This window comes from Moschus berezovskii, chromosome 17 (genome assembly GCF_049115385.1).
Source record: "Moschus berezovskii isolate FMDL1 chromosome 17, NW_MosBer_1.0, whole genome shotgun sequence".
In the NCBI taxonomy this organism is placed as follows: domain Eukaryota; kingdom Metazoa; phylum Chordata; class Mammalia; order Artiodactyla; family Moschidae; genus Moschus; species Moschus berezovskii.
In genome coordinates this window covers 33,607,378-33,729,273 of record NC_142476.1, presented here as the reverse complement: position 1 = coordinate 33,729,273, position 121,896 = coordinate 33,607,378, and the positions used below count along the sequence as shown (strand labels likewise).

Genomic DNA, 121,896 nt, shown 5'->3' with positions numbered 1-121,896 from the left:
GGATTGACATGAAAACTGACCTTTTCCAGTCCTGTGGCCACTGCGAGTTTTCTAAATTTGCTGGCATATTGAGTGCAGCACTTTTACAGCATCATCTTTTAGGATTTGAAATAGATCAACTGGAATTCTATCACCTCCACTAACTTTGTTTGTAATGATGCTTCCTAAGGCCTGCTTGACTTTGCACTCCAAGATATCTGATTCTAGGTGAGTGATCACACCATCGTGGTTACTTGGGTCATTAAGATCTTTTTGGTACAGTTCTTCTGTGTATTCTTGCCACCTCTTCCTGATGTGTTCTGCTCCTGTTAGAGTCATACCATTTCTGTCCTTATTGTACCCTTCTTTGCATGAAATGTTCCCTTAGTATCTCTAATTTTCTTGAAGAGAGCTCTAGACTTTCCCATTCTATTATTTTCCTCTGTCTCTTTGCATTGGTCACTTAGGAAGGCTTTCTTATCTCTCCTTGTTATACTTTGGAACTCTGCATTCAGATGGGTATATCTTTCCTTATCTCTTTTGCCTTTCACTTCTCTTCTTTTCTCAGCTATTTGCAAGACTTCCTCAGACAACCATTTTGCCTTTTTGCATCTCTTTTTCTTGGGGATAGTTCTAATCACCGCCTCCTGTACAGTGTTACGAACCTCCACCTATAGTTCTTTCCGGCACTCTATCAGATCTAATCGGAGAAGGCAATGGCAAGCCACTCCAGTACTCTTGCCTAGAAAATCCCATGGATGGAGGAGCCTGGTAGGCTGCAGTCCGTGGGGTCGCTAAGGGTCGGACACGACTGAGCGACTTCACTTTCAATTTTCACTTTCACACATTGGAGAAGGAAATGGCAACCCACTCCAATGTTCTTGCCTGGAGAATCCCAGGGATGGGGGAGCCTGGTGGGCTTCCGTCTATGGGGTCACACAGAGTTGGACACGACTGAAGTGACTTAGCAGCAGCAGCAGCAGCATCAGATCTAATCCCTTGAATCTATTTCTCACTTCCACTGTATAATCATACGGGATTTGATTTAGGTCATGCCTAAATGACCTGGTGGTTTTCCATACTTTCTTCAAGTTAAGTCTGAATTTTGCAATAAGGAGTTCATGATCTGAGCCACAGTCAGCTCGCAGTCTTGTTTTTGCTGACTGTATAGAGCTTCTCCATCTTTGACTACAAAGAATATAATCAATCTGATTTCCATGTGTAGAGTCTTCTCTTGTGTTGTTGGAAGGGGATGTTTGCTATGACCAGTGTGTTCTCTTGGCAAAACTTTGTTAACCTTTGTCCTGCTTCATTTTGTACTCATACACCAAACTTGCCTATTACTCCAGGTATCTCTTGACTTCCCACTTTTGCATTCCAGTCCCCTATGGAAAAAAAGGGCATCTTTTTTGTGTGTGTTATTTCTAGAAGGTCTTGTAGATCTTCATAGAACCCATCAAGTTCAGCTTCTTCTGCATTACTGGTTGGGGCATAGGCTTGCATTACTGTGATACTGAATGGTTTGCCTAGGAAATGAACAGAGATCATTCTGTCATTTTTGAAATTGCACCCAAATACTGCATTTCATACTCTTTTGTTGACTATGAGGGCTACTCCATATCTTCTAAAGAATTCTTGCCCTCAGTAGTAGATATAATGGTTATCTGAATTAAATTTGCCTGTTCCGGTCCATTTTAGTTCACTGTTTCCTAAAATGTCAATGTTCACTCTTGCCATCTCCTGTTTGACCACTTCCAATTTATCTTGATTCATGGACCTAACATTCCAGGTTCCTAGGCAATATTTTTCTTTACGGCATTGGACTTTACTTTCACCACCAGACATATCCACAACTGGGCATTGTTTCCACTTTGGCTCAGCCTCTTCATTTCTTCTGGAGCTATTTCTCTACTCTTCTCCAGTAGCATATTAGGCACCTACCGGCCTGGGGAGTTCATCTTTCTTTATTTTTGCCTTTTCATGCTGTTCATGGGGTTCTCAAGGCAAGAATGCTGAAGTGGTTTGCCATTCTTTCTCCACTGGACCATGTTTTGTCAGAACTCTCCACTGTGACCTGTCCTTCTTGGGTGGCCCTACACAGCATGGCTCATAGTTTCCTTGAGTTAGACAAGGCTATGGTCCCTGTGATCAGTTTGGTTAGTTTTCTGTGATTGTGGTTTTCATTCTGTCTGGCCTCTGATGTGTAAGGATAAGAGGCTTACAGAAGCTTCCTTATGGAAGATACTGGCTTTGGGGCAAACTGAGTCTTGCTCTGATTGATGGGCCATGCTCAGTAAATCATTAATGCAACCTTCTGCTGATGTGTGGGGCTGTGTTCCCTCCCAGACTGTCGTAGGGGTAATGGCAACCTCCTTCAAAAGGACTTATACTAACATGCCATGGCTCCCAGGACTGTTGTAATCAGTGCCCCTGCCACCGTGGCAGGCCACTGTTGACCCACACCTCTGCAGGAGACTCTTGGACACTCACAGGCAAGTGTGGCTCAGTTTGTTGTGGAGTCACTTCTTATTTCTTCTGGGTCCTGGTGCGCAAAGGTTTTGTTTGTGCCCCCCCAAGAGTCTGTTTCCCCAGTCCTGTGGAAGTTCTATAATCAAGTCCCACTGGCCTTCAAAGTCATATTCCCTGGGGGTTCTCAGTCCCTTTGCTGGATCCCTAGGTTGGGGATCCAGCAGGTTGTTCTGCGGTTTGTAGGTCATCTGCCCCATGGCTCTGTGGTGGGACTATGGCCACCTCCTCCAAGAGGGCTTATGCCACATGTAGTGTCCCCCAGATCTGCTGCAGCCAGAGCCCCTGTCCCTGCTGCATGTCACTGCTGACCTGTGCTTCTGTCGGCAACACTCACACACTCAAAGGCAGGTCTGACTCAGTCTCTTGTGGGGTCCCTGGGTCCTACTGTGCACAAGATTTTGTTTGTGCCCTCCGAGTGTCTCTCGTGGGAAGGGACTTAATTCTAAACATAGTTTTCCTCCTCCTACCGTCTTGTTGGGGCTTCTCCTTTGTCCTTGGATATGGGTACTTTTTTTTGGTGGATCCAACATTCTCCTGTTGATGCTTGTTCAGTGGCTGGTTGAAGTTTTGGAGTTCTCGCAGGAGAAGATGAGCACACGTCCTTCTACTCCACCTTCTTGTAACCACAGTTCAAGTTGTTTAGTCACTCAATTGTGTGCAATTGGACAGCAGCACAACAGGCTTCCCTGTCCTTCACTACCTCCTGGAGCTTGCTCAAACTCTTGTCTATTGAGTCAGTGATGCCATCCAACCATCTCAACCTCTGTCATTCTCTTGTCCTCCTGCCTTCTATCTTTCCCAGCATCAGGGTTTTTCCAGTGAGTCAGCTCTGCACATCAGATGGCCAAAATATTGGAGCTTCAGCTTCAGCATCCGTCCTTCCAATGAACATTCAGGCTTTATTTCCTTTAGGATTGATGGTTTGATCTCCTTGCTGTCCTGAGTAGAGTCTAAGTAAATGAAATTGTTTGGCTTTCACAAGTAAATTTCTATTCTTTTCGTCAAGAAGCTGGCTTAGCTGTGACTTTGATATACTCACATGTAACATGGAGTTTTACTTTCACAGCCAGTTTTAGGACAAAATGGATACACTGAAGCATCATGAGGAAGGCGCAAATTGTTTTAAGCTGCTGAATATTAGTGGTACCAGCACAAGACATGAGAATCTCGATATATAAAATTTGCTTGACAGGTTGCTATTATAAAATTTCTAGTAATGTTATTTGTGGGCATAAACAGGAAATGGCCAAAAGCTATTCCCTTTGAGAAGCCCAATTTTTACACAACTGTCAATGCAGCAATTACTTTGTCGTCTTCTTTTTTTTTAAGGTGAAGGGACATGTTCTAGGTATTCATTTTTTTAAGGAAAATCTTTAAACATATTTAAAACTTTTCTTTCTTAAAAATGGATTTTTTTTAAGTCAAAATGTCTTCAGATCCTGAGAAAAACCAATGAAATGGAAACCATATGATTCTGAAGCCAGGTTTTTCAGAAGTGCTGTCAGCATTGAATTCAGGCGTTCTTGCTGTGCTCAGCAGACCCAGCCCGGCAATCAAAACTGTTTGATTCTAAAGCTGATACTCCTATAACCAGGCAGGTTCCAGCACATTGTGAGCCCTGAAAAAGCATAATTACAAACAAAGACTGACAAGAAGCACACGTTGACTTAATATAGCTCGATTCTTTCAAAGAGCACACAGCTTTTCACACACATGCTCACACCTGTCCTTAGACACCCTTGATTAGCAGAGGAGGGGGTGGTTGCCATCCCCCATGTTATAGCAGAGGCCACCAAGAGGCTCACTGGCTGGGCCAGGGCCACATGTCACCAGCTCAAATTGCTGTCTCTATGAAATGCATGGAATTGATTCATCCTGCATTTTTAAAGACCATGTAAGTGCTAGAGTTTTTCATAAAAACAAAGACCCGGCCCTGACCTTGAGTGGTCTTTAACCTGGTGAGGGGTGATGTTGTATGGCTCAGTGAAGATGATCAGTTACGGGGGAAATGATCATCATCACTGCACTCAAGAAATTGCCACGCTACCTTTTTCTCATGCTGAGAATAACTGCTAGTCTTCTCCAGAAAGCACCAAGAGCCCTCACAGGCATGCAGAATGAGAGAGAGGTATCATTGTCTTTTTTTTTTTTGGCTGTGCTGGGTCTCAGATGTGGTATGTGAAATTATCACAGGCAAGATCTTTAGTTGTGGCATGTAGGATCTTTTTTCTTTTTTCTTCCAGTGGCAGCATGCAAACTCTTAGTTGCGGCATGTGGGATCTAGTTCCCTGACCAGGGATTGAACCCTGGCCCCCTGCAGTGGGATTGCGGAGTCTTAGCCACTGGACCACCACAGAAGCCCCTCATTGTCTTTTATGTGTCTATTATTTTCCAACTGCTATGTTAGGGATTACCAGAACCTTAGTGACATGAAGCAATATGAATTCACCATGTCACTGTTTCTGTGGGTTAGGAGTGCAGGTACAGGTTAACTGGGTTCTCTGCTCGGGGTCTCACAAGACTGAAATCAAAGCATCAGTCAGGGCAGAAGTTCTCTTCTGGGGCTCAGAGAAAGGTCTCTTCCAGGCTCATGAGGTTGTTGGTTGACCTGGCGTTCTTCAGTGTCCTACCCATGTCAGTGCTTGTCCACCGTACTGGGTTTGCCGCCTTGGCCTGCTGTGTCAAGCAGCCCCAGTCCCCAGAATGTGCCTCCACCTCTATGCCTTTAGAAAGAGAACAGTATTTTTTTAAGAGGAACTAATCACTGATGGTAGGCAGTGTTTCAGACAATGTAACGAGTACTTGTTTTCATGTTGTCAGGACTCAGCAGAGTGTCTGGCACTTAGGAGTCCTCAATTTCTGTTTCTCATGCAATGAATGCATGGATGATTAAATGAGAAATATTTTGGGCATCCTCATCAGATTACATCCCATAAAAATAAATGCCTACCCCTCCACGTGCGAGGCTGATTCCTCCTTTTAGTTTATAGCTCTTTCCCCACCCCCTGGTTTAAAAAGTAATGCTTGCTTATTATACAAACACTCTTGGAAATGTTTCTTCTGTCTACAGTTTTATTTTTTATATTTAACTTTTTTAATCCATCTGGAACTAATTTCCCAATATTATGTATAAAATAATCCATCCCCTACCCATTTAATCCATGATGCTTCTATATATATATTTGCATATACACTAAGTTCTTATGTATAATAAGGTGTATTTCTGAGCTAGCTGTTCTGTTTCATTGATGTGCCCACCCACTTTGTATGTCAGTATCACCTAGTTATTAGAATTTTATTCTATGTTTTAAGATCTGATAGGACAAGTATTGCCCCACTATTCCTCCTTCAGCCCCTCTTTCCACCAGTTCATTAAACACAGGTCTATCCTGCTGCCCACTCTAGTACTTTTGAGAGCAAAGCATTCTTTGGCAAAGTCTGGACATGGAACCAGATCTAGGTTCATAGTCTACCTTTGCAGCTTCCTAGCTCAATGCCTCTCAATCTCAGGGATATGTAAACTGGCAGTGAAACGTTTAGAGAAGAAACTTATTGTCATAATGAACTGGAGTAACATCTAAGAATCATCCAGTACATAGCAGATGGTCCATACCTACTATCTGAGGTGGAGGAGTGACTCTGAAGGCCCAGGCACCTTTGCTTCTGTCCCTTCATCCTTATCAGCAGACATGGCAAATCTTTTGAAAACCTCTTGTACAAATGCTGAGGCTTGGATCTCTCAGCCTTAGGCCAGCTTTTAGGCTTAGAGTATCCAGGATTAAGACTTGGCCCAGCTTCTGGGCAGCCTCTTCATGGTTTGCACTGGTCCAAGGGAAGTCTGGTGGTTGTGCTGAACTGGAGCCATTTCAGAGTGACATGGGGGCCTGGAGAGTGGGTGTGAGTAAAGTGCTGAAATCCACTTTACCTAACCTTAAAGGAAATGCCAGGGGATTAGCACCCATTGCTTCATCCCCAGGGAGCCCATCTCTAGATTGCCAGCCAGAGAAAGGCTTCAGTCCACAAATTACAGGTGTTGGGGATGGGAAGTCATTCTAGCACAGACAGAGGTGGTACTGGTGAAGGGAGATGGGCGAGACCCTGACAGCATGTGCTACACTTTGAAGGTGGAAGACATGAATTGGATTGCAAGAGTCCCCACAGTGTTGAGTTAGTCCTGTGCACTTACTCAGAGGTTTATAAAGGTGACTAGTTATCCCTAGGCAAGTACAGGCACTGGAAAGCAAAGGCCTGGGGTGAGTCATAGGGAGCCAGGAGTTTTGAAGGCCAAAACTTTACTTCTTTCCTGGAACTTTCCCTCCAACTCAGAGAGGGCAGGGCAGGAATATACTCTTTCATATCTTCAAGAAGCATCCCTGAAGGCCTACTGTGTGCTTTCAGGAACTAGGATAGGAGGATAGACAGCTGTGACCTCAGAGAACTTCCATACACACAGTGAGGAAAAAGAGCGTGATGGTCATGCTCATGTTCCTGGATTTGCTCCCTGATGCTGCCAATGAGGCAGTTTGATTTCCCACTCTAGCTATATCCCTGCATGGCCTTCTGTGAAAGAACAGATCAGATGTTCACAGCTGGATGTCAAAAGCTGGATTATTACCTAGTCAAGCATTTTTCTCTTCTTTTTTTTTTCTTTTTAATAAAAAACATAGTTTAATCCTACATTGTTTTATTTTTTAATTGAAGTATGGTTGATTTACAATTTTGTGTTAGTTTCAGGTGTATGGCACAGGATTCAGTTATCTCTCTACATATATGTGTGTGTATATATATATATATATAAAGTATTTTATTTGTAAAGTGTGTATATGTGTGTGTGTGTGTGTGTTAGTCACTCAGTCATGTCCATCTCTTTGTGACCCCATGGACTGTAGCCCACCAGGCTCCTCTGTTCATGGAATTTTCCAGGCAAGAATACTGGAGTGGGTTGCCATTCCCTTCTTCAGAGGATCTTCCTGACTCGGGAATCAAACCCAGGTCTCCTGCATTGCAGACAGATTCTTTACTGTCTGAACCACCAGGGAAGCCATATATATATTTGCTGTTGATTAGTCACTCATTCATGTCCCTAAGAGTCCACAACTCTTTGTGACCCCATGGACTTCAGCACACCAGGCTTCCCTGTCCTTCAGTGTCTCCTGGGGTTTGCTCAAACTCATGTCCATTGAGCTGATGGTGCCATTCAACCATCTCATCCTCTGTTGCCCCCTCAATCTTTCGCAGAATCAGTGTCTTTTCCAATGAGTCAGCTGTTCCCATCAGGTGTCCAAAGTATTGAGCTTCAGCATCAGTCCTTCAATGAATATTCAGGTTTGATTTCCTTTATGATTAACTGCTTTGATCTCCTTACTGTCCAAGGGACATTCAAGAATCTTCTCTAGTACCACAGTTTGAAAGCATCAATTCTTCGGTGCTCAGCCTTCTTCATGGTCCAGCTCTCACATCCGTACATGACTACTGGAAAAACCATAGCTTTGACTACAGGGACATTTATTGGCAAAGTGATGTCTCTGCTTTTTAGAATGCTGTCAAGGTTTGTCATAGTTTTTCTTCCAAGGTGCAAAGATCTTTTAATTTCATGGCCACAGTCACCATCCACAGTGATTTTGCAGCCCAAGAAAACAAAGTCTGTCACTGTTTCTTTATTCCCCATCCTATTTGCCATGAAATGTTCCCTTGGAATCTCTAATTTTCTTGAAGAGATCTCTAGTCTTTCCCATTCTGTTGTTTTCCTCTATTTCTTTGCATTGATCACTGAGGAAGGCTTTCTTATCTCTCCTTGCTATTCTTTGGAACTCTGCATTCAGATGCTTATATCTTTCCTTTTCTCCTTTGCTTTTTGCTTCTCTTCTTTTCACAGCTATTTGTAAGGCCTCCTCAGACAGCCATTTTGCTTTTTTGCATTTCTTTTCCATGGGGATGGTCGTGGTCCCTGTCTCCTGTACAATGTCACGAACCTCCATCCAGAGTTCATCAGGCACTCTATCTATCACATCTAGTCCCTTAAATCTATTCTTCACTTCCACTGTATAATCATAAGGGATTTGATTTAGGTCATACCTGAATGGTCTAGTGGTTTTCCCTACTTTCTTCAATTTCAGTCTGAATTTGGCAATAAGGAATTCATGATCTGAGCCACAGTCAGCTCCTGGTCTTGTTTTTGCTAACTGTATAGAGCTTCTCCATCTTTGGCTGCAAAGAATAGAATCAATCTGATTTCGGTGTTGACCACCTGGTGATGTCCATGTGTAGAGTCTTCTCTTGTGTTGTTGGAAGAGGGTGTTTGCTATGACCAGTGCGTTCTCTTGACAAAACTCTATTAGCCTTTGCCCTGCTTCATTCCGTGCTCCAAGGCCAAATTTGCCTGTTACTCCAGGTGTTTCTCGACTTCCTACTTTTGCATTCTAGTCCCCTATAATGAAAAGGACATCTTTTTGGGTGTTAGTTCTAAAAGGTCTTGTAGGTCTTCATAGAACTGTTCAACTTCAGCTTCTTCAGCATTACTGGTTGGGGCATAGGCCTGGATTACTGTAATATTGAATGGTTTGCCTTGGAAACGAACAGAAATCATTCTGTCGTTTTTAAGATTGCATCCAAGTACTGCATTTCGGACTCTTTTGTTGACCATGATGGCTACTCCATTTCTTCTAAGGGATTCCTGCCCACAGTAGTAGATATAATGGTCATCTGAGTTAAATTCACCCATTCCAGTCCATTTTAATTCACTGATTCCTAGAATGTCTACGTTCACTCTTGCCATCTCTTGTTTGACCACTTCCAATTTGCCTTGATTCATGGACCTAACATTCCAGGTTCCTATGCAATACTGCTCTTTACAGCACCGGACCTTGCTTCTATCATCAGTCACATCCACAACTGGGTATTGGTTTTGCTTTTGCTCCATTCCTTTATTCCTTCTAGAGGACAGAAATGGTAGGGACCTAACAGAAGCAGAAGATATTAAGAAGAGGTGGCAAGAATACACAGAAGAACTGTACAAAAAAAGATCTTCACGACCAAGATAGTCACGATAACTTGATCACTGACCTAGAGCCAGACATCTTGGAATGTGAAGTCAAGTGGGCCTTAGAAAGCATCACTACGAACAAAGCTAGTGGTGGTGATGGAATTCCAGTTGAGCTATTTCAAATCTTGAAAGATGATGCTGTGAAAGTGCTGCACTCAATATGCCAGCAAATTTGGAAAACTCAGCAGTGGCCACAGGACTGGAAAAGGTCAGTCTTCATTCCAATCCCAAAGAAAGGCAATGCCAAAGAATGCTCAAACTGCCGCACAATTGCACTCATCTCACACGCTAGTAAAGTCATGCTCAAAATTCTCCAAGCCAGGCTTCAGCAATATGTGAACCGTGAACTCCCAGATGTTCAAGCAGGTTTTCAAAAAGGCAGAGGCACCAGAGATCAAATTGCCAACATCCGCTGGATCATGGAGAAAGCAAGAGAGTTCCAGAAAAACATCTATTTCTGCTTCATTGACTATGCCAAAGCCTTTGACTGTGTGAATCACAATAAATTGTGGAACATTCTGAAAGAGATGGGAATCCCAGACCACCTGACCTGCCTCTTGAGAAACCTGTATGCAGGTCAGGAAGCAACAGTCAGAACTGGACATGGAACAACCGACTGGTTCCAAATAGGAAAAGGAGTGCGTCAAGGCTGTATATTGTCACCTTGCTTATTTAACTTGTATGCAGAGTACATCATGAGGAACGCTGGGCTGGAAGAAGCACAAGCTGGAATCAAGATTGCCGGGAGAAATATCAATAATCTCAGATATGCAGATGATACTACCCTTATGGCAGAAAGTGAAGAGGAACTCAAAAGTCTCTTGATGAAAGTGAAAGAGGAGAGTGAAAAGGTTGGCTTGAAGCTCAACATTCAGAAAACAAAGATCATGGCATCTGGTCCCATCACTTCATGGGAAATAGATGGAAAAACAGTGGAAACAGTGTCAGACTTTATTTTTCTTGGCTCCAAAATCACTGCGGATGCTGACCGCAGCCATGAAATTAAAAGATGCTTACTCCTTGGAAGGAAAGTTATGACCAACCTTGATAATATATTAAAAAGCAGAGACATTACTTTGCCAACAAAGGTCCGTCTAGTCAAGGCTATGGTCTTTCCCGTGGTCATGTATGGATGTGAGAGTTGGACTGTGAAGAAAGCTGATCGCCGAAGAATTGATGCTTTTGAACTGTGGTGTTGGAGAAGACTCTTGAGAGTCCCTTGTACCGCAAGGAGATCCAACCAGTCTATTCTAAGGGAGCTTGAATCTGGGTGTTCATTGGAAGGACTGATGCTGAAGCTGAAACTGCAATACTTTGGCCACCTCATGCGACGAGTTGACTCACTGGGAAAGACTCTGATGCTGGGAAAGGTTGGGGGCGGGAGGAGAAGGGGACGACAGAGAATGAGATGGCTGGATGGCATCACCGACTCTGTGGACATGAGTTTGAGTGAACTCAGGGAGTTGGTGATGGATAGGGAGGCCTGGCGTGCTGTGATTCATGGGGTCGCGGAGAGTCGGACACGACTGAGCGACTGACTGAACTGATTTGTCATGAAGTGTGGAGGCCAGATGCCATGATCTTAGTTTTTTGAATGTTGAGTTTTAAGCCAGCTTTCTCACTCTCCTCTTTCACTTTCATCAAGAAGCTCTTTAGTTCCTCTTCACTTTCTGCCATTAAGGTGGTGTCATCGCATATCTGAGGTTACTGATATTTCTCCCGGCAATCTTAATTCCAGCTTGAGCTTCATCCTTCCTGGCATTTTGCATGATGTACTCTGCATATAAGTTAAATAAGCAGGGTGACAGTATATAGCCTTGATGTATTTCTTTCCCAATTTTGAACCAGTTTGTTGTTCCATGTCTAGTTCTAACTGTTGCTTCTTGACCTGCATACAGGCTTCTCAGGAGGCAGATAAGGCAGTCTGGTATTCCTATCTCTTTTAAGAATTTTCCACAGCTTGTTGTGATCCACACAGTCAAAGGCTCTAGTGGAGTCAATGAAGCAGAAGTAGATGTTTTCCTGGAATTCCTTTGCTTTTTCTATGATCCACCAGATGTTGGCAATTTGATCTCTGGTTCCTCTGCCTTTTCTAAATCCAGCTGGTACATCTGGAAATTCTCGGTTCACATACTGCTGAAGCCTTGCCTGAAGGATTTTGAGCATTACTTTGCTAGCGTGTGAGATGAGTGCAACTGTGCAGTAGATTGAACATTCTTTGGCATTGCCTTTCTTTGGGACTGGAATGAAAACTGACCTTTTCCAGTCCTGTGGCCACTGCTGAATTTTCCAACTTTGCTGGCATATTGAGTGCAGCACTTTCATAGCATCATCTTTTAAGATTTGAAATAGCTCAGCTATTTCATATATACATGTGCATGTATATATATATGTGTGTGTGTATATATAAATTTTCAGATTCTTTTCTCTTATAAATTGTTACAAAATATTGAGTACAGTTCCCTGTGCTATACCATAGGTCCTTGTTGCTCATCTATTTTATATACAGTAGTGTGTGTATGTTAATCCCAAACCCCTAATTTATCCCTCCCCCCTCCCCTTTCCCCTTTGGTGACCGTAAGTTTGTTTTCTATGTCTGTGGGTCTATTTTTGTTTTGCAAATAAGTTAATTTGTGTCTATTTGTTTATCCACATATAAGTGATATATTTGTCTTTCTCTGACTTACTTCACTTTGTATGATGATGTCTACATCCATCCGTATTGCTGCTAATGGCATGATTTCATTCTTTTTTATGATGGAGTAATGCTCCACTATGCACATATACCACATCTTCTTTATCCATTTACCTGTCAGTGGACGTTTAGGTTACTTCCATGTCTTGGTTCTTGTAAATAGTGCTTATGTGAACACTGGGGTGACTATATCTTTTCAAATTATGGTTTTCTCTGGATATATGTCCAGGAATGGGATTGATGGATGATATGGTAACTCTGTTTTTTGTTTTATAAGGAACCTCCATACTGTTCTCCATAGTAAGCCTCTTTATTTTCTGTAAGAGATAACTAAACTGAGAGAAAGACAGTGATTTGCCCATTAATCCAGCTTCATAACAGTGATGGGACTTCACTATTCTACCCCCAATTCGCCATCAGAAAAATGGGGTTTCTCTTTGCTTTACATCAAGCCTCTAAAGGCAGCACAGTCTATGAGTCTAACACTGGAACACAGTGAACGTTTACATTTTTGATGGATGGTGTTGACTTTACATAGAAAACAAGGAAGCAGCACACCATAAGAGTTAGACCACCTGATGTCAAAATTCTGGTTTCTTCAGTTAAGAGCTGCATGAACTTGAGCAGCTTTCTTTATCTCACTATACCTTATCTTCTTATCTGTAAAATGATCATGATGATCATGGTGCCCCTAGGATTGTTTTAAGAATTACATGAAATGTACATGGACACTTAGCTCAAGGCCTAGAATGAAGGTGTATCACTAGGATGAAGGGTTTCCAGAAGGGTCTCTGCCCAGGGAGGTTTGATGTTCCCAGGCCCGCGGGGTCAGACCAGGGTGTGCAGCTGACATCTCCGTGTGGCCCTTTTCCAGTTCCAGGAGCCCTGGAGGAGCAACGAAGAGCGGGAGAGCCTGGCGAGAGAATGAAGACACCAACCGCCCGGGAGAAGCATGAGGTGGCAGTGCAGCGCTCGGTTTAGAGGGCTTCGGCCGGTGGCGGCGGCCCCATGGGCAACTCTACTGGCACTAGGCCTCCCCGGTTGGGTGCTGGCTGTCTCGGCCACGGCGGCCGCTGTGGTCCCCGAGCATCATGCCTCCACGGCCGGCCAGCCGCCCCTGGACTGGCTTCTCACCGATCGGGGCCCCTTCCACCGCGCGCAGGAGTACACGGACTTCGTGGAGCGCTACCGCCAGGGTTTCACCACCAGATATAGGATCTACAGGTGAGTGGGGGCTCCCCTCCGAAGCCAGTATGGGTCTGCAGGGATGCCAACCGCCAAGCCAGCTGGCAGACCGCAGATTGCACTAGGAGAGTGCTGGAGGAGTAGCAGGCAGGGTGAACAAGCTTGCCATGTTTTTTTTTTTTTTTTTTTTAAGCAAGAAGAAAACACATACAAGCTGGAAAACCTGCTGATGCCTCCTGGGGAACTTAGCAAAAGGGTTTCTATTTATAGGTTGTGCTGCTTATAAATTGAGGACAAATCAGGCGGCATGGAGTCAGCATGTGGCCCGTGCTGCTGCAGGAGGTCAGAGTCAAATGCTGGGGACGGGTTTTAACTAATGGGTGAGATACGTTTAGGAGTTGTAATTACCTGAACTTGCAAATGAAGGCAGGGCAGCTCCAGTTCCTGCCTTAGAAGTGGGGGGAGCCCCGCGGGGGCAGGGAGGGGCCTGCCCTCACCCTTGCCAACAGCACAACCTCAGCTGGCCTTGTGCAAGGAAAGGGGCGATGTCCTCCTGCCCTCTCTCTGCATGTCCCTCAGGAGCATCTGAGCTGAAAGTCAAACACATGACCTACCTGGTCCATCTGACTAGGCACAAATTCCCGGCTGCTGGAGCAGCACTTCAAAAGCACAGGGCTCCTCGAAACCCTCACCTCGGGTGACTCAGTGAGCCTCAGCACTCTCTGGAGTGTATCCCTGAATTCACCCTTGCCCCTCATCCCTGGGCTCAGCCTCTCCCTTAGTGTCAACCCCTTTTCCTCTTCACATTGACTGTAGTCTTCAGATAACTCTAGGAGCTTTGCTAAAATTTTCTTTTTAATTAAAGAGAGAAGACTCTTGAGAGTCCCTTGTGCTGCAAGGAGATCCAACCAGTCCATTCTAAGGGAGATCGATCCTGGGTGTTCATTGGAAGGACTGATGCTAAAGCTGAAACTGCAATACTTTGCCCACCTCATGCGACGAGTTGACTCACTGGAAAAGAGTCTGATGCTGGGAAAGGTTGGGGGCGGGAGGAGAAGGGGACGACAGAGAATGAGATGGCTGGATGGCATCACCGACTTGATGGTCATGAGTTTGAGTGAACTCCGGGAGTTGGTGATGGACAGGGAGGCCTGGTGTGCTGTGATTCATGGGGTCACGGAGAGTTGGACATGACTGAGCAACTGAACTGAACTGAACTTTTCAGTTACAGATTAATTCCTAATGAAAGGAGTGGAGATGGAATATGAAAAAACATAAAGAGAAACAGAATCAGAAAATCACCTCTTCTTTTGTCAGGTAGAGCTTGCTATCTGTAACTGGAGTGTATACATTCTTAGTCTTATGAACATGCTAAAGGTTTCACCCTCTTTCTGGATATAGCAGTTTACATGCCTTATGTATGTGAACTCACTTACTGTTTCTAACAATCCTCTGTGGGAAGAACAATTATTCTCCCCATTATACATATGAGAAAATTGAGGTCCAGAGAAGTTAAGGAACTTGTCCAGGGGCACAGTTGGTAAATGGTGAAGCCAGGATTAGCTCCCAAGCAGTCAGACTCCAAAGTCTGGGTCCTTAGATTATATTTAAAGAAATTGTATTTTTCTGTTTTTAAGGTGTTTTTTTTTTTTAATTTATTGTTGTTTTACTTACACAGTAACCTGTTTGGGTTAGTACGGAGTCTTAGAAATGAGCACTTAGCATATTCAGCACTGAGCGATTCATTTATAGGGCCCATTCTCCTAGTACATGATTTCCCACATGGCAGATGCACACAGACAGACAAGATGAGGTGTTTGAGGGTCTGGTGCTTCATGGTTGCAGAGGTATGTAGAAACAAGAGGTATGCAGAAAGGATTGCAGTTGATACTCTCTGCTTCAGCGGCTCTGGTCCTTGCCATCCTTCACACGCTATGGTGGAAATTCTCACAGGGCCACTGAGGCAGAGACCAGCTCAGGTGGGGTGACTGAGCGAAGCCTGCTCCAGTGAGAGAGGTTAACTTGAATCTCAGTAAATATATAAATTAGAACTGTATCCCCCACAAATTTTCTATAAGGTAAATTCAGGGTGATGTTTCTTATCAAAGAATTTCCTTTTCCATCCCTCCAAATAAAAGAAAAAGGAAAACAGAAAATCCCCCCTAGAATGCACTTACTGGTGAATTCCTCTGGTCCAGGAAAACAAGATTTAATTCATCTCAGACTTTTCAGTTTACCACTAAATCTTTCAAAACACTGTTATCATTATATATATATATATACACATATATACATATATACATATATGTATGTATGTATGTATATATTTTCAAGTAAAAGGGAACTGAAATGTCAGACTGGGAATCCCAACACCACCATTTATGTCAAAGGTCTCTGGGAACTAGAAGAGTTAAAGCACCAGTTTCCTTCTCCTCCACAGATGTTTCTTGTTATCAGGCCCCTGCCTCAAGCCTGGCAACCACTGAATGCCTGGGTGGCAGCTCAGAGCTGGCCTCCCGGGAGTGTCTGGAATCACTTCTGCACCATCAACAGTTCTATCAGTTGGTAATGTTTTTTTGATCATTTAATGTGACTAGCTCTTACACTGTGCCACTCTGTTTCTCTGGGGTCAGTTATTGCACCTGAACCTGTACTTGGGGAAACAGTAACCAGTCATTCTGACAGGAATGCAGGATTTGCAACCCTGTGAGGGGGCGATGAGAGAATGGTCCCACACAACTGCTCCAGGAGCATTCTGGGAGTCCTGCTTTTAGTTATTAAGCAAGATGGTGGATCCAGGGACACAGTGTTGTAGTGGCCTGTATTATCCCCATGAGAACTCACTCTTGTCCCTTCCCCTTTTATCCGTAGTGGTGATTCCCTCAAGCAATTCAAGACCTTGCTTACTATGACTAGAACAGGTGATGGAAAACTGGTAGACTATAGATTGAGGGTCATCTCCAAAGACTAGAAGGGCATTTTGTGTAGAAGGCCAGATGGAGAGAGTTTACAGAGGATATCAGAAAAGCTCTGCAGTGAGATATTGAGCCTTGAACAGAATTAGTCTTTTATTCAATTTTTTTTAAAATTTTTAAAATTTTTGTATTTGGCTGTGCCGGGCTCAGTTGTGGCATGCAGGATCTTTGTTACGTCATGAGGGTTCTTTTGTGGTGGCACACAGCCTATGGAACAGGTGGGCTCAGTAGTTGCAGCACAAAAACTTACTTGCTCTGAGGCATGTGAGATCTTAATTCCCCCCCAGGGATCGAACCTGAATCCCCTGCATTGCAAGGCAGATTACTAACCCCTGGACCACCAGGGAAGACTCTTATCCAATATTTTAAGAAAGCTTTTGGTGCTTGGAGATTGTATGGTACTTGCATGTGCTTTCCATATAAGAAAGGAGGTGAACTGTGATGGGGGAAGAAAAAGACTTTCCAGTGGGGTTAGAGTATTTGGTGTAGAATTTCATGAAGCTCTCTCCCAGAGCAGAAGAGAGGCCCTTCTCTTCTAGCTGTGTGTGAACATATCATAACAATTACACAATCAGATTCTAAGATTAAACTCCAAATCCTACCTCTTCTTTTCATTTTTCCATTCTTATTTGGAAATCAGAGTGTTCTCTCACTTGGTGGAGATGACCGATTGTTCTAAAATAGCTCTGGCCTCTCTAACCATGGGTCCCCAGAGATTATTGCTCTCTCCATTTAGGTTTGTATTCACGTAGGCACAGGTGCTTCAAAGTGAAGGTTCTGGAGCCAAATGACCTGAACTCTAATCCTAGAGCTGCAGCTTACTTGTTTTATAATGTTGGGATAATTATTTAATTTCTTTGTTCCTCACTTTCTTTATTTGTAAAACTGGGACAATTATAGTGCCCACCTCTAATGGACTGATGCAAAAATTAAGAGTTGATAGATGTAAAACACTTAGAATAGTGCTTAATAAATATTACCTATTATTAGAATAGCCTCAATAAATATTAACCAATGGAAAAGTTATAATGAAGTGAGAGCCATGGGTATTCTCTTTGTGATAACATCTGCTGAGGACTTAGCATTTGACAACTTACATTAGAAGGAGAAAAAAATATTCTCGTGTTTTTTTTTTTAATAAATAGAGAAGTGTTTCATGCTTCTCTATTTTTTAAATTAATTATTTGTGACCCTACTCCACAGCATACAGAACTTCCCCAACCACAGATCAAACCTATGCCCCCTCCATTGTAAGCACAGAGTCCCAAGCAGTGGAATCACCAGAGAAGTCCCTCTTGCTTTTTTTTTAAGTGTATTAACCTTAATTCCTTCTCTCTCTCAACTGGAGAATGAATGAATCTTCTCTGGGGCACACTCTTACTGGTCTTATGGACTATCAGAAGGAGATAGCATATTTCCAGCCTGTTTTAGAGTCACCATAGAGAATGACCTTTCTTGTAAAGTCAGGGATAACCAACTGAGAAGGCCTGCCTTGAGGTGTCCTACAGAAGGGAGGTGGTCCCTGCCAGCTCCCTGGTCCCAGGGCTAACACGAACAGTCTCAGGATGGCACCATTGTGAGGAAAGAGACAATATACATCCTTGTGAAAACTTTCTAAATAGCAGAATGGGGCTTGGCCATCTTACTCAATTTTTGGTCAGCTTTTAAATTCCATTAGCCGACCTCTCAGCAACTCCTCAAGACCTGTCAGACCAAGATCTGAGCAATCAGCCCACTTCTCAGACACTCTCTCTTAACAGGCTAGTGGTAAGAGCTGTAAGAGCAGAGATCCTGTCTCTAATTCCATTTGTGACCCCTGAATGCCCACATTTGCTCCACTCTTTAGCCCTCAGTACAATAAACATTTAAGTGATCTGCCTCTCACACCAGCCCTGTGAGGCAGGTGGGGACTCTTAGGGTTCAAAGTAGTGAGCTGGACTTGTTCAAGGTCAGAGAGGTAGCCAGTCACAGCCAGAAATAACACTCAGGGCTCCTGACTTGAAGTCTCCTGCTCATAACTCTAGACCATGCCACTTCCCTTTGACTGGTAAATGCATCTTCTTCATAGTGCGCAACCTAATCAGGCACCTAAATTGAGCTGATGCAAATGTAAATATGGTTTCTCGAAACACTCTAGCAGTAATGTTCCATTCTCTCTTTGCTACAAATCAAAGTAATGAGCAGTCTGGATTTTTTTTTTAATTTCTTTTTGTATTAAGGCTTTAATAGAGAGATAATCATGGGACTGGAAAAAATCCAAGCTGCTATGATGAAACACTTAAAACTCAGAAAGAATAAATTAAAATAAAGAGAGAATGTTAGAAATAGTATAGAACAACGAGTGTGATATGGTGGTTGGAAGAAAAAAGCAAGGCCAGGCATAATTCCAAATTATCGATCTCAGTCATTAATGCCTCCATTTCTATCTGTCTCTCTTTTAGAAAAGAAGGGTCTGGGGATGTGTTAGAAGTCTTTTGAGAGGACAACAAATCAAAAATTAATAGATATCTTCATTTAAAAAAAGACTCATGTTTTTTTTATCATATTCTGGGCAGAGTTTTCAAATTTTGAGAACCAAAGTAGAACAAAGCTTAAAACCAAGAGGTTGGAGTGGTACCCAAAGGTAGGCAGTTGAGAAACAGAAATGCGTTTTAGCAGGTGCATCTGGAAACATCCAGTAGGACAAGCTGGGATAGAATCAGATGGTGTGCTGAATGACATCCTTTAAAAGAACCTTTCCACAGGCACCAGAGCAGTTATCTTAAGGAAAGATAATCTGTTTATGATTCATCAGGATGAAAAACAAGGCTTGACAATAGCTTACCTGAGAAGGAAGTAAGACACAGGCAAAACCAAATATTTCGTCCATACTGCTCTGTGTGTGGTCTGTGGACCAGCAGCATTGGTATTACCTAAGAGCTTGTGAAAACTGCAGAACCTCAAGCCTTGTCCCAACCTACAAAATCAGAATATGCATTTTAGCAAGAGCCCCACATGAACCGTATAGCACTAAAGCTTGATTAGACTAAGTGCTTGGGAAATGGAGAGAAGAGAGGAGTGGCCAGAGTGGAAAAGGACAGAAGGCTTCATGGTAAGGCAGCATCCTCCATGATGCACTTGAGGTAGTGAGAATATTTACAGGCGATGCTACAAATAGAGTAGTAGTCACGGGAAATTGAATTTAGGAATTGTTAGTGCCAAGGCACATAAACTCATAAGAATAGATCCAAGCAGCTGGGGGAAAGGATTTTTAAAAGCAGAAAAGGCTGGAGGGCCTAGAACCAGCCTGTGGGTGCCTTGTGGGAGATGGAGAGGTGAGGAAGCAGAGAGCAGCTGTGGAAGCCATCACAGAGGGAGCACCAGAGCTGATTTATCATCCGGACCACGTCTCATGGACTAACAAACACTGATTTGAATAAACAGCGAACCCTGGGAGAGGCAGCATCTCCAATTAAGAGATCACAATCCACATAAATAAACGGCAACCTCAGTCTGCCTGGGTAAATCCCAGTGATTTCCTAGGTGTTCATTATGGCTGCAGAGGTAGAGAAAGGTTGTGTTATCACGCAGCTGCAGGGCACCACAAGGGAAGCCCTGGTTCTCAGGCGGATGGGACAGGCAGGGAAGGAGATGAGCTCTGCCAGAACCACTACCATCATCTGAGAAAACTGGTTGATCTCTGCCCTTCTCGCTGGGTTCCTATTTTGGCAAGGGAGTTTCTTGAGATGGAAGAAGAGGAAGAAATAGTACAAAAACTAGAGCAAAGCAAAACCAGAGGCATTGCAGAATGATGAGCCTCGAGACTCATCACAGGTACTCTTTCTTGGTCCATAGAGGTGAGGAGGTGGAAGGGGAACAGAATGAAATGTCTAAAATCTACTTTCCTCAAGAGTTCACTGCTGGCTAAATATACAGCCCAATATCTGACATAGACTGTCTAATCTAGGCTGTAGACCCAGCCCAAGGACTTCACCCAAGGAATTTTATTCCAGAAGTGTCTGGAGGTTGAGCCCTACAAGGGCATACAGGCCCTGGAATCAGACATTGCAGACCCTCATCCTTGGACAGCGTCTCCTCTCCATCTTAACATGGCAACATCTGGGACCAGTGGAGCCGACCTACGTTAATGAGGAAGTGTGCTGCTCACCTGGAGAAAGGATGAAGCACGTAAACAGACAAAGGTGATTCAAGAGCGTGAGAAGAGCAGTATCCCTTCAGTCCATTTTATTGAAGGCCAACTCTGTGCTTATCCTTCTACAAGATTCTGATAATAAATCATGAATGGGAAGGACACAGCCCTTGACCTAGTGGAACTCACAGGACCAGTGCATTTGGAGGACGTGCTAGATGGCTCTGCACAGTAAGGTTGAGGAAAGCTGCAATGAAGTAATGCCTTAGCTGGACTCTGATGGCTGAGTGGGAGCTTTCTGGGTAGAGAGCTTGGGGAACAGAGCCATGGACACAGAAGCAGTATAACCAAAGGTGTGGGAGCACCAGGTGTGCTTTAGAAACTGAGCAGCCAGTTCCAGTTATCCAGTGTAAATGCTGAGAAGCATGTGACTGCCCTTCCTCCACCTGTTCTGTCCCACTGCCTTATGTCTGCCATATCTTGTCCCTCCAGCATTCCAAAAGGGTCTCCTAGACACTGATTTCTTTCAGGGTGCAGTTTTAAAAAGCCTCTTACCTGAAGTAGTATGTCATTTTCCTGTATTCAGTCAGTTCAGTTCAGTTCAGTTCAGTCGCTCAGTCGTGTCCGACTCTCCGCGACCCCATGAATCACAGCACGCCAGGCCTCCCTGTCCATCACCAACTCCCAGAGTTCACTCAAACTCATGTCCACAGAGTCGGTGATGCCATCCAGCCACCTCATTCTCCGTCGTCCCCATCTCCTCCCGCCCCCAACCTTTCCCAGCATCAGAGTCTTTTCCAGTGAGTCAACTCGTCGCATGAGGTGGCCAAAGTATTGCAGTTTCAGCTTTAGCATCAGTCCCTCCAATGAACATCCAGGATTGATCTCCTTTAGAATGGACTGGTTGGATCTCCTTGCAGTATAAGGGACTCTCAAGAGTCTTCTCCAACACCTGTATTAGCAATGAGTAAAATGAAGTAGAAGTAATTACATATCTGTAGAAGGCAGGACCAAAGGCAATTCCTTGTGTTTCTACCTGGGAAAAATGGACTTTGAATATGCACCTGCTGATAAAATGATATGCCATGCTTTGAGATCTTTAAAGTCACCTGTTCAACTGAAAATCCAGTGTCACCCATGCTTTAAAATTTGAATTAGAGTAAGTTTCCCACACTGTGTGTTTGCTCGTTTGGTCCTCTTGCAAGCATTTATGGAACATCTACTTTGTGGAAAGCATTATTCTGGGCACCATAGCAGGCTGCAAAAAAGAAAACAGGATTCTACTGATTTCTAGGAGTTCAGCTGTCCAGTTTGAGTGACAGCACACTCACGGGAAAAACACATTAGAATGTAGCATCCCAGGCTCTGGGGAGAAAAAGATATTTAGCACATTCTCAGTGAGTGATGGATAGATTTGGTCCATGAATGTTGTATCAGAATAAATTCTCAGGATGTCAATCCCATGCTCCCCAAGGACAAAATGACTCTTGCCCCAAATTTTCTCATGTCTTCTGGGGGGTTATATCCAGGTCATTCATATAGGATTGAAATAGGATTGCACAGGTGGTCTGTGAATAGAAAATGTAAAAAAAAAACACATGCAAAAAAGGCAGGGAAAAAGCCAGGAAGGCCAGGGGGAGAAAGCCAGTTCAGTTTTGTTTTCAGATGAGATTTAGTAGAAAGATCTTGAGTCAGTCAGGCAGAGAAAAAGAGGATTAATTTTTGCTTTGAGAAATAATTAATTTTATTCATGAATGAATTGCTACTTAGAGGCGCGTAGATGTGGAAAGGAATGAGGTAGGCTTCATCTAGAAACGTCGCGACACAGATGCAGACAGACAGGGACACTGGCTAGCCACGTGGTCTTTTCATTCTTTTTTTTTTTCCCTTCAAGAGAAGAGCTTTTTCTGGGTCAGGGATTCTCCATTTTTTTCCCCTGCTATTCAGCTTCTGCCACATTTATCCCACCTCAGGGCTTCCCACATCTCCTACAAGAAAATTATGTCAGTTCATGTTGTTTAGAACAGTGAGCGGCATGTGGCGGGGCATTTATTCACTCCGTGCATGTTTATTATCTCTGTGTGCTGGCCGCTTCCCAAGGGTGGGGGGCACAGCTGTGAATGAGATGCGGCCCAGGCCTCAGGGAGCTCTGCCCTCCAGGAAGGCAGACCCACGGGAGCAAGTGGTTGGAAGTGAGCTGAGGTCTGTGCGGCCGACCAGAGCACTGGGTGTGAGTTTGATTCCCAATGCCAGTTATCTATTTTCTCCTCTGGGATTTGAAACAGGTGAGAGTGCTCGCAAGGTGCTCAAAGCCAGTGGGACAGATTTATCACCGTAAAGCAGGGCTGGAGATAAGGGTTTGGACTTGAGTCTGAGACAGTTATGTGAATTCCTCTTCTCACAGTCTGTCCTGACTCAAAGACAGCCTTCTGGTCTTTCAGACTGATTTGCCCAATCCTTCGTGAAGCAACTGGAGAAGGCATCATTGGATACTGCAGATGGGCTGGGCAGGTGACCTCAGATGGAGCTCTACCAGCTGAGCAGGAGAAAACCCTGGAAGGGATTGTTGACTGGGGGTGTGGGTACACAAGAGAGAAGTTTTCTGTGAACAGGGATCTCAAAGCATTGACTGTTGTTGTTGCTGTTGTCACCAAGTCGTGTTCAACTCTGCCATCTCGTGGACTGCAGCATGCCAGGCTTCCCTGTCCCTCACCACCTCCTGGAGTTTACCCGAGTCCATGTCCATTGAATCAGTGATGCTATCCAACAATCTCATCATCTATCTCTTTCGTCTCCTGCCTTCAATCTTTGCTAGCATCAGGGTCTTTTCCAATAAGTCAGCTGTTAGCATCAGATGGCCAAAGTATTGGAGCTTCAGCTTCAGTGTCAGTCTTCCAAAGAGTATTCAGGGTTGATTTCCTTTAAGATTGACTGGTTTGATCTCCTTGCTGTCCAAGGGACTCTCAAGGGTCTTCTCCAGCACCACAGTAAAGCATCAGTTCTTCAGCACTCTGCCTTCTTTTTTGTCCAGCTCTCACATCAGTACATGACTACTGGAAAAACCACAGCTTTGACTAGAAAGACCTTTGTCAGCAAAGTGATGTCTTTGCTTTTTAACACACTGTCTAGGTTTGTCATAGATTTCCTGCCAAGAAGCAGTCATCTTCTATTTTCATGACTGTAGTCACCATCCGCAGTGATTTAAGAACCCAAGAAGAGCAACTCTGTCACTGCTTCCACATTTCCCCCTTCTATTTGCCATGAAGTGATGGGGCCAGATGCCATGATCTTGGTTTTTTTTAAATATTGAGTTTTAAGCCAGCCTTTTCACTATCCTCCTTCACCCTCACCAAGAGGCTCTTTAGTTCCTCTTTGCTTTCTGGCATTAGACTGGTATCATGCGCAGAGCCAGAGATCAAATTGCCAACATTCACTGGATCATAGAGAAAGCAAGGGAATTCCAGAAAAACATATACTCCTGTTTCAAAGGCCCATATAGTCAGAGCTATATATAGCTTGTTGGCTATAGCTTGTTGGTATAGCCAACAAAAGTCTGTCTAGTCAAAGCTATGGTTTTTCCAGTCGTCATGTATGATGTCAGAGTTGTACCATAAAGAAAGCAGAGCACCAAAGAATTGATGCTTATGAACTGTGGTGCTGAAGAAGATTCTTGGTAGTCCCTTGGACTGCAAGGAGATCAAACCAGTCAATCCTGAAGGAAATCCTGAATATTCATTGGAAGGACCGATGCTGAAGCTGAAGCTCCAATACTTTGGACACCTGATGAGAAGAGCCGACTCACTGGAAAAGACCCTGGTGCTTGGAAAGATTGAGGTCAGGAGGAGAAGGGGATGACAGAAGATGAGGTGGTTGGATGGCATCCCCAACTTGATGAACATGAGTTTGAGCAAACTCCAGGAGACCGTGATGGACAGGAAAGCCTGGTGTGCTGCAGTCCATGGTGTTGCAAAGAGTCAGACACGACTCAGCGACTGAACTGTTTCATTGACTACACTAAAACCTTTGACTGTGTGGATCATAACAAACTGTTGAAAACTCTTCAAGAGATGGGAATACCAGACCTCCTGAGAAAGATGTAGACTACACAGTATTAAAGTGCGGGCCACAAGGCCGCAAGCTGTCACCAGCCTCCCCAGTTTCTTCATGGGATGAAAGGAGTAAGGGGGCAAAGAAGGAAGATTGTTTTGAAACGGCAAATGCATAAATTCTCTCTATATTGTGACATAGTAATAACAATAATAAATACTGACTATGTATATTGAATATTCACAATGTTCCTAACATCTTACCAAGTGCATAATAGTATGTAATTGTGCATGTGCGTGCTCAGTCGTGTCCAGCTGTTTGTGACCTTGTGGACTGTAGGCCATCAGCCTCCTCTGTCCATGAAATTTTGTCTTCCATGGAGTTTTGTCCAGGCAAGAATACTGGAGTGTGTTGCCATTTACCACTCCAGGGGATCTTTCCAACCCCGTGATCGAACCCGGTTCACCTGTGTATCCTGCATTGGCAGGCAGGTTCTTTACCACTGTGCCACCCAGGAAGCCCTAAAGCATGCACCCAGTGTGGGACTCAAACCTTCAACTCTGAGATTAAGAGTCTCATATCTGTTAAAATTATCATTATGAGAAATGTACCAGGGAGATACTCTTGGTGTACATGTTTTACAGATGAAGACACTGGGTTTTAGAGGTTGTTAATGAAACTGGTAAGAGGACGAGCCAGCAGTCAATACAGTAGAGGATCTGATCATTATATGATTATTATTGAATCAAATCTGAACCTGGGATTCTTAATGCTCCAAGAGAAACGGTGCCTTCTCTTATAACTACCTCTGCTCTCTGCCCCTCCTGCTCTTCCTTCTGGCATTCTGGCAGATCTTTGGGATGGAGAAGATGGGCCTCAGGGGGCTAGAAGGTGTCTCATCCCCCTCAAAATCCCTGTAGTTCTGTGTTTCCACCTGAGCTCTCCATCTGTACTTGGGCTCTGGGGAACCCTTAGTGGGAGGAAGCTACAGATGAACCTTCCTGGAGCAGCTCACCCACAGAGAATTTTGTATGTGTTGGCTTTGCACTGTGGTGTATTTCTCTAAGGCTGCGGTGTAAATTGAATTTCTGCAAATCAGATCCTCTACTGGAGGAACACTTAATGCCATTTCCAAAATGCAGTATCTTATTTTTTTTCCTGGCAATAGCTTATAAAAATCCAGTGCTAAGCCAATCTCTAGCCCCTGACTTTAGAATCCAGTAGCTACTGATTCATAAGCACACACTGTCCACTTGGAAATGTCTTATATTTCAAGGAATATTTCCATCCAGCCAGAAGAAGCCATAGGTGATGGATATAACCTCTACTTATTGGGCCACTTTGTAAATGTGGAGTTTCATGTAACGACAAGATTGGTATATGCTCTGGGTCATTCCCACTTAGCCTTTTTGTCCACAGCGCATCATGGAATCAGATGAAACAGTGAAAGAAACCTAGAGGCTGGGACTCCCAAGTCAGCTTTAGAATTTGTAGGAATAGAGTGAACAGATTAGCCACCTGGACCGTGGCTTAGAGAGGATGCCAGAATCTGGCAGAGCTCCTTCTCGGTGCTGTGTGGTTCCCTCTACACTTGTTTAATGCTCCCTAGTTCTGCCACCATGCCAGGCTCTCCCCTGAGCCCAGAAATGTGCTTCTTTCTCCCTCCCTCTTTCAAAAAATGAAAAACAAGCTGTGTACGTCAGAATGAACACACAGTCTCACTGGCCAGGCGGGAGGCCCTAGAGGGATTAAAATGAGGTAGCCAGAACTAGCTTTGAACCAAAGCCTTCATTACCAGCCTTGGTGCCTGGGAGAATTCTCATCTTCCGTTTGTTGGCAGTGCCTGCGCCTCACTGGGGACACGCTAGTGACGGAGGAGGAAGAGGAAGGAAGACTCTTTGGGGAGTGAGTTCTCCTGGACCCACAGAGGCATGTAAATACCTAATGATCCCTCAACGGCAGTCACATAGTTGGTTTATTAGTAACGGAGGTAAACTTAAGTGTGATGAGCCAGGCTTTGCTTAGCTGTGTTCTGCTTATGTTCTAAAGGGTGAGTCTGGTAAAGACCACATGCAGAGGAGAGGAGGCTGTCAAGTCCTTGAAGGTCAGCCTCGGTCATCTGAAAAGTGATGCTCAAATGGGACTCCGTAGAGGAAATGTGGCTTTAGAGGCTGATCATACATACGTCTGCCTTCTGTTTCCACCAAGTAGGGCGATGTCCATTCTGGTGCCTGCAGGCCTGGAGACTAAATCAAAGAACCACAGATTTAGTGGTTGGTCTAGAGTAAAAGCCCAGAGCTGCAGAAACAGTGTCTGAGGATATAGGGCAGCCTGGCAACATGGGATGGCAGAATGGAGCATAGGTGCCCAGAAATGTGAATTAGAAGGAAAGTTTATTTTTATTTTTTATTAAAGTTTAGTTGATTTACAATACTGTGTTAGTTTCAAGTGTACAACACAGTGATTCAGTTACACACACACACACACCACATTGTTGTACAGTCCCTAAGTTGTGTCCAATTCTTTGTGACCTCATGGACTGCAGCATGCCAGATTCCCCTATCCTTTACTATATCCGAGTTTGCTCAAATTCATATCCATTGAGTCAGTGATGCTATCTAACCATCTCATTCTCTGATGCCCCCTTCTCCTTTTGCCTTCAGTCTTTCTTAGCATCAGGGTTTTTTCCAATGAGTTGGCTCTTTGCATCAGGTGGGCAAAATATTGGCGCTTCAGCATCAGTCATTCCAATGAATATTCAGGTTGATTTCCTTTAGGATTGACTGGTTGGATATCCTTGCAGTCCAAGAGACTCTCAAGAGTCTTCTCCAGCACCACAGTTAGAAAACATCAATTCTTTGGCCTTCAGCCTTCTTTATGGTCCAACTCTGACATCCGTACATGACTACTGGAGTAACCATAGCTTTGACTTTACAGACCTTTGTTTACAAAGTGATGTCTCTGCTTGTTAATATGCTGTCTAGGTTTGTCATAGATTTTCTTCTAAGGAGCAAGTGTCTTTTAATTTCATGACTGCAGAAACTGTCCAAAGTGATTTTGGAGCCCCCCAAAATAAAGTCTGTCACTGTTTCCATTTTTCCCCCATCTATTTACCATGAAGTGATGGGACAAGATGCATGATCTTAGTTTTTGAATCTTGACTTTTAAGTCAGCTTTTAAACTCCTCTTTCACCTTCTCCAAGAGGTTCTTTAGTTCCTCTTTGCTTTCTGCCATTAGGGTGGTATCATCTGCATATCTGAGATTATTGATATTTCTTCTGGCAATCTTGATTCCAGCTTGATCCAGCCCAGCATTTTGCATGATGTACGCTGCATATAAGTTAAATAAGCAGGGTGACAGTATACAGCCTTGATGTACTCCTTTCCCAGTTTTCCCAGTTTGTTGCTCCATGTCCAGTTCTAACTGTGGCTTCTTGACCTGCATATAGGTTTCTCAGGAGGAGGTAAAGTGGTCTTGTATTTCCATCTCTTTAAGAATTTTCCACAGTGTGTTGTGATCCACACAGTCAAAGGCTCTAGTGTAGTCAATGAAGCAGAAGTGGATGTTTTTATGAAATTCCTTTGCTTTTCCTAGGATCCAACAGATTTGGGCAGTTTGATCTCTGGTTCCTCTCCATTCTCTAAGTCAGGCTGTACATCTGGAAGCTCTCAGTTCACATACTGTTGAAGCTGAGTTTGAAGGATTTTGTGCATATAATTTAAATAAGCTGGGTGACATATACAGCCTTGTCGTACTCCTTTGGTAACCATATGTTTGTTTCCTATGTCTGTGAGTCTGTTTCTGTTTTGTAAATAAGTTCATTTGTATCACTTTTTTAGATTCTACATATAAGTGTTATCATATGGTTTTGTCTTTCTCTTCTGACTTTACTAAGCGTGATAGTTTCTAGGTTCATCCACATTGCTGCAAATGGCATTATTTCGTTCATTTTTATGGGAAATAGATGGAAAAACAGTGGAAACAGTGTCAGACTTTATTTTTGGAGGCTCCAAAATCACTGCAGATGCTGATTGCAGCCATGAAATTAAAAGACGCTTACTGCTTGGAAGGAAAGTTATGACCAACCTAGATAGTATATTAAAAAGCAGAGACGTTACTTTGCCAACCAAGGTCCGTCTAGTCAAGGCTATCGTTTTTCCCGTGGTCATGTATGGATGTGAGAGTTGGACTGTGAAGAAAGCTGATCGCCAAAGAATTGATGCTTTTGAACTGTGGTGTTGGAGAAGACTCTTGAGAGTCCCTTGGATTGCAAGGAGATCCAACCAGTCCATTCTAAAGGAGGTGAATGCTGGGTGTTCATTGGAAGGACTGATGCTAAAGCTGAAACTGCAATACTTTGGCCACCTCATGCGACGAGTTGACTCACTGGAAAAGACTCTGATTCTGGGAAGGATTGGGGGTGGGAGGAGAAGGGGACAACAGAGAATGAGATCACCGACTCAATGGACATGAGTTTGAGTGAACTCCAGGAGTTGGTGATGGACAGGGAGGCCCGGCGTGCTGTGATTCATGGGGTTGCAAAGAGTCGGTCACGACTGAGTGACTGAACTGAACTGAACTGAATACTCCACTGTGCATATGTACCACATCTTCTATATCCGTTCCTTTGTTGATGGATATTTAGGTTGTTCCCATGCCTTGGCTATTGTAACTAGTGCTGCTGTGAATGTTGGGGTACATGTATCTTTTTGAATTAGAGCTTTAGTATTTTTCTGGATATATGCCCAGGGATGGGATTGTTGAATCATATGGTAATTCTATTTATTTTTTTTTCTGTTTTAAGGAACCTCTATCGGAGAAGGCAATGGCAAGCCACTCCAGTACTATTGCCTAGAAAATCCCATGGATGGAGGAGCCTGGTTGGCTGTAGTCCGTGGGGTCGCTAAGGGTCAGACACGACTGAGCGACTTCACTTTCACTTTTCACTTTCACACATTGGAGAAGGAAATGGCAACCCACTCCATTGTTCTTGCCTGGAGAATCCCAGGGAAGGGGGAGCCTGGTGGGCTTCCGTCTATGGGGTCACACAGAGTTGGACACGACTAAAGTGACTTAGCAGCAGCAAGGAACCTCTATACTGTCATACATTGGGTGTACCAATTTACATTCCCACCAACCGTAGAAGAGAGTTCCATAAGCAAACTTTAAAATCATTTATTTCCTACCCAAGGCAGACAACTACTCCACAAATCCCCAAGAAAGTGATCAACCAGCCTTGGCTCAGGCAGGTCCAGTCCTGAGTATTTTCTGAAGCCAATTTCCATCCAGTAGCCCCAAACACTCTACAGATCTTTATGAAACTGAATCTCAGTCTGTTTTGTTTTTTTTCATAATTCTACTCATTGGTTCTGAGTCTGCTTTCTCCTGTTAATCTAGAATAAGTGAAAATGCCTCTTCTTCACAAAAAGGTCTCCAGATACTTGAAAACAGTTATTATTCTCTGTGCTTCTTTGACTTACTAGCATACTGAGACTTCCCTCCAGAAGTTCTTTTCTCTCTCTTTCCCCTTCTTTCATATTATGTCTCTCAAACTTGCTTATTATCCTTGTTTCTTTTTTCCCTCCTCTCTCTTTTCCATCTTGGACCTTCATGATCTCATTCAGGACTAAGACTCATATCCCATCACTCGGTCATCACCTAGGGCCTCTGAGTTCTTTTCTGGGTCCTGGTAAACAAGGAAAGAGATAATAAACAAGAAATTGATGTCAACATAAGGTTTTTTCCCTGGCTCCTGGAGAGCTTGCTTGCTTAGTCACCTTTCAAAGTGCTCAAGGCTTTTGTCACAGATCAGTATCAGTTCACCAATCTGGAGTTTCTCAGACCAAGCACTTTTCCTCTCCACAGATTTTCTTTAACTTTTTGTATTCTGTGCAGTTCTTAAAGATTAGTGATGTAAATCATGGCACACCTCAGAAAATGTGGTAACTCTATTCAGGACCTGAAGCATCAATTCTACAAGAAAAGTGGGAAATATGTTGCGGGTTTTTGTTTCTGTTTACTTGCTAAGTCGTGTCCAATTCTTTGTGACCCCATGGACTACAGCATGCCTGACTTCCCTGTCCTTCACTATCTCCTGAAGTTTGTGCAAACTCATGTCCATTGAGTTGGTGATTCCATTCAACCAAATCACCCTCTGTCACCCCCTTCTCCTCCCACCCTCAATCTTTTCCAGCATCAGGGTCTATTCCAATGGGTCAGCTCTTCGCATCAGGTGGCCAAAGTATTGGAACTTCAGCATCAGTCTTTCCAATGAATATTAAGGGTTAATTTTCTTTAGGATTGACTAGTTGGATCTCCTTGCAGTCCAAGGGACTCTCAAGAGTCTTCTCCAGCACCACAGTTAGAAAGCATGCATCAATTCTTAGGCACTCAGACTTCTTTATGGTCCAACTCTCACATCCATACATCACTACCGGAAAAATCACAGTTCTGACTAGATGGACCTTTGTTGACAAAGTGATGTCTCTACTTTTTAATATGCTGTCTAGGTTTGTCATAACTTTTCTTCCAAGGGGAAAATGCCTTTTATTTATTTATTTATTTTTATTTATTTTTTATTGGAGGCTAATTATTTTACAATATTATATTGGTAGGTTTTGCCATACATTGACATGAATCCACCCTGGGTGTACATGAGTTCCCCCTCCGGAACCCCCCTCCCACCTCCCTCCTCCCTTTATCCTCCCTCTGGGTCATCCCCGCACATCAGCCCCCAGCATCCTGTAACATGCATCGACCCTGAACTGGTGATTCGTTTCACATATGACAACATACATGTTTCAATGCCATTCTCCCAAATCATCCCACCCTCACCCTCTCCCGCAGAGTCCCAAAGACTGTTCTATACATCTGTGTCTCTTTTGCTGTCTTGTATACAGGTTTATCATTTGCAACTTTCTAAATTCCATATATATGCGTTAGTATACTGTATTGGTGTTTTTCTTTCTGGCTTACTTCACTCTGTATAATAGGCTCCAGTTTCATCCACCTCATTAGAACTGATTCAAATGCATTGTTTTTAATGGCTCAGTAATACTCCATTGTGTATATGTACCAAAGCTTTCTTATCCATTCGTCTGCAGATGGACATCTAGGTTGCTTCCATGTCCTGGCTATTATAAACAGTGCTGCAATGAACATTGGAGTGCATGTGTCTCTTTCAATTCTGATTTCCTCGGTGTGTATGCCCAGGAGTGCGATTGCTGGATCATATGGCAGTTCTATTTCCAGTTTTTTGAGGAATCTCCACACTGTTCTCCATAGTGGCTGTACTAGTTTGCATTCCCACCAACAGTGTAAGAGGATTCCCTTCTCTCCACACCCTCTCCAGCATTTATTGCATGTAGACTTTTGGATAGCAGCCATTCTAACTGGTGTGAAATGGTATCTCATTGTGGTTTTGATTTGCATTTCTCTGATTATGAGGGATGTTGAGCATTTTTTCATGTGTTTGTTAGCCATCTTTATGTCTTCTTTGGAGAAATGTCTGTTTAGTTCTTTGGCCCATTTTTTGATTGGGTCATTTATTTTTCTGGAATTGAGCTGCAGGAGCTGTTTGTATATTTTGGAGAAAGGGGCAAATGCCTTTTAATTTCAAGGCTGTAATCACCATCCACAGTGATTTTGGAGCCCCTCCCAAATAAAGTCTGTCACTGTTTCCATTTTTTATTCATCTATTTGCCATGAAGTGATGGGACTGGATGTCATGATTGTAGTTTTTTGAATCTTGAGTTTTAAGCCAACTTTTTAATTCTCCTCTTTCACCTTCATCAAGAGCCTCTTTATTTCCTCTTTGCTTGCTTCCATTAGGGTGGTATCATCTGCGTATCTGAGGTTATTGATATTTCTCCCAGCAGTCTTGATTCCAGCTTGTGATTCATCCAGCCTGGCATTTCTCTTTCTGGCTTTATGGTGAGAGAATGAATGTAGGCTTTTCATTCAAGTGAAATGTAGGGGGGGAAAAGCCCTAACTTTTCTTCTCAGCTTCTCAAATAATTGCACCTCCCACTTGATTTGATTTTGTACACCTAGACTTATATGTGTTAAAGCCATAGCCAGAATGGCCCTCATCCTGTTATCTACTACAATTATTGCATTTCCTATATTATTTGCTGTGCTTCATAGCATGACGAGTCACCTATAACTTCCACCTCTTTCCCATCTTCCCTTTGACTTGTGTGGCTTTCATCTCAGCACTGCCTTTCAAAGCCAAGCTCTTCTCTCTTGTCCCAGCTTCATTTACCACTTGGCCTTTTCTCTCTTCTCTAATCCAACCTGCCTAAAATCCTCTGTTGGGCCCTCTGTGCCCAAAGGATAAAACCCAGTGTGCTTTCTAAACATGAAAGTCTCTTCTAAATCCATCCTTTCACTGTTTCAGTAGATATTCCTTGAATTCTGACCTTGTGCCACTGATCATACCCCATCTGCTTATCCTCTGTTTCAGTCTCAGTAAGCATCTCCAGATTTGCCCAGATGCAAAAGACTTCCTAAGATCCCATGTGTCTTTCCATATCCCATTTCCTCTTCCAGCAAAGCTCTTGCCATTTTCTCTACCAGCTAAGCTCTAACTCACCTTTCAAACCCATATCCAAGTATCACCTCCCTATAGCATCTTCTTTGGCTCCCACAGACAAGTTAGTTATTCCTACTTCTGGTTCCGCAACAACTGTTCATATTTCTGCTTTAGGACTTATTTTGTACATAGTTAATTATTTATTTGACTATCTCTGTTTGCTCTTCACTTGGCTCTGAGCTCCTGAAGACAAAAAACATTTATTTCACCTTTGTAGCTTTAGATCCCAGTACCATGTCTAACACATGTAAGGATATAATAAGAGAATGAAGTCACTCACTAAGAGTAGGGTGTTCTGGGACTGAATTAGATGAAGCAGAAAGCAAGCAGGTGAGGTTTCAGGCTCTACATTTATACTATGTGGGTTTAAACTGACCTTATACTACTTCTAGCTGTGTGATATTGTACAAGTTGTTTTGTGTCTGAGCTTCATATTTCTCATCAATCAAATGGGTAGAATAATAAGACTTTCTTTATAGGCTTATTTGGTTATAACTAAAAAATGAATTTGGTTTATTTAAAGATAAGTGCATCTTCTTCTTGTGTGGGATCTCCTGAGAATAAATATGGAAAACAATAGAGTGGAAAATCTTAGGGAAAAAGAGAAAATGAAGAAAGATTCATTGAAAAAGATGTAACAAAGAAGGGTAAGTCCTTCAAACTATTGCTACTGCAGTCTTCATGCATTAATCAAATTTATCACTTCAAATCTACATATTGTTCTCCCTAACTGTATCCTGAGTTAATTTATCCAATGATTTTATAGTTATAGATAGTCCCAAATAAATCCTTAACAGTGACAGGTGGTTTCCCTGTGGAACACAACTCATGCACCACGATCCCGCAGCATTGAAGTCAAGGCATCAAGACCAACATCATTTCCATCTGGACTCACAAAGCAAGGACGAAAGACTCCTATATGGGAATGTTACTGAACTGGGGCGATATGAGAGCATGGATGTTTGACCACATAGGCAATAAAATTAGATAATTGAAAGGGACCCTTATCCAGATGCTAGTGGTAAAGAACCTGCCTGCCAATGCAGGAGACATGGGACACAGGTTTGATCCCTGGGTCAGGAAGATCCCCTAGAGGAGGGAATGTCTACCTACTCCAGTATTTTTGCCTGGAGAATCCCATGGACAGAGGAACCCCGTGGGTGGGCTATAGTCCATAGGCCCTCAGAGAGTCAGACATGACTAAAGCGACTTAACACATACAACACCCACACTTATCCAGGTAAGTAATAATATCAACTGAAGATTACTTGCCAGGCTGCAATGTGAGATTGCAGGCAGCAATGTGGTTATAGAAATATCCCCCAAACTCAGTAGCTTAAAACAGTAATCATTTTTCTCATGCAGAATCTGTAGGCGGGTTGATTTAGCCATGCTACAGGTTGTGCGTGTGCATAAGTTGTGCATCTGCATGATCAAGGTGGGATTAGAGTTGGCTAACTGCTGGCACAAATGGTCTCCAAATCTCAGTGACTTAGATCATGTTTATTTATTTTTTTTATTTTTGCTCATGTCCAGTGCAATTTGTGGTTGGGTTAAGAGGAGACTGCCCCATGAAATCATTGAGAACCAAGACTCTTTCTGTCTATCCAGTCATTGACATTACTTTGGGCCTCAGAGTTCCCCTGTGGGTCCTACTAAACAGGAAAAGAGAGAGAACATGAATGATTTCATTGGCAGTCTCGTGGGCTAGATCTTGGTTCATATTCCACTGGCCAAAACTCAGTCATGTGCTTATGCTTAAACGCAGAGGAAGCTATCTGTGAGTTCAGGAGGAAAATTAAATTACGTAGAGAACAACTTTCCAGTCTCTTCCACAAAGGAGAGAAATGCAAGAAAAGGGGGAAATGGAGAGCCCTAAATTTAAGTTCAAAATGTCAACTGCACAAATAGAGTACAGGAATCCTGGATTGGCTGTGGAAAAAATGTCTGAGGTTGGAAAAAATATGGAGGTGTCTGGTTCACCATGAGATTACTGTTAGCCCAAAATATTTGTCTCAAAACAGAAATGCGATGTTCAGGTGCATCAGTGAAGGAAACGTGTATAGGAGAAAGATCACAGACTATCTTCACTTTTAAGAAAATTATATTTATCTATTTTTGCAGGCCCTGGGTCTTTGTTACTATGTGTGAGCTTTCTCTAGTTGCAGTGAGCAGGGGTTACTGTCTAGTTGTGGTGTGTGGGCTTCTCATTGTGGTGGCTTCATGAGCTCAGTAGTTGTGGCACACAGGCTTAGTTGCTACATGGCATGTGGAATCTTTCCGGACCAGGGATCGAACCTGTGTCCTCTGCGTTGGCAGACAGATTCTTAACCACTGGACCATTAGGGAAGACCTATCCTCACTTTTGGTTGGTTATTATCTTTGATGAAGATACTTAAATTATCTGAGTCTCAGCTAGCTCAACTATAAAATAAGACAAGTTTGTGATGTGTATCAGTTAATTATGGCCATGGATATGGATATAGAAAGATCCCCCACACTCAATAGCTCAAAACAATAATCATTTGCTCACTCAGCACCTGTAGGTTGGCTGAGTTAGCTATACTACAGGTTGTGTGTCTGCACAGGGGCCATTAGGTCTTTCCTCCAATGATGCTTATTATGGGTCTCAGGCTAAAAGGCAGTATCTTATAGCTACATTTTTTGTTGTTCAGTTGCTAAGTTGTGTCTGCCTTTATGGCCCCATGGACTGTAGCACACCAGGCTTCCCTCTCCTTCACTATATCCCAAAGTTTGCTCAAACTCATTCCATCGAGTCAGTGATGCCATCCAACCATCTCATCCTCTGTCATCCCCCTCTCCTCCTGCCTTCAATCTTTCCTAGCATCAGGGTCTTTTCCAGTGAGTCAGCTCTTTGCATCAGGTGGCCAAAGTATTAGAGCTTCAGAATCAGTCTTTCCAATGAATATTCAGGGTTAATTTCCTTTAGGATTGACTGGTTTGATCTCCTTGCTGTCCAAGGGGCTCTCAAGAGTCTTTTCCAGCACCACAGTTTGAAAGCATCAATTCTTCAGCACTCAGCCTTCTTCATGGTCCAACCCTCACATCCATACGTGATTAGTGGAAAAACCATAGCTTTGACTAGACAGCCTAGGGATCTGGAAGCTGTATTGAAGGAACTAAAAATAGTTAATCCAAAGAAGAGTGGCCTGTATAAAAAGCAAATGCACCCAAATATCAGAAGGGCTTTCTCATTGCAACAGGAATAAACTTGTCAAATAACAGAAGGAACTGCCAGTCAGGGGGATTTCTCTTGGGGTTAAATAGATGATTGGAAGCCCGTGGATGTTTGCTGGGGAGAAGCCTGGCATGGGCTGTCAGCTTGCTGGGCAAAGACAAGCACAACAGGAGGTGAAGGGTAGCGAACAAAGCTATTTTCTCCTCAGTTAAAATGATGAGCTGTGGGGAGCAGGTTTGGAGGTCAGGGCAGAGCTGGGGTTTCTGTGTTTTGGAAAACACAGGTCTTAGCTCCCTTTTCAGTTCCTTCTAGTCGCATAGATTCACTGGTCCTTCATTTTAACGTGTCTCCTGTATATCCTGTTGATTCTGCAAGCATAACCACTCTCAGCACCCTCTCCACACCCCTGAGCCTGGACTGTGCAGTGCAAGGTTCACCAGGGATCCGGTCCTCCTCTTTTAAGCTTGAGTCTCCCCTCCCCATTTCTCCCAATCAGCCTTAATTAAACTGTTTGAAAGCTACAGCTTGATTTTAATTAGAGCAAAATTGGGAAGATTAGAATGAAATTGGCCAATCATTGTTTACGGGCCGTTGTTTGAGAACACAGCAGGCTGCTAAATTACCTCCATGCCAGGCTTCTTGAATTCTTCCAGTGGGTGGACCGGGGGGCACTGGAGCATGTGGGGCAGCCTGGCCTTCTTTCTGCTTCTGTGCCTCCTAGAGTTGCAGGGGCTGAGACATTATTTAACCAAATGCTCCTGGACTGGAGTTTTTCTGCCTGGGGGTTTTGTCCAGCCACAGTGGTAAACGGGACAAAAGAATTTCCCAGGAAGTATCAACATGACAAAGATGGACAGTGGTCTTTGAACTCGAACACAGGTCATAGATAAAGGTAGAAAACCACTTGTGCCGTGATGTGGGTTCTCACCAAACTCTACCACTGATCAATGGAGACTTGGTCCTTTTACTCAGTTTCTATCTCATTTGTTAACCTCTAAAAAGTTAAAAAAGTCAAGTAGTGATAAATCCATTTCCTCTTTTTTGAAGTCCTTGCATTTCTAAAATTGTTAAGCTTGTGTAAAAATTGTGTACAATTTTCTTTTTTTTACAGAACTAAGGGAAAGCTCTATACCAATACAAGAAGTTATGGTTTTATTATAATTTCTTTTTATAGCTCAGATTAATCATGTCTTATTCATTATAGCAGTAAAGACTCTAATAGCCAAGTACATTATAGTGATCTGTTGTTGAGATGGAAATCTCTTGATGATGTGATGTATTTAGAAATACTGCCTTCTGTACAGGAGCCAAAGCATGATATATCCCTCGGTCTCTAAAATATCTACCTTAAGAGCATGAAACAACCTTAACTGAGTCACTGAGGTAAATAATAGGCATCCTTCAATGTATAAGTTGGCTTTGGCTGTTCTTTTTCCTGTGAATTTTCTAAGGCAAAGAATATGAGTCCTATGAGAAAGAAAACATGGTGATGTCTTAGCTTGATGGATTGAGTTCTGTGAAGAGAGCAGTAGCCTGAAATACAAAGTATATTGGTGGAAAGATGAAGAAAGAGAAGGCTTCTTTCCTAGAATCCTTAGGAAAATCAACAGTCCAACACTCAGTGTTGACTCATGTCATATTGGCCAGTATCAAGCTAGTTGGAAAAAGGCAGCTCTCCAGGAGACAGGTGGGCTCTGAGAACAAAGATATTTGCATTCATCTAGAACTGGGTGGTATGTAAGAAATTTTCCCATAGTCATTGGTTGACAGTTTCCATAGACAATGTCAAGTCACAGGAAAAATGACAGGAAATCTATTTTTGTACTTGGCTTAAGGCCAATCTATCTTTTTCTCTGCAGAGTTCTTAACTATTTTATTTAATGACCTGTCCTGTGTCTTCCTTCATTTTTCAAGGAAAATCAGTTATATATTTTTTCTTACAAGTATGGTTCATGTAAAAACAGCCTTTTAGAGGATGATAGTTCAGTCCCTGTTAGCATTGCATCCCCTTTGAATATTGAAGGTTGGAGGTGGTTACGCCCAAAAGAGAAGTTGTTGGAAATGGATAAGGGGAGGTAAGGACTAGAAAAGGGAGACATTGCTGACCACACCAGCCCACTGTTTCTGCCATTGTGTTCAAAGTGGAACTGGAGTTGGGCATCCTGGACTTACGGTGACCTTAAGGCCTCTCCCAGCCTCTCGGGTAGTACCAGAACCTCTTCTAGAACTGCTGCCTGAGTGAGCAGGTGATGATCAATTGGCTCTGCTGGAAACAGCACTGAATCCCTCCCTGGTAAAACCAGGCTGGATTCTAATTTAGGGGGAACAAATGGGCTCTGGGCACTCAGGGGCACACTGACACTGGGACAGGATGGAACAAGCCGCAGGGGTGCGGAGTTGGACTGGGCTGAGGAGGGGGCTGGGCTGAGCCCCTCTCTCAGGATACAGGAAATGTGATTTCCCAAATGGCAGCCATATTGGTAGTCTTGGAAATGAGCCTAAATGTGCTTCCCACGCAGAGAGGAAAAGACATGTCTGTGGAAAATTGGTAATAACAATCAGCTCTTAACATGAGGTCTCAGTACCATCACCCGTATTGTAGGTTGCAGTGTTCATTACTACTAAGTTTCACCCTCATTGAGGTATAGTTTTGTTTTTGTTTTTAAACTATGGATTAAAAAAATTATTGGAGTATAGTTGCCTTATAGTGTTGTGTCAGTTTCTACTGTATAGCAAAGTAAATCAGTTATGAAAGTGACAGTGAAAGTTGCTCAGTCGTGTCCAACTCTTTGTGACCCCATGGATTATACAGTCCATGGGATTCTCCAGGCCAGAATACTGCAGTGAGTAGCCTTTCTCATCTTCAGGGAATCTTCCCAACACAGGAATCGAACGCTGCCAGAATTACAGGTGAATTCTTTACCAGCTGAGTCACAAGGGAAGCTCACATATGCGTATATTCAGTCTTTTTTGGATTCTTTTCCAATATAGGTCATTACAGAGTATTGAGTAGAGTTGCCTGTGCTATACAGTAGGTCCTTATTCAGTTCAGTTCAGTCGCTCAGTTGTGTCCGACTCTTTGAGACCCCATGAATCACAGCACGCCAGGCCTCCCTGTCCATCACCAACTCCCAGAGTTCACCCAAACCCACCTCCATCGAGTCAGTGATGCCATCCAGCCATCTCATTCTCTGTTGTCCCCTTCTCCTTCTGCCCCCAATCCCTCCCAGCATCAGAATCTTTTCCAGTGAGTCAACTCGTCGCATGAGGTGGCCAAAGTACTGGAGTTTCAGCTTTAGCATCAGTCCTTCCAATGAACACCCAGGACTGATCTCCTTTAGAATGGTTAGTTACCTTTTTTATATATAGTAGTGTGTATATTGGAGAAGGAAATGGCAACCCACTCCAGTGTTCTTGCCTGGAGAATCCCAGGGACGGGGGAGCCTGGTGGGCTTCTGTCTATGGGGTCACACAGAGTCGGACACGACTGAAGTGACTTAGCAGTAGCAGTGTGTATATGTCAATCCCAATCTTCTGATTTATTCCTAGCACCACTATAAGTGGTATGGTGGGGGTAGAAATAGTTAAGGCTATGGTCTTCCCAGTGGTCATGTACAGTGGTGAGAGAGCTGATCCGTAAAGAAGGCAAAGCACCAAAGAACTGATGCCTTCGAACTGTGGTGCTGGAGAAGACTCCTGAGAGTCCCTTGGATGGCAAGGAGATCAAACCAGTCAAACTTAAGGGAAATTAACCCTGAATATTCATTGGAAGGACTGATGCTGAAGCTGAAGCTCCAGTATTTTGGTCACCAGATATGAACAGCCAGTCAGAAAAATTGGAAAAATCCCTGACGCTGGGAAGATTGAAGGCAGAGGAGAAGAGGGCATCAGAGGATTAGATGGCGGGATGGCATCACCAATGCAATGGACATGAACTTGGGCAAATTAGGGAGATGGTGAGGGACAGGGAGGCCTGGCATGCTGCAGTCTATGGGACCACAAAGAGTCAGACACAACTGACCCCTGGTAACCATTAGTTTATTTTCTGCATCTTTAACTCTATTTCTGATTAAACTATGGATTAAAAAAAAATACTTTCTCCCTTAAGGTTTCATAGGGAGGGAAGCTCATGGGTCATGACTCTTCAAGGGGGCTGGATTGATATTCTCAATTTATAAGAGAGTCTCAGATTCTCAGTTTACAAGCCCCAAAATTGGTTCTTTAGCACATTGCTGCTGGAAATCTCACCTGGATGGAAGCCACCAGCTGTGCTCTTTCCCTCTGTCATGGGTAAGAGTGCAGGACTCTGCAGGGTGGGGGGGCTCTTGCTAGCAGTTCTTGTTGACCTTGTGTATGACAGAGGAACACAGTACTTCGGGGGGGGGGGAGGTTGGTGACACGCACGTCAGTAGCTGTGACGAGGGGGCATCCTTTTTCATTTACAGTTTTCAAACTGGGAACACTATAGCCATTTAGTCTTCTAATCAGAGGCCCTTTTTCTTCAGATCCAGAGCTGGCCTGCTCCTCAAGCCTTGCTGAAGCTCCCATCGCCTGAGGCAGGGCACTCAGCTACCGGTTTAGCTCTCCTGTCACGGGCCCCTTTGAATCCCAGAAAATCCCTAAACTCACGCACAACCAGAAGCATCATGTATTGGCAATCTGGACCAGTAGTGTTAAGCAGTTTGAGACAAAGATGACTACAGTCACTTCTGCTAGGTCACTTCAGTTGTGTCTGACTGTGCAATCCTATGTACTGTGGCCCGCCAGCTTCCTCTGTCCATGGGATTCTCCAGGCAAGAATACTGGAGTGGTTGCCATGCTCTCCACCAGGGGATCTTCCCAACCCAGGGGTGGAACCCGAGTCTCTTATGTCTCCTGCATTGGCAGGCGGGTTCTTTACCACTTTTGGAGAAGGAAATGGCAACCCACTCCAGTACTCTTGCCTGAAAAATTCCACAGACAGAGGAACCTGGTGGGCTATAGTCCATGGAGTCGCAAAGAGTCAGACACGACTGAGTGACTTTACACTCTCTTTACCACTACTGCCACCTCGGAAGCTTAGTCTGGATCATATCTTCCCTAAACTTTGTTTTGGTTATTAATGATTGTATGGGTATGCTAAATCCTTTGACAGAAATATGTGTGATTCACTCTAGGCTAATTTAAAATGCAGTAGCAAATGGCCTAAACTTCTGTTAATTCCAGCACCTTTTTGAAGTGCTGGATGAACACCTTTGCAGGCAGAGTCCACACTGGAGAGCTCTGGTCACCCTTGATTTCGCCCTTTGTGTAGCTGCCTTTGCTGCTTTAAGGGTCCTTTCCATATGGGCTTCCCTAGTGCTTAAAATGTTTGCTTTCTCATACTGTTGCCTATGAAACAGACACAGTAGGAGAAGATTTTAGGAGAAATGGCTAAATTGAAATGGAAATTTACTTGATGTCTTAATTGGAACAAAGATGATGGCTTAATTGAAGTAGTATGTGTTAATGTAATTGATATATAGAAAACATCCTTTTCCTAGGGAAAAAAAGAGCCTTGATTATTTTATTATGAAAAAAAAAAACACTACTAAATGAAAAATTGGAAATGAACATTTACTCTTTGAATAGCTCAGGCTGCCTTCCAGTATTGCCTTCTGAGGTTTTCAGATGCCGGAAAGAACCAGGTTAATAAGTTCTGTAAGCACAATTTTTACCACTTTGGCTCAAACTCCATTCACAGATGTTTCCTCCATTATTTTGATTCAGTGAAGGGCCCCAAAGGGCAGGCAGGAAACTTGGTGAAGTAGAAGAGAAAACCACTGGGTGCCCTCGCAGCCTGAGCCTTCCAGCAGAACCCTGATGCTTATTTCTGATTTGGCGCCCTTCCAGTTTATAGAAGAGGTTTTTGTTTGTTTGGGGAGAGTATTTTTCTCCAGTGACATTCTCCTACCACTTACACACACACATGCATACCTGCCTGCACACGTGTGCTTCCACTCACAAAATCACAACTGCCCCTTTGAGTTTCACAGGGGAGGTGGTATAATATCTTGGTGAATACTGTGGGTCTTGGGGCCAGGCAGCCTGTGTTTAATTCCTGACTTTGGGTATTACCTACTGGGCAAATTGTCTGTGCCTTGATTTCCTTGTCTGTAAAATGATGATTATATTTTATCACTTATAGGGGTCTTTTGAATATTGTATTGAATATTTTCAATATTATATTGGTTGATACTTGCAAGATACTTGGAATGCCTGGCACATGCTAAGAATTCATTAAATGTTAACCATTATTTTTTTTTTATTGGCTCATAAAAAGCTTCCTAAGACAGTATCATTCATTTTCTAGTCGTTTGTTTTTCTGTGTTATGATTTCCAGAGCAGTCATAGGCACTAGATTCAGGCCTTTGTCTCTGATTCCTTGCATGGTACCCTGTGTATGGACTTGATTTTTTTTTCCTAGGTCTCAATTTTTCCTCCCACAAATGGATGTATTGAAACTACCTTTGTCCAAAAAGGGTTTTGCTTTGGTGTATGCCTCGCACTATGCTTTGGATATATAGTACATTCCTGTTTAGTGTAGGTAATAAAAGGAAGTAAGTGTTCTGGGCAATGAAAATATCTTTGTTAAAAGATAGTAAACACTTAAAAAGAATTAGAATAAAGTAAAATATACTTAATTGAAAGTACACAAAGGAAAACAGTGTTATAGAAACAACAGTATGGTATTGACCTGGGGTTTGATCTCAGCTCTGCCACTTGCTCTGTGACTTTTTGCAAGTTATTAACTCTCTAGGTCTCTTTGTTATGATTGTCGTCATAATCATAGTTTCTGTTAATAGCACTGAGAGAGAGTTAGGACACTAGATTTTATTCTGGTTCAAACGCCAAATGGTTATATTGCTTTAGGGAAGCTAGTTCTGTTTCATGGTTTTCTTATGATGTAAGAGAAATGGAAGAGATGGTCTCAACTTCTGTGGAGGCTGGCATGTGGTACTGCAACAAATGCATCACGGACAGGTGTGTCCATGTAGTGATCCCCTCGGCCCTTGGGGCAATTGGGCAGGGTTTGGGTAGCAGGACTACCTGTGCTTGTCTCCTCAGGCCTGAGAAGCCTCCTTCATTGATCCCAGTTTAAAACAGAGAATTTTTAGTGTCTACAATGACATGAAAAAGATTGGCCAATAGTATTCAAATGTTTCTTCTAACAGTCCCAATTTCTGTAGTCTTGTGACATCAGGCAACTTACCAAGTTTTCTGAACTTCAGTATATTCAACTTACATAAGATACAGTCAGATCTTTGGTTTGGTTTGGATAAAATATGTGATACAGTAAAATACGTCAAGTCTCATGTTGGACAAAAGAAGATTAAGACTGAGGAAAAGTACAAAACTTCAGGATCATTGCCTCTTTCGGGATCTTTAACTGTGTGAGTGTGGCAAAAAATTGTTGTTAGACGTAGTATAGAGGATTGGAGCTCGTGATCATCAACCCTGGTGTAAAGCACAGCCGAGTCTGAATGGGCGCTCTGTACTCACTGGACTTGAGTGTGTGGACTGTGGATAGTCATTGGAAGTTGTCCATGCCCACTGACAAGAATGGAAAAGGACCCAGACTCAGTTTACCAAAGCGTAAGAAAATGTCAGTGCCTTGATTTATATATAGGAAGTCACAGAAGTATGCCCTTAATTACATTTTTATAAATCAAATTTAATTTTACCATTGATATGCATACACACTTAGAATGCTTTACTTTTATTTCACATCAATCACTAATTGCTTTTTGCTTCTATGTATTCTCATCCTATAAGTTCTTTTATCAAGTTGTCAGTAATTTGCAAACTAGAGGATTAGGAGAGCTGTGACAAAAAAGAAATGATTGTTTATTTTAAATAAGCAAAATAAATGAGGGAATCATTGAACAACATCTATTGAATATCTACTGTTGTTCTGTTTTGGAACATCTAGCATTATTTTATTGCTGCTGGGTAAGATAGAATCATTCTTGCCCTCACAGAGTTTATGTTCTAGTGGGAGAGAAAGAGAATTAAAAATATATATTATTTCGACTAGTGATAAGTGCTAAGAAGATTTGTAAAGCATAGAGGCAGAGAGTGAGTGATGGGGATGCCCTTTTGAATGGGGTAGTCGGGGCAAGTTTCTTGAAGGAGACACTAGTCAGCAGTCCCGAAGTGCACCGAGTAAGCAATATGACCACCAGTTTTTATTCACTGGATTTAATTAAAGTGGGAGCCATCTCTTTTTTAAGATGGTTTTACCTTTCAGTGAGGGTATTTCACCATTTAAGAAACTGGGGAAAACTTGTGTTTTTCACCCTCTAACAATTTAATAGGATAGAAATTGATAGGATAGAAATTCTTTGTTATTTAATAACATCTAAGTGTGGTCTTTAACAAATCAGGGACAACTGTTTGGTGCCAGAAACAAACAACATCCCCAAGATTCATGTAAGGAGCTTATTGCCTAGATTTTCTTCTAAGAGTTTTATAGTATCAAGTTTTAAGTTCAACTCTGTAATCCATTTTGAATTGATTTTGTGTATGATGTAATTTAGGGGTCCAGTTTCATTCGTTAGCATATAGTTATCCAATTTTCCAATTATCATTCCCATTATCTCAAAGAATACTATCTTTTCTCCATTGAATATTTTTGGCTCCTTACATGTGTGGGTTTATTTCTAGGCTGTCTGTTTTGTTCCTTCAATCAATGTGTCTATTTTTTAATGTCAATATCATACTGCTTTGATTATTATAGCTTTGTAGTATAATTTGAAACAAGTGTGATACTTCCAGTTTTGTTCTTCTTTCTCAGAGTTGCTGTGGCTGCTTATAGTATTTGGGGGTTCCATAATAATTGTAGACTTGTTTTTTCTACTTTGGTAGAAAGTAGTAAAAAATGCCATTGGAATTTTCATAGGGATTGCAATGAATCTGTAGGTTGCTTTGGGTCATATAGGCATTTTAACAATACTGATTTTTCCAATGCATCAACATGGAATATTTTCCTATGTATTTGTGTCTTAATTTCTTTCATCAGTGACTTACAGTTTGCAGTGTTTGAATATTTTACCTCCTTCATGTAATTTATTCCTAGGTATTTTAATCTTTTTAATGCAAATGTAAATGGGGATTGTTTCCTTAATTTCTCTTTCTGATATTTCACCATTAGTTTATAGAAATGCAACTGTATTTGTATATTTTTGTATCCTTCATCTTTATTGAATTTATTAGTTCTAACAGTTTGGGGTGAAGTTTTTAGGGTTTTCTATATATAATATTATGCCATCTACCAGTAGAGACAATTTTACTTATTTCTTTCTGATTTGAGTGACTTTTATTTCTTGCCTGATATTTCTTGATAGTGCTTATAGTACTATCTTGGATAAAAGTGATGAGAATCGTTCCATTATTTCTGATGCTAGAGAAAAAGCTTTCACTTTTCACCACTGAATATGATATTATCTGTGGTCTTGTCATTGATGGCTATTATAATGTTGAGGCTTTCCTGGTGGCTCAGATGGTAAAGAATCCATCTGCAAAGCAGGAGACCCAGATTTTATCCCTGGGCTGGGAAGATCCCCTGGAGGAGGAAATGGCAACCCACTCCAGGATTACTGTCTGGAGAATCCTGTGGACAGAGGAGTTTGGTGGGCTACAGTCTGTGGAGTCACGGAGAGTCAGACATGACTGAGTAAGCATGCAGGCTTGCACTTGTTCCATCTGTACCCACTTTGTTGAGAATTTTTATCATAAATGAATGTTGAATTTTGTCACATGCTTTTACTACATCTATTGAGATAATCATATGCTTTTTATCCTTTGTTTTGTTAATATGGTGTATCACATTGATCCTTGCATCTTTGGAATAAATCCCATTTGATTAAGGTGTTTTATCCATTTAATGTACTATTGAATTCAGTTTGCTAATATTTTGTTGAGGATTTTTTGCATCTGTGTTTATTGGGGATATTGGCCTGATATCTTCTTATAATGTCTTTGTCTGGTTTTGGTATCAGGATAAAGGTGGCCTAATAAACTGAGTATGAAAGTTTCCCTCTTCCATTTTTTTGAAAGAGTTTGAGAAGGATCAGGTTTATTCTTCTTTAAATGTTTGGTAGAGTTTGCCATTGAAGCCATCTGGTCCTGTACTTTTGTGCATTGGGAATTTTGTTTTTGATTTTACTGGTAATCTGACTGTTAAGATTTTCTATTTCTTAATGAATCTGTCTTGGCAGATTTATATATCCCCTCTAGGTTGCCTAATTTGTGTATAATTGTTCACAGTAGTTTCTTATCCTGTGTGTGGTATCATTTGTAACGTCTCTTCCTTCATTTCTAATTTGAGTCTTTTTTTGTTCCCCCTTTGTTTAGTTAACAATTTGTCTATTTAATAGTCTTAGTTTCATTGGTCTTTTCTGTTATCTTCTTAGTCACTATGTCATTCATTTCCACTCTGATCTTTGTTATTTTCTTCCTTCTACTAACTTTGGGCTTAGTTTGTTTTTTCTGGTGCCTCGTGGTGTAAAGTTAGGTTGTTTATTTAAGGTCTTTATTTTTTCTTAATGTAGGTATTTATTGCTGTAAATTTTCCTCTTAGAACTGCTCTTTCTACTTCCCACAGGTTTTTGTATTTGTATTTCCATTTTCATTTGTCTCAAGATTTTATTTTTTTGATATATTCTTTGATTCATTGGTTGTTCAGGAGCCTGCTGTTTAATCTTCATGCATTGGTGAATTTTCCAGTTTTCTTTTGGTGATTGATTTCTAAGTCCATACCATTATGGTCAGAAAAGATGTGTGATATGATTTTAGTCTTCTTCAATTTATGAAGGTTTGGTTAGTGGCTTAATACATGCTCTATCCTGGAGAATGATCCACCTGTGTTTGAGAAATGTATTCTGCTGCTAAATGGGATGTTCTATAAATAACTATCTATTATGTCCATCCAGTCTATCATGTAGTTTAAGTCTAGTGTTTACTTGCTGATTTCTGTCTGGATGATCTTTCCGTTTTTGAAAGTGGGGTACTGAAGTTGCCTTCTATTATTGCATTGCTATCTATTTTTCCTTTCAGATCTGTTAATATTTGCTTTCCATATTTAGATGCTTCTATGTTGGGTGAATAAATATTTATAAATGTTATATTTTCTTGGTGAATTGATCTCTTTATCATTATGTAGTGACATTCTTTGTCTCTTATTATAGTCTTTGACTTTACACCTATTTTGTTTTAAATAACCTACCCCAGCTTTCTTTTAGTTTCCATTTGCGTGGGATATCTTTGTCCATCCCTTCACTTTCAGTATGGTCCCTGTGTGTGCGTAGTTGTGTCTGACTCTTTGCGACCCCACGGACCGAAGCTTGCCAGGCTCTTCTGTCCATGGGATTCTCCAGGCAAGAATACTGGAGTAGGTTGCCATTTCCTCCTACAGTGGATCTTCCCCACTCAGGGATCAAGCCCAGATTTCCTGCATTGCAGGAAGATTCTTTACTGTCTGAGCCACCAGGGAAGCCCCACTTTCAATATATGTGTCCTTAAAGCTGAAGTGAGTCTTGTATGCAGAACATGGTTGGGTCTTTTTTTTTTTTCTAGTAAGCTCCTCTATGGGTTTGATTGGCTGTCCAGCCAATAAGAAGTGAAATCAAGCAACTGTTCATTATGCTGCAGTGGGATTTGAGATAGAAAATACTTTTCACAAATACCCTACTTTAATTAAAGTTTAGCATTTCCCACACACAGGAAATAAATGATAATGCATTATTATGAACTTGTCTGCTTAGATAAACAAAGCCACACAGTGGGAATTTTAAAAGGTTTTGTGGGAACCCATTAATTATTAGTCATCCCTTTTCCTTTATTTCTCTGGTAATGTTTGGAACATGCCCCCTCTCTTAGTTTCTGGAATTAGATAGGAGGATTCTATAGCCTCCAATGGACAAGCTCTTTATTTATTCTGAATTATCTTTTTCTGTGGCCTTGTCATTTTTACTTCATAGATTAGGAGGGAAGGTTAGACCAAGGTTTGGCACTGTTATAAAGAGCAGAGTTGAGTGAGAATGTTAAGACTTTACATGTTGTGGTTTTCTAAGGCAGTGGAGCTGATCCTTTCTACTATAATTTGGGAGGCAATGGAAAAGAACTCTCTCTTTTTATTTCTTTTTACTCGTGGATATGTTCATTTAAATTTCATCCTTTAAAATACAAATATTTCAGTGAGGAGAAAAGCATGAATATTAACATTCCAGATGGCCTAGAAAGGAACTTTGCCATCATTTAGTATACAGGTTCTTAAAATGCATATCCCCTTAGTTCCTTTCAAGATGTCCATGTTGACATTGCAGCAAATGTGCAAAAGTAACGGTGAACGAAACAGCTGGCATCTTAAACTGAATAAGGGCAGGCTCGCTCAACGACACTGGAAATCACAGTCATCATTGCATACGTGAACCAAAATGCACAGACACGTACATGCATGTTAGCTTCACGAATGCCCCTGAAGCAGTAAAATGTATTTTTATTGGATCTTGAACATGAGCTCATGTTGTTTTAATATTTTGTATGATAAAGTGAAAAGTACACATAAAAAGCATGTTTGAGGTTACTGAAGAATGACGGTCTCAGAGAAAAATACTTTTCTGATTGAGTTGAGTTGAACTAGCCATTTTTTTCATGGGATGACTTAATTTTTCTTGAACAACCAAGAGACAATCTATGGTTATTCAGATTGTAGTGTTTGGCAGACATTTTCTCAAAAATAAATAAATAAAAGAAGGAAGCAAGCCTGCTTCTAAACAACTGACAGTATTTATTACCAGTGATAAAATGTAAGCTTTCAAATGAAAATTAGAATTTTGGAAAACTTGTATTTGTCATCATAAGCTTGACAGCTTTCCAATATTTAAGGACTTTTTGATGAGATTTGTGGTGATTTTAACAAATATGATGTTTTGATATTATATAATAAAAAATGTCAAAATATGGAAGATCTGAATAACTCAATGGTTCTATATTTTGCAGATAGATGACCAGTATATGATGTTTCAAAATCACAGAGTAAAAAGATGCATTCAAAGTTCAATACAGAACACTGGATTTTAATGTAACTGACTATGAAAAGTTTATTGGTATGGTTTCAGAGTCCACATTGTAATTAACCTTTAAGAAATTATGTTTGTTGAGTTAGTGTGGTCCCAAAGAAGAATATTCACAATTATCACAACAGATTGAACACAGAATACAAGAACGCAGCTCTCTCCTGCTAAGCCAGAAACTCAAGAGATTTGCCAAAAGGCAAAGAAAATGCCATTCTTCTTACTAAATCTGTTTTGCTTCAGAACATACAGTGATTGTCATACAAATATGTTATTTATGTTGCTTGTAATGGCTTTATTTCTGTTATAATGAAAAATGGATTAAAATTTTTCAGTTTAAATTTCTAAAGTCGTAATTATCATTAGATATAAGCCACATGAATACAGGGTGCTCTTCATTTTTAAGAGTGTGGTAGTATCTTGAGACCGAAAAGTTTAAGAACTGTTGTTCTAAACCAATCTTCTGACTTTAAAAATGGGTAACATCTATTAGTGTCCTCTTTGATTACTTTCAGTAGTGTTTTATAGTTTTCTATGTACAAGTCTTTTGCTTCCTTAGGTAGATATATTCCTAAGTATTTAATTCTTTTCGTTGCAACAGTGAATGGAATAGTTTCCTTAATTTCTCTTTCTATTTTCTCATTATTAGTGTATAGGAATGCAAGGGATTTCTGTGTGTTGATTTTATATCCTGCAACGTTACTGTAATCATTGATTAGCTCTAGTAGTTTTCTGGTAGAGTCTCTAGGGTTTTCTGTGTAGAGGATCATGTCATCAGCGAACAGTGAAAGTTTTACTTCTTCTTTTCCAATTTGTATTCCTTTTATGTCTTTTTCTGCTCTGATTGCTGTGGCCAAAACTTCCAGAACTATGTTGAATAGTAGTGGTGAGAGTGGGCACCCTTGTCTTGTTCCTGACTTTAGGGGAAATGCTTTCAGTTTTTCACCATTGAGGATAATGTTTGCTGTGGGTTTGTCATATATAGCTTTTATTATGTTGAGGTATGTCCCTTCTATTCCCACTTTCTGGAGAGTTTTTATCATAAATGGATGTTGAATTTTGTCGAAGGCTTTCTCTGCATCTATTGAGATAATCATATGATTTTTATTTTTCAGTTTGTTAATGTGGTGTATTATGTTGATTGATTTGCGGATATTGAAGAATCCTTGCATTCCTGGGATAAAGCCCACTTGGTCATGATGTATGATCTTCTTAATGTGTTGTTGGATTCTGATTGCTAGAATTTTGTTAAGGATTTTTGCATCTATGTTCATCAGTGATATTGGCCTGTAGTTTTCTTTTTTTGTGGGGTCTTTACCAGGTTTTGGGATTCGGGTGATGGTGGCCTCATAGAATGAGTTTGGAAGTTTCCCTTCCTCAGCAATTTTCTGGAAGAGTTTGAGTAGAATAGGTGTTAGCTCTTCTCTAAATTTTTGGTAGAATTCAGCTGTGAAGCCCTCTGGACCTGGGCTTTTGTTTGCTGGAAGATTCCTGATTACAGCCTCTAATTCCGTGCTTGTGATGGGTCTGTTCAGATTTTCTATTTCTTCCTGGTTCAGTTTTGGAAAGTTGTACTTTTCTAGGAATTTGTCCATTTCTCCCAGATTATTCATTTTATTGCCATATAATTGCTGATAGTATTCTCTAATAATCCTTTGTATTTCTGTGTTGTCAGTTGTGATCTCTCCATTTTCATTTCTAATTTTATTGATTTGGTTCTTCTCCCTTTGTTTCTTGATAAGTCTGGCTAGTGGTTTGTCAATTTTATTTACTTTCTCAAAGAACCAGCTTTTGGCTTTGTTGATTTTTGCTATGGTCTCTTTTGTTTCTTTTGCATTTATCTCTGCCCTAATTTTTATGATTTCTTTCCTTCTACTGACCCTGGGGTCTTCATTTCTTCCTTTTCTAGTTGCTTTAGATGTAGAGTTAGGTTATTTAGTTGACTTTTTTCTTGTTTCTTGAGGTGTGCCTGTATTGCTTTGAACTTCCCCCTTAGCACTGCTTTTACAGTGTCCCAGAGGTTTTGGGTTGTTGTGTTTTCATTTTCATTCATTTCTATGCATATTTTGATTTCTTCTATGCTTTATATTTTTGGGCTCCAAAATCACTGCGGATGCTGATTGCAGCCATGAAATTAAAAGACGTTTGCTCCTTGGAAGGAAAGTTATGACCAACCTTGATAGTATATTAAAAAGCAGAGACATTACTTTGCCAACCAAGGTCCGTCTAGTCAAGGCTATCGTTTTTCCCGTGGTCATGTATGGATGTGAGAGTTGGACTGTGAAGAAAGCTGATCGCCGAAGAATCGATGCTTTTGAACTGTTGGAGAAGACTTTTGAGAGTCCCTTATACTGCAAGGAGATCCAACCAGTCCATTCTAAAGGAGATCAACCCTGGATGTTCATTGGAAGGACTGATGCTAAAGCTAAAACTGCAATACTTTGGCCACCTCATGCGACGAGTTGACTCACTGGAAAAGACTCTGATGCTGGGAAAGGTTGGGGGCGGGAGGAGAAGGGGACGACGGAGAATGAGATGGCAGGATGGCATCACCGACTCTGTGGACATGAGTTTGAGTGTACTCCGGGAGTTGGTGATGGACAGGGAGGCCTGGCGTGCTGTGATTCATGGGGTCACGGAGAGTCGGACACGACTGAGCGACTGAACTGAACTGAACTGAACTGATGATTTGTTCATTATTCAGCAGCGTGTTGTTCAGCCTCCATATGTTGGCATTAAAACCACAATGAGATACCATTTCACACCAGTCAGAATGGCTGCTATCCAAAAGTCTACATGCAATAAATGCTGGAGAGGATGTGGAGAGAAAGGAACCCTCTTACACTGTTGGTGGGAATGCAAACTAGTACAGCCACTATGGAGAACAGTGTGGAGATTCCTCAAAAAACTGGAAATAGAACTGCCATATGATCCAGCAATCGCACTCCTGGGCATACACACCGAGGAAACCAGTATTGAAAGAGACACATGTACTCCAATGTTCATTGCAGCACTGTTTACAATAGCCAGGACATGGAAGCAACCTAGATGTCCATCTGCAGACGAATGGATAAGAAAGCTTTGGTACATATACACGATGGAGTATTTTTCAGCTATTAAAAAGAATACATTTGAATCAGTTCTAATGAGGTGGATGAAACTGGAGCCTATTATACAGAGTGAAGTAAGCCAGAAAGAAAAACACCAATACAGTATACTAACGCATATATATGGAATTTAGAAAGATGCAAATGATAACCCTGTATATGAGACAGCAAAAGAGACACAGATGTATAGAACAGTCTTTGGGACTCTGTGGGAGAGGGTGAGGGTGGGATGATTTGGGAGAATGGCATTGAAACACGTATGTTGTCATATGTGAAACGAATCACTAGTTCAGGGTCGATGCATGTTATAGGATACTCGGGGCTGGCATGCGGGGATGACCCAGAGGGAGGATAAAGGGAGGAGGGAGGTAGGAGGGGGGTTCAGAAGGGGGAACTTACGTAAACCCGAGGCGAATTCATGTCAATGTATGGCAAAACCAACCAATATAATATTGTAAAATAATTTGCCTCCAATAAAAAAATAAATTAATTACTTAAAAAAAAAATAAAAAATAAAAATGGGTAACAGAGGCCATGAGGGGACTCATCCACTGAGTTGCAATTGTGACTAGGTCCTATTTCTGCTTTCTGGTGGCTCAGATGGTAAAGAATCTGCCTGCAGTACAGGAGACCTGGGTCCGATCCCTGGGTTGGGAAGATCCCCTGGAGAAGAGAATGGCAACCCATTCCAGTATTTTTGCCTGGAGAACCCCATGGACAGAGGAGCCTGGTGGGCTACAGTCCATGGGGTTGCAGAGAGTCGGACATAACTGAGCGAATACACTTTCATTTTCCTATTTCTGCAAACCACTTCCAATATTTTCATTGTCTGTTTTCCCCCTACCACACGCTACTACCATGACTGCCTTTGGGAGAAGGGAAGCCACTCTCCAATGAGAATGCTGGGTGGGAGCATATTCTGGGAGGTCAACTGGGGTAGGGCTTTCTTACCACCTGGGAACGAGAGGCCAGAGGGCCTCTTTTAGGCACTGGTGCTTCCATCTGCAGAGATGTGTGCTGGGAGGAGATGAGGCTGTGCGCGTGAAGAAAGAACTGCACCTGCTCCCAATTTTATTCCTCTTGTCCCAGAATACAATGAACTTTTCCTTGTCTTTCCCTCCAGGGAGTTTGCACGTTGGAAAGTGAACAATCTGGCTCTGGAAAGGAAGGATTTCTTTAGTTTGCCACTGCCTCTTGCCCCAGAGTTTATCCGGAACATACGTCTCCTGGGAAGGAGACCCAACCTGCAACAGGTCACCGAAAACCTGATCAAAAAGTATGGCACTCACTTCCTACTTTCTGCCACCCTTGGAGGTAAGCAGTATCTTGATCCTACCATCCTACACTCGCTGGTTGCTAGACCATCGGAAATAGCTTTCTAACACCTGTTGACTACAGCTTCGATAATTTTCCTGGATCTTTTATTCTTCCTGTCATTGTATTGACTGGGAAATGTTCTTATTCTGGTGCATTTGTCAACAGTGTAATCTCTTGACATCCAAATCCATTGCCAGAACATTGCTCTTTGCTTATAAGCATCCTCCTGGGGAGGAGGTTGTGGGGTAGGGAGGTTGGGGGACAGATGTCTACTAAGCACTTGCCAGCAGACGGCGCTCCCAGTTTTCTTTTGACTGAGCCACCTAACCCTGAAGTTTCTCCATATCCTAATATTGGCTGTGGCTACTGTAGTCAGTATGTGTGCTCAGTCATGTCCAGTGATTTGTGACTCCATGGACCGTAGCCTGCCAAGCTTCTCTGTCCATGGGATTCTCCACCAAGAATACTGGAATGAGTAGCCATTTCCTCCTCCAGGGGATCTTCCCAACCCAGGAATTGAACCTGCATCTCCTGCATGGCAGCCCAGGTGGCACTGGTGGTAAAGAACCAGCCTGCCAATGCAGGAGACATAAGAGACCCAGGTTCAATCCCTGGGTCGGGAAGATCCCCCTGGAGGAGGAAATGGCAACCCACTCCAGTATTCTTGTCCAGGCACAGAGGAGCCTGGCTGACTACAGTCCACAGGGTCACACAGAGTCGGACACGACTGAAGCGACTTAGCATGCATGCACTCCTGCACTGCAGGCAGACCAGACGCACAGGCAAAAAATAAATGTTGATTAAGTCCCTGATGTCTCTGCTTCAACTCTGTAGAGACTGGTAACCAGCGAAACAGATTCTAATGATTCTGGGCTGGATGGAGGCAAAGGTGGGGTGGTACAACCTCTGGCTAGGACCCAGAGCAGAATTGAGAGCGGGAAAGAGGCAGAGTTCTCTCTGTCCTGGAAAGAAGAAAGCAGGATTTATTATAACATTTAGCTCACTGTCTTATGGACTACAAAGGAACGCTCCAAGGGTTCAGGCCAGCTGCTGACATGTCGTAGGTGTTGAGCGTTTGAGGAGGAGAAGGGAGGTTGAGCTTCAAGGCTTTTGCCCTTTCTTAGGGAGCAGAAATATCCACGGTGATTCTTTATAAACAACTTGAGAGAGAGAATTTTATCTTCCCCATGGAGGTAGATTGCCTGAGACGGAGATCAATAGAGGATGTTAAATGGATAAGCTGGAGGGGCGGGGGATGAGCTTTGGGAGATTACAGAAGTGGGGAGGAGGAGGCTGGCCTCTCAGGCAGTGGTGCCCTTATCCTGTGGTGCAGTCTGATGAGAGTGTTCCGAGCATGGTAGGGATGGGAAAAGGCTGTCAGCAGGGGCCACAGGCTCCCTCTTAGCTCAGTCTCTGCTGGGAGAGGGTTTCGCGTTCTTGTGGGTAGGGGCTCAGGGAGCTGAAGGCCTCACCAGGATGCCCATGTTGTTTGCTGTAGGAGAAGAGTCCCTGACCATCTTTGTGGACAAGCGGAAACTGAGCCGGAAGTCAGAGACGGCAGGAAGTGCCTCTGTGATCGGAGGCAGTGGGAACAGCTCTGCTGTGTCCCTGGAGACCCTGCACCAGCTGGCAGCCTCCTACTTCATTGACAGAGAGAGCACCCTGCGGCGGCTGCACCATATCCAGATAGCCACGGGGGCCATCAAGGTAAGGGCCTGAGAGGTCCTGGGGGAGGGAGGGCAGACAGGCAGAGACACCAGCTGGAGGCCTGGGTCTTCATCAGCTCCACGTCAGCCAGGCCTGACTGAGGGTAGTGGGAAAGCAGCTTTCTGCTGTGGGCACAGCCCTAAACCAGCCTTAAAGCCTGGGCAGACGCTTCCTTCTGCAGCAAATAGCCACATGGCATCTTCCCTAAGGCAGGCTCCAGTTGAGGGAACCTCAGTGAAAGGCAACCAAGGCCACTGCTTTCCAGAGGTCACATTGTAGTGGGGGAATGAACATAATAAACTTGTAAAAATCAGCAAAGTCATTCCTTAGAAGCCAGCTGTGTGTAGATCCGAGGGAAGGGTGTTCAGGCGGGGGGAATGGTAAGTGCTAAGGCGCTGAGGCAGGAACCTGTGTGGTGTCATGGTGAAACCCAGGACTGCTGTGACTGCAGAGAGGTGAGCAAGAAAGATGCTGGTACAAGATGATCACATGGCCGTGATAAGACTTTTAATATAAGTCAAAGTGCAGTAGAAAACAAGCAGGGGAGTGACGTGATTTCATGTATGTTTGAAAAGCTCAATACTTCCTATGATTTAAATAACTATAACGTCCATCCCATGTTCTCTAGAAGATTTCTAGGACAGTTCATGTTGTATAAGGGAAGAGAAGAGTCGTGATGATACTTGAGATCACTGGAGGTTCTACTTCTAAATATAAAGTGAGGCTGTTGAGAATCAATCTTATATTCTGTTTTTATCCCACTCAAGACTCACAAGGAAGTTTTGTTCATTTGTTCATTTATTCAATAAGTATTTAAAAATTTTTAAATTTTATATCACAGTTGATTCACAATGTTGTGTTAGTTTCAGGCGTACAGCAGAGTGATTTAGTTATACACATTCATATATCTATTCTTTTTCAGATCCTTTTCCCATATAAGTTTTACAGAGTATTGAGTAGAGCTCTTTGTGCTATACAGTTGGTCCTCTTTGGCTATCTGTTTTACATACAGCAATGTGCATGTGCCAGTCTCAACCTTATTGAACATCTATTATGTGTCAGGCACCCTTCTGGGTACACTGAGAATCCAAAAGTGAGTTACAACATATAAGATCCCTCCCCTCACGAAGCTGAAATTCTAGTGGTGGAGACATAATTAAACACATAGATAATGTTAGGTGGGATTATTGGTAGAAAGACACAAAGTCGGGAAGGATATAGAGGGTGATGGAAACATGGTGCTTTAGGGAAGATCAGATCAGAGATATGAGTGAAGCGAGGGAGTGAGTCACAAGGGTATCTTGAGTGACTGCATTCAAGACAGAGCAGGGAGGGAGTGAAACTGCCCTGGAGTGGGAGTGTGCTTGGTATGATCCAGGAGCACTGGTAGAGTAGCTGGAGTGGAGTCAGAGGAGTGAAGATGCAGAAGAGGCAACAGTGGTTGCAGGGGCCAGATCACAAGGGCATTGCTGATGAGAGAAGGGGGTTTCTGGAGCCCAGTGTACCCATTTCTGCACTGGCCAATATGAACAACAGTGACTTGGATGAAGTTTGTGCAATAGTGCTGGTGTGAAGTTCCAGGTTCAGGTTATACTTGATGGTAGAGCCTATCCAGGGTTAGCTAAGAAACTGGAAGAAAGGAGTCAAGATTAACCACACGATTTTTGGCCTGAGTAACATGATGAACAGTGGTTTCATTAACAGAGATAACACTGGGGCAAGGTGCCGATCTGAAAGAAAGAAATCAAGAGTTCAGTCTTAGACATACTGGATTTGACATTCCTATTAGACATCTAACAGGCAATCGGCTATACACACCAGGATTTCAAGAGAAAGGTCGATATTGGAGATGTAAGTTTGACATGCAAATGTATCCACATGTGTAGTTGGTATTTAAAACTATAGGAAAGGATGATGTGAGATCACTTAATGCTGCTGATAAACTGGACCTAGGGCTTTGGATCATGAAGCACGTGAGTTTTCATCAATGGGCCAAATGAGGGGGATTCAACAAAGGAAGCTGAGACAGAGCATAAAGGTAAGAAGAGAACCAAAGTTGGATTACAAAGCCATGTGAAAAAAGGGCTTTACAAAAGAAGAAGCAGGCAACTTGAGAAGTCAGATTGCGAATATGACCTTCAACTTGGCAATGTGGAGGTAACTAGTAACCTGGGTAAGAGTAGTTTCAGTGGCACGAAGGGTATAAAAGGCTGAGTGGAGAAGTTTCAGTCGAGAGAGTGGAGTGAGCGTTAGAATCGTGGAGACAGTCCTTGAAAGGTTTTGTTATAAAGGCAAATAGAAAAATAGGTGATAGCTGGAGAGTGATGTGGAGTCAAGGGAGCTTGTGTTTTTGTTTTAAAAATGGGAGATATTCCAAGATATTGGTATGTTAATTAAAATGACTCAGTAGACAGGGGGGAAATCATGGTGCAGGAGAGATGGGAGATGATTGCAGAAGCAATTGAGGAGGTGAGAGAGGTTGTTATTCCAGGCATGAGTGGTGTGGCAGGTCTCACACAGGAGTGCAGACACTTCATCCTTTGTAGCACAAGGCGGTATAGAGCACACAGCACGCATGCAGTGAGATGACCGATGTGCTGGTGGGAGGATACGGATATTCTTTTCTGATTTATTCCATTTCCTTGATGAAGCAAGCAAAGTCCGTGGATAACTGGAAGAAGGAGTTGCTGAGAAAAGAATGTATGAAATGATTTTTCAGAGACTTAAGGTTATCAATTGACTAGATAAATGGAGTCAATTGTTGAGGAGCATAGAAAGCCCATTTGAGACCCATGGTCATAATTATTACATGAGGCCAGTCAGCAGAGTTGTGAGTTTTATCAGCTCTATTCAGCCCTTCATGTTCAGACAAGCATGGGATAGATGGAGAGTTGAATTAAACCAAGATATGTGTGTGTGTATGAGATTGAAAGAAAAAGTAGGCAAGAGAGTTGAGAGTATATAGAAAAGAGTGATTACAGTGATGGATCAAGGGATTTGAAACCATTAGGGGATGATAGAAAGGGAAAAGTTGATTAGGTCAAAAGATTGGAAGTCTAAATAGGTTTGATGACTTGTTACAGGGAAGAGACTAGAGGAGATACAAGTGTGTGATGTTTAATATTGCAGTTACAGAGGGTCGGGTTCTGGGGCACGACCATAGGCCTGGGAGGCTAAGATGGGGTTCACTGGAGGACAAGACGGGGAGGTGGGGAGGGCAGGGTGTTAAAGGATCACCTACGTGGATGCTGAAGTCATCAGGAGTGATTGAGATCTGTTTGTGGTAAGAAAGATGGTGATAGGCAAGCTGAACTCTGAAAATCCTTAGTGAGGGAGAGGGAGTAACAAGAAAAACATGGAGGGGTAGTGAATGATAGTCCTGAGGGTTCTGACTTCAGAGGGGCCAGAGAAGGTTAGAGAGGACGGAGGACCACTGGTCCTCGAGAAGACCGTGGGGGAAGACCCGTCCTCAGAAACTGCTAAGTTGTGCTTAGGACAGAAAGGTGAGGCAGACTCTTGAGAAAAGATTGAGGTTATAGATGTTCTTGCCGAGGACTGATCATGGGATTCAGAGGGCATGATGGAGCATGAGTGGAGAGGAGGTTAGGGGATTCCCGGGTCTGGAGTGAGAGTCTGAGAGAGGAGGAAGACGTGTGTTCAGGCAGAGTTAGGGTACATTTTGCAGGCTGGTATCTTAGCTTAAACTGATGAAAGAAGGACTGTAATAGCACAGAATGCGTTTTACTAAGAAGACAGAACGATGTAGAAGCCTCCTCTCTCTTCAGCCCTCTTGTGGGCTATTAAAGTTGAAGAAGAACTGGTCTTATCCATTCATGAAAGGTAGGCCTGGATGAATAACTCCATGGTCCCATTAATGTCCCTTTCTAGCCTTTGATCCGACCAACTTTTCTCTTTCTATCATTCCTCCAGGGCCTCGCTGCCCATCTTAGATCTCTAGATCCATCACTAGAATCACTCCCTTGCATGTAATATCTTCAGCTCACTCAGTGCCTCCTCTCTATGCTCATGGCCATTCAGAACGTCATCAACTCTTGCCTGATTTTTTTACGTAATTAGTCTTCCCATCCTCATTCTCCACTCTGCTCCCTGATTCATCATCTATGCTGCTTGCTGCTGCTGCTGCTAAGTCGCTTCAGTCGTGTCCAACTCTGTGCGACCCCATAGATGGCAGCCCACCAGGCTCCGCCATCCCTGGGATTCTCCAGGCAAGACCACCATGAGTACAAATCATATCATTCCACTGCTTAAAATCCTTCAGTGGTTGCTGACTATGCATGGGGTATGGCTCAAAACCACCATCTCCCATTCAGGGAGGCAGTGTGATGAACGGGAAAGAACCCAAGAGTCTGAGCTCAGCTCATGGCAAGGCTGTGAACAACTTCCCAAACTTCTCTGAGCCCCAGTTAGTCCCTAGTGGCTCAGACAGTAAAGCGTCTGCCTGCAGTGCAGGAGACCAGGGTTCAGTCCCTGGGTTGGGAATATCCCCTGGATAAGGAAATGGCAGCCCACTCCAGTACTCTTGCTGAAAAATTACATAGACTGAGAAGCCTGGTAGGCTATGGTCCATGGGGCCGCAAAGAGTCGGACACGACTGAGTGATTCACTTTCAAAATCGTTGAACAATTAGAATAATTAGAATAATTTCTACTGTGAAGGATTTCTGGGAAGATCTAGTAAGAAATATAGACAGCATGAGCAACAGGACCTTGCAAAGGAATAATTCTTCTGCTTAACAAGATGGGAAGGCAATTGAAGACCTACTATGCCTGTCATTGTCTTAGTTTTAGCTCCAAACAATCCTTTTACACTCTTCTCAACCCTTGCCTCCCCCTCCCCCTGCTGCAACCCTTCACTTACCATTTATACCATTCTCTTGTGTTTCCCTTCCCCAGTGCCTGTTCTTTTTTGCTTGCAGTGGTTATCTGTTTACCTGAGTGGCTCTTCCTACCCCTTCTTTGTTTGGCTCAAAAAGGTAACTCTTTCGTGAAGCCATTCCTGACTCCCAATGTAGTTAAATGCCCCTCTTCCGTATTTCAAGCATGCCTCCTTTATAGGGATTGTCATTTGAACTGAGTGCTCATTAACAAGAGGACCTGAGAGTCTCAGAGATCTTAGGGAGTCTCAGAGAGTCTCCCTCCTTATGGGAGGGACTGGGTCTTAGGCATCTTTGGTTTCCAGTAGGAGTACAGAGCTTGCCACATTATGGGTCATGAGTCAAGGTTTGTTGGGTGAATGAGTCACGGACCCCACTCTTCACAGTATGTGTGCAACTGCATGTAAGCATGTTCAGTTGAAAGAAAAAGGTAACTCAGATGTCAGGATTATCTGTTAAGAGGATTCTGGTGAAGAATAGCACAGAGCTCTTAAGAACAAGACACTGGATCCGGTGTAGACCCATGGGCATAGTAAAAGGACAGTACTACTCCCAAGATGCTCTGTTTCTTATTGGAGTGCATCTCTACATTTTCATCTCTACCTGCTTCACCTTCCTGTTTCTCTAGTTCAAGTTCTTTCCTCTGTTTAGTCTAGACGTTCTGTGTGCCAGGGACTTCGGCCTGTGTTTAGCTTTGTCTTGCTCTGAAGCTGGCCCTGGCTGAACGTCACCTTCCTGTTTTGTCTCAGCCAGTGCCATCAGGACAAAGACGCCTCTCTTGTTCATTGTAGCAGTCTCAGTTCCTGTTACATAGCAGGCGCTTTAGCTGCTCTGAATTTCATGTCTCTATAATCACCCCTTACATTTCCCCTCCCCCGTCCAGTATCACAGTTCTGAATTCCATAGAGAAAGAACCTGGTTCAGGATCCACCTTAGTCCAGCACAGAGAGTGGGGGTTACGTCATCTCAGCCATGGCTTCCTGGACTCACCTGTTTAGCAAAGACTGTGGGTGACAGTGAGAGGGGCAGGCTCTCACATCCATGTCCGTCATTAGGCCTGTAGATGCGTGTCCTAGAGCTAGAGTCGCTGTCTATCTCCTCCAAAGAGGGGCCACTATCCTCAGAGGCCTATTCTTGGAATTCCTCAGTCACAGGTGGGAAGATGACTGTTCAGCTTCCACTGGGCTACTTGACCTGGAGTTATTTCTGTTTGGGAGCACCATGGGTGCTCCCCATGGGCTATATAGTTCAGAGAACCATGAAAAACAAGGCATTCAGTGTCTCATTCCACCTCTCACTATAACCCACAGTCCTTGCTAAAGGGCATACCCTAGACTAGGGAGCAAAGGGAGGTGTTGGCGACCCATCCCATGGCTCCGCTCCCTCCATACGGTTGACCTGGTCATTCCATCTTGATAGTAATGGTGTCCCACCGGAGACCACCTCTTTGCTTTAACACACAGCACTTGCAAATCCAGACAGCACCCCCCATCCCACCACCTCCCCCACAGTAGCACACCCTTGTGAGCTCAAACTCTGCTGCCGGTGCTGCAGCCCCTGCCACCTGCTTTCTCTACTGAAGGCTCCTTTACAGGGGATGAGCTGGCTTCCAGCACAGCCATTATTCTGGGTGGAGGTAGGTGGGGGTGAGGGGTCTGCCCACCTGCTCACCTTTGGTGAAGGAAAAGCCCTTGAGTAAATCTGCCGGTTTTTTGTTTCTCTAAGCAAAGGCACTCTTACTCTCTACCCTTTGTTAGCAACTTCTTTTCACTAACGGTAAGAAAGAGGCACCCTACCCCCTTTTGTTTTTCCGACACATGCCCGAGACCCCACTGAACACCCCGCTCTGGTGCAAGGTTTGCCGTGGGCAGTAAGTGTCTCTGTTACAGGATGTGTCCCATTAGACTGCAGCTGTTTCTACGCCTGTCTCCACCTCCCCACACACAACATCGGGGCTCAGGCAGCAGGGACAGTCACACGCATGAAGTTCCAAGTCTCTTCGCAGTGTTGGGCGTGTGGTGAGACAGTCACTAAAATGCCTGATTGGGGATGGCAGGTCACCTGGTTTAATGGGAGATGAGCTTCCTCAAGTGAGAAGACCAGGGACTGGATTTCAGCCTCGATATTCACTATTCCTGTGACCTTGAGACATTAGTTATTGAACTCCATGACCTGGATTTACCAACTATTTGACTCACCTGTACAGGACTAAGATTCAGCTGACTTGGCCACATCAGTTATTAAATACTTCAGAGTATTTAATACTACAGAATGGTGAGTCATCTTCACCTAGGCTGCGATGTGCTGCTCTAACCACCTTTATCCCTCCCCTGGAACCCTAGGATCTCCCCAAGTAGTAACCAGAGGACTGCTGCACCTTGGGATCATTGGACCTGACTTTGGCCCTATAGCTGACACCACCTCTGATTAGTGAGCGCACTCCTGTCCTTCCTGCTGATACACACTGGGAATAACATATTGTGAATATCACCCCTTACTCTACTGTAGGATCGGGTAACACCAAATGAAAACATGAAAACACTTTGCACACTGGAAAGGGCTGAATACAGATTCATCCTATCCATAATTCCTGGGAAGGGATAAAAGCCCAGAAGAGGGCAGGGGCATATTTTGTAGTTGTAGCTCGTGTGTGAGTGCTAAGTCACTGCAGTCGTGTCCAACTCTTTGCAGACCCTATGGACTGAAACCTTCCAGGCTCCTGTGTCCTAGAGATTCTCCAGGTGAGAATATCGGAGTTGGTTGCCAGGTCCTCCTCCAGGTGATCTTCCCCAACCAGGAATTGAACCTGTACCTCTTCTATCTCCTGCACTGGCAGGCAGGTTCTTTGTCACTAGCGCCACCTGGGAAACCCCAGTTGTAACTCACCCTCTACTTAACTGAAGGCTGAGGAAGGGTCTGAGAGGCTCCTGAGCTGCCTGAAAAGAACCCCCACACGAGTTTGCATAGACCTCAGGATGGCAAGAGGGAGCGGTTCTCATAAGCACCCTTAAAGCGACTTGTCCAGATTCCTGCCTGCAGCAGCCTGGGATTCAATTTGCAGCTCTTTGAATCCCACACACTCTCAACTGTACTTCTCTGGCCAGCCCTATCGCTCACAGTTAGAAGCCCATTTTACTGGTGCTTAGCTGTGCAGCAAGTCAGCCCCCCTCCCCACCAGGTAGGATGAGAGCAGCCAGGGAGTGAAGGGCAAGGGGAGGAGAGCAGGCTCACCCGAATGAGCCTTTGCACAATCCGGCATTTATGGAAAATTGGATGTGCTAATGAACCTGAGATCCATCAGGGCTTTCTGAAGGCAGGACGGTTTCTGTCAACAGACCAATTAGCACACAATTATTTTCTCTTTCTGAAAGCTTATCTGAGGCTCTCTTTGAGCTGCACTTTCCATTACCTCCGCCGGCCCTCTTTATAATCCACTAAAGCTGTCTGCCTCTTCTACAGGGAGAGACACAGGGTTTCCTGGACCAACCTGCCAGGGACTCTGGAACTTTCATCACTCCTCAGGTTCGGAGGTCCTTGGCTCAGCCCGCTTGTCAAGTCAGTGCTCAGGCACCATCTGCAAGAGGACCTTCTGCAGCTCCCCTCCTGCTTCCCTCCTCCTTGCTTCTCTGGGAGGTCAGAGGTGGCTCAGGGTGGAGGAGCCATGGAAAGGGCAGTGACTCTGGGATCTGGTAAAACCTGAGTGAGCCTTCCTCACTAGTGGAGATCTGGCTTGAATCGTTCCCTCTAACAAGAAATGAACAGGGGGATCGCAGTTTCTGTCTCTTCCTCGATCCCATCCTTGTGCTGCCATTAACAAAGCAGAGCTACGCCCACCCTTTCAATGATTCACCTAATTGATTGTTCTCTTTAGAACTGACCTTTGGAAATGGGTAAGTAAAGGTCAGAAAATTGCATGGGAGCCGGCCCTAGAATGTTGAACAAGATGGTGGTGGGGTTGTGGAGGGGGCAGATGAATCAGTGCTAGAGAGGGAGGGACAGGGGTGGAATGAAAGAGTGGAAAGTGGCTGTGCTCTGTTCGCCCCCTTGGGAGTTGTCCTACTTCTGCATAAGGCATGTAGCTTTCTCCCTGCATGGACCTGATGCTGGTGAGTGTTCAACTCAGGAGTGGGTGGATAGAAAAGCCAGTGCAGAACTCAGTGACAGCGTGGTGGCCAGCTTACCTGGAGGCGGGGACAGGCAAACCTCCCAAATACCACACACCCCCATCCCACTCTGTCTTTCAGCCCACTGCATTCCAAGAGAGACAGGCTTCCCCGAATAGCTGGGCTAGTCCTTGGCCACAGCTCCTATAGGAATTTTTGCACCATATAGATAAAGAAAGCTTTACCTTGAAATAATCCTGGTTCTGCCTTCCCACTGCAGTAGTCAGTCGCCAACTCACTCAACACAGAGACATTATTCAGCACCAAGTGCCCACCTGTGGAGGGAGGCAGGCTCCTGTGTAACACTTGGATTATGTCAGTATAAACATGTTTCCACTTGTCTGTAAACTCCTTATGGTAGTGACTGGCTCACTGTGAGTTTTGGATTCTCCTGGAATATTTCATAAATGAGTGAAAGAATGAATGAATCAGATGAATCAGAGCCTTGCAGTTAACTGTGTGACCTTGAAGAAATCACTCAACCTATCTGGTCTTGATTTCCTCATCTGTAATCATAATATCTAAAGTCTTCTGATACAATGCATAAAATAGCTAACTCGTGAGAACCTACTATATAGCACAGGGAACTCTGTCCAATGCTCTGCGGTGAATTAAATGGGGAAGGAAATCCAAACAAGAGGGGCTATGTGTATATGTATAGCAGATTCACTTTGCTGTACAGTAGAAATTAACACTGTGAAGCAAATATATTCCAATAAAAAATAAAAGAAGTCTATGCAGTTTGTCTTATGCCTTGTTCACCTTCTGCAGAGAAGATAGATCACTAAAATGTTTTGGATGAGCTGGTCTATTGACACTTGTTTTTTAGAGTGATGTCGTCTACGTGGGTTTAACTCCATTTTCTGCAGCCCTTTGATATGCCCTCACAGGAGACACTGGGGCCAGGAACTGAAGTCTGAGGATTCAGAAGTCAAACTCCTATCTCATCTACTCAATAGCTCTGAGTCTTTGGGCCCAGTATCTTCCTAAACCTTGTATCTTTCCCTGAAACATGATAGTAGTGTGATCTGTCTCAGAGTTAGCGTGAAGGTTAAATGGGATGATCTTGGAGGATGAACTTGGAAACTGTAGAGGGGTTTCCTGCCTCTGTCATGGCCTTGATCCTATTCCCCATCCAGGCTGGGTCTTGCTGCTTCTCATGCACAGGGTCTATTGCTTGCCCTGTAGTCTTTCTCTTCCAATTCTCCTCTTCCCTGTTATCCTTTAAGACCAGTGTATGCATCACCTCCTCCATGAAGCCTTCTCATACTACTTTAAGCAACAACGTTTTTTCCCTTCTCTCTCTTCATTGTATTAGTATCACACCATCTCTCATTTACTCTGTTCCATGTGCAGTTTTCAGGACTAACTATACTAAATTCTCTTTAATGATGTCACTTACACTTTGGAATTCACTGTGATAACTGGCAGAGTGGCAGACACATTATATCTCACACTATCAAGCCCATATGTTGTAGATCATGCCGCCCCTTCTTTTTCTGAGAGTACTTCCCCTCCATTCTCTTCCTGTCCATATTTTACTCATCTTGAAGGAACAACTCAGTTGCTCTCTCCTCTGAAACTCCTTCCCTTGCTTAGAACTGCGCTTTCCTCAGGGCTCATTATGACACATTGTCTCTTCTCCACCTGGAGGTGTATCAATCAGTTGGGTATGCACCTGTCTTCCCACAGGTTGTAGCCTCCTGGAGGACACACAGTATAACCTGTACATCTTTGTGCCCACCTCTCCACCCCTCAAAGCCTGAAACATATTACTCACACACACTCTAATTTATTGAGTATGTAGTAGGTGCCAGCCACTGTGTTAATTGCAGTTGACAACCTCATGAGCAAAATAACTATGAGCTTACCTCTGAGGAGCCTTTCATGTGTGGAGGACTCAGGCTTTAAATACTTGCAGGAAAGGATGGAAAACTCCAGCTCGTCTGCTTGCTGCAAAGCAGAGGTGCCTGGAGCTAGGAGAGAAGGTCAGAGGTATCAGAGCCAACTTCCTTGAAGAACTCTGAGAAAGGCACTCTATGAATGTTTGATAAATTGCAGGGAATTGAACAGTGGCTGCCCAATAAATACCAGTTGATTGGTTGATTGATTGTTGGCAGAGCCTCCAGAGATCCTGAAAAGAAAGGGCCTCAGGTCCCCATCAGTCTTATTACATAATTATTTCAGTGCATTTAAAGCTCCCCATTTTTCATCTTATACTTTAAACATCAGGGAAAAACCGATAGTCCAACTTTATAATATTTTAAAATGACTCTGTGGTGTTTTGGAATATTACATAGCTATAAGAGATTATGTATATTTAATATACTTATTAAAATATGCAGTAAGCCCACGGCTGATTTTCTCTAAGGACGTCTCAGTGCCGAGGTGGGACTTAAATGTTTAATATTAATAATAATACTCATAACTCATATTTCTCTAGTGTGTTTCATCCTTGGGATCCCTAAAGCCTGTGAGCACCACATCAAGTGGCTACAGCTGGGCTGGCCAGTGGGCTGACAGCATCCGCATCTGGTCTCCAGTCCTCCTCTGGGGGAGGAGATGAGAGAACTCCAGTGTGGAGGCTTAGCTTCCTCTTCCTACACCGTTTCTTTTTTTCAGACACAGAGTCCCCCTGGGTCCTCTAAAAGGCTTCCACTTCCGGACAGCTGCTGCTGCCAGCCCTACACCACTGATACTTCCTGTCTCAGAACAAGGGGAAAAGTGGCTTCACGCTCCCAGGGTGGAAAGAGCCATGTCCTTCCTTGGGCCAGTCCAGGACAGGACGCAGAGTGAGAATGGCTGACCGGAAGAGGGCAGGGCAAAGGGAAAGTCTCGTCTAACCCGCGCTTCCTTCTCTAGGTCACGGAAACCAGGACCGGCCCCCTGGGCTGCAGCAACTATGACAACCTGGACTCGGTCAGTTCTGTCCTGGTACAGAGCCCAGAGAACAAGGTGCAGTTACTCGGTAAGGTACCCTGTGATGATTTTCACACTTTCCATAGGTGGTTTAAAAAAAAAGTTTAGATCACCCAAAGGAAAAGGTCCCATCTGCCCCATTTGGCTAAACCCTTCCAAAGACAAGAACTACACCTAGTTCTGGGACCTGTAATTAACAACTTTCCATCACTCCTTGGAGAAAACTTCTGATATGGTTTACTTTATACCTCAACCATTGCTCAAACCACTCGACACCTGAATCCTCCTACCTCCCAGTCCTGCCCAAGATCTCTGTCACTGTCCTACAGCAAGAGCACACCCATCCTTCTATGCCTTGATCTAGCTGCGCAATCTCCCTTGTTGTCCAAAGAACCCTCTGCTTTATCCTAAGGACACAGTGGGGAACAGCTGGTCTTTGCAGAGTGATCATCGGACATCGTCGCTAGCTCAACTAAGAGCTACACAAAATGTGGGGCTACTGGTTATCCTCAGAATGGTTTCTACTTTTTGTTACTAGTCTGCATCCTTCCATGGGAGATCAAAGCCAGGAGAAGAGTTTGAAAGGAATGGTAGCCTCAACTGGGGACAGAACAAGCAGAAACAGAAAAGCAAAAGGAATAGGAGTGACACTAGGTCTGGAGACTGGGAGATAAGGGGATGCACTCAGGTGTCCCCCAAGCATCCCAGGGGCAGAGCTATGTAGATGGAGTCAGAGCTGTTTGGCAGTGGGGAACGTTCATTCTTCTTAAGGCCTAACTGAACTGAACTCTGTTTAAGATATGATTGTCTTGGTATTATAAAATCAATAGCCCTCACCCAGGATCTACGATGACAAATTCCAGCCAACCTGAGTCAGATGCACTCCTTGAATGCTTTAGGCATCAAGAAACATAATAAAAAGGAGGGAAAGCCTCCTTTCTTTAAAGCCTCACAATGCAATTAGCATCCCTCTTCTCCTAGGTCCCTGGATGAACTGGGTTTGTGTCTGGAAATTAGCGATGAGTGAAGTTCAGAGTGTCTGGTGGTTCATTTGGAATAGTTTATGCCATTTAATTTTATAGCCTATCACTCATGCAGACATTGCTCAGGGCACTTATTTTATAGCAATAGGAAATGTTATGGGGAGGAGGAGGGAGCTAATAGGGGAGGTGAAAGGAAAGGGCTTGGAGAGGGGTGAGTGTGGGAAGCAAGCACATGTGGACAGGGGACGTGGGGAGGGCTGCTCAAGTGCCACTGCAGGGACATCATCAAGAAAGGAAAACACAGGAGCAGTTCTGAACAGGAGTAGATCTCAAACAAGAGCAACAAACATCTACTGCAGCTGCAATTTTAAGTTTTACTTTAAGGTCCACTGACACCAGGATACATCCACTGGACTCTCTGATTTCCTGCCAAGGTTAAGGGTGTGACGATAAAGAGCCAGCATATATTTGATGAAAGGGGAGCCCATCCCATCCAGAAGTCCTCTTCATCCCTCACTCTCCTGGCACAGTGTCTCCTGGGGTCCCTATTCAGGGAGCCTCCTGAGGGTCTGACCTCGAACCTGGCCAGCTTGCATCCCAAGGCATGCCTGTGATTCATTCACCTCTTCATAGGCTTCCAACAGTCACCCTGTCTGGCTAGAAGCCAACTAGGAGTCTATCCTGCTGATAAACCAATATCCACCACTCCAGTGGTGGTAAAGCTAGTGGTAAAGAACCCGCCTGCCAATGCAGGAGACACAAGAGACATGGGTTCGATATCTGGATTGGGAGAAGGGCATGGCAACCCACTCCAATATTCATGCCTGGGAAATCCTATGGACAGAGGGGCCTGGTGGGCTACAGTCCATAGGATTGCAAAGAGTCAGACATGACTGAAGCGACTTCGCAAGCAGGCACCACAGATGGGTAGGAAAACTGAATCTTGGATAACTGAGTGGATTATATTCAAGACCAGAGGCAGCTAATTAGAAAAGAGAGCTGAAAGGCATTTATATGTAACTTGGAGCATCTACGACCACCTTGCTTTCAAATCTCCTCAAGAGTGAAAGCCTGAGGTGGACAGCCAGTCCCAGTTGTGTGATAGGACCCAAGGGGACAAGGGCACAGTCTGACACCAAGCTGGCTTTTCTAGCACTGTGATTTGAGCAGACCACTGGGCTCATGAGGATTGGACTTCCTCACCTGTAAGAGCCTCGGTATGACCACAAGTTTTACCTGCAGTCATATATGGGAAGTACTCAGTTCAGTCGCTCAATTGTGTCTGACTCTTTGTGACCCCATGAATCCCAGCACGCCAGGCCTCCCTGTCCATCACCAACTCCCGGAGATCACTCAAACTTATGTCTATCGAGTCGGTGATGCCATCCAGCCATCTCATTCTCTGTCGTCCCCTTCTCCTCCTGCCCCCAATCCTTCCCAGCATCAGAGTCTTTTCCAGTGAGTCAACTTGTCGCATGAGGTGGCCAAAGTATTGGAGTTTCAGCTTTAGCATCAGTCCTTCCAATGAACACCCAGGATTGATCTCCTTTAGAATGGACTGGTTGGATCTCCTTGCGTCCAAGGGACTCTCAAGAGTCTTCTCCAACACCACGGTTCAAAAGCATCAATTCTTTGGCAATCAGCTTTCTTCACAGTCCAACTCTCACATCCATACATGACCACTGGATAAACCATAGCCTTGACTAGACGGACCTTTGTTGGCAAAGTAATGTCTCTGCTTTTTAATATGCTATCTAGATTGGTCATAACTTTCCTTCCAAGGAGTAAGCGTCTTTTAATTTCATGGCTGAAATCAGCATCTGAAGTGATTTTGGAGCCCCCAAAAATAAAGTCTGACACTGTTTCCACTGTTTCCCCATCTATTTCCCATGAAGTGATGGGACCAGATGCCATGATTTTAGTTTTCTGAATGTTGAGGCCACTACATACCCACAACATCTGTCCCTACCTCCTAAACAGGGCAGCCTACTTGGTCTTCAGGGCTAAGGTGGGAGGCCCAGGAGGGTCAGCATTTAGGAGGCCCGCTGCTCATCTCAGAGAAGTTAGAATGGCTCTTGGAGGCAGAGCAAAATGTCCAACAAGCCTTGATGTTTTTCCCCCAGGAGGACTCTAAGCTCTTCCTTTATCTAAAACACCATTGCCTTTCCATCCTAGAAATGCTGACGTGTAGCCAAGAAGCCTGTTTGTATGATAGGCACGTTCTTAATTTGGCTGATGTGAGGGTTCAACTAAGCCTTGAGCTTTGATGTACCCCATCTGCCACAGGAGTAGCAGTAACCCTCTGTCCCAACCAGCTTAGCAGGATCAGGCCTAGGGTGCCCATCCTTGGACCCAGGATGCACAAGTCAGCAGAACTCCAGCTGGGGACTCTGCAGCCTCGGGTGTGGGAAAGCGAGTACCCACTGGTCCCGCCTGGCAGTTTTCCCTGATACATCTTTTCCTTAGGCCTGCAGGTGCTGCTGCCCGAGTACCTGCGTGAGCGCTTTGTGGCCGCTGCACTCAGCTACATCACTTGCAGCTCCGAGGGCGAGCTCATCTGCAAGGGTAATGACTGTTGGTGCAAGTGCAGCCCTACCTTCCCAGAATGCAACTGTCCTGACGCCGACATCCAGGCCATGGAGGACAGCCTGTTGCAGATCCAGGACTCCTGGGCGACTCACAACCGGCAGTTCGAGGAGTCAGGTGAGCAGTGGGTTGGCCCAGATTTCCTCCCTGTGAGTGGGAGGAGGCCATGAGGTGCTCCACGGGACACTCAGCTTGGTTCCTGACTCAGCCACGTCACTGGCTGTGACCTCCAGCAGGTTATATCACCATCCCAAGTCTCAGTCGTTTTCTTTTGTTATATATGCAAAGAAACCTAATACTTACCAAAGAGATGCATTTCAAGGACCTAATAAGCTAAGGTAAATATAATCAAGGCCACAGACCTCATCTATCTTGTTTGCCACAGTTTCCACAGTGTCTGCACGTTAGGTGCACAGTGAATATTTGTTGAATGAGTGAGGTGCATAGCATGTTTCTAGGAGTCACTAGTTCATGCTGGTGACTGCTTAGTGCAAGTATAACTGATATCAGTGTCACCTTGAGACTTAGATTCAGAAGACTGGGTTTTGAGTTCTTATTCTGTGTTATGGATTGAATGTTTGTGTCTCCGCCCCCCAGTTCATAAGTTGAAAATCTAATTCCCAAGGTGATGGTCTTAGGAGGTGGGGACCTGGGGAGGTGATTAAGTCATAAGAGCAGAATCCTCATGAATGGGACTGGCACTCTCATATAAAAGGGGTCCCAGAGAGATCACTTACCTCTTCCACCATGTGAGGACCCAGCAGGAATTTAGCCATTTTCAGCCCCAGAGAGGACCTTCACCAGAACCTGGCCGCAGCCTCTTGACCTTGGATTTCCAGCCCCTGGAAATACATTTTGGTTGTTTATAAGCCATCCATTCTGTTGTATTTTGCTGTAACATCTTGGGCAGACCTAATACTCTCTATTACTGACCCTTTGTATGACTTTGATTTAGCCATGCAGCCACTCAGTGCCTCCATTTCTTCATCTGTAAATGTAGGAAAATGATAGTAATCGGTGGATGGATGACTCATATGGAACAATGTGGATAAAATTATAAAGAACTCGGCATAATATACATTTCACTACTACATGAATAATAGTTATGTGGATATGTCTCAGAAAACAGTATTGGATAAAACAAGGCAAATGAAAAAGGCTATGTATTACATACATATTTATATTTATGTAATACTGTAATACTTATATATAATACTATAATATAATAAATTATAAACATAATGCATATTTAGTACTATTTACTTGATGTTTAAAAACATACTGCTGCTGCTGCTAAGTCACTTCAGTCGTGTCCGACTCTGTGTGACCCCATAGATGGCAGCCCACCAGGCTCCCCCGTCCCTGGGATTCTCCAGGCAAGAACACAATATTTAATGTTTTCATGGATAAATGCATTTATAGGAAATGTTAAAAAATATATGATAATGATAAAGAAAACATTCAAGAGAGTAGTTACATTGAGATAAAAACAGAGGGGAAGTTTAGGGCCTTCAAGTATATTTACTTTGCTTATTTCTTAAAAAAAAAAAAATCTGAATTCAGTGTAGCAAGATGCAAGATCTAGGTGGTGGACTTGTGGGAGTTTATTTTGTTATTCTCTGTGCCATTTTGTATACTTAAGTGTTTTATAAGAAGAAGAACTATGCACATACTAGTGGTTAATGTCATTACTAGGTGTGATTTTTCCAGTCAAGAACCGGGGCTGGAAAAATCAGAATGAGTAGAGGACCCAGGCACTGCCAGCTCAAGTCTTAGACAAGGTATTCAGTAGCTGAGGAGAATAGCAGCCCTGGCTGCACTGGACCAGGGGTGGTGGCATTAGGATGGTAGTATGGGTAGGTAGTTAAGATGGTAGTGGGATGCTTGAGTATGTAGGCAAGGACTTTGGGCTTTCAGCACTATGAGTTATTGCTAGTGAGTGAAGGAGGGCTATTCGGACCCCTATCAGGAGACCAGATGACTGAAGGTCCTAAGTAAAAGCAGATTTGTGGACAGAGATCATGACTTCAGAAAACACATTGTTCCCAGGAAGCTCTGAGGAGAACTCAGACTTGTAGTAGGAGCTAAGAACCAGAAAGCACTCTGCTTCTGGACTGACTTCAAAAAAGTATGGATATCTAGCCAAGGTGTGTGTGTTAGTCATTCAGTCGTGTCCAACTCTTTGCAGCCCGACAGGCTCCTCTGTCCATGGGATTCTCCAGGCAGGAATACTGGATGGTTTGCCATTCCCTTCTCCAGAGGATCTTCCCGACCCAGGGATCGAACCCTGGTCTCCTGCATTACACGCACAGTCTTTACTGTTTGAGCTATAGGAAGTCCTTAATCTGGTCAAGGGGTGAATCTCAAAAGAGAGTTAGGATGTGCTAGAGTCAGAGAGAAGGATATTGCGAGGAGAGGCTGGTCTCAGGAAATGAAAGACTTCTGAGGTGCGTGTTCTGTCTTCTGTGCCCACATTTGCCAGTCTTGCCCACCCTTACCTTTACCAGCTTCCCTAAGGGGGCTGTGGTGTGATCCAAGAAGGTTGTGCATAATTTGTAAGGAGGTATTAATGGCAAAAGAGATGCATCCCAAGGTCACTGGCCACATGGGTGGTGACAGAGATGTGTTTTGAAATTCAGAAGCGTATTAGAGATAGGATGGAGGGGAAAGAATCCTGTAGCCTTATCTTATGGTATGTCAATAATTTCTCAATAAAGCTGTTTAAAAAGAAAGAAATCAAAAGTCCTGGGAGAATGGTGTGAAGCCTTCTGCCTCATACAGTGATGGATAGGCAAGCTGGGTCTTGGGGGTAGAGGGGGCTCTTGCCCACCCAGGGTTTGCAGGGTACCCCCTCAGCTCAGCCTGTGTGTCCTTACCCACAGAGGAATTCCAGGCCCTGCTGAAGCGGCTGCCGGATGACAGATTCCTGAACTCCACAGCCATCTCCCAGTTCTGGGCGGTGGACACCAGCCTCCAGCACCGCTACCAGCAGCTGGGAGCCAACTTGCGAGTGCTGTTCAAGAAGACCCATCGCATCGTCCGCCGGCTCTTCAACCTCTGCAAGCGTTGTCACCGGCAGCCCCGCTTCCGTCTGCCCAAGGAAAGGTGAGCACCCCTGTGTCTGAGCCAGAGCCACGCTGCCCATGACAGTGGCTGAGGCCCTGGAGGGCCCCTGTTCAACACGGCAGAGCTGGGTGTGCTGATCCACATGTGGCCTTTCAGAGGCTCCCTTTATCTTGACCTACTTGCACTTCATTCTCAATTATGAGATGTGTCTGAAGTGAAAAAAAAGGAGAAGCTAATTTTACTTTTATATAAATTATAGTTGATTCGAATGTTACTCTAATAATACTCTAATTCTCACTCACTAATTTCCATTTTAATAAGTCTTTGAGGAAAAGAAAGGGTGGAGTTAAAGCTCACACACTGATTATGTATGATGAGAAACACACGCAGTAGATCATTTCCAACAGCAACTCTGCTCTGAGTTGCAGGAGCGAAGGGAGCTGAGGCCCTGTGTCCTTAGGAACAGAGGGGGCTGGGTCAGCACTGGCCTTCAAGCATCCATCGCTTGTTCACACATGCATTCAACAAGCCTTTGTTGAGTCTACCTTATATGGCCTAAGATTGAGCAGTGAGGGCATTTGCTAATTGGAAAGATAATACATAGGAACATCAAAACTAGAAAATTATTACTATGCAGCAGCTACTTAAATTCATGTTGCATGCTCAGTCGCTTCAGTTGTATTCAACTCTTGTGACCCCATGGACTGTAGCCCGCCAGGCTCCTCTGTCCATGGGGATTCTCCAGACAAGAATACTGGAGTGGGTTGTCATGCCCTCCTACAGGGGATCTTGCCGACCTAGGGATCGCACCAGCATCTCTTATGTCTCTTGCATTGGCAGGCAGGTTCTTTACCACTAGCGCCACCTGGGAAGCCCAAATTCATGTTGGTAGAACATAAATCGAAGACATGTCCTAATAATAGCAAAGGTCCAAGAGAAAAGCCACCTGGGAGAAGGACGTCTTGACCAGACTGTCCGGGAGGAGATGAAAGTGGGCTGGTGCTTGTGAGTCAGAGCCTTCCAGGAGACGGTGCTGCCCTCGGAACCCAGAGTTGCACCTCTAACTGAAGCGCAGGTGACAAGGGACACATGAGTGGAGAGGAAAGACCAGTAAGGGCTTTTGAGAAAGGTTCTTTTTTTCCCCCAATAAATAGTTAGGAAATGCTTACCAGGCACCAGGAACAATCCTAGTTTCTGAAGATGTGTTGGTGAAGGATGCAGTGTCCCTGCTCCCGTGGCATTTGCAGGGGAGCTGTCTCTGAACAAGTCAACAGTAAACAAACACAATCCATTTTGATACTGATCGTGGCTGTGGATCACATCAAAGCAGTGTGATATGACAGAGAAGGGCTGGGTGGTGCTTTTGAGGGGAGTCATGGAAGACCTCTTTGAGGAGGGATCATAAGAACTGAAATCTAAATCTTAAGAGAGGGAGCCAACCATAAAGAAGTCCTGTCCTTGATGGGAGAGTTCTAGAAAGGATAGATCTAGATTGTGACGAGGAAAAGAGGTGGACACATCATTGGGAGGTTTGGAGAGCCAGTTGGAAGATCTTACGTAAGAGGCTGAAAACTAGATTGGATATGGAAGACGTTGAGCTCTTCTGTAGGCTTTGGTACTTGGGAGGGATGAGTGCAGATGTCAGACCTTTCTGATGCTGATCCATCAGACACCCAGCTCCAGGCCTTGCTGGTCATCCCAAAGTTGTACAGTAGGGTTTACCTCATTCAGAGAACCTGGGGCTTTTATCTTCCTCATCAACATCCCTATTAGTCAGCCTCCTGGCACCCTCAGGGAAGCAGCAGTGTGTGTCTTCCTATGACTCTTGTTTAATTTCTGTCTCCCCTTCCACAGGTCCTTGCCCTACTGGTGGAACCGTATCCAGTCCCTCCTCTACTGTGGGGAGAGCACCTTCCCCGGCACCTTCCTGGAACAGAGCCACAGCTGCACCTGCCCCTATGACCAGTCTTCCTGCCAGGGCCCCATCCCCTGTGCCTTGGGCGAAGGGCCCGCCTGTGCCCACTGTGCCCCAGACAACAGCACCCGCTGCGGGAGCTGCAACCCAGGCTACGTGCTCGCCCAGGGGTTGTGCCGCCCTGAGGTGGCCGAGTCCCTGGAGAACTTTCTGGGGCTGGAGACAGACCTGCAGGACCTGGAGCTCAAGTACCTGCTGCAGAAGCGGGACAGCCGCATCGAGGTGCACTCCATCTTCATCAGCAACGACATGCGTCTGGGCAGCTGGTTCGACCCCTCCTGGAGGAAGCGCATGCTGCTCACCCTCAAGAGCAACAAGTACAAGCCTGGGCTCGTGCATGTGATGCTGGCCCTGTCCCTGCAGATCTGCCTCACCAAGAACAGCACCCTGGAGCCTGTCATGGCCATCTACGTCAACCCCTTTGGGGGCAGCCACTCTGAGAGCTGGTTCATGCCTGTGAGTGAGGGCAACTTCCCCGACTGGGAGAGGACTAACGTGGACGCAGCCGCCCAGTGCCAAAACTGGACTATCACCTTGGGCAACAGGTGGAAGACCTTCTTTGAGACGGTCCACGTTTACCTACGGAGCCGAATCAAGTCCCTGGATGACAACTCCAACGAGACAATCTACTATGAGCCCCTGGAGATGACCGATCCCTCCAAGAACTTGGGCTACATGAAAATCAACACCTTGCAGGTCTTTGGTTACAGCCTGCCCTTTGACCCGGATGCCATCCGGGACTTAATTCTCCAGTTAGACTACCCATACACTCAAGGTTCCCAGGACTCTGCCCTCTTGCAGCTCATCGAGCTTAGGGACCGGGTCAACCAGCTTTCTCCACCTGGCAAGGTCCGGCTTGACCTTTTCTCCTGCTTGCTCCGGCATCGGCTCAAGCTGGCCAACAACGAGGTGGGCAGGATCCAGTCTTCGCTGAGGGCTTTCAACTCCAAGCTGCCAAACCCTGTGGAATACGAGACCGGCAAACTCTGTAGCTAATGGGGGACCCACTCCAGCACCGGGCAGGGAAGGGACCCATTAATCTGGGGTGCGGAGATCATCCAAGCCCTTACCTTAGTGCCAACAGGGTGCTCCCTGAAGACTGTCAGCACCCAGCAGATGGGACCTCGGGGCTTGGACTGAAGCAGGCGGGAGAGAGAGAAACAGCCACTGCACACATGCACAACGCACGTGCCCACACTCACACACACACACACACACACACACTCTCGCACCAGGAGGCGACCACTCAGCAGCCCTGAAGCTGTAAAGTCGGTGCTTTCTCAAATGAATGCAGTTGAAGGAGAGGAGCCAAGGGAGAGATTCAGTAAAAGAACCAGCCAAACCCAGCAACACACAAATCCTTGAAAGTGATTCTTATCATTTAAGAGAGCAAGTCGGAATAACAACGGGAGCGGTAGGAACACTGCCTCCCCCTCTGTGGAGTCACTTTTGTATTCTTTTTAACCAGATTTCTTAAAATGGCGCTGTTTCGTGATTCCCCCACGTTGGTTCTTATATTTTGTATGCTGCCTCTACTGAGCTCTCCAGACACGGACTGTTCCTCAAGCTGGCTCCCTTGGGAAACAAGCGACACCCACAGAGGACCGCTCAGGGCAGGCAGGCAGCCGTGTTTCCCACCCCCTCCCTTAGCTCCTCTGCTTCCTCCACCTCCCCAGTTTCAGGGCCTGGCTGCCTCCATGTTCTGCTCATGGTCCAGCCAGAGCGCCTCTTCCAACAGCATCTGTTCTGTCCAAGAAAGCAGCTCTGTCAAGTTAGAGACCATGTATAGGGAATTTTTTTTTTTTTTTAAGAAAAAAGAAAAAACAACAAAAATATTTATTTTGTGATTGTTTTTCTTGTCAATCAGCTCCAGCCACATGAACATATGAGGTAAAAGGTGATCTGATTTAATACATATATTTTTTAAGAAGACCTTTTTTAGGGGGGAAATGAGAGTGAAAAGAAGAAAAGGATAGTTTCCTGGGCTGCTTGGATTTTTAAAATTTGCTCTGTGTGTGACATGTGGGTGTCCCATGGATGGAGGATATTGCTGTGTAGGAGGCTGGGTGATTAGTGAACACACAAGTGAAGGCACGTCTGGCTTGATTGTGTGTGTGTGAGAGAGAGACAGACAGGTTGAGATGGAGATTTGATAAAGAATGGAGTGAGGCAGAACTCTCCAGAGAATTATCTGGCTCATCCCACACCTTTAATCCCAGATGCGAGGGCTGACACAGGTCCTAGAACCAAGACCACCCACTATCAGGAGAAGAGTAAGAAAGCTCTTACTTTCTAGGAAAAGTGCAGCTATTGGTCTAGGGTAAATGCCTGCTGGGGGGAGGGCTCCCCTTTGCCCACCATGCTGCGGACATCAGGAGAATTTTCCATACTCTGCATCTTATGGTCTGGGATCTCCCTTTGCTAAAATTGGGAACCATGCAGCTATGGCCTTGGTTTTCTCCCTTCTGTCTGATGACTACTTCCCCAGCCTAAAAAGCAGGTTTGACATAAGCCACACAGAATAATTCATCATTCTCCCTTAGTGCCTCCCTCAGGTGGTATGAGAAGCATTTCATAGCAAATCTTTTGGAGAACCAGTTCCCTGTCTATTCTCCACATGATCCAAGTACAATGCGTAGGCATGACAACCCCCATTTTATTCAGGCAAAAGTCACCAGGTACATACTAAGTACCTCATTCCCTACCTGTGGTACATCTCGATTGGTGCAAAATGAACTGGGAGACAGAAAGGACGGTCATGTGTCTCTGCCCAGGGCCATCTACCTTTATTGTTGTATAGAGAGAAGAATTCAGCATTCTATTACTGTACCATCAATCCAAGAGGACCTGAAATCCTTGGTAGATGTAAGCAGCCTAGGGCATTTCTTTCTTTACAACTCCCTAAAGGCTTTGAGTGTAGAAATCCGGAGTGATGGAATGATGTGGGGATGAATGCAGGTATTGGGTGCCTATTAACGCTTCAATCACTGCTTGCTTCAGGGAGTTTGTATCAAGTTCCTCTTCTGTGGAACATGGAACCAGCAGATGTCATTTGCATCAGTGGGGGTGTTGATGTGCCAGAGCAGTGTGCTTTTGTTGAGAAAGGGATTACAACTAGTTGTAAGGCTTTGATAGCTTTCCTAGATGGGGTTTGAGAGGTGTAAGGCAGATAGGAGAGTCTGGTTGTCCACATGCCATAGGAATGGGTGGGCAGAGGGTTTCACCCACAAATGAAAGGCACATCGTGCACAGAAATGTTCAGAGTGTGGAGGACAGCAATCAGAAAGTGTTGTGCACAAAATTAGCAGTTGGATCCTCAGTACCATGAAGGTCATTGTCCCAGTGGGAACTGAGTCAGTACATGAGGGCTCACGTCCCACCTGAGCCAGTGGCCCAGCTGAGGGTGGGGGAGACTTCAGCTGTCAGTCTCTGAATTGGAGAGCAGACCAGGGAAGAGCCCACCTACTTATTAGGAAGGATGCTACATCTCCTTATCTCAGACTCTTTGTCTTAGGAGAGCTCTGGGAAGATTCTGGTGTGACATGGTTTTAAAAATATATGCATTCAGTTACAAAGATTTCCACATCTTGCCTGCTTCAAGGTTTAAACCATGAAGCTGAGTGTATCAACTCCATCTAAAAGCAGCATTTGTTTTTGTTGTTTGGTTGCTAAGTTGTGTTTGACACTTATGCGACCCCATGGACTGTAGCCCACCAGGTTCCACTGTCCATGGGACTTAGCAGGCAAGAATATTACAGTGGATTGCTATTTCCTCCTCCAGGAGATCTTCCCGACCCAGGGATTGAACATGCGTCTCCGGCATTGGGAGGCGTATTCTTTACCACTGAGCCACCAGGGAAGCCCAAAAGTACTATTACAGGTTGGTAAGTATTTAGGAGTGCCCATCTGAGCCAAGAAGTAAGCACCATATTGATAGAAGGCCTAAAAGACATTACTAATCATAGTAGTAGACAAGTTTATATTTGACCTACTCACCTGTTATCTGTGATGGATGCTTGATGCCTCTGTTCTGAGACAATGATGGGGTAGCTGGTATAGAAGAGCTGGGATCAAAGCAGCAGACCAAAGACTCAGCTTCTAGAAGGCAGGTGGGAAGAAGAGGGAAAGTAAAGGATGTGTAGGGTTTTTTATGAGACTTTTAAAGGCTTGAATTCAGTATGTGTTTCTCAGACAGCTAGGCTGAGAAATGCCATAATAAGGAAAGGCCATCTCCAAATGTTTGCCTGAAGAGTCTACAATAATCAGAAGATATGACTTACCTATTCTCAGACACAGTTGCAAATAAAGAATCATCACTAATTAATCAATACTAGGTTGTCAATGCTGGTGAACTCATTGTGGAATTAAAAGCCAAATCACAATTCAGTTAGTGGATATAACAATTGGAATTCAAGCTTTAATTGTAACCTCTGAAGAACTAATACATCAAATGCTAGTCTGCCTTAATACTTGAGACTAATATCACTAATACTAAATTATATATTTAACACCTTCTGCATACTTATGCATCCATAACCAAAAACAGAAATGAAGATTGCTTCTAATACTGGGTATCAGATAGTTCAGATCTGGTTCCTGATATGAAATATGAAAATGGTGAAATTTTTCTAAATTTCACTAAATGTGAGAACAGTGATCATGATGGGCAGAACTTCCTTGAGTGGACAGAAGACATTGCCTACATGGTGTCTTGCCCCAAAATAGCACTTCTTGTATCTGTAATTTCATCATGTAAGTTTATTCTCTTGCATACAAAAGAGACCTTTTTGCTATTATATTTTGCTTAAAAATAAAATACGCCGAGGAAGAAATAGTCAAGTTTAGCTCAATGGCAAACTAGAGGATTAGGTTTTTGGAATTGGAAGTTTTTTAGAGGTCATCCAGTCTACTGATTTCTGACATGAGGAAGAGGTGACGGAACTTTGCCAAGGTTGTATCCATTAACAGGACTAGGAATAGCAGTCAAATCTGCTTTCTCTACCTCTCTCTCTGCCAGTAAATGACATCTACATCTTGGGAGATGACAAGGACCCAGTTCAGGGCTTGGAAGTCTGAGGGTGAAGAAGAAAAGACCATTTCCAGAAAGCAGAAAAGGACTGCTAAAGAGGCAAGAATGGGACTTCTCTGGTGGCCCAGTGGTTAAGAATTTGTCTTGTAATGCAGACAATGCAGGTTTGATCCCTGGTCAGGAAACTGAGGTCCCACATGCCACAGGACTACTAAGCCCATGCACTGCAACTAGAGAAACCCCTGTACACTGCAATGAAGACCCAGCACAGACAAGTAAACAGGTGAAAGAATCCTTACATCTTTTCCTGGGATTGTTTCTAGCAAAAATAATCAGTGGTTATAACAAGTGAAAGAGAAAGGACTTAAGTTTCTCCCCTGGGAAGCTCTAAACACAGAGTAGACATATTTCCATCTGAGATGGAGGGATGAACTTTCTAGTTTCCTGATGACTCTATCAGCTCAGTGGTTTTTAATTACAGCATCCTGTCACTAATTAGACTTTGAATATCTTTACAAATCTGATAGTTTCTGCAAAACATCTTCCATGTAAAGGTTAAAGGCATCTGGGTACCACTAACCTCCAAAGGCCTTAAACTATATAATCACCATGGCAACACTCTGCTGTGCACTAAGAGTCCTTGCTTCTTGCAGAGGAAGAGCAAGAGACTGTGGACTGAAGGAGCCATCCAAGACACAAAACTAAGGCCTGCACTCCAGATCTGCAAAGATAAGATGGGGAAATTCAGGTGGTGTGACTAGGCTGAAGACACATACCTTTCTTCTGGTTTCTTATTCTGGTTCTGCCACCAGCCAGTTCTGTAACTGTGGACAAGTCACTCCACCTCTCTGGGAGTTTGTGTCCCTGTGGATGAGGGAGTTGGGTGTGCTCTGCAAGTACTGGGGAAAACTTCTAGGGCTATCCTTTATGACATTCAAAGCAGGGTGATACAGAAGACACGTAAGCCCTCCATCAGACAGACCTGGATTCCCATGTTGGCTCCACACTTATATTTAAGTGACCTTAATTCTTAGTTTATTCCCTTATCTATAACCCAACAGCTTCATCCCTACCTCCCTAAGTTTTTTTTTTTTTTGTCTTTTTGAACACTCACTTCTCAGCATACTTTCATTCCATACTCTCCAACATCCAGGATATTTGTGTACCTTCAGTTCTCTAAAACTCAAGTCCATTACTTCTCTCCCTCTCTCCTTTCTTCCTTTCCTCCTTCTTTTATGTATTTGTCTGGGTCATGAAGAATCGTACAGTATAAAGTGAGGGATGGGGATGCATAAACCAATCACAGTGGTGCGTTCTCTAGTAGAGACGTGCAGTCCTGATGGAGCACAGGAAGGGAGCAAATGCCTTCCTGGATGACACATGGGTGACATCTGTTATGAATCTTCTTATAACTATGGAAGCAATACTCCAGGTCTCCAGATGATCTACATAGTTATGAGGCAAAGACTGAGCACCTAATGTGTACCTCCCCTCTCAGAGGGCAGAGAAGAGCAACAACAGTAGCAGAGCCTCACTGAAGGCTCACACTTCATCTGGATGGTGCCCTTATTTGCAGCTCCTGAGCCCCATGTCAGCAGCTTGTTACGCACTCCAAGACACTCACAGCACTGCCCTGGGAGATCTGTTTGGTGGAGGAGATGCCTCCTCCCCTGGAGTTCTAAAATCAAGGCTCCCCGACTTTAATGTGTATATGGTTCACCTGTAATTTCAACTCAGCTGGTCTGTAGGTGCCCAGATTCTGTGTTTCTAAGAAGCTCTCAGGTGCTGCTGCTGCTGCTGAGCTGAAGATCACGTTTGGAGGAGCACTCTTTTAGAGAGGATGTCTGTCATCCTCCTGTAGTGCTCAGGACTCAAAAAAAAAAAAAAAAAAAAAAGCCTCCAAGAAAGAACAGGGGCTAAGGAAGCAAAGGGTCAATGGTGTGACAACTTGCTTATGAAAATCTTGGAGCTCCCTTAGCCTTTAATCTCTCAACTGGTTAGGAGGCAGATGCTTGACCTATATATACTAGTAGTCTAAGAAAAAGAAGAAAAAAAAAAAGAGGCGAGAAAGGAGAAAGGAAACTTAACTAAATCAAAATCCCATGGGCTGAGAGCTAGCCTGTTTGTGAATGTGTTTACAGGTAAGCAGCCTCACAGACTGGCTGAATCATGATGGCTGAGTAAAAGGCTTTTCCCCCCAAGCCTATCAGAGTAAATCTGTTCAGAAGTGGGATAGGGAGTGCCTGACACTCTACAGAAACATACATCAGATGAGATGATTAAATCCGAAGCAGCAATGTGCAAGCACCCAGAGGCCCCAGACTTTAGACTGCTCAGGTGCCATGCCCCCTCCAGGCACCTAATCTGAGAAATAAAATGAATTATTTCTGCTTTTCAATTCTGTCCTCCTCTCCTCCAGTCTGTGTGATTACTGCCCTGGCATCATTAATAAAAACAGCCACCAGGATTTATGTAGGGTCATTCTTCCAAGGATCTCAAACTTGGAGGAATGCATCAATCAGTGTTATTTATTGAGCATTTTCAGATAGGAGAAGTGGGGAGTTAAAAACACCCATGTATTTAGTATGTACATTCCCTTAATTCAAAAATTTTGCAGATGAATTATAGAACAAAATGTGGGAGAGGCTATGCAGCTAAGTGAAAGCAGAAGCTGGACTTAGCATGCTTTCGGCAGTCAGGCTGCTTTGGTTCAAATCCCATCCCTGTCATTTACAATTGAAAAGGGTGGGATATGTCATTTCATCTCTTTTAGCCTCAGCCTGCACATCTGTAAAAGAGGGGTGATAACTGTGTGTATATCATAGGATGTTGTGATGGTCAAATAAGGTTAAGCCTATAAAGGGTAGAGAGAAGGAAATGGCAACCCACTCCAGTGTTCTTGCCTGGAGAATCCCAGGGACGGGGGAGCCTGGTGGGCTTCCGTCTATGGGGTCACACAGAGTCGGACACGACTGAAGTGACTTAGCAGCAGCAGCAGCAGCAAGCTCACAGAACATATTGTGTTAGATGTGCATTGTCGTTTAGTTGCTAAGTCGTGTCCTATTCTTTGCAACTCCATGAACCGTAGCTTGCTAGGTTCCTCTGTCCATGAGATTTTTCAGGCAAGGATACTGGAGTGGGTTGCCATTTCCTCCTCCAGGGTATCTTCCTAACCCAGAGATCGAACCTATGTCTTCTCTATGTTCTGCATTGCAGATAGATTCTTTACCTGCTGAGCTATCAGGGAAGCCCAAGCTCACAGCACATATTTCATTAGATAATTTCTATGTTTAGAGGAAAGAAAAGGAAAGGGAAGCAAAGGAAAGGTAAAAGAAATATTCATACTGCTCACAGGCAAACTTCATCCTCAAAAGAGAGAAATTTATCATCTGGGGCCCTTACATCAGGGTCACTGGCTAATATAATAGAAAGGTCTTCAATGACAGTTTTGTGGCAGACATAGATAAGTCATTCAAACAGATATTTCTCATATAAATCCTCTAAAAAAGCAGAGAATATAATATTATAACATCACCTATCACCAAAATGCCCGTGTCTGACTAGGTTACATGGCCCAGGTACATTGTTTCTGATGATATAAATTATTAGAATGATAGAGCTTGAAGCATCAGAGAGAATGGCTAGTTAACATTCCCATTAGACCATCTCTTTCAAAGAGTACATCTTAAGTGCACTTCTAGCAAGTACTGGATTGCAGGCAATTCCTGGTTGAATTCCGTGATGGAAAGCCAGGATATAGTATTACCATAATATTTTTAGATACAGACATGAGGGAGGCAGAGTGTCTCCTCCAGTTACATTAGAAGTAGAAGACATATGCGAATAGACAGAAAGGTGGGGAAAGTGGTACCTAAGAAGTGGTAGCACCATGAGCCTAAGCACATATTCCTAGACACAGTGACAAGTCAGCCTGATGTTCACATTCCAGACCCATCCTCCTGCCCTCCATTTTTTTTCTTTTTAAAACACCAGCTCTGGGACTTTCCTGGTGGTTTAGTGGCTAAGACTCCATGCTCCCAATGCAGGAGGCCTGGGTTCGTTTCCTGGTTGGGGAACTAGATAGATCTCACATGCCACTACTAGAAGATCCTGCATCATGCAATGAAGATCAAAGGTCCCATATGCTGCAGCTAAGACCTGGAACAGCCAAATAAATAAAAATTAAAATAAAATACTAGCTTTATTGAGATACAGTTCACATTCTATAAATTTAACCTCTCTAAAGTGTATAATTCAGTAGTTCTTATTCAAAAATTTGTGCATCAAGCACAATTCCAGAACATTCACCTAATGCAAGAAAGAAATCCTGTAACTATGAGCAGTCACTCTGCATTCCTCCCTGACCCTCAGCCCTTGATGACTAATCTCTTTTCTGTTTCAGTGGATTTGCCTATTTTGAACATTTCATATAAATGGAATCATATAATATGTATGATTTTCTTTTCACTTGCTTGAGAGAATCCTTTGAAGCACACACTTTAAAATTTTGATGAAGTCCAATTTGTTTTTTCTTTTGTTGCTTTGGTGTCGTATCTAAAACTCTACTGCCTAATCTAAGGTCATATAGATTTATACCTGTGTTTTCTTTTAAGAGTCTTACAGCTATTACATTTAGACTCTGATCCATTTTGAGTTAATGTTTGTATATAGTTTGAGATGGGAGTCCAACTTTATACTTTTATATGTGTATATCCAGTTGTCCCAATATTTGTTGAAAAGATTTTTTCGCCCATGGAATTGTCTTAGCACATGTGCTAAAAATTTATTTATTGACCATATATGTATAGCTCAATTCTATTTGATTGATCTCTATGTCTGTCTTAATGCCAGTACCACACTGCATTCATTACTGTAACTTTGTACTAAGTTTGGAAATCAGGAAATGTGTGACCTCCAACTTTTTCTTTGTCAATATATTATGACTATTCTGGGTTTTTTTGAAGTTCACCTTGTCATTTTCTATAAAAAATACAGCTGAAATTTGATAGGAATTGTGGTGAATCTGTAAATCAATTTGCCCAGTATTGCCATCTTAACAACATTAAATCTTCTGGTCTATAAATATGGAACGTCTTTCCATTTAAATTTTTAATTTAATGATATTTTGTAATTTTGGTCTTAAATTCTCACACTTCTGCTAAATTTATTCCTAAATATTTTATTCTTTTTGATGCTATTATAAATGGGTTTGCTTCCTTAATTTTGTTTTTGGGTTATTCAGTGTTTGTACCATATATAGAACTAAAATAGATTTCCATACATTGATCTTACAACCTGAAACCTTGCTGAACTAATAAGTTCTAATTTTTTGTGGATTCTTCAGAATTTTCTATTTACAAAGGCATATCATCTTCAAACATAGTCTTACTGTGCCCCTTATTTTTAATGTCTCTTCTTCAGCCAATGCATTCTTGTTTTTGCTGTCAAGATGCATTCTTGTTCTTGTTGCCTCCTGTGAAGGCAAAAGAATTTTTTCTTTATGATCCTACTGGGAGCACCTGAGAAAATTGTTTTACTGCAGAGTCAGATTGGTCTATAGAAAAATATATCACTCTTAGCACTATTTGTGAGCACACAAATGCATCCAAAGGGCTTCCCAGGTGGCTCAGTGGTAAAGAATCTGCCTGCCAATGCAGGAGATGCAGGTTCAATCCCTGGGTCAGGAAGATCCCTTGGAGGAGGAAATGGCAACCCACTCCAGTATCCTTGTCTGGAGAATCCCATGGACAGAGGAGCCTGGTAGGCTTCAGTCTATGGGGTCACAAAGAGTCAGACACAACTGAGCAATTGAGCACATCCACACAAATACATCCAAAAGCTAACATGATGAAAGAGTGAGAATAATCAATACTCTTAGCCCATCTCCAAAGTTCTCAGCTGCCCCCAAGAACCATTCAATGGCAGCAGTGACCAGATCAACATGGGAAACAACACACACAGCCTCCATACTTATTCCCATGACTATTTAGTTCATGCAGCCATTGTGCCAGCACTAGAGTGACAAATGACAGATATTGGCTTGGCCAGCTGACCAATTCATTTGTCTAAATGTTTAGTATCTCTTCCATAGTAAAAGTTCTCTGCTGAGCATTAATATGTAGTTCAAAAACCTTCACACTTCCTGTTCACTTCTACAGATCCATCCACACACCTTTTTTCTAGACTTCTTTGTCTCTGATCTTTCAATCTTTCTCCTTCCAGGACCATGACCAACCAACCATGCCATTCATGACTACCGATGAGTTTCTCTATATTTTTATCTCAGACCACTTCTCTTTCTACCAAAAGTTGATGACTTATTGACTGCACCTGACATCAAAATTCTTCTCAGTAAGAGGATTTGCCCTCATCGTGATCTATCACTGCCATCCTACAAATTAAGGCTGGCCTTTTAATTTCTCTGTTATCTGGTCATAAAGGCCTCCCATTAGGCCACAGATGTGAGCTATGGGAGGTACACTAGTGCAACGCTGATGAATGCCACTTGGCTCTGGACACCTATTCAACTGGCTTACTTGTGCTCTCTTAACTTTGCTTGTTCCCAATCTTGGATGTACCATATCCACGTTAGAGTGAACTACTGTGGGACTAGGCAGCTTTAACTGAATTTAACTCATGATGAGAACTCTGGTCACATTGTCTTGGGTATCTCATAGTGAGAAGTTCTGTATTTGCTAAAGTCAATTAGCACATCAGAAACTGCTTCCTAAGGCTGATAGTCCTCTGCTGTATATGGTAGGGACTCTCTCAGAACCCAGAGGTCCATATTGTGATTCTTCTATTTAGGTTATCTATAAACTCTACACACTATCTTCACCCACCATAGACTGTCTTATAGGGTCTCCTGGGTCATATGGCTCAAGTGTCAAGACCAATGTACACGGCCTGGCCCTTCTGATGAGTTTTCCTGTCTGAGACACTATTCTAATGTCACTCAGAAAACAGGGCAGCAGTACTGCCAGAGACAGAATATGCTCCCTCTAGAACCTGAAAAGGCTACTAAGATCTATGCTCTCTTAGTAGTGGGAGATATAATATCTTATTGTTTAATTTGGAGAGGATGGTCTAGCTTTCTTCAGATCCAAACTTTTGGATCCCTAAATAGTTCATTAATGTGCTGGGGTTCTGAAGTTTTAATCTCCACCCTCCAGCGCACATCTGTTTTGCCAAGGCTTCCAACATACCTGCTATTTCTTGCTCATCTGGTCTGATTAGCATGGCGCTGTCAATATAATGGGCCAACATGATATCCTGTAGAATGTCAGACACTTCATATCCCTACCAGCAATATTATAACACAGAGAGTCAAAGTGTTAATATAAACTGACACAAGACCATAACTGTATACTTTTGACCGACTCACATAAATATGAACTATATCTGGTCCTTTTCCTATAGGGATAGAAAAGAATGCACTCATCAGATCAATGGCCACTTAGTATGTGTTGGAGGCCATATTAATCTGCTTTAGTAAAATCACATCTGGGGCAGCAGCTGCAATTGGAGTCACTACTTGATTTGCATCATTCAGTTGCAATTCATTCTACTTTTGTGTGGGACAGCCTGTTGAATTAAATGGGGATTTGTCACAGACTGTCACCCTTGTATTCCGTACGTACCTCTTTTAAGATAACACTCATGTTTACTCTTCTCCCCAGGTTGCAATGTCATTGCTTTATTTACTATCTTGGCTTGGTTGGAAGTTGCAGAGACTTCCATCCAGTTTTTACTACTATATTTCATTGTTGTTGCTGTTCACTCACTCAGTTGTGTCCGACCCTTTGCGACCCCATGGGCTGCAGCATGCCCGGCTTCCTTGTCCCTCACCATCTCCTGGAGCTTGTTCAAACTCATATCCATTGAGTCGGTGATGCCATCCAGCCATCTCGTAATCTGTCATCCCCTTCTCCTCCTGCCTTCGCTCTTTTCTCTATATTTCTTACTCTATGGATTAAAGAATGAATGCCAAATCCAAGGATTTCTGCCAAATGCCAAGCATGCTAATTGCAATTATACCAGCAGATGACCATCAGGTGTATCTTTAAATCCTGTAGACCCATTGTGAGTCAGACCAAGGGTTCCAGAATTTCATTTATTCTCTGGCACATACAGCATCACTGTATGGCAATATTCCCCAAATTGACCTCTGAATTCAACTCTAACAGAAAGGTTCTTTTGCCATATTGAAGACTTTGGGTATTCTCTTCTACCAAATGCATGTCAAGAAGTAAAACAGCTATGGTCCCTGAGAGAAGGACTAGAGGAAGTTTCAACTGAACACAATTGCATGATTCCTTTTCACAGGGGACCAGAATCTCTTTCTGCCTTTGTTGTTCTGGATCTGAGAACTGACTCCAGTTTGGAAACTTGAGGACTTCTTTGATAGTACAGTGGATAAAAATCCACCTGCCAGTGCAGTGGACAAGGACTTGATCCCTGGACCCAGGAAGATTCCACATCCTGCAGAGTAACTAAACCTGTATAACTTAACTACTGAACCCACACTCTAGAGCCCACCAGCTGCCACCACTACTGAGCCCGCATACCGCAACTACTGAAACCCACATGCTCTAGGACCCACGTGCTCTAGGATCCACAAGCCACAACTACTGAGCCTGTGTGCTGCAACTACTGAAGCTCATCCACCTAAAGCCTGTGCTCTGGAGCAAGAGAAGTCACTGCAATGAGAAGCCTGTGCACAGCAATGAAGAGTAGCCCCCACTTGCCACAACTAGAGAAAGACTGCACACGACAACAAAGAGCCAGCAAACCAAAAAATAAGTTTGTAAATGACAAAATAAATAAGAATTTTAATTTCAGAAGTTGCCTTCATCCCTTCCTATCATCCATCCTAGATACCTTTTGTACACGTTAACTAAGGAAATATCCCCTTTGTCTAATTATCCCCTAACTTTCTTCTGAAAACATCAAGTTCCCATTAATATTTCCTTAGCTATTTGGAAGTTAAATTCCCTCTCCAGCCCAATCCAAAGGCCCTTGGATTTTGCCACATAATGTGGTATCTGTGGGCATCTTTCATCATTACAATAATTGCAACTGCCTTGCTTCAGAGGGTTTGAGTGTCCCCATGTGAACCTTTATTGTTTGGGGGTCTAGTCAGGCTATTAGGAAGTCCAGCTCTACAGTAGCCTCTCGTATCATCAGCCGTGATCTATAGAGAACTGTCATCACTAAGCTGATCTGACTTTCACCAGTGTATTCCTTATTGGTATGACACCTGGAGTATCATTCAGGCCTTCTCATGGAACATATTCAACAGGTGGGTTTCCAACCTTATATAGTATATGAAGTCTCACGTGCCAACTTCCTTGAAACTTTTGATTTGTTCCTTCAACATATTCCATGGAAATTTTAGCATTTCTACTTCACAACACACGTGCCTAGCCTTTTTCCAGATCTTAAAGTCCTTCTAGCAATAGGTAGGTAACATCTCTTAGGTCTTTGCGAGGGTGTCAAATCATATAAAAAGAAAACTGTTCCTGTATGGATAAACTTTGATTATCTAATCTTATGTTCTGTCCTTCTAGATCCAAGACTCAAGGATTCAGTCCTGTGCATTTGGTATCAGCTACTACAAGTATCAATTAGCCATACCTTACAGATCCTTTGGAATATACCCTCTCTCTTCTGAGGAGACTTGGCACATCTCTAGTCTGGTTTACTGAGATTCAATCTTCCTTATTGGATTGGTTGCCAAGAGGGTGACAGTGATAGTGGGAATGATCCTGAGGAAGGCAAGCATTGCCTTATAAAATGCAGGTCTCATTTGGGGTCTCTGCAACATCTTCAATCAAAGGCAGGGATACTGTCTTCTAACAAGGCAGAGGGGAGGAGGGGACTTCTGAAGGCCTAGCAAGTAAAGGTCTTTACTGTATCTATTTAGCCCATTTCAAGTCTCAGCATCCTATTTCTTCCCCATTAGGGCCCTGTATTTGGCATAGGGACTTACTGAGGCTGAGAATTCAATCCAGTCTGAAGCTCTACTACTTTAATGATTAAGACCTGAGCCTAGGTTTATATTCTCTTGATATGTACTCTGGTTGTAGGAGACCAGGGTTTCTCTAAGTGCTGCTAAGAAGGCCCTCTAGCTTTCATGTTTTGTCTTGAAATGGTGATTAATCATCTGAGCCTGTCATTATTTATCTTTCAAAAATCAGTGGTGCTCAGCAACAGCCACCCAATTCCATGGTCCTTATAATTACATTTCTCTTATCCCTTCAATCATGAGAAACACTGCGCCAGGGCATGTATCCCCTTCTATGGATATCCCATATCATTCTACTGTTGGTGATCATCTTAACAACTGCACAGAAATCTCCCTGATTCTAACAACTGTACTGCCACAGCATCTCAGGGGTAAATTCAACTCTACCAGTGATGGGTTTTTCCTCGCCAGATATCCAATGACAGACCTATCTCCAAACGCATTTTGAAAGTCAGCTTCCCACAACTGCTCTTTGTAACAATGAATTCCTAGATTACAAGCTGCATGCAGAAGCTTTAATGGGAGAAATCCTTGAGGGATACATATGTAAGCTAGTGAAGACGGAAAGTTTGAGCAGAAGAAGCAGATGACTTACAATGAGGTTGTTCCTGATGGCTCAGACAGTAAAGAATCTACCTGCTGTGGGGGAGACCTAGGTTCAATCCCTGCATTGGGAAGATTCCCTGGAGAAGGGAATGGCTACCCACTCCAGTATTCTTGCTTGGAGAATTCCATGGACAGAGGAGCCTGGCAGGCTACAGTTCACAAAGAGTCAGATACGACTAAGCAACTAACACTTTCACTTTTCAGCTGAGACCTAAGCAGACTCTATGAGGAGTTTTGGAGATTGAATGGCCTTTCAGAGTTGTCCCAAATTGAGGAAAGACAGCCAGGCTTTTAAATCTCTAGGTAGACAGTCATTAGCCACAGGTTACCTGGAAGGAGCTATGCATGGGAGGAGGCATAACTTTGGTCAAGGCAATTCTGAGTGAGAGGCATAGCTGTGATCTGTGAGCAGCCAGAAGCAAGGGGATACGTCATCAACCCTGAAGAGGGAACCTCCGTGGCACATCACAGCATCTGTTACAATGACATCTCTATTATCACCCAACCAGGACCACTGCCTGCATTTCACAGTATCTTACTAGACTGGCATCTCTACACCCTTGCAGCTATAGTTGTTTATTCTAGATATTCAGGGTGCTTTCTTTCCCCCCAGGATAAATTTTTTAAGTAAAAAGAAAATACTCTGCTGCCATCGTACCTTCACAAAAGATCCACTTGGTTGGATCCAAAAGATACTTGGCTGGCAATAGGGGTCCTGGGTGTGATCATATCAGGTATTTTTGCCATAAGCATTTTTACTGTGAGCATTTCTGCCACAAATATTTTCACCACAACTAACTGGATGTAAAGAGATTTAGTTGTAAAAAAATAAAATAATAAAACATAAAAGAACGGTATAATGAAACATGAAAAATGAGTAACAAAATTAAAAAGACTATTAAAAAATACAAAGTATTTCAATATATTTTAAATGGGTAAAGATTCATGGCAAGATTGTGTAAATAACTGATTTTATTTTTTGGATTGTCTTCCAAGTCTTTTGTTCCTAGTTTTTATATATGTTTGTGTGTATTCTGTGTGTATATATATATATATATATATATATATAAACATTTACTTTTTGCTCATTGATTTGTCTCCTCATTCAGCATTGCACTTTTTCTTTTTTGCTTAAATTTCTTCTTTCATTAAGAAGAGGAATCAGTTTCCCAATACTAGGATGAATGTTTGTAACCAAGCTTTATATTGTGTTGTGAAAGCCTCTGAACTGTTGTTTGTCCTTAACATCTTGTCAGTGAAGGGAACTTCACAGACTCTCTAAAGTTCTGTGGGAAATGTAGGCTCAACCCTCTGTCTTCGGGGCCCTTGGTTTCTCTCTCCTCCAATGTAGTGAGTTTCAAAATAAGAAACCAGTTTGAATTGTCGTGTTGGAGAAGACTCTTGAGAGTCCCTTGGACTGCAAGGAGATCCAACCAGTCCATCCTAAACGAAATCAATCCTGAATATTCATTGGAAGAACTGATGCTGAAGCTGAAACTCCAATATTTTGGCCACCTGATGTGAAGAACTGACTCATTTGAAAAGACCCTGATGCTGGGAAAAACTGAAGGTGGGAGGAGAAGGGGACAGAGGATAAGATGGTTGGATGACATCACTGATTCAATGGACATGAGTTTGAGTAAACTCTGGGAGTTGGTGATGGACAGGGAGGCCTGGCGTGCTGTAGTCCATGGAGTCACAAAGAGTCGGACAGGACTGAGCGACTAAACTGAACTGAACTGAACTTGGGGGTGATTCATTGTCACTTGACAGCTGGATGAAGCCATCAATAAAGCTGATAACTGGAAGAAATACTAACTCATTTCCATCAGTTGAAAGCAAACTGTCAAGCCAAAACCCGTCAACCAGTTATCTTATCTTCTACAGCAAAATTGCCTTATGGCCAATGAATTATGTGGTGAAAATGTTTGCAGCAAAGATGCTTATGGCAAAAGTACCTAGAACCCTAGGTGACAACATGGTGCCAATTAGTGATGAAAGACTAGACCAGCCCACCCCTCTGTTGGCACACTGGTTGCAGCACCTTTCCTTTCTTTGGCTCAGAAACTGACAAAATAGGTCTGGAATACAGAGAAAAAAATATAAATTGGCATTTCAACTTCTTGTCCATGACATTTTGCTGATTAATAATCACCTTGAAACTACAGAGAATCACCCTCTAATTAAAGTTGCCCCTCTCCAGCAGTCTTCTGACCCCCCAAACCTTCAGGGTCAAGTCAGAGCCCGAAACTGTCCATTTTATTCTCATCAGAGAAAGAAAGAGTGACAAAGACCAGCTAGATGTTAGCAAACCATTTCCTATTTCTCCTTCACACATAGTCTGTATATTTTGCCCGCCTCCTCAGGTCAAGCGCACCCATGTGCCTGAATTGTGGACAAAGGAATTGGACAGAGATGATGCACCTCCTCCCATGCCTGCCCTATGGACACTCCACAAATGCAATTCTCTTTTTTCTTTCCTCTCCTATGAGAAGGCAGGAAATTGTTCTGAGGGCTGAAGGTTAGAGCCATGACATGTAAGGTCTCCTTGGAAGAAAGTTGTCCAGGGAAACTGCTCCTCTAAATCAGACTGTGACACAATCATTTGTTATGCTATATCCCAGTGGAATTGGGGGGTTGTTTGTTACAACACTTGGCTTATACTGACTAATACAGAGATAAGCAAATTCATGTGAATCAGAGGGAACCCAAGGGAACCTGAGCTGTATTTCTTTGCAGCTCTAGGTGTTTATTACTTGGTCACTTTTAAAAATCCTCAGCACCTACCCAGTGACTTCAGCTAATCAAAATCATCATTTTGGAAATGGACAAAGATTCATCTTAAAGTTACCCTGGTGGAAAGATGAAGTAAGTTGGAAACTTTCCTGTGATGAGAAGGGTCTTAAGGCAGCTGAGGTTTATGTGTAGCTCCTGTCTTACTTTTTGGACACCCCACAAGCAGATGGAGTTCTCATGGAGCATAGAATGAGCTATCTTCTCTCTATCCTATGTCCCACCCCTTTCTTCAATATAATCAACTCTGGAGGGCTGTATCTTGCATCTACCCGGAAAGGGTTTTTTTTTCCTAAATAATTCCAAGGAACATAGATCTGTTTGCAGGGTTCTGGCTGGGGGTATTCCCCAAGAACATACACGTTTATCAACCTAAGGCAAGGAAAGTGGACTGCAGGGAAACACTCTTGCACTTAGCCATGCCAGGCTGACACTTTACAGTGTCTATACTCTTCCAATTAAGCTGTTCAGTTCTCAATCATCTGGAAGCTGCCAACTGCTGGCTGCTGATAGTCAGAGTGGCTGCTGCCCAGAATGTCAGCAATTCCACTTTTCTGCCTGTCCTGGATTGGCTTCATGTACTCTTCCAGCCTTCCCATGACAGTCAGGAACAAACTTCCCTTCGCTTGGGTGATATCAAGGGAGACACCTTTGAAGGTGCAGTGGGGTTACTGTACCACCATTTATTTTAGGAACCGCAGTCTATGCATGTTACTGCACCATTCCGGTGCTTTAAAACCCCACCTTATCCAAGTCAGATGTCAATTCTTATTTCTGAGAGAGCATGCAGCTTGGGTTGTGGGGGGAATGATGGCTGAACCTACTTTCCCCGTCTGCCAGGGCTGGTGCTTTATATATGCTCAGTTGCTCAGTTATGTCTGACTCTTGGTGGCCTCAGAGACTGTAGCCCACCAGGCTCCGCTTTCCATGGAATTTTCCAGGCAAGAATACTAGAGTGGGTTGCCATTTCCTCCTCCAGAGGATCATGCCTCTCTTGCATCTTCTGTATTAGTAGGCAGATTCATTACCACTAGCGCCACCTAGGAAGCTCGGTGCTTTACATACATCATCTCAAACATTCTTTGCATCATCCAGGAAGGTAAATGCTGTATCCCGATTTCACAAAAAAAGAAGCTAGAAGAAGCTAAGTCACTGGAAAATCTATCACCTTCTCTCCACTTCCATTAGCAACACCCTGGATTAGAAACCTATCATCTTCCCCCAAACCTTGTAAAAGCCTGCTTCAGTTTTTTAGCATCTGGAGTCCATCCTTGTACAACATTGTAGCCTTGTAACCACTAGCCACCTACTGAGCACTGGAAATATGGTTCTTCTGAATTGAGATGTGCTATGGATGTGAGAGTTGGACTGTGAAGAAGGCTGATCGCCGAAGAATCGATGCTTTTGAACTGTGGTGTTGGAGAAGACTCTTGAGAGTCCCTTATACTGCAAGGAGATCCAACCAGTCCATTCTAAAGGAGATCAATCCTGGATGTTCATTGGAGGGACTGATGCTAAAGCTGAAGCTGCAATATTTTGGCCACCTCATGCGACGAGTTGACTCACTGGAAAAGACTCTGATGCTGGGAAAGGTTGGGGGCGGGAGGAGAAGGGGACGACGGAGAATGAGATGGCTGGATGGCATCACCGACTCTGTAGACATGAGTTTGAGTGTACTCCGGGAGTTGGTGATGGACAGGGAGGCCTGGCGTGCTGTGATTCATGGGGTCGCGGAGAGTCGGACACGACTGAGCGACTGAACTGAACTGAACTGATACCAAATAAAACGGTAGGTATTGGGAGGAGGCATTAGAGGGCAGACACACTGAAATCATAATCACAAAAAGCTAGTTGATCTGATCACATGGACCACAGCCCTGTTTAACAAAATGAAACTAACCCATGCCATGTGGGGCCACCCAAGACGGACGGGTCATGGTGGAGAGGTCTGACAGAATGTGGTCCACTGGAGAAGGGAATGGAAAACCACTTCAGTATACTTGCCTTGAGAACCCCATGAACAGTATCAAAAGGCAAAATGATAGGATACTGAATGAGGAATTCCCCAGGTCGGTAGGTGCCCAGTATGCTACTGGAGATCAGTGGAGAATTAACTCCAGAAAGAATGAAGGGATGGAGCCAAAGCGAAACAAATACCCAGTTGTGGATGTGACTGGTGATAGAAGCAAGGTCCAATGCTGTAAGAGCAATATTGCATAGGAACCTGGAATGTTAGGTCCATGAATCAAGGCAAATTGGAAGTGGTCAAACAGGAGATGGCAAGAGTGAACATAGACATTCTAGGAATCAGTGAACTAAAATGGACTGGAATGGGTGAATTTAACTCAGATGACCATTATATCTACTACTGTGGGCAGGAATCCCTTAGAAGAAATGGAGTAGCCATCATGGTCAACAAAAGAGTCCGAAATGCAGTACTTGGATGCAATCTTAAAAATGACAGAATGATTTCTGTTCATTTCCAAGGCAAACCATTCAATATTACAGTAATCCAAGTCTATGCCCCAACCAGTAATGCTGAAGAAGCTGAAGTTGAACAGTTCTATGAAGACCTACAAGACCTTTTAGAACTAACACCCAAAAAAGATGTCCTTTTCATTATAGGGGACTGGAATGCAAAAGTAGGAAGTCAAGAAACACCTGGAGTAACAGGCAAATTTGGCCTTGGAGCACGGAATGAAGCAGGGCAAAGGCTAATAGGGTTTTGCCAAGAGAACGCACTGGTCATAGCAAACACCCTCTTCCAACAACACAAGGGAAGACTCTACACATGGACATCACCAGATGGTCAACACTGAAATCAGATTGATTATATTCTTTGCAGCCAAAGATGGAGAAGCTCTATACAGATAGCAAAAACAAGACCAGGAGCTGACTGTGGCTCAGATCATGAACTCCTTATTGCCAAATTCAGACTTAAATTGAAGAAAGTAGGGAAAACCATTAGACCATTCAGATATGACCTCAATCAAATCCCTTATGATTATACAGTGGAAGTAAGAAATAGATTTAAGGGTCTAGATCTGATAGACAGAGTGCCTGATGAACTCTGGACGGAGGTTCGTGACATTGTACAGGAGACAGGGACCAAGACCATCCCCATGGAAAAGAAATGCAAAAAAAGCAAAATGGCTGTCTGAGGAGGTCTTACAAATAGCTGTGAAAAGAAGAGAAGCAAAAAGCAAAGGAGGAAAGGAAAGATATAAGCACCTGAATGCAGAGTTCCAAAGAATAGCAAGGAGAGATAAGAAAGCCTTCCTCAGCGATCAATGCAAAGAAATAGAGGAAAACAACAGAATAGGAAAAACAAGAGATCTCTTCAAGAAAATTAAAGATATCAAGGGAATATTTCATGCAAAGATGGGCTCGATAAAGGACAGAAATGGTATGGACCTAACAGAAGCAGAAGATATTAAGAAGTGGCAAGAATACACAGAAGAACTGTACAAAAAAGATCTTCACGACGAAGATAATCACGATGGCGTGATCACTGACCTAGAGCCAGACATCTTGGAATGTGAAGTCAAGTGGGCCTTAGAGAGCATCACTACGAACAAAGCTAGTGGAGGTGATGGAATTCCAATTGAGCTATTTCAGATCCTGAAAGATGATGCTGTGAAAGTGCTGCACTTAATATGCCAGCAGATTTGGAAAACTCAGCAGTGGCCACAGGACTGGAAAAAGTCAGTCTTCATTCCAATCCCAAAGAAAGGCAATGCCAAAGAATGCTCAAACTACCGCACAATTGCACTCATCTCACATGCTAGTAAAGTCATGCTCAAAATTCTCCAAGCCAGGCTTCAGCAATATGTGAATCGTGAACTTCCAGATGTTCAAGCAGGTTTTAGAAAAGGCACCAGAGATCAAATTGCCAACATCCGCTGGATCATGGAGAAAGCAAGAGAGTTCCAGAGAAACATCTATTTCTGCTTCATTGACTATGCCAAAGCCTTTGACTGTGTGGATCACAATAAACTGTGGAACATTCTGAAAGAGATGGGAATCCCAGACCACCTGACCTGCCTCTTGAGAAACCTGTATACAGGTCAGGAAGCAACAGTTAGAACTGGACATGGAACAACAGACTGGTTCCAAATAGGAAAAGGAGTATGTCAAGGCTGTATATTGTCACCTTGCTTATTTAACTTCTATGCAGAGTACATTATGAGGAATGCTGGGCTGGAAGAAGCACCAGCTGGAATCAAGATTGCCGGGAGAAATATCAATAACCTCAGATATGCAGATGACACCACCCTTATGGCAGAAAGTGAAGAGGAACTCAAAGGCCTCTTGATGAAAGTGAAAGAGGAGAGTGAAAAAGTTGGCTTGAAGCTCAACATTCAGAAAATGAAGATCATGGCATCTGGTCCCATCATTTCATGGGAAATAGATGGGGAAACAGGGTCAGACTTTATTTTTTGGGCTCCAAAATCACTTCGGATGCTGACTGCAGCCATGAAATTAAAAGACACTTACTCCTTGGAAGGAAAGTTATGACCAGCGTAGATAGCATATTAAAAAGCAGAAACATTACTTTGCCAACAAAGGTCCGTCTAGTCAAGGCTATGGTTTTTCCCGTGGTCATGTATGGATGTGAGAGTTGGACTGTGAAGAAAGCTGATCGCCGAAGAATTGATGCTTTTGAACTGTGGTGCTGGAGAAGACTCTTGAGAGTCCCTTGGACTGCAAGGAGATCCAACCAGTCCATTCTAAAAGAGATCAATCCTGGGTGTTCATTGGAAGGATTTATGCTAAAGCTGAAACTCCAATACTTTGGCCACCTCATGTGACACGTTGACTCACTGGAAAAGACTCTGATGCTGGGAAGGATTGGGGGCGGGAGGAGAAGGGGACGACAGAGAATGAGATGGCTGGATGGCATCACCGACTCAATGGACATGAGTTTGAGTGAACTCCGGGAGTTGGTGATGGACAGGGAGGCCTGGCGTGCTGTGGTTCATGGGGTCACAAAGAAATGGACACGACTAAGCAACTGAACTGAACTGATACCAATGGCACCCCACTCCAGTATTCTTGCCTGGAAAATCCCATGGATGGAGGAGCCTGGTGGGCTGCAGTCCATGGGGTTGCGAAGAGTCAGACACGACTGAGCAACTTCACTTTGACTTTTCACTTTCATGCATTGGAGAAGGAAATGGCAACCCACTCCAGTGTTCTTGCCTGGAGAATCCCAGGGATGGCAGAGCCTGGTGAGCTGCCATCTATGGGGTCGCACAGAGTCGGACATGACTGAAGCGACATAGCCGCAGCATAAGCATGAATTACACACTGGATTTTGAGGTCTTGGTACAATAAAAAATGGCATATGAAATATCTCATTAATAATGTTTACTATTGATTATATGCTGAAATGGTTATAATGATTATATTTGAATACGTCAAGTCAAATAAAATATTCAAAGTAGTTTCTCCTTTTCCTCTCCCTTTTTAAATGTGGCCACACCAAATTTAAGTTTATACACGTGGCTTGCATTTGTGGTGCACAATATGTATGAATTGGATGGCACAGAAGTTGACCAGAATGTTCCGTTTGAAGCACAAACAGAACATGTTACTCTCCTGCTTCCACCGCCAGTGGCATAAATCCCAAAGTCATTACCAAGACAGACAAGACCCCGCCATGTTCTGTTTCTCACCTGGCTCATGTCTCCTCACCCTCCACCTTTAGTTTTATGCTTCTGCTGCCTCAATGAGGGGGTCATTCTTTACTCACATCATCAAGTTTCTAGCGCCTCTGCTCTGTTTATATACTTCCTCCTGCCTGAAATAACTTTCTCTTAAGAGACCCTTGCAAGACTACTTCCTGTTCATTTTTACAGACTTAATGACTCCTTCCAGAAACCTTCTCTAACCCTTCTCCTTACCTCAGGGCCAGACCTAGGGTAAGGGAGGCAGGGCCCCTATAGCACAAAATTTAAATGGGTTCTTCTACAAATCTAAGAGGAGCGCCTCCTCAACCCTGTTGCCCCAGATACCCAGCTGGCCTCAGCCTAGCCAGCCCTGAACCATCCTGTTGGATATTCTCTCCCTTGGAGTAACGTCCCTATGTAAGTATATGACTGCACTGTAGCAATGTCTTAAAATCATCTTTCAATGTGGCACAGGGTCCTAGAAACAATTCTTTCTGTGTCCCCCATCTCTTGTAGCAGGAAATAGACTTCAGCCTCCAAGACCTTTCCTGAGTTCCAAAGGGCAGATTCAAAGAGTTGTTAATCATGAAAAGGAGGCGAGGCAGAGACAAGGGAGGAGCAGCCAAGAAACAACAGGGCAGCCTTGGGGCAGGGTCCGAGTTCCACCTCAAGCGATATACATAACACTATCTTTGAGCTTTTCTGAAGAACTTGGAGAAATCAGATTGATCATATTCTTTGCAGCCAAAGATGGAGAAGCTCTATACAGTCAGTAAAAACAAGACTGGGAGCTGACTGTGGCTCAGATCATGAGCTCCTTATTGCAAAATTCAGACTTAAATTGGAGAAAGTAGGGAAAACCACTAGACCATTCAGGTATGACCTAAATCAAATCCCTTACCATTATACAGTGGAAGTGACAAACAGATTCAAGGGATTATATCGGATAGACAGAGGGCCTGAAGAACTATGGATGGAGGTTTGTGACACTGTACAGGAGGCAGTAATCAAAACTATCCCCAAGAAAAAGAAATGAAAAAAGGCAAGATGATTGTCTGAGGAGGCCTTACAAATAGCTGAGAAAAGAAGAGATGCAAAAGGCAAAGGAGAAAAGGAAAGAATACCCACCTGAATGCAGAGTTCCAAAGAATAGCAAGGAGAGATAAGAAAGTCATCCTCAGTGATCAATGCAAAGAAATAGAGGAAAACAATAGAATGGGAAAGACTAGGGATATCTTTAAGAAAATTAGAGATACCAGGGGAAAATATCATGAAAAGATAAACACAATAAAGGACAGAAATGGTATGGACCTAACAGAAACAGAAGATATTAAGAAGAGGTGGCAAGAATACACAGAAGAACTATACGAAAAAGATCTTCATGACCCAGATAACCACGATGGTGTTATCACTTACCTAAATCCAGACATCCTGGAATGTGAGTCAAGTGGGCCTTAGGAATCATTACTACAAACAAACCTAGTGAAAATGATGGAATTCCTGCTGAGCTATTTCAAATCCTCAGAGATGATGCTGTGAAAGTGCTGCACTCAATATTCCAGCAAATTTGGGAAACTCAGCAGTGGCCACAGGACTGGAAAAGGTCAGTTTTCATTCCAATCCCAAGGAAGGGCAATGCCAAAGAATGTTCAAACTATTGTACAATTGCCTTCATCTCACATACCAGCAAAGTAATGATCAAAATTCCCCAAACCAGGCTTCAACACTATGTGAACCAAGAACTTCCAGATGGTCAAGCTGGATTTAGAAAAGGCAGAGGAACCAGAGATCAAATTGCCAATGTCCACTGGATCATAGAAAAAGCAACAGAATTCCAGAAAAACATCTACTTCTGCTTTATTGACTACATCAAAGCCTTTGATTGTTTGGATCACAACAAACTGTGAAAAATTCTTCAAGAGATGGGAATACCAGACCATCTTACCTGCCTCCTGAGAAATCTGTATGTGGGTCAAGAAGCAACAGTTAGAACTGGACATGGAAGAACAGACTGGTACCAAACTGGGAAAGGAGTATGTCAGGCTGTATATAGCCACCCTGCTTATTTAACTTATATGCAGAGTACATCATGAGAAATGCTAGGCTGGATGAAGCACAGTTGGAATCAAGATTGCCGGGAGAAATATCAGTAACCTCAGATATGCAGATGACACCACCCTTATGGCAGAAAGTGAAGAGGAACTAAAGAGCCTCTTGATGAAAGTGAAAGAGGAAAGTGAAAAGGTTGCTTTAAAACTCAACATTCAAAAAATGAAGATCGTGGCATCTGGTCCCATCACTTCATGCCAAATAGATGGGTAAACAATGGAAACAGTGATGGATTTTATTTTCTTGGGCTCCAAAATCACTGTGGATGGTGACTGTGGCCATGAAATTAAAAGACGTTTGCACCTTGGAAGAAAAGCTACGACAAATCTAGACAGGATGTTAAAAAGCAGAGACATTACTTTGCCAACAAAGGTTCTCTGGTCAAAGCTATGGTTTTTTTCCAGTAGTCATGTATGGATGTGAGAGTTGGACTATAAAGAAAGCTGAGCACTGGAGAACTGATGCTTTTGAACTGTGGTGTTGGAGAAGACTCTTGAGAGTTCCTTGGGTAGCAAGGAGATCAAACCAGTCAATCCTAAAGGAAATCAGTCCTGAATATTCATTGGAAGAACTGATGCCGAAGCTAAAGCTCCAATACTTTGGCAACCTGATGGAAGAACTGACTCATTGGAAAAGACCCTGATGCTAGGAAAGATTTAAGGCAGGAGGAGAAGCGGATGACAGAAGATGAGATGGCTAGATGGTATCACCAACTTGATGGGCATGAGTGTGAGCAAGTTCCGGGAGTTGGTGATGGACAGGGAAGCCTGGCGTGCTGCAGTCCAGGAGTTTGCAGAGAGTCGGGCACTACTGAGTGTCTGAACTGAACTGACTGAAGAACTAATACCCCCAACAAACAGAAGATGTTATACTTGATGAAACGTTTGATTCCAGAGAGATGGTACAGTGCGATAACCTTGAGAACCACAGAAGTTCATCAGGAGACCACCTGAGGGAGATAAAAGAGTCCATGCCTGGCACCAACCCTGACCTTTATCAGCAACCCTGTCCTGCCCTTGACCCACTGCCATAAAACTCCTCACCAAAACCTCTTGGGTTGGGATGCACAATTTTGAGGGCACAAGCCCACTATGTCCCTCCTGCCTGGCAAAGTAATAGTTATTTTTTTCTGCATTGCCCAAAACTCTGTCTCCAAAATTCAATTTAGCACTGGTACACAGAGGCTGAGTTTTTTTGCATGGATCATTACTGAAACTCCAGAAACCTGCTTTCCACCAAAACATTGTAACATTCATGAAATAAAATTTTGTCCTGAATGTCAATCTGTTGATTTTCAGGCACTGTGCTGTGTGCTGGGGATTCAACAATGTTCCATGCCCTTTAACAGCAATAACAACAAAATCACAAAACCTTGTTATACATCCTCCACTTTCCCATTTGGAGGAAAAATTTCCCAGGTTTGAAACACTGACTACCCGGGCAACCAGCTGACGTACAGATTCCCAGGTCCCATTCCAGAGTTCCCGAGTCTAGGTTTGCTGTGAGTTCAGACGTTCCATAATCAAATTTAGAGAAACATTTCTCTCCTACATCCCTTCATCCACTTATTTATTTGCTCATTTGACTATTATTGAGTGCCTACTCTGTGTAAGTCTTTGTGCCAGGGGCTGTCAGGGAAAAACAAAGATAAATCAGGGAAGAATAATGTCTTATATAAGACTCCTATGGTTTATGAAATGTCTCTGTATGTGTATTTTGTTTGCTCGGTGGATTAAGGATTACCTCCCTCTTAGAGATAAGGCTTATTTGCTCCAAATCACACATAAGTAGGTAGTGGGAACGAGGATGAAGGTCACACAGTCAGTAGTAGGGACCGAGACCAAGGTCACAAAATCAGTGGTGGAGACTGGGATCAGGGTCGCAGTGAGTAAACTGGGGAATAGGATGAAGGTCACATAATAAGCAGTGGGGACGAGGATCAAGGTCACAGAGTCATTACCTAGTGGGAACTGGAACAGAGCCCAGATAGGTCTTCCCAATTGACACAAGAGTCTGCTCTCAAAAGGTGATCTTGAGATTCACTGGAATTTCAAACCTAGGAATTTGGGTCCAGCAGAAAGAAAGGGAGGAGGAGAAAGATAGAGGGATCCTGGAAGGTGGTGTGTGTGGGTAAGAAAAGGGAAAGACCAGTTTATTCCTGTAGTGACTACTAGCTAACCCGAAGGCTGTTACTCAGTCCTGAGGTGACAGGGGTCACAGGTGGGGTCCCTGCACCTGTGTGCCTGCAGTGAGCTCTGGAAATCTCCCAACTTCCTCTTCCCCTGCCTCCTTCACTTCCACCCTCCCTAGTTCTGAGGCACCTGTCCTATTCCAGCAAAGAGAGGGTGTCCGGAGCGGTCCTGACTCCCCTCCACACAGCTACCTTTACACCCTGAGCCCCTGCTTCCCCTGGTTGACCACAGACCACAGGACACACCCCCACCTCACTGCCCGCTGGTTGGCAGCCAGCCCTGTCCTCTCCCGGGGCTGGGCTCCCAGGGCTCTGGTTGTCAGTTAAACAGCCCTGACAGCTGACAGCTTTCCGGAGCAGCCGGAGCCCAGTTAGTGTTCCTTCTCTTTTTTTCCCTGCTCTTCCTTTCCCCTGGTGTTGTTGCAAGACTGGAAGCCTGACTGGAATTTAAAGCAAGGCTTCGGGAGAAAAATGTATGCTAGCACCAAGCCATGCTCTCCCAGCCTCCCTCCTCAGATTGACAGCTGCCCACTTTCCGGGTCTGAGAACCGATCACCTGCAGATTGTTAGAGGAAAGGTCTGGAGCACGAAGAAGGTGAGCGGTCACTGAGATGCCTGAGTAACCCTCTCTGTCTGGGTGCTAGCTGTCTTTTTATTCGGGGTACAGGAGGGGTGGGAATCCTCCAGGCAAGTGTCTGGAATCTGTCCTCCAGGTCCCAATCCCCTTCCCTCTCCTGAAGTCTGGGATGCCAGGAGGCACCCGTGCCTGCCACTAATCCATCCTACTCATGTTACCTGTCTGTTCCCCTATGGGTCCCTGCTTATGGACAGATAGATAAATAGATGGATAGATAAGAAGGAGAGACTCTAAACAGCTTAGATAAACTATCCTATTTACATCTCTGGGTCCAATCCATCAATCCATCGCTCTGTCTATTGTGTTTCTGCTCTCTCTCAATCTGCCACTTCAGCCCCCATTTACCATTCATCTGTCTTCCTTCTGCCCTACACTTTCGCCTTCCACCCCCTATTTCCTGGCATCACAATAAATCCAAAGCTGAGACTCCATGAGGCATGTCCTTCCACTCCAGTTATCCTAGAAGGGTGGCCATGGCCGCTGACACTGGTGGCTTCCTAGGATGCGTCTCCCTCGGGACATATGCAAACAGCTCTGTGAACACTCTGGGAGACAAACACCAAGGGACTGGTCTGCTGCTGGGCTGGTCCCAAATTCACAGGTTTACAAATAGAGCCAAAAGTTGCTTAATCTAGGCTCTCTTGGGATCAGGGAGGTGGTGGGAGATGACAGTGGCCTGGGGTCAGGGAAGCAAAGGAAGGCTTTGAATATTTGTACACAAAACAGTTTTATCCCCTTTCAAGTGATTTGGACAAACTGGGTGAAATGAGAGAGTAGGAGAGAGAGAAAAGATGGGAATTTTGTTTCATAAATGGTACTTGTTGATGTTCAGTTAATTTCTTCAGATTCTCTGAACTTCAGATTTCACTGCTAACAGCATGAAGGGGCTATTTTGAATGCCTACATGCATATTAAGTTGCTTCAGTCATGTCCGACTCTTTGCGACCCCATGGACTGTAGCCCACCAACCTTCTCTGTCCATGGGATTCTCCAGGCAAGAATACTGGAGTGGGTTGCCATTTCCTCCTCCAGGAGATCTTCCCAACCCAGGGATCAAACCTGTATCTCCTGTGGCTACTGCATTGCAGGTGGATTCTTGATTAGATTTCCAGAAAATGGAGTGAAAATTCATGATACTAATGGTATATACAAATATCAGTAATTTAAAAGAAAGATTGAAAGAAAAGGAAAAAAAGAATACCACCCTCATCTAATCAAGTGTCTCTTCCATATGTTAGCTAGGTGCATACACAAACACAAAGTAGAGTATCTTGCCTTTTCCTGGGGCCAACGGGCATCTAACTGTATTTGGCTCAGACAAAGCAGCAAATCTCAAACTTCTCATTGCCCTTACAAAGACCATTACAATCCTGTTCCCATAATCTATCCCAGGATTTGAGTCCACAGTTGATGGCCCCGAGGCTTTTGGTGCTTACACATCCCTCTGTTGACTTCTGGATGGATGTGAGCAAAGGAGGGCAGCTTACAGAATCTACTCTGTCTAGAAACTCTTTTTAACAAGAACACAATGAGATATGGTAGACTTTGTTTAAACTGAGAAATATCAATTCTCTGATTAACTCAATCCCCTGACACACAGGTCAGAGATATGGGTACACTCCCTTGCTCCACAAAGGGTGTGATTTGCCACAGGAGGGCAGCACCATTCAACCCTGTGAAGTTCTTATCAAGGACCCAGAGGAACAGGGACAGCAGGGCTCCCAGCTGCTGCAGCCCCTTTCCAGCAGAGCCCCTGACAGCTTCTAGAACTGCCTGGAGACCTACTTCCTCATCTGTGTTGGAGACTGCTGGTGACAGGTGAGCAGAGCATCCTTGGGACAGATACACAGTAAAGAGAGGAGGATCAGAGCTTGGGGAAGCACTGTCATCCTCTAAGGCTAGAGAGACTCTCTGAAAAACATTTGAGGCCCCGTTATAGCCTAGGAAAATAAAGTTCAGCTAACATTTCACTCATCCACCATGTAATAGTCATTGGCTGGCTCAGTCTGGGAGAATGTGATATTTATTTATAAGCCAACAGGGAGAATATCAGAAGGTGTCAGTAAGTAATTATGAACCCTGAAGAAGAAGGCCCATTCCCTAAGCCAGCTAGATGAATACATGAAAGGAACTATTTTTTAAATGGGAGAATATTGCTTCCACATACTTTATTTTAGAATAAAAAGTTCCAAATAAACATTATTTTAAGAAATAAAAGAGAGAGATCTAAGCCCTACATTTCTTGATTCTGATGCTGGGAAAATTATTTAGGGCTCCTGACTTCTATTTTGTTTATTTTGTGAATGGGGAAATGAGGCTGATGCTCCCTTACCTTTTTGAGGACTGGGTCTCTTGAGGCCCCTCCCAACTGTCTGATCCATGAATCCGAGGCATTCAAGATCTCACCACTGAAGGGAATCCTTCTTACATTAAAGATAATCCTGGGAAAGAGAAAAGCAAACAGTGAAGCAGAAAGGCAAGTCGTCTTATGTCTCTACTTATTCAAGTCAAAAAAGAAGAAATCAAAGGCTTTAAATCATGGGCTTCATGTTGACTAAGGAGCTTCTGGAAAGGAATACAGTGGAATAAATTAGCACTGTGCCAGGCACATCGTAGGTGCAAAATAAATGTCTGTATGAATGGAAAATGAAAGAATACATGAATCATGAAGATGCACTGAGCTGTGGCTGACTCATATGACTACTCGATAAAAAGAGCATCTCTAGTAAAGGAAGTTGCAAAAATTCCATGGAGATCTTTAAAAAGAAACAGACTATTTAGTGTGATGCTTTAGGAGTGGTTCCATATGAAGATAGTGGGAAGGCTTGATTAGTATATGGACAAGCTGTATCCCATCTCCCAGGGAACTTAATAAAAGTTCAGGTTCCCAGGTGCTGCCTTGGATCTACTGAATCAGAATCCTCAGAGTGGTGCCTGGCAACTGTATTTAATACACTTCCAGCTGGTTTTCATGTAGCCATCCATTAACAGTACCCAGGTCAGCACTGGGGAACTACTGTTCTAGATGACATCTCAAGGGCCTTTCCAACCCAAGGATTCCACGATTGTGTAAAACTGACAGTGGGGGTAGTGATCCAGGCGAGGGGAGTTCATTCATGCCATATGAGCATACACTAGATGCCAAGGATTGGAAATATAACAGTAGATAAGAAAGTATAATCAGGTTTCTACGGTCTCTCGCTGAGCAAAAACAACCTGACCTCCAGAGAAGTCCAGGAGAAATCTACTCCCACCACCATCATTATCATCAACCAATAGGACAAGATGTTTTTTTCAACTTTGGGTCTCAGAGAATAGAAATAATTAGTTAGATTATATAAACTTTCACATTTAATAAAGTGCTTTTACACACAGCAGTTACATGTTACAACAAGGCAGCTATGGTTATTATCCCAATTTCATATATGAGAAAACCAAGGCTTAGAAAAGTTTAATTACTTCCCCAGCATCATTTAGCTCTTATGTAGGAGGACCAGGAATCCAATCCAGGTTTTGAAACTCCAAATACAATGCTATTTTAACTATTCCCTAGAGACACTTCATCTGTGGATTTTGGCTTAGATGTCCCTGTGAAATTGCTGATATTTTTTTCATATTTTATCTGTGCAATAATATCATCTCCTAAGGCAAGGAAAGTGCCATCTTCTTCAGTAAAATAAAACCTAGATCTACAAGGAGAAGGGCAGCAGGACGGATTGGCCTTCATTTTTCCCTAAGATTCATCTTCCCTTGGTAAAATTTCTTAAAGTGTGTTCTTCAGAACACTGATACTACAAAAATTTCCTGAAAAGAGGGTTGTTCTATCATAGAGGTTTAAGAAACACTTCACAACACTTACCTCATTCTAGAGATGCACACTGCTTATAATGTAGTCTGGGCTTTAGTGTGTTAAATGGTGACCCTGTGAAAAGATATATTCACTGCCAAACCCCTGGTGCCTGTGAATATTACTTAATATGGCAAAATATGTGATTGAATTAAGGATCTAGAGAGGAGGAGTTTATCCTAGATGGGCTCTAAATGCAATCACATGTATCCTTATAAGAGGGAAGCAAAGGAAGGTTAAATACACACACACACACACACACACATACACACACGAACACACAGAGAAGAAGATGCTGTGAAGACGGAGAAGAGAGAGATTTGAAGGTGCTATTGTTGAAGATTGGAATGATGTGGACATAAGTCAAAAAATATGGACACCTACCAGAGCTGAAAGAGGCAAGGAAAAGATTCTCTCTTGGAGCTTGTGGGGAGGACACAGCCTTGCCAACACCTTGATTTCAGGTCACTTATACTGACTTTAGACTTCTGAGCTCCAGAACTGTGAGAATGAAAGTCACCAGGTGTAAGCAATTAGTTACAGGAACTACAGGAAACTAGTGAAAAAGTCTTGAGGAGTCTTGCTAGGAGTCAACTCATTTAAAACGCTTTACCCAGCATTCCCCAAACCTGGCTATCCATGGTGCTCTTTTTCCCTACAAGGCTTATTAATATCCAAATGGAACTCACATTATATGCAACCCACTTTGGAAAACACTGCCTAAGGGAAATCTTTTGTTAATTACCAGGGCCACCACTGCTCATCTGGGGACAGAACTGCTCCTACTTCATTTTCTGACCAAACATGAGCCAGGATACTGTCCTGCCAACTCTATAGCACAGCTAAAACCAGGGGGAGTATTTAAACAAGACTTTCTGAAGGCTGGGGACAACAAAAGGGGAATGCCAAGAGGGCCATAAACATAAAACTAGATGACGATGCTGCCAAAGAACTTTGCAGGGAGGGTGCATTAGGGTTCCCTGATGGGATATTGCCTTGCTTAGCTTCTCACCAATGGTGTAGGGCCCCAAATATAAACCAATACCCTAGAGCATATTGAAATGCCTCTAGGCTTTGCTCTAGAGAGAAAAACCCATGTGTAAAGAAAGAGGTGCTCTGTGCTGACCTAGATGGTGGGGTGGGAGGGGAGATGGAGGGAGGTCCAAGAGGGAGAGGATATATATGGCTGATTCACTTCGTTGTACAGCAGAAACTAACACTGTAAAGCAATTATACTCTAATAAAAAAAAAAGAAGTGAGAGAGAGTATAAACAACAAGGTCCTACTCTATAGCACAGGGAACTATTGATATATTCAGTATCCTGTAAAAAATCAAAATGGATGGGATGGGGTGGGAGATGGGAGGGAGGGGACATATGTATACCTATGGCTGATCCATGTTGACGTATGGCAGAAACCAACATAATATTGTAATTAGCCTTCAATTAAAAATAAAGAAAAAAACATAATGAAAAGAATATGAAAAAGAATACATACATATATATAAACATATACACATATATATAACTGAATCACTTTGCTGTACACTGGAAACGTGACATTGTAAATCAACTATACTTCAATAAAATGAATTTTTTAAAAAAGGGTCTGTCTGAGGTGGCTCTTCTGCAATAACAAGACTTGTTCAGTGGTTGTTGGGCCTCGCATAATAACTGTCTCCAACTATGGTGGGGTATCTTTGGTAGTAGTGCAAGAGATAAACACGGTGGAAAGCAATGCAACACATTTCTTCCTTTCATCTAATTCCAGATGACACCCTCATCCTCACCATGCATCTGTGCATAATCAAGGACCAAGTCAAAACACAAGGCATAAGGTCAGCGTGGTTGTCCCCCAGCCCAGGAAGGAAATGCCTCCCTCTTGTTTTGCAGGAGTTATATACAGAATCGCAATAAAGGGAAAGAAAGCCCCTGTTTCCAGCCTTCCTTCCCTAATATCTACTTGTTGTTATGACTATTAGCATTATTTTACACACCTCTTTCACATGAATGGTTGGCTATAAAGCAGCACTCGTTTTGCTTTATGGCCATTTGCCTTATGTAGGCCATTAAGACTTTACCACTCAAGCAAGGAGGCCTAACTTTATTTTTAAATAAGAACGTGCTATGACTTCAAGACATTTGTACACTCCAGCTGGAAGGTATCTGGCCTTCTTGTGAAGGACAAAGGACTTGGTGTCCTGGCCACCGAGTCATTGACCATGACATTCCAGCAGCCGCTATATGAGTTCTCCTGGCTATGGATTCTTAGGAAAACATTTGGAAAGAAAGCAAGAAACAGAGCAAGATGACTTCAAGATGGAAGAATGTTTATAGAAGAAGGGACCCACAAAGGACATGTGACAGACACAGAAGAAAAGTGGCTGCAGGGCTCCAGAGGCCAGGTTTCAGAACAATTACTTAAAGCTAGGCTGCCCATGGTCTTCACTGAGCTGATTCCTCTTGACAAGGAAGGGAAAGGGCCCAGGGAGGGAAACAGACTTATTGTCTCCACCAAGCTACTGAATATTCTATGAATGATCCTTTATGATAGGGAGAATGGCTACGTGAACTCGATTGATATTCGTAATGTGCAGAAGCCAGCCTGCTGGTAATAGACTCTAAAAGCATTCACAAAAGCCTTAGCAAGGGGCACTGAGAGGCGTGTGCATCCCTTCTTGAGATCTGAATGGAATCCTTTTTTCAAAGAGTGACCTCGGGCTCCTGGAAGGCCATCTCACCCCCAGAAGCTACAGAATTGCTTTATTAATAAATCTGAACAGGTCAGCCCAAGGGGTACATTTTTAAAGAAGTTCTATAATTTCCATTCAATGATGGGAGAGGAAGCCACTTCCTCCTGCCAGGGTAAAGGAGGGCAAACTCCCCAGGCAGCCTCAAGAAGGAAGGAGAGTACATTCTAGGTGTGGGGAGGGTGGTGAAAGAAGGAAAAAATATCACTCTGGAGGCCGAGCAGCAGGCAACCCCCTCCTCTCTGGCTGAGCACTTGGCAGCTTTGTGGATGCGCCTCAGAATGGTGACAGCTGCAAACAGGTGGATTGGTGCAGATAAAAGAACCCACCCTGCCTCTGGAAACATGGAAACACTCTCCACTAACCTTTATATGAGGCATTTGTTCTCTCCCCATCATTGTCTCTGCCTTTCTGAAGCTCTGGATGGAGCCAGTGTCGTAAATACCAACATGCCAATTAGAAATGTAAGGATGCAAGCGCAACCGTGCCAAAGTCTGTGGGTCTGCAGTGGGCCAATGATGGAGGGAAGACAATTGAAATCTGATGGACGCCCCTGGGGATCACCTGCCTCTACACACTGTTTCCTGCCATCGTCACTGACCCCAAATGGGACCATCTGACAGGGAATGGGCTGTGCAATCCGCAGACAGCGTCTGCACCATATGGAACAGGCATTCCAGTTGCCCATTGCAATACATAAAAACAATTCAGGATTCTAACTCGATTTCCCTGGCAATCGAGTTTAACTATCACTGGGCTCACTCTAATCGGATTCTGCTGCTGTATTTATTAAATATAAGTTGCTAAACATATGGCTCAAGGGATGGGTAATAGGATGTGGAGTCAGGCTTAGCAGGAGGATCATTTTTCAGGTCTGCCCCCCAGGTATTCAAGGCAGGCAGTGCGAAGCAGCTTACCACTGCTCAGAGTCAGCGAAGAATGGAAGTGGGTTCTCTTAAGGCTGTATGTAGATGGTTAGAAGTTCCAACTAAGGAGGTCAAGGTTATGGGTTCAATCCTGGTGTCAGATAGCTTTGTCTCTTCTGTCAACATTTTAGTGAACAACTATTATATACCATGCCCAGGGCTAGGACTATGATACCAAGCTAGGTAAATCATGACCGATATGCCTGCCCAGAAGCCGCTCAGTCTAACACAGGAGTAGGACAGAAAAATAGGCATTTTACTCTAGTGTGGTTTGTGTTGTAAAATGAATAAATAAATGTGCACAGATTGATATGTCTTGGGGCCAAGAAAGGGGAGCAATGAAAATATAATATTTCCCATCAATTATACAGAGCTTTACCTGGTAGCTCAGTGGTAAAGAATCTGCCTGCAATGCAGGAGGTCTGGGTTTGATTTCTGGGTCGGGAAGATTCCCCGAGAAGGGCATGGCAACCTACTCCAGTATTCTTGCCTGGAGAATTTCATGGGCAGAGCACCCCGGCAGGCTATAGTCCGTGGGTCACAAAGAATCGGACACGACTAACACTTTCAGTTTCAATTACAGTTTACAATTTCTAAGCCTAACACAAAACATGGAAGCAGAGGTGTGTTTGCTTCACAAGGGAAAGAACTGACATCAGATGTTTTAATTGTCCAAGGTCACACAGACATGAATCACCATTATGGGAAAACACACTGTTCCCCTGAGCCTTGCGAACCAGTTTACACGTGTGAACTGCTGATCACACAAAAGAGTCTGTCAACCGATCAGAAAAATTCCCTCTCAAGACTCATAGCTCAAATCCCTCACCAATGACTTGCAGCAGCAGCTTCACAGACTAAGGTAACCCATTTATTAATTATCTGGATGGCAGTCTTCATTATTTATAGCCCAAAAAGGCAGAACCCAGAATCATGAGAAATGCATTCAGGAGTATAATTGTGAAGAGTGGCAGACAAACACACTTGCATATCTCTGCATCTCCCTGAAAATCCACAAATAGGATGATTTTTTAAAGGCGGCATTTGGTCATAAGAGTCAAGAAAAATAAACTGGGGAAAATGGCCACAAAACTTTAGCTCTAGAGGGAGTAGATGATCAAGTGGTAATAAACTCAGCAGGTCAGAGAAAACAGAGCAAAAACAGAGCTTGCCTGAGAAAATTTCAGAAGCAAGTGGGTCTGTACCCCTGAGGCCTAGAAAAGCCCAGGAATAGTAAGCAGTGATACTTTCAGAAGTGGGAGTATAGGCAGGGATAAAAAAAAAAAAGCATTTGTTAAATGACTATGTAAGAAGAAGATAAGTTCCCAGAGTCCCTCTCTTACTCTGCAAAACTAGGCGACTGTCAACCCCAAACTAGATGCGGTCAGATGTGCAATCTATGAAGAGATGCTTCTAGCCAAGGAATATGAGGCTCAGCAGAGGCAACAAGTCAACAAGTGGAACACAGTGGGCTGTAGGAAAGCCAGCAGAGCGCCCTGGAGCATCTGGGCCCCTTACCCAGCTCAGTGTCAAGAACTCTGGCTATCAGGTTTATACCCCCACAACCCAGGTAAGAGATTAAGCAGCCTAAGATCTATACCCCTCAGGAGCTCCACAACGAAATGTCCAGATTACCCAGGGTGAAACCCACCTATACACAAGCCAAGTGTAAACATCAGAGTATCAAATCATCATGTGAATTTCTCACTGTTACAAGATCCTGAAATGTTGGAGGAAAGCCTCATGAAAAAAAAAAAGAGGGAGAGAGACCAAAACAAACAGGAAAAAAAAAAGCAGAGACAAAGCAGGAAGCATAAAGGAATTTTCAAGGAAAAAAGTCCCTGTAATTAATATTTGCAGAAAGATGAAGGAAGAGATAACATACATACTAATAAGAGCTGACATATACTGAGCCCTTTATTATATGCTGGGCAAGTACTCTCAGAGTAACTTACTGAGTCTGCACACTAACCCTGCATGAAGTGGATGCTGTCACTATCCCTATTTTACAGTTGAGAAAACTGAGACACAGAGGGTGTAAGTATGTTGGCAAATGTTAACACAGCTGGTTAAGCAGTTGAGCTGCAGTTTTCACCCAGGCAATCTGCTTGTTCAGTTTATGAGCTCAACCATCATGCAAACTATGCTGCTCTAAGAGGCCGTAAAAAGGAACATTCAGAGAACAAAAAAGAGTTACTGGGAATTAAAACTACAATTTCAGAAATGAAACATTCATTACGGAAAAATAAAGTCAAGGAAATCTTCTCGAAAGCAAAACACAGAGAGATAGAATGAGAAACGATAGGAGGGAATATGTAAGAACAAACAAACAAAATAACCCACTTCCCTGCCCCTAAATCTATAGGATCAACCCAGGAACCCCATCTGAAAAAGGGGGGGAAAAACAAACAATTAATACTCCAAAAAAAGAAAAGAGAATGTGGGAGGAAGAAATTATTAGAGAAGTAATTTGAGAAAATTTTCCAGAACTCAAAGACCTGAGTTTCTAGAATGAAAGTACCTACTAGAATGGAAAACGACATGCAGACACTATTACGAAATGCCAGGGTTTCAGGGAAAGTCGCACAGAGTCGGTCACGACTGAAGCGACTTAGCAGCAGCAGCTGGGAAAGTGATAAGATCTTAAATGCTTTCCAAAAAGAAAAAACAAATAGATTAAATGTTAAAGATTGGGATTAAAAACAATCTGTGATTTTTTTGATAGTCACATAGGCAACTAGAAGACAATGGATAGATGAGTTCACGTTCTCGAGGAAAAACTATTTCAAATAGATTGTGCTCATTCTATTAGAATAATGATTTTTTTTTCAGATATAAAAGTTATCTAAATTTTATCTTCAATTCGTGTACCCTTTTTAGAAAACTATTGTGTAGATTTGAGAGTAAACTGAGAAAGAGGGGAAAAAGGGGATCTAGGGAATCAGCGACCCCAGCACAGAGGAAAGTGTCATTCCTGTGTGCAACTGTAAGTTAAGATGCTGTCAGGAGGGCAGCTGGAAGCAGATCCAGAGAGCAACCATCTAATGGCAGGAGAGGATGCAGGCTCCAGGAAGGATGCTTCCAAAAAAAAGGAGTGACAAGGAGAGATTATACCCCACGTGTTTTGAAACATTTGAGAGGGGATCTGGTTGGGGTATGAATTAAAGGTAGTTGCATGTATAACTGATTGAAAGGATAACCTAGTCAAAATACTCACCTCAGGGGAAAAACTACAAGAAAAAAAATGCTAGTGTTCTGTATGACTCAGCAGTATAAGCATCTTATTTATAACTTCACAGTAAGCAAACAATGTGTATTGATCCCATGAAAAGTCACATTCTTTCAAATCATCCCACACTCTCCTTCTTCCACTTAGTCCAAAAGTCTCTTCTTTATGTCTGTGTCTCCTTTGCTGCCCTGCATGTAGGATTGTCGGTACCATGTTTCTAGACTCCATGTATACATACATACATATATATATACACATATACATATACATAGTAACACACAATATTTGTCTTTCTCATTCTGACTTATTCTGTATAATAGGCTCTAGGTTCATCCACCTCCTTAGAACTGACTCAAATGCATTCCTTTTTATAGCTGAGTAATATTCCATCATGTGTATATACCACAACTTCCTTATCCATTCAATGGGAAGAAGGAGAGGATGGGATGATTTGAGAGAATAGTACTGAAACATAAGGACTACCATATGTAAAATAGACAGCCAGTGGGAGCTTGATACATGATGCAGGGCACCCAAAGCTGGGGCTCTCTGACAGCCTGGAGGGATGAGGTGAGGAGGGAGGTGGGGGGGTGGTTCTGGAGGGAGGGGACAAATGTAAGCCTATGACTGATTCATGTTGCTGTATGGCAAAACCCATCACAATATTATAAAGTAATTACCTGCCAATTAAAAAAGTCATAACTGTAGTAGGATAATGAAGGGAAGAGGTGTGTGGGTGTGTGTATGCACACATGTACATGCTTGTGAGCACATGTGTGTGTATGTATATGTAGGCATCAGAGTTAAATTTCAATTTTTAGTAGTCGTAAAATCAGTAGATTATGCATACCGTTGAAAAACTAGCAGTGTAAGCATGTTATTTAAAATGACTGAGGTAACTACCAAAGGAAGGATTAAATAATTGAACGCAAACATTGTCTCTGGGGAGTAAGAATTTGGAGCTGAGGCAGGGCAGTGAGGGTTCTATTCTAAACCTCATAGAACTATGTGGGCTTTCTGAATTGTGCACATCTTGTCAAAATTGAAACTATTTTTTTTAAAGGACAATAATTGTCTTACTGAGGGCAGTATCCAGTGGACACTAACGGGTCATTTTGACTGGACTACTACAGTTTCTTTTGTGAGAACACTGCTTCCAACTAGTTACCAGGGAGCTTCTCTGTGCTGAAATTCAACCCTCAGTGGACTGGAGCTTGCTGGGCCTGGGTGATCTCATTTCTGCCAGCCACAAATGCCAAGAAATTCATTGCTAATGGATCCTGGGGGACAAAACAGGAAACACTGGGATAAGCAGGATTTCATTGCGTGTGAATCAGAGCGAGCCTGGCCTGCTTTCCCAAAGGATAAAGGGCTCTTTTCACTCTAACTAGGATTTTTTTTCCCCTTTCAAGGCAGGTTGTTTCACAGCAACCACGATACTAAGGACGATGGATTAAGGTTTTGAATGAAACAGGGAAGAGGTTACTTTTCTCATTGGCCTGAGCCCACCGAGGTGGACCAGCTCTGTTCTTAACCTTATTAATCAGTAGGTCAAACAGCAAAGAAGGATTTCTACAATGGAATGAGACACTATGGACAGATATAAAAGCAGCCAGTGAGGTTTGCACATTACTGGAGGGACAGGGAATGCACGTGGGCCAGGCACACACCTGCACGCATATAACCACAGCAGGGTGGCTTCAGAGGCATAGGAATCATCCAAAACCTTTAACTTAAATCCTGATGGACAGTGTTTCACCTTGCACGTCCGGTTTAGCCATAATTGGATTAAAACAGAAACAGAACTCTACCTTATCCTTCTCTGACATCATCTCTGATGCGTGCCTTTGGTTGGCACCATCCAAAGGGAAAAATATTGGTGAAGATTGTGAGGGATTTCACCCATCAAAAGCCACAGTCTTTTTCCATTTCATTGCAGTATCTTATTTCTTCCTTTCTGCCTTCTCTAGACCGAACACACAGTGAGGTACTAATCCAAGGAGCTGTTGTGGAGGAGCCACCTTATTTGGTTTCAAGTTTCCAAATGAAGGGACCTCATTCGGTAATGCATAAATTACCAAATGAGTAAGCCTCCTGGCCTCTGCTTTCAGGAAAAATGATCTCTTTGTTTGGTAGGTTTGGGAGAAGGAACTGAGTTATGTATGTGGTCCAGTCTTCTTTTTTTCTCTTTTGGGGTTAGCAGCCTACTCAGTGGCAAGACTCATCCTCTGTTTCTCCATGGGGTAAATTGCAGATCCAGGTCCAGGAGGGCTTCCCAGGTGGCACTAGTGGTAAAGAACTTGCCTGCCAATGCAGGAGACATAAGAGACATGAGTTTGATCCCTGGGTGCGAAGATCCCCTGGAGGAGGGCATGGCAACCCTCTCCAGTATTCGTTCCTGGAGAATCCCATGGACAAAAGAGCCTGGTGGGTTACAGTTCATAGGGTCACGAAGAGTCAGACATGACTGAAGTGACTTAGCACGCACACACATTCCAGTGGGACGCTCGTATCTTTAAACAAGGCTCGGGTAGGTCTGGTTTAATTCTGAGGTGTATTAGCAAGCTCCTTACCCAGAGAGCCAGGCCATACCCTCTAATCTGCCTTTTTTCAGCAATAAAGCTTCCATTTTTATTTCTAACTGCCTACTGTTCCCTCATCCTTCAACAGTATCACATATCTCCCACCAGGCTGCCTGCTGCTAGTTTCTAGAACACACCAAGCTGTCTCACCCTCTGGGCCACTATGCCTGCTGTCTCCTTTGCCTTCATGCTTTGGAACTCCCTCCTCGCAGCTCTTTTTGTGACTGATTCCTTACTTTTCAGTTCTCCCAGGGAGGTTGTCCCAAACCACTCTATTGCGTAAGCCTATCTCTACTCATTTTTCTTAATCATGGCTCTCAGTGTGTTGTCCTTATGGTGCTAATGATAGCATATATTCTTACATATTTATTGATGTATTGTGTTAAATCTGCCCTATATGATGAAAACTCTATGGGGCAGGGGCTTTATCTTATTCTTTATTGTTTCTAGCACCTACCATAATGCCTTGCACATAGCAAGTCCTTAGTAAGTATCTGTTGAATCAATTAATGAAGTTACTGTTTTCTATAAAAGAAAAAACTTTTTTACACCTTTAGGTATTAAATCATGGAAGAGCTCTGTTTGCTAATATTGGTCAATAGCTCAACAAATAATACTCCTCCAGGGATCTCTTTTCCTCTGCTTCATTAAATCACCAGTCAGCTCCTGATCAACATAATGTTGGTTGCAGTGGGGCTTCCCAGATTGGCATGTGAACCTGGTTCTTACCAGGGACATTTTGACTTTTCTGTTGCCTTTCTTCAGCCTGTGACACGAGTTCTCACACAGACGGTGTTGAGCTTCTACACAACCCAGGCACCATTTCAGTTATTATTTGCCATGTCACTGTGTTCAAGCCTATCTTTTGTTTCTTCACTCCTTTCACATTCAAGTTTGCTTTTGTTACTGTCTCTGTGTCCAAAAGGAAGCAGTAACACTCCCTGCTCAACTCTTCCTTCAATTTAGAGATCATTTTCCCCTTGGGATTTCCCCTTCAAGGACTCATGGCATTCTGCTTTTAAAAATTAATATCCATATACCTCTAAAACCTTATATTTTGATAAAAATAATCCTCATCCACAGTCTAGGTGGATTCTCTGGAATTTTTAACCACAGTTCTAGAAGAGTCTATGCTATGTCTTACAGAGTTCATGAGTAAAACTGCAGCTAGAGGAAACAACTGAGGTTAAAGGGCCGCCTCTGGATCTAGAAAGATCTATGACCATCTGTCTTAGGTGGCCCCGCCAGGACAAAGACAAGGGATAAAGCCAATCATGGGAGGTTTTGTTCTCATGAGATTTTGAGTTTAGCTCAACTATACTTGACCTGTAATGCTCTTAAGTAGTTCAAAGCCATTCTTAGATTTCCCTAGTTTGAGATGCAAAGTTTATAAAGGTTTTACCCATTGTGACTCATTGCCTTAAAAGCATTCTGCCTATGAATCATATTTATATATAATCATATATATGAATCATAAAATATATATGATCATATATGAGACTTATTTAAGGCAGAGCTGTAAATGGCATTTGAAAATTACATCTCCAATTGCAAGTGGTGTTCCAAATTAGAGTATTCTGAATTTGGAGTGTTTTCTTTCATCTCTCCTTCCTGAGAGGAGAGGTCTAAGGACAGACTGCCATCACAGTAGACTTTTTTGAATTTCAGAAAATTCTTATCCTTCTTACCTTGAATTTCCTTGGACCTGAGCAGCCCAGAGTCTTAAACAGATGATAGTATGGAATATTCTGATTTAATACACAAATGGCCCTAAATGTTATACCTAATGATGTCTAGGTAGCCTAAGAAAACTACTGGCTGGGTTCATGCTCTACACATGAAGAAAACATGCAGCAAGATCAATGTATTCAATTAGCTTTTCCTATTTTACCTTAATTTTTATTTTTCCATCCTAATATCTTGTGAACTGAGTCTATTTCTATTTTGTCCATATTGTATCTAATATTATAGACAGGCAAAAGCAATATTTACATTGTCTTATGTAATATTATATAAAATCCCATGGACAGAGGAGCCTGGTGGGCTACAGTATATGAGGTTGCAAAGAGTCAGACATGACTTAGCTACTGAGCACACACACATACATATGTATGCATACATATATAACATGTACTTATCTGTGTATATACATGTTCAGTTCAGTTCAGTTCAGTCGCTCAATCATGTCCGACTCTCTGCGACCCCATGAATCACAGCACGCCAGGCCTCCCTGTCCATCACCAACTCCCGGAGCTCACTCAAACTCATGTATATACACACAAATTGAGAGATAATCCTATAATAAATATTTGAGTCCAATAACATGTCCCTATTATGGCGATTTGATCTGACAAAAGAAAAAAAAAATACTTTGTCTCCCATTTGTTAAGATTCATTGTCTCCTATTTATACATGTTGGGAAATGTTCTGTGGTAAGAGATACAAGCTTATGGAAAACAACTCTTGAAAGGAGAAGGTATGCCTGATGATATGCTTAAGGTAAAACTGTTGCTAGAGGCAACCTGAGTCACTGATTGCAAATAAAGTACCGATCAGAAAGACAGAAACTTGAAGGACTTCCCAAGGTGGGGCGGAGAATATATATGTTGTTGTCATTTCAGAGGAAGTGGTCTTGAGGCTCTGTTATGCAGCTTTTCTCACCCTTTCAATGTCAGCCTAGCCTATGGGAGAGAACACACAGGGCTGGCAGGAAGAATATGAGACACGGATTTAAAAGACAAATGAAGTTTGTCCCTCTAATTTAAAAGAAGTCGGGTTGCTGGTAATAAAGAGCTAGAGACACAATCAGTACTCAGGGTTCTGTCTTTCCCCTTTCCTCCTATGAAAAAGAGGACCGCAAAAGAAAGATCCCCAAAGAGATGAGTAGACTCAGACCACAGCTCTATAAATTCTGTGACTTGGGTCGATTATATCACATCACCCCTTCTTCACTATGGGATGGGGTGAGTCAGGGGAGAAGCTGGTCGAGAGGACATCTGGTTACTCCTGAGCCGAGCAACTAGCTCTAAACTGCAGATAGGGTGAATAGACCAATAATAAAGGGGATAAAGTAAAAGAAGTCCCTGGATCTCTGGGAGTCCCAGCCCCTGAGGGGTTGCTGTTGCAAAAAGATTCCAAAGTAATATGCCAGTTCCGAAGAATGGCACCATGATGGGATTCAGAGTTCATTACAAAGGAAGGAGGCAATTTTAATCAAGGTATGAGGATAAGATGAGAATTAGATTACCATAATTTGTGAGAAATGTTCCCTAAGAGCCTGTTCTTTCTGATTAGGTGCATCATCAATAAATTAG

The 121,896-nt window shown here is 43.3% G+C and overlaps 1 protein-coding gene across 1 annotated transcript; it reads left to right on the top strand.

The window, feature by feature from the left end:
- The first annotated feature begins 13,071 nt into the window (after window positions 1–13,071).
- On the top strand, window positions 13,072–77,960 carry BRINP2 (BMP/retinoic acid inducible neural specific 2). Its single transcript, XM_055418807.2, has 7 exons — window positions 13,072–13,469; window positions 53,699–53,889; window positions 55,391–55,599; window positions 67,519–67,624; window positions 71,025–71,261; window positions 74,027–74,249; window positions 76,065–77,960. Exons 1-7 carry the CDS (start codon window positions 13,198–13,200, stop codon window positions 77,179–77,181), a joined length of 2,355 nt encoding a protein of 784 aa, XP_055274782.2. The 5' UTR covers window positions 13,072–13,197; the 3' UTR covers window positions 77,182–77,960.
- The last annotated feature ends 43,936 nt before the right edge of the window (window positions 77,961–121,896 follow it).

What these genes read in the sequence shown, in the direction of transcription:
- BRINP2 (XM_055418807.2), top strand. Translation starts at nt 13,198, where the DNA reads ATGAGGTGGCAGTGCAGCGCTCGGTTTAGAGGGCTTCGGCCGGTGGCG. An exon ending in TAGCCACGGGGGCCATCAAG is followed by an intron (nt 55,600 to 67,518) that starts GTAAGGGCCTGA and finishes TTCCTTCTCTAG; the next exon opens with GTCACGGAAACCAGGACCGG. An exon ending in CCGGCAGTTCGAGGAGTCAG is followed by an intron (nt 71,262 to 74,026) that starts GTGAGCAGTGGG and finishes CCTTACCCACAG; the next exon opens with AGGAATTCCAGGCCCTGCTG.